This window comes from Pelodiscus sinensis, chromosome 5, assembly GCF_052426305.1.
Source record: "Pelodiscus sinensis isolate ZL-2025 chromosome 5, ASM5242630v1, whole genome shotgun sequence".
Lineage (NCBI taxonomy): Eukaryota > Metazoa > Chordata > Testudines > Trionychidae > Pelodiscus > Pelodiscus sinensis.
In genome coordinates this window covers 65,365,022-65,472,975 of record NC_143056.1, presented here as the reverse complement: position 1 = coordinate 65,472,975, position 107,954 = coordinate 65,365,022, and the positions used below count along the sequence as shown (strand labels likewise).

Here is a 107,954-nt window from a genome sequence, read left to right as displayed (position 1 = left end):
TACCTAAGCTATTTTAATGCCCAAGGGGATATTTGTAGAATCATTTGTTCTTCTCGGTGAATATATAAACATACTAACTATGTGATAGCTGAAGTACAAATACTTGACAGTTATGCATAAGCCTATTAACTCCAGGGGACAAGATAGTGGTTTTCAGGTATTTAAAAGGGTGTCAGGAGGAGGAGGGAGAAAACTTGTTTTTCCTGGCCTCTGTAGATAGAACAAGAAGCAATGGGCTTAAACTGCAGCAAGGGAGGTTTAAGTTGGACATTAGGAAAAAGTTCCTAACTGTCAGGGTGGTTAAACACTGGAATAAATTGCCTAGGGAGGCTGTGGAATATCTGTGGAGATAGTTAAGAGTAGGTTAAATAAATGTCTATCGGGATGGTTTAGACAGTACTGGGTCCTGCCATGAGAGCAGGGGACTAGACTCGATGACCTCTCAAGGTCCCTTCCAGTCCTAGTATTTTATGATTCTATAACTCCAAACCAAGGGAGATTAGAGAGGCTACCAAAATAAAGAACTCTATAATAATGGGAGATTTTAATTATCCCCATATTGACTGGATACATGTTACCTCAGGAAGAGACACAGAGATAAAATTTCTCAATGGCTTAAATGACTGCTTCCTGGAGCAGCTGGTACAGGAACCAACAAGGGGAGAGGCAATTCTCGATTTAGTCCTGAGTGGAGCACAGGATCAGGTACAGGAGATAACCGTTACAGGACCGCTTGGGAATAGTGACCATGATATACTATTTCCTGTGGTGGGAAGAACACCTCAGTAGTCCAACACTCTGACATTTAATTTCAAAAAGGGGAATTACACAAAAATGAGGAGGTTAGTTAAACAGAAATTAAAAGGCACAATGACTAGAGCCAAATCCCTGCAAGCTGCATGGAAACTTTTTAAAGATACCATAGCAGAAGCCCAACTTAAATGTATACCCCAAATTAAAAAACATAGCAAGAGACCTAAAAAAGAGTCACTGTGGCTTAACCACAATGTAAAAGAAGCAGGGAGGGACAAAAAGGTATCTTTTAAGAAGTGGAAGTCAGATCCTAGTGAGATAAATAGAAAGGAACATAAACACTGTCAAATCAAGTGTAAAAATGTAATAAGAAAAGCAAAGACAGATTTTGAGGAGCAGCTAGCCAAAAACTCTCAAAGAAATAACAAAATGTTTTTTAAGTACATTAGAAGCAGGAAGCCTGCTAAAAAAACCTGTGGGTCCCCTAGATGATCGAGATATAAAAGGAGCAATCAAGGATGATAAAGCCATTGCGGATAAACTAAATGATTTCTTTGCTTCAGTCTTCACTGCTCAGGACGTTAGGGAGATTCCCAAATCTGCGCCGTCCTTTGTGGGTGATGAATCTGAGGAACTGTCCCAGATTGAAGTGTCATTAGAGGAGGTTTTGGAACAAATAGAAAAACTTAATGTTAACAAATCTCCGGGACCGGATGGCATTCATCCAAGCGTTCTAAAAGAACTCAAATGGGAAATTGCTGAACTATTATCTGTGGTTTGTAACCTATCCTTTAAATCGGCTTCCGTATCTGACTGGTAGGTAGCCAAAGTGACACCAATATTTTAAAAAGGGCTCTAAAGGTGATCCTGGCTATTACAGACTTATTGAAGTCTAACTTCAATACCGGGCAAATTAGTTGAAACAATAGTAAAGAATAAAATTGTGAGGCATATAGATGAACATAATTTGTTGGACAAAAGTCAACATTGTTTCTGTAATGGGAAATCATGTCTTACTAATCTATTAGAGTTCTTTGAAGGGGTTAATAAACATATGGACAAGGGGGATCCAGTCCATATGTTATATAGTATACTTCGATTTTCAGAAAGCCTTTGACAAGGTCTCTCACCAAAGGCTCTTGTGTAAATTACATGGCCATGGGATAAGAGGGAAGGTCCTTTGTTGGATTGAGAACTGGTTAAAAGACAGGAAACAAAGGGTAGGAATAAATGGTAAATTTTCAGAATGGAGAGGGGTAACTAGTGGTGTCCCCCAAGGATCAGTCCTGGGACCAAACCTTTTCAACTTATTCATAAATGATCTGGAGAAAGGGGTAAGCAGTGAGGTGGTAAAGTTTGCAGATGATACCAAACTGTTTAGGATAGTCAAGACAGAAGCAGACTGTGAGGGACTCCAAAAAGATCTCACCAAACTGAGTGATTGGGCAACAAAATGGCAAATGAAATTTAATGTGGATAAGTGTAAAGTAATGCATATCGGGGAAAAATAACCCCACCTATATGTACAGTATGATGGGGGCTCATTTGGCTATGACAAATCAGGAAAGGGATCTTGGAGTTATCGTGGATAGCTCTCTGAAAACTTCCACACAGTGTGCAGTGGCGGTCAAAAAGGCAAATAGGATGCTAGGAATTATTAAGAAAGGGATAGAAAATAAGACCCAGAATATCTTACTGCCCCTGTATAAAACTGGTATACCTACATCTTGAATACTGTGTACAGATGTGGTCTCCTCACCTCAAAAAAGATATTTTGCCCTTGGAGAGGGTTCAGAAAAGGGCAACTAAAATGATTAGGGGTTTGGAACGGGTCCCATATGAGGAGAGGCTAAAGAGACTGGGACTTTTCAGTTTAGAAAAGAGGAGACTGAGGGCGGATATGATAGAGGTCTATAAAATTGAGTGGTGTGGAGAGGGCTGATAAAGAAAAGTTATTTATTAGTTCCCATAATAGAAGAACTAGAGGACACCAAATGAAATGAATGGGTAGCAGGTTTAAAAGTAATAAAAGAAGGTTCTTCTTCACACAGCGTGTAGTCAATCTGTGAAACTCCTTGCCAGAGGAGTCTGTGAAGGCTAGGACTATAACAGCATTTAAAGAGAAGCTAGATAATTTCATGGAGGTTAGGTCCATAAAAGGCTATTAAGCCAGGGGATAGAAATGGTGTCCCTGGCTTCTGTTTGTCAGAAGCTGGAGAAGGATGGCAGGAGACAAACTGCTTGATCATTGTCTTCGGTCCACCCTCTCTGGGGCACTTGGTGCTGGCTACTGTCGGCAGACAGGCTATCAGGCTAGATGGACCTTTGGTCTGACCCAGTACGGTCGTTCTTATGTTCAGTATTTAAACTCAGTTATATAAACTCAGTCTTTTTCTGAGTTCCATGCACTCATGATGATGTAGTGTTCTATGCTTCTGGTACTGCAGAACTGGAGAAAGAGAGGAATTGCTTCAAACGCCCCTGAATATCTTTTTGGGATGGGGAAGTGGAGAAGCAACCACATCCAGAGATCTCTGGAAAATTAAGGAGAGCAAGGAATGTTAGGCTTAGAATGTAGAGGACAGGTTGTAGGTCATAGGCAAACTCTCCATTGATGAATAGTAACAGAGAGGTAGCCGTGTTAATCTGATCTTGGTAAAACAAAAAAAGCAGTCATGTGAAACACAAGTGCTACATGACTGCTTTTTTTGTTTCTCCATTGATGAGATAAGAATGGGGAGAGGTGTGGGAGGAGGATGCTCGGGAAGGCATATTAGCGGAATATTTAGATTTAGGGGTCTGAATATCACCACGATATCAGGACATCCAAATCTGCGTATCACATTTATTAATCCAGTACTACAGACTTTAACAATTAAAATCACTTACCTGGCCATTTTGCTGGCATGAGCTGAAGGCCCTTCATCTATTGTTTTTATAATTTTGCCAGCAGCACTTTGCTGTTTTTCATTGCAGTTCAGTTATTCCGTTGAATTAAGCTATTAACACATGGGTTTGAAAAATAAATTGCATGTTTGTCTTTTATAAGTGCAAATGAAGTGTGCTGCAGTAATCTACCAGAAGTGGAGTTTCATCTCTACTTTGTCTCCACTCCTATTAACAAAGGTGAATGATCCATCCTAGTCATCCAATTGTTGAGACTTTTGTTTGTAGCTGGGACGATAGAGAAATCTTTTGCTTAACATCAAAACCTCTCATTTCTTTTCAAAATTAGCTTTTCCCTATGCCCAAGTGGTGTGGGATGTGTACACGTGGGCATGAGCAGTCATGTGTGTAGTTGTCTTGGTCTGAACTTTTGTAACATGCCCAATAGGCAAAGCACATGACCATGGGATGGTTTTAAATGAATCTTGTTCTTCACTCATACTTTCTATTAAGCAACATGCACATTGCAGCATGACCAAGACAGTGAGCCAGCCAGCAGTGGATAGGAAGAATTGTCAGTGCACCCAAAGTATGTTGGAGAAGTAAAAATGCTGAATCTTACAGTGATGGACAGAAAATTAATAGCTGCATAGAGAACTAAGAGGAAGCAGCTGTTTTATACCTATAGTTTACCAGCCCAGAGTGTGCATAACTGCCAGCTGTTCAGTTACCTATTTTGATTGGGACATTCCCAGGATTTAAAATCCAATCTCATGTATTGGAAGAATGTTTAGTCACTATTCAATTAGCTGACTGAGTCACTGTAGTTTTTATTAGCTTCCTACCAGCAGAAGGTATAGTGCTGAGCTGATATATAAGCAGTAGCAGCCTATAACTAGTCTCAAATTCCAGGCTTTCAGCCAATGCACCCTCAGATGCCAGCAGAAGAGAGGGAGCAGAGAACAGTTCTTTGCTTGCTATCTCCCTCTCTACAGCCTCAGGAGATTTTACCTTAGCTGTCAATTTTAGCTGCAATGGGAATCAAACACTGAGGTGCACAGCAGGACAAGGATGCAATTGTTTCTGTGCTTTTAATGCAGATGCTGGCAAGCATAAACAAGACAGGAGGATTAAAGAAAAATGATCAGTAAAGGGCATGCCGCATTTGTACAATGGCAGGCGTAGTGTAATCACATAGATTGCTGCAGTTTTACCAATTCCTACTGCAAATTCTGGGATTCTCTTGCCGTCTTTATTTTGGTTTGAGACTCATCCTGAAATTGTCTTTTTAATCCTCTAACAGCCTCAGCATGTGAGAGAAAACATCTCTGTCTTTGGGAATGATCTTATTGGTACAGTGTGTGTCTGGAGTCCCTGTTGCTGGCTCCCTCTTGCCCCTCTCTTTTCCAAAAGCAGGACCTGGTGTGACCTAATTACCTTCCTGCCACTGTGAAACCTGGCCAGTAACTGATGCTTGCTCTCTGATAGCTCTGACAGTATACCTGTCTCTTCCTTCAGCTGCTGAACACAGGTATCTCTGTCAATTTTAAACCTTGCATAAATAATATTAAAAACATTCCTCTCTTGCTGAAGGTAGAATTAGCTCATTTTATTGTGTTTCTTGATGCTGGTGGTTCACTAAATTATTCTGTAAATGTATTCTCCCTCACTTTATGCTACACCATCAATGTCCCAGCATCCTTTGGACATTAACACTTGTGTTCTCCTCCAGTGTACACAACTAGCCTGTTTCCTCTCTTGCTGACAGCCACCTCTCCTTTCTGAATCTGCCCTCCCTGAAAGCCACCAAGCCAGTTTTCTCCACCTCACTCTTGGACCTACTCTAGAATACTGTTTTCTGGCCATGAAGTCCTGGACAGTAGCAAATACCATGTACTAGCAGCATTCTTTTTGTAGCACAGATGTGGGCTTGTGGTGGAGAGCAGGGTAGGCCTTGGTAGGGGAGGGGAAAAGTACCATTTTATTACACCCCTAGGGAGCGCAGTGGCATCACTGACCAGACTAACGATCCTACTGAGAACAGAGAACAACGTGCTGAACAAATAATCAACAGTGTAGGATTTGTGTTTATTATTTGAATAGGAGGAATAGACTAGGGTTTTTTTTAAAAAAAAATCACTTTTAACATGTAAAATACATTTTAAAAACATTTTAAATGTTTTATTTTACAAGGGTACATTTTATAATCTGAGAGACATGGAAGGGAATATTATGCTAATATAATGCGTTCTGGGTGCTTGTGGGTGTAATACTTGGCATTGGGCCTTGTACTTTGCCCACTCAAGGTGTGGCATTATTTGCATTGGGCAACTGCAATGAATAATTGAGATGAGCTAGCTCAATGTGGCAGCAAAGTTCATTTTAAGAGTCTCAGAAAGGTAGCAAGTATCAGAGGGGTAGCCGTGTTAGTCTGAATCCGCAAAAGCGACGAGGAGTCCTGTGGCACCTTATAGACTAACTGAAGTGTAGGAGCATAAGCTTTCGTGGGCAAAGACCCACTTCATCAGATGCATGTGCCAGGCACATGCATCTGACGAAGTGGGTCACATGCATCTGACGAAGTGGGTCTTTGCCCACGAAAGCTTATGCTCCTACACTTCAGTTAGTCTATAAGGTGCCACAGGACTCCTCGTCGCTTTTTCAGAAAGGTAGCTGTGTTAGTCTGTAACTTAAAAAACAATGAGTAGGTCTGTGGTACCTTAGACACTAACAAAAATGTATGTAGTATCATGAGCTCATGATACTACATATATTTTTGTCGATCTGTAAGGGCACGTCTACACAGCACCCTAATCTCAAAATAAGATACTCAATTTGCATAGCACAAATTGCCTATCTTATTTCAAAACTGTTTCAAAATAGCTTATTTTGAAATTTGGCGTGTCTACATCGCGCCAAATGTCAAAATAATGCACTATTTCAAGGCATCCCTTATCCCTCGTGCAACGAGGTTTACCGGGATGGCGAAATAGTGCTCCCGTTATTTCGAAAAATATTTTGAAATAATGGTGGCTTCGGTAGACACGGGGTAGCTATTTCAGGATACCTCCATATCCTGAAATAGCTGTGTAGTGCAGACATATCTTAAGGTGCCACAGGACTATTTGTTTTCACTTTGAGAGTGTTGGACCTGATAGGTGACCATTTGAGACATTTCTTCTTTTTCAAAAGCTCTCCACTCTGGCCTAACTCTGCTCCCACTAAAGTCAAGGTAGGCCCATGCTAAGTGTTTCTGAAAATCTTGCCTTGAGGCTGTGTCTACATTGGTAAGATTTTGCGCAAAAGCAGCTGCTTTTGTGCAAAATCTTGCCACCTGTCTACAATGGCCACAAGTATTTGTGCAAGAACACTGACGTAATGTACAAAATCAGTGCTTCTTGCGCAAATATTCTGATGCTCCCGCTCAGGGATAAGTCCTCTTATGCAAGTGTTCTTGTGCAAGACGCGAGTGTAGACAGGTAACATCAATTTCTTGTGCAAGAAAGCCCGATGGCTAAAATGGGCATCTACACTGTCAAGGATGCTTTTGCGCAAAAGCAAATCTTTTGCACAAAGGCACATGCCAGTATAGACGCTCTCTTGTGCAAATACTTTTAATGGAAAAACTCTTCCGTTAAAAGTATTTGCGCAAAATCATGCCAGTGTAGATGCAGCCTGAGTGACTTTCCTAATGTCATACAAACCAGCCTTAACATGAGGGTCTTTTACTGAAAATTAAGATGATCGGCCATGAAACTGAGGCATCTCCAATGGGACTGTGTAATTGAAAGGTAAACAAACATGTCTTTCAGACTGATTGAGATGAGGGATTTTCCTAATCTGTGGCTGCCAGTGTTAACCTTTCTGGTGTTTTTGTAAATGGATTCAGATTCTAGAGGAATTAGCATGGTGACTCTGATGTCTTCTTAACAAAAGGTGGTGGTGCTTGTGGTGTGTTTCTTCAGAGGAGTGAGTCGGGGAGACAGAGTTGTATGAGCTACTCTCTGCTGACTAAAGAGAGAACACACAAACTTAAGGTGACGTTGGACCATGCATCCAGAGAGAAATAGAGCTCCTCCCAAAAGAACCTTGGAAAGCCAATTAGAAATTACGGCAGCTATCCTTTCCCTGTCTGGGCCAATGTTTGGGTCTAGAATCATGTTTGGGAAGGGCTGAAGCTCAGATTTCTGATATTTGGAGCTGAAGGGCCAGGTGATCTTTAAAATGAGAAAAATATATCCTGTTCCTTCTTGAGGAAGAGGAGGAGGACTAAGCTCTATATTATCAACTGACAACTATTCAAGTGCACATGGACCTCTTTTAACTCAGATGGTCAAGAGCTCCTCTGAAAAAGAAAAAGATGGAAACCACTCTGACACATGCACTAATCAGGCTAATACTTAAAAAAAACCGTCACTGCAACTGACCTCTCCAAATTGCTACTCAGTATTTAGCCTTCCTTCCTACAAATCCTAACGCATTCTCATTAAGGGTCACTCCCAGCTCATGTCAGTATCCTGGACCTCATCTAATCAGGATTCATGTCTGGAAATGGACCAGTTTTTCTGGTATAGATTCCTCTTCTGGATGAATCTCTCTGCAATATTTGATACTGCTATTCATGAGAATCCTTAGAGACATAACAGAGGTTAGAGGAACTGCACTGAAATAGTTTAAATTGTACCTCCCAGAGCTCACTCAGGGAATTATGGTAGAGCACATGCTCCTCTATTGTAAAATCTGGCTTGGAATCCTCAGAGGTGCCTCTGCAGCTTCTGGAGAGATTGTAAAAGAGCAAGAACTTAAATTATCAGCCATATGTAAATGCTAGCCACTCATATACCATCTCCCAATCAGGCACAAACAATAAAATCTTCCAGTTATCCGAGAGCTTGGCTGAGTTCAGTGACAGAGTGAAGAGCAATGCCATGCTGCAAGGACCTTGTTCACTAAGGTAAAACCTAAATGGGGTTTTATAGCACTTCTTGTATGTACTTGGATATTTGACAACCTTCCAGTTACATTTAAGCTGTTTTTGTGGTAATAAGCTCTCGTCATCACAGAAGTGAATTACTTGTTCCCTGCCCTTGTACTATTGTTTGAAATCCTCATTAGTTATATGTTTATGTAACTCTGGATTATCACAAAGTGGTAGTGACCAAGCCTTGTAGTATCTAAAGAATGTAAGTGATATGTGCTGCAATTATAGGATGATTTTCACACATGAGGCATTATTGCTACCAGTTTTGTACTTTTATAAACTACTGAGGTCATATGCTCTTAAATTCAACTGAAATATATGGAGGAAAAGCACTATTTAAAAGATGTATTATCAGTAGTACAAGTACCACATTAATTTCTTGCCTCAAATGTAGCTGAAGAAAGCTATAGAAACATACAAATACAAATGTAATAACCCTCATACTAAATCAAAAATAGATAAATGCTCATCAGAAAAAATGCAATTTTCCTTACTGCTGATCAGGACATAGAGATGTAAATAAGAAGTGATCTCATCCAAAAGGACTGTTAATACCATGCTTCAAGGCCTCTCTGTTATCTTGAATAAAAGAAACAAAACCCTTTAGGTGTACACTATATTATAGATTGGTTTCATCTTAAATACCATTTTTTCAAGTATATAAGCCGATTAGAATAATGATATATGGATTCTCAAATGTGAAGGAAATCGACTTATGGATACAATAAAGTGCATTCCTGCCAATTGGTTTGGAAAGTCCTGGTGAGCTGGGGAGGTCTTGTACAAGAAGATTTGAGGAAAAGCAAATGCAATGTTTTTAATCTTTAAAACAAGGGCATCTATAAGTTACATTTCTATCCCTATGAACATAGTGGAACAAACATAACAAAGTCACAAATCATTTGCAGCTAGATTATACAACTATTACTGACATCAGTAAACACTTGTTCACAATAGTAAAGTGCTCATCAGCATATGAAAGGATTGCCCAATCTAGTCCCAAGAGTCTACAACACCATGGGACAATCATGAAAATGAGCATATGCCTTAATGGAGAAAAACGTTACAAGACACACACATGAGTGCGCATATATAGAATTAAATTAGAAGATGAAGGGAAACTGCTGGTGTCATATTTTTGGATTTTCACAATTTGATACTCTATTTCCTGAAAGCTTTCTCTCAATCAATTCTAATTGAACTGGATAGGACCTCTATCGTGTGTTGAACATGTTCTTGAAAGGACTATTCAAAGTTTAATGTTACTGTGATGTGTACTGAACTGTGGGTTAGGTGTCTAATGGGGAATCCCATGTTTGTGTTAGGTCTGGTTTTAGTTACCATTTTCAGTAGTGATTTGGGGGGAAAAAAACCTGTTTGTGGTATTGACAGGTGATGCCAGATTGGAAGGAGTTGTGAACTCCAGTTAGAACAGAAAGACCACAAATAGATCTAGAGAAATTAAATATATGGGCAGAAAATTTCAAAATGAAAACAGTGTGGAAAATCTCAAATCTGGGAAGTATAATGTGGCAGCACAGATACTCAATGCATGGTAGAAACCTGGCGGAAGTAATATTGCAAGAAACCTAGGAGCTAGAAGCAGCAGCATAGCAGGCACTAGTTTGCAGTACAACATGGCAGCAAAATATGGCTAGACTAAATCTGTACTGCATTGACATGGACATCACATTATGGGGTTAGTGAAAATAGTCTTATGTGTCTTTCTCTCCTTGGATCTAAAATGACTTGTGTCTGAGCACTGCTTTTGATTGTGACCCACCTCTTCCAGAAGTTAACGATAACTTAGAGAACAGGCCTATACTTAAAATGCTGTAGCACTTCAGTGAAGACACTACATAGGCCAATGAGTGTCTAGTTGTGTTGATGGGAGAAGCCCTCCCATTTACATAGCATGGTCTACACAGGAGATTGGGTTGGTTTACCAGAGTTGCTCAGGGTATGGATTTCTTTACACCCTCGAGAGACATAGTTATACTGACTTAATTTTGTAACATCGACCTGGCCACAGTTAACAAATGTTTCAAGAAAGTCATCACAAAGGGCTGAAATTGTGTAGCAATGAGTAAGGGTTACAGGAATAAAGGGATTAAATTCAGAAAGTTTTCTTGATGTTCAGCCTACATTTTCCCTTTTTAAGATTGGACCGTGGAATAATTTCCCAAGAAAAATTGTTAATATACCATCTCATGGATCTTTAGAACTAGACTGAATAAGGTGCAGGAAAATGCATTAGAGAGAACATTTCCATGTTGGCAGGGAAAGAGGTGAGATGACATAAATGTTCTGAACCATCTATCTTCCATGTATGAGAACGGAATAAATATGTCCTCATGGGGAGAAGGCCCTATCCCTTTTGGTACAGTGTAAATGAATTACAATGATTTGTTAGCATTTTTACTACAAAGGCTGTGTCTAGATTACATCCCTCTTTCAACAGAGGGATGTAAATTAGGCACTTCGAAAGTGCAAATGAAACAGGGATTTGAACTTCCTGTGCTTCATTTGCATAAACATAAAAAAATGAGGTTTACAGGATCTTTAGAAAAAGCCTGCTGTTTTTGAAAGATCCGCATCTAGACCACGGTTTTATTTTTGAAATGGTGCTTTTTCAAAAAAGCACCATGATGTGATTATGCAAATGAAGCATGGGAAATTCAAATCCCCACTTCATTTGCACTTTTGATACATCTAATTTCCTTTAGAGAAATATCCCTCATCCAAAGGCGAGAAAAGCCAGTTTTACGAGATGAACAAGGAAAATGCACTTCAATTATGGGTGCTCCACCCAAATTAATTCATAATCATTTAACATAGATTGTTTCAGGCAGGTGTTGTGAAACAGGGATAAGAGTAGATTTTAGTTCTCTTTGGGATGCAAATGCCAAGAGTCCTTTTAAAATAAATTTCTAAGGAGTCCTTCAGATGCTGCACATTCAGTTTTTCATCCAGAGCTTTTATATTTCAAATCTGGTCTGTGCCAGCACCAGATTATTGCTGTTTGTGTAGTCTATGACTGTGGAGTTGGGCACAGTACATTACATGCAGCTATTAGTAAGTACCACCTGACCCCTGTGTTTGTGTGTTTGGGATGAGATCTTATGAACTGGGATGACGTGTGCACCACAGAGACACTAAAAAGCCACTGAAGATTTGGTAAGAAGAAGGGCTTTCCTTGGACAAAATTGCCACTCCTCCTACCTTCCCAAGTGCTGTCCTGTGTGGTCGCTTGCCTCCACCCTGCAGATGATTGCATCATAGTTTATGAAGTGATTTTCTTAAAATGCCCACAAGAAATGAGTTAACAGTGACTGCATGAGCTACATTGTGACTTGGACTACCTCCATACATGCAGGGAACTGTAACTCCCTTTTATGGGCTTCCTAGATCCTGGAGCAGGTGGGGAGGAAGGGTGAATTGGGTAGAACATGAACATGGGTCTAATATACTGTAGGAAAATGGCCTAACCACAAGGCTGTTGGATATTCTGAGGTTGGCGTGCGAGTTCTCCATTTGTCTTTGGTTTTGATCAATGATTTTTATCTCAGACCTGAAGAACCTCCCATGAGAAAAGGCCTGTTGAAAATGGCACCTTCCCATGCAAAATTTTGGTTTAGACAAATTAGCATTTTCCAATTGAAAACCCATTTTTATTGAAAAATTCCTGGGCGCCTATAGTTATTACACTCTGGCGCAAGGAGGATGCAGGGAAGTGGTTGTCCCTCAGAAGAGGTGTCTCAGGCACAGTGTCAACTGGAACTAATCCCAATATGGATATTATATATAATATCCCTTTGAAATGAACCACTAAGATGAGCAAATTCCTACTGTGAAGCTTCAGGATCTTATTGCTTTAACCCTTTCCCTTCCTTACCTTTTCCCTTCCCTTTCCCTACTTTTTATTACCTCCACTGGCTACCTCTAAAATTAGGTTGTAAGTTCAGGGCAGGGACTTTATGGCTGTACGATAAAGTGTTCAGAACGCTTTTCAATGCTGTAAAATTAATTGACCATATTTTGTTTTGATATCCTTTGGGCATTATAGATGTCATATAATTGTATGACATTATCATCAATTTTTATTATTTGCTAGAAAGCTGGGCTTGAGAGGATGGGACCTTACTAGTCTCGGTGTCCCCAGTAAGATAAGTCCAGACAGCTTCAAAATTAATATTCCCACCTTCTATTAACTCAGTACACTTGTCTTAAAAGGCTGAAGGAAGAGATTGCTTAATTTTTGGAAATGACAGAGGGCTGGGTTCCTGAGTCAGTTGTTAAAACACCTGCTTGTCTGCTTCTGCCAGTGTAAAGGCTGTACATCATCAGGAATCACTGCTGGCTGTGCAGGACTTAGTACTCAAGTGCCAGCTTTCATAGCTAACTTGTATGCAACAGGAGCTGTGATGGGATCCAATTCAAGTTCCAATCAGGTAAGGAGACCTCCCTTCCCCTCAAAGCTCAGCAAAATTATGTGAGGTTCCAAATCAGGTGTTTCATATGAGAAATAGCGAGAGTTCTGCTTGAGCTGTGGGGAGAATCTGGGAAGAATATGTCTGCTGTTCCTCAGGTATTCACAGCTGCAAAGATTCTTTCCATTGTTTGTGATTGTTGTATCTAAACTGTTGTGCCATAAGATAAATGAAACAAGTGTATATAGAATAACCTACTGATAAGAGCAGTGGGGAACGATCATGAGAGAGCTTAATGGATAACTTTTAAAATTTGGTTTTAACGTGGGATTGTAAAGGTGAAATTATCATAAAAGCTAAAGTGGAAACTTTTTAAAAAATGTACGCATTTCTGCTCTTTTGATTTTTACAGGGCCAGATCTGCATCCCAGGACAAAACCCTAGACAGGTGGGTATTAACCAGCTGGAATATCAGTAAATGCTGTGCAGTACTGGTTTTAAGATTTTATATAGAACATTTTAAGAACAAAATCTAGTCTGGAGGTTTGGGGGGAGGGAGAGTATTTGGATCTCTTCAGTCTATCTATCAATGATATTTCTCGTGTGCCTCTCTCTGCTGTGCTGCATCTAGGCACTAATTCATTTACCCTGTGTTTGTTTTAAAATGGCTTACTTTCTTTGTGTTCAGTGCAGGAACATGCATTCTTTCTCTCTCTCCAACCCTTCAAAAAAAAAAAAAAAAAAAAGGATTTGTTTAAGTGAAAACTCTGTCATTTATTAGTTTAAATTGTTTTGATATACTTTTGGAGTTGCTGTGCTGTATCACAGCACTTGAAGTTCATTATGGAAACACAAAATGTAGAGCATACCCTACAGGGAACAAGTCAGTAAGCTGTAGACATTTGTTCCTTCCTTGGAGAATTTAGAGGCTAATGATAGGAGCAGGAACAGTACAGGAGAAGAAATGTTTCAAATGAAAGAAGGCTCGCAGAGGGATGGGGGTGTAGTGATTGTAGCTGGAATACTTCTCTAAATAAGTGGGTTTTCCCTAACTTCTTAAGGGTCATATTGCGGACCCCTTACTCACACTGATAAGCACTTACTCATGCAAGTAATTCCTTTGAAACTAATGGGGCTATTTGTGTAAGTGCTCATCACCATGAATAAGGGCACTTCAGTCCAGTCCAAAAAGTGTGCTTCAGTTCAGAAAAGTGCCTGAGGGCTAGATTCTGGTGTTCTTAGTCATGCTGGAAGGCACCTTGCTCCGTGGATAGTTGCAATGACTTCATTGGGACAATTCAGGAAGTTAGGTATTAATCAGCAAAATCTTTCCCTCAATAAAAAACAACCACTTCCTGCTCCAACTGTATGTGGATTTCTTATGTAGGTTTGAGGATTTGGGGATTTTGTTTCTAGAGAAGGTTTCTTCAGGTATAAATAGTAAATTTTAAGGTGAGATAAATATTTGCAAATGTTTATCTCTGTCTTCAGAGGATTCCAGAGAGCTTGGACTGTGGAATAGTTTAAATGTAAAGCCTTCCGTAATGTCTAGAAATGCCTTTGAAAGTCATTGTCAAAGGTTGTGATTAAGAAGTGGTCTGTAGTCATTCAAATTTTCACTGAGCGCACTGGAAAAATACTTAGTGTGAATCTGTATCCTACAGTGTGAAGTAAAGAAGGTTGGAAGAAAAGGATTTCCCCCAGGTTTATGGGAACATATCTGCTGCTAGAGAATAGGAATGGAAGCCAGTATGTAGCTTGCATATGGGCAGGTTCAGAGGTTTTTTTCATCTTCAGAGATTGGCCACAGGTGGAGATGGAACACCGTATGGGATGGCCTAATGCTCTGAGTTGGTACAGAGGATCTTCTTTCCAGATGCCTGATGGTGTGTCTTGCTCATATGTTCATGGTCACACCAGTCACCACATTTGGGCAGAGGTGCTGGAACAATTTTATAGTGGGGGGGGGGGGAGCTATTGAAGCAAACTGTAAACTCGGAATATAATGGAAACCATTTCAAGCCAGTGGGTGCAGTAGCACCCCTCACACCTTTAGTTCCAGCACCAGTGCATTGGGAGTCTGAAAGGAAATTCTCCTCCAGGTCAGATTGTCAGGGACTTGGGAGGTTGTTTGCCTTCCCCTACAGTAGTGGTGGGCAACCTGTGGCCCATGGGCTGCATGTGCCCCATTGGGGTTCTGTGTACGGCCCATGAGACATTTTGTTTACTGTTACTGATGTACAGGGTTGCCAGATTCTGCTAGTTTCTGTCTGCATAGTTTTTTTTCCTACAAGTATTACTAAAGTGATACACAGATACAGTAAGAGCTCATGAAGTGAGGTGTGTGCTGATTGCACACAACATTCTGAGAGCCATGCTCTCCTTCTACGTCCAATCAAAGCACTGCCATGGTTCAATCAGCATACCTCACAAATTCTAAGTACATAAGTGAAGTTAGCAAAACAACCCTATCCTGGGAGACTGTCTCAATTACGACAATCTTAAGGTCCAGTGAGATGGAGGAGGGCCACTCATGCAGCCCTCTCACTAGCCTCGGTTGCAGGGGAGGCCTGGTTCTGCATCTCAGAAGGGGCAGTGTCTCGGGTGAAAGGAGTGGGTCTGGAGTTAGCCTCCTTCAGGTAGCCCTCAGTACTGTGCTGGGGCTAAGGCCACCACTGCTGCCACAGTAGCAGCAGTAGGAGCCAGGAGTGCCAGGCTCTGGGGCAATTTGCCTTCCCCCACATCAGTGGGCCTGTTCAGAACTGAAATGTTTTGGTCCAACTAACATCTTTGGGCAGCTAAATAAAATGTGATAGTCTATTGTAACCCAAACACCTACTGGGTGTGGTTTGCAGTGCAATGTAGTGGCCCTTAGACCACTCAGAGAGAGAAAGAATAATGAGTTTCTTTTCTGGCCTTTTAGCTCAAGCTGTAGAGGCTCATGCACTGAGCTCCAGAGGTCCTGGGTTTGGTTCTGTCTGTTGGCGTTACGCTATGATATATGTTCTGGAAGTCAGATGAGGTGATCTGATGGTCCCTCCTGACCTTGAACTCTGTGGCACTATCCTTGCTCTCATGCAGAACCTTTTTGATGTCTGCAGGGCTCCACATGGGTACCAGGGCTTGCCTCAAGGCTTAAAGCATTAGATACAAGATACTCAGTGCAGACTCAAGGCTTAAAGCATTAGATACAAGATACTTTAATTTGAAAAAGATGTTGCCATTGTTAATGCAAGTGTTTTCAGGAGGCAATTCCACATCAAAGTAGGGAACAGTGGGAAATTATCCAGCGACTAAAAAATAGCTAGAACATGAAGCAGCAGCATCTACTGAAAGTGTCATAAACCAGGGCAGAGGTTGCCCACCTATTGAGAAAAATGGTGACTATCCACCTCAAAACAGAGGTAATGCCAATTAATTTTTTTATTTAAAGTGCCATCTATGTAGTTGGTACTGTTTGCAACCAACAGAAAAGCCTGTGATAGGCACCAATGGAACTCTGTAAATTTTGCTTCTGGCTTTGTCAGAGAATTTGTAAGCTGCTGGGAAAGTGGAGATACTGCTTATTGAATCAGTAGGTTATTCTGACAGAGGAAGAAGAATATATGGCTGTGTCTAGACTGGCCAGTTTTTCCGGAAAATCGGCCGCTTTTCCAGAAGAACTTGCCAGCTGTCTACACTGGCCGCTTGAATTTCCGCAAAAGCACTGACTTCCTACTGTAAGAAATCAGTGCTTTTTGCAGAAATACTATGCTGCTCCCATTCGGGCAAAAGTCCCTTTTGCGCAAAACTTTTGCGCAAAATGGCCAGGGTAGACAGCTGAGATTTTTTTGCGCAAAAAAGCCCCAATCGCGAAAATGGCAATCGGGGCTTTTTTTGCGGAAAAGTGTGTTTAGATTGGCCACGTACGCTTTTCCGCAAAAAGTGCTTTTGCGGAAAAGCGTCCATGCCAATCTAGACGCTCTTTTCCGAAAATGCTTTTAACGGAAAAGTTTTCCGTTAAAAGCATTTCCGGAAAATCATGCCAGTCTAGATGTAGGCCATATGTTTTCTGAGACAATTAATTTTACTACACATGACTGAGGTTAAAAATAAAGGCTTTTAAAAATATACATTTCCTTTCTATACTACAAATAGTACTCCAGCTTTTAAAAATTGAAATAATTTTGAAGTCAGATTTATTTTTTGTTGTTTGTTTTTGCCATCTCTACTTTTGATGTATTTCCTTCGTGAGTAACAAAAATAGATCACTTCACTTCTAGTCAGTTTCCATCTGATGCATTTGCCAGCAACTGAGTTACATACTCTACAGAAAATATTTTTATTTAAAAAAAATTAAATTAAATTTCCATTGGTGATGTTTATAAAAATATCATAACATTTCTATTGGTTTAAGCTTTAGTAAAAAGTACTTTTCACCAGGTCTAAATTTAGAACTCAATTTTGACCTGACAGTATACTATAAATTGGGGGGGGGGAGAGAGGCAAGTTGGGAACTGGTGTGTCTCACAAGTTTTTATTTCTGCACACCCATTCATTTGGACAAGAGAGAAAGGAGGACTTTTTTGGCCAATGGCATATATGTGGAAGAAATTTTTCACAAATTAATGTTTCACTGGTCATGGAAAAACAAGTAGTAGTCCTGTGGCACCTTATAGACTAACAGATTTATTGGAGCATAAGCTTTCGTGGGCAAAGACCCACTTCGTCAGTAGGTCTTTGCCCACAAAAGCTTATGCTCCAATAAATCTGTTAGTCTATAAGGTGCCACAGGACTTGTCATTGTTCTTGCAGATTCACACTAGCATGGCTACCCCTCTGATACTGGTCATGGAAAAAGGCTGGAGGACTGCAGTCAATGGTGTGTGGAAGATGGAGAAGTGAACATGAGGGGAGGATAAGCAGAGATGATGATAAAGGGCCAGACTCAGGCAGATGTGTGACCACTAGTGATGAGAAAGGGAGGAAGAGTGAGGAGGATTTGGGGAAGCTAGTAATTAGCAGGTGTGGCTGCAAGGTGGAAAAGAATGCAGTAGAGACTACAAATGGCAAGTAGGGTGAGATGGTGAAAACTGAATGGGAGAAGCAGAAGGCAAGGCAAGAGATCAGGAGCTAGGAGATGAGTCAGAGAAGCATGGTAGTGACATGAATTGAGGAGAATGGGATCAGAAAGAGGCTAGACAATTCCTGCAGATGGTAAATGATGCAAAAACTGGGTAGGTCATATATCAGTTAATAACGAGGAGACAATTACAGAGATAAACAAACAAAAAAGCTTCCAAGTAGTTTCAGTGAGAGGTTGGTGTCATGGAAACTATGCAGATGAGTAAAGTTGTGGAGCAAGTTACAGGACACTGAGGATATGACGGCAGTGATATTGGTGAGGGAATATGTGAGGGCATTCCTTCTGGAGGCACTGATGCTTGGCAGCTGCAATGTGGGAACCACATATTTTATGTCTTTAGAAGAGCTCTGCATGAAGGGCTCACTCTGGTCATCCATGAAAACACTCAGCTTGGCCTTCTAGGGTCTGTTTCTGTGGGGTTGCAATATGAGAGTCCCATGGAGGCTATTTATAGCTCATCTCAGGAATTGGAGATTCTGTTCTTGCCTCATGGAGAAGTGACTTGTGTTGCTAGTGGCAATAGCTGTTGACTATAATTGTATCCTGGAATTACTTTGTGCTTTACTTTTGTGGTTTGAAATGGGTGTAAAGAGTGCAGTGGGGATTTAACTGCAGAGTTCTCTCAAAAGTTACTCTTTACACATGATACAGTGGAATTCCTTGTTTAGTCTCTCTCAAGTAGTCCCAATCAGGAGTGCTTGGAGTACAAGTGAAAAATGTATCGTAACTGCCATCAGGTCTAAATCCAGCCTGGGCTCTCAGTGTCTAATGCGGTTCCTCCTCCATGCACTCCATCATCTTGTTAATGGATGTGGAGTACAAATATTTGCTCTCATGACACCCCTATAATCCCATTGATTTTAAGTTATGCTGCCTGTCTTCAAGGGACTTGCAGAGTTGATCCAGCTCCTTTTCTCTGAGGTGTGTTATCTGTAGAGTGCTGATAGGAATAAAGAGCAGTTACAACCTTTTTTGGGTGTGTGTGTGTGGGGGGGGGGAGGGGAATTACTGAAGCTGGCAGATAGGACTGTGGCCACACAGAGCAAATCTGTTACATAAGATGGTGCCATTTTAACAGAGGGAATTTTTCAGACAAGTGCCACACTTGAAAGCTGTGGTTTTGCTTTAGTAGTACAGATGTTACTTAAATGTGATTAGCTGGTGGCCAGAATAAAACACATTTATTTGGTGAAAAAATGTTGGTTGTGATCCAAAAGAACATGGCCATGCTGAAAGGCAAAATAATTATCCAACAACTTGAGACGCTGAAACCTCTCAAAAGAATGTGAAGCATGCAGATTAGCACTGTCCTGCCACAGTCATCTGGATTATGGCAACGTGTAGATCAGTTTCTCTTTGCATTTTTGAACCCATCAGAAAGGAAAACTCTATGCAGACCAGAGAGGTGAAGAAAAGTTTCACAAAAACTCTTGCAATCTGAAACCATTGTAGTTTGTATAGCTCTGCAAAAGACAGGTCCTGATTCATCACTGTGTTACTCCAGTCTCCTACTGGTGTAACTCCAATGAATTCTATTGAATGTAATAGCAAATCAAACCATGTTAAGGGACATGTCAAAGGGAGAGAAATAACTTAAATAAGTATGTTATAGCACCAAATACAAGGAGGAAGTGCTTCAATTGCAAGGTGCCTTACTTGAGTTAGGGAGCATATAAAGTAAGAGAACCTTGCTTCCAGAGCCAATGCACTCTAATGGTTATTAGCTGTTGCCTATCTGAGGAGTGAGCTTGTGGTCTGTACTTGAAGGGCTACAGATCTCACAGAATCAACATTTTATGTATGTTCTCAACACTTTAAATACATAGCACATATCCTAGCGTCCTCTCTTTCTTTCTTTTAAAGATCTGGAAATACAGAAAGAGGAAAAAGGAAAATCATTCTGTCATGTGTATTGTATTTGGCAGGATATTTTATTTCGATCTTTACCCTTTTCTCTTGATATAACAGAAATATTTCCTAAGTTTCATTTCATTTTTCACAGAAGACTGTCCATATGTTCATAAGTGGTAAATTGTTGGGATCTGAAATAGATTTCTCCTTTTTTTGTGCATCTTGTATCAATCCATTGTCTAAGGGTTCTTCGGCCACTCTTAAACTAAGTATATGAAACCTATTTGGCCTGTGTGTTCAGGCGTCCTGACAGTGTCGGGCAGTCACTCAGGGGACATTGAATGAATGTCATTAGGATAAGGACAATCATAGTCAGAGTTGTCAGTAGGATCCTGTCCCAGAATTTCCGTGTTCGAGGGATATTCCAAAATACATGGGCCTGAGCCTGGAGTCTTTAGTTGGCAAAACACTCCTGCGATCTAGTTGTGCAACTCTTACATAGTTGAATACTTGTGTAGGCGCATGATTCCATTGACTCCAGTGAGAATAAATGTATAAGGAAGCACTGCACAGTGAGGTTCTTAGAAGAGAATGGGACTTTTGCTTGAGGTATGATGGCATAAAATATGACTGTATGATCAGGCACAATCTTGTAACCTTTTTTTTTAGCAACTTCAGCAGTAGTCATTAGTGACTATGCCATGCTTCCTGTTTGAGGTAATGAGCCAAGTCCAAAATAAATACAGAGACTGAAAGCTGAGGTATTTGTAACCAATGAACTCAATGGCCTTTGGCCTCAAAACTTACTAGCCTATGACAGTATTATAGTTGGGTTAAGAAGAAAGACAGAAAAGTTGTTGGTTATTGATAAAGAGAAGAATTATCCATAGTTATCCATTATCCATTAGTCTTGGACTTTGGAGACCAAAATTTAGTTCCCTGCTCTACCACAGACTTTTATGTTCATGGGCAAGTCTCTTAGCAACTCTGTGCATCAGTTCCCCATCTATAAAAGGCACTAGTCAGTAAATATTTTCTTAGTAACCAGTACTTTCTTACCTAAAACAACATAGTTGAAAAATGTGACCATATTATCAATGCTGTATATTTTTTGCCCAATATTATTTGACCAGCTAACCTTGACTTTCTTATCCATCAACCAATCATTGCCAATACTGAACAATGATGATGACAGAACACAGATTTGCAAGTTCCTGTGGTGACAGAAAACCATGTCATTTGTCTGCCATTTTCTTGAATGGAGCTTTCCTGTCTATCAACCGCCCTGCCTTCCCAGGGATGCTGATTCACCTCATCAGAGCCCACAAACTTTCTTGATGCTCTGAATCAAAGGCCTGATGGAAACCTAAAAAGTGCTGCATGGGGTTTATTAAACTCATCCCTCTTCTCAGAAGCTGTTTCAAGGTACACAGTTGGTTGACATTGGAACAACCTGGTATAAAGCTGCACTGAGTAGCCTGGCCTTTGTCACCAAGTGAAATATCGACATTGAATGGCTGGTGGATAAGCTTGAGGAAGGAGCTATCCATGGCCTCATGGGCTGAACATGGTTATGGTTTGAGCTCTCGCATATGCCAATGATGTTGTCTTGTTGCTTGAGTCTGGTGAATGCCTGCAGCTGGTAGCTGTACTATTTAGGAAAGGAGTAGCACACATTGGTATGGTTATTAAGCTGGGTAAAAAGAAGTCACTGGTCATTGCCATAAGCAGCCTACAGTTCCAGATTACAGCCAGTTCAGTATTAACTTTTCCAGGCATGATACTGAACAGGTGGCAAATATTTGAGCAATATCACAATCAGTGCCGGAAGAATGCTCGAAAGATGTGACCATTTGAATAGCAGCAGCAGCTGCCACATTTCAGCCCCTTTAGAGGTTTCAGTGGGGTTTCTGTGCCATGTCATTAAACTTCCCAGCAAGCTGTGGATTTATAGAATCACAATTATATCAACCACAGAGTATGGCAGAGAAACATGGGCTCTGAGGAAGACAGGAGAACAATGGATTAATGTTTTTTATTCTTGCTGTCTTCTTCAACTGCTGCATATTAAGTGGCAAGATATAACTGGAAATGGGGATATTTGAAACCTAACCCAGCAATTCCTCCAACAGCAGTTATTCAGTTTTGCTGGCTTTCTTGGTATAGCTATGTTATTTGGATGGAAGACCAACAAATACAGAAGCATACATACCAAAGAAAGTTGCTACAGGGCAAATGATCACATGGATATCAAAAACTTCAGTGGTACCACAAGACTGCCAGTGAAAAACCAACATGGAATAGACAGCCAAACACCACTTTCAGCACTTTGCCACAGATGGATCTGGGAGGTGCTCAGTTTACACAGAGTCTAGACCCTTTGAGATTTGACCAGTTCTACTAGCAGAAAGTGAGCTTGCCTTACTCCTTTTCATTTGCAGCTGTGAAAAATATTGTGTTTTGTCGAACAAAGGTGCCTTTTTCCATTTTCTGGCTCCGGTTATCCCTATGAGTATTCTGTTTCCCTTTGCTGTCTCACATATGGTTATGCTTATGTGAATATTTGCTTTGATGCATTTTTCAGAGTATTTTCTTCCATGATTCCCACATATGCATTAGAATAGAATTAATATCATGTAAATCATAACATGAGTTAATAAATAGTGTCCGGAATGTTTGGCATTAGTAATACGTTGTTCAGTGTTTTCCCTACAGCCTTCATGTTTGTTGATGTACTTGCAAATACTCTTAACTTTTCACATGTGACAAGCTATTTGATGGACTTTTAATTTCAGCAGTTTCAAACCTGCATTGCATAGATTGCTATGGAAGACCTTGGCTAAAGAAAAACCGGTGAAGTTTTGTTGCACTGGGGTATGGATGGTAGATTTTCTGGAGCTCATGTAGGATGTCTGTTGCCATAAAATATTGTTTTCCAGGAATTCTCTATGGATGAGTGTGCACTAGAGTGGAGTTTGAGCAAGCTGAGGAAATGTAAAGCTAATTCACCTACTGGGGCAAATGGGCTGCTCAGAATTATGTAAGTTGCCTAGCAACTGCTGTGTGGACAGAGAATTGCTAGGTGCAGTGTGCTTCTTCAGCTCTGCTTCTTCATGATTTCTTCTGCATTCTGTGTGCAGGAGAAGGGTGGGTGCGCTTGGCTGTCTTTTCATACCTATGCTATGGGATCACCAAGCTGTGTTCATATAACTCTTCTTTTCTTTGCAACATCTGAGTGGCTCAACGAAGAGAAATGGGGGCTAGTGTCTGCCCCATTACTTACATTGTGTTAATATCCAATGCCATGAGATTAGTATCCAATGCCATCTTTCAAGCATTCTCCCAGTACTGATTGTGACATTGCTCAAATATTTGACAGTTGCCACCTGCTCAGTGTCATGTCTGCCCCATTACTTATATTACATTAATATCCAATGCCAATGAGGTGGGGTCCTCATTGTGCTAGATCCTAGACAAAGAAGTAATATTAGTTTCATAGATGTTGAGAACTGAAAAAGTGTACAATTTAACATGTTTTTAAACTCGAGTAGGTTTCAAAAATAATTGCTGTAAAATATGTGGCACATACTGAGCAAGTGATGATAGAATACATAGGTTTTATTAGCACTTATTTCAGATCACTTCAGTATCGATAACTCAATTGTCGTTTTCCTCTCCTGAGTAATGTGGTTATTGCAAACTCAGGCCAATAAAGCCTTTGTACAATACTATAACATCATAGGTCTCATTTTCTTTATATTAGATGTATGTGATGAGTACACACCGTAATATGTATCTCTGTCTTAATCATTCCTGTGCAGAGAGAAGTAACTTCTGTCAACTTGCTTCATGTAAAAGTATTAAGAATGAGAAATGTCCGGAAGGCTGACCTGTGTGAGTATCTCTATTGTTCCAAGCTATTTCTTATAGCTTTGAAAAGCAACAAGAATACAAGTTAAACCTCTCTAGTCTGGCACCTTTAGGACCTGACCAGTGCTGAGCCAGACAATTTGCCAGATCATGGGACGTGTATATTGTCTAGAACAGTGGTCCCCAACCTTTTGGGGCTGCCGGGTGCCCGGGGCCCTCCATGCGCTGCGCGCCCGGGGCCGGGCCAGCCCGATCACTCGGTGGGCGCACATAAATGCCCTGGTGGGTGCCATGGTGCCCGCGGGCACCGTGTTGGGGTCCACTGGTCTAGAAGCATTACCAACACTTCTATTGCTTATTGGGCTCTTGAAAGACATCTAGGTGTAAATTAGAGCTAAATAACAGCATAGAATACTGAGAGCCAAGACTAGTGGCTGTAAACAAATTTTATGGGACTGCAGGAAACCTGGCCACACCCATCATAAATGGACATCTGGCTAACTAAGTTCATGCCGGACCATGGATCTTGATGGACCAGAAAGTGTCAGACTAGAGAAGTTCAACCTATATTAAATAAAAGTATTATTGTCATTGGGATGTATTCAAGTACCAAGAGAGCTCCCATACCACATTGTTTATTATCAGAATACAAGTACCCCTATGGGTTCTGAAGTGTAACTTGGATTTTAAAATCATAAGGTACCTGACACTTTAAAGTCTAAATATTGTATTTATTGACTCTAATCTCAGATTTCAATCCTAAAGCCAGTTACCAGAATCTGTATTTATGATAGTGCTAGAAAACAGTACCTTTGTTTCTGAATTTCTGAGTGGTGCATCAGGTTCTTCAGAACTACAGAAAGTGGAAAGATAAAGAAACCAAGAGGTAAAGTAAATAAAAGAAGAAAAAAGAAAAATGCCAGATCTAAGAACTCAGGGAAGAAAAAAAGAAAGCCCAAAATCAAAGAGAAGGGGGTGGGGAGGTAACACATTATGCTAGAGAGCCTGCCAAATGTGACTCAGAATAGTTTATGTGCATTAACATTTAAGACTGTAAACAAGTATAAATGATCATGGTATGGGAAGAATGTTTCTGGATTTGGCATGTGCTATTAAGCACTCAAGAGTTAATTTTGTGGTTTATACACGCAGAAGTAGGACTGATTAGCTGGATTATTTCCCAATTATTGCTAACTTTTGCTCCAGGCACATGTGACTGTACTTCCTGCTCCTCCCTGACCCAATATGACACTGGTAAAGCAGTATGCAGGGGTTTTTTAAACTGTGTTGGACCCAAGATGTTAGAGACAAGGTGGGTGAAGAATGTCTTTTATTGGACTAATTTCTGTTGGTAAGAGATACAAATTTTCCAAGTTCTACAGAGTTCCTTTTCAGGTCTGGAACTGTATTTACAGTTAAATACAAGCTGGGACAGATTCTTTAGCGCAAATAGGTAGAAGAGACCACTAGACACTCAAAAGTTATGGACTTACTAAAGTCAATGCCTCTGTTGCAAGCTTCTATTACTCACTGTGATTGAAGAGATGTTAATTGGTCACTTCATCTTGAATGGTCCCTTGAAATACATGCTAACTTCTTATATTGAATAATCTATTCCATCTCGTATTTAGCGGTGTACATTTCCCAGATCTGGAGAAAAACCTCAGTGTAAATTTGAAAGCTAGTTTCTCTCACCAACAGACGATGATCTATTAAAAGGTATTCCCTCACCCACCTTGCCTCATTGGTAATGCAATTCTTGTCACACACTCCTATCAGGCACTTCGTATTCTCAGGTTTTAAAGGCACATTGTATCTGGTGGGATAATCTAAAGTCTTAGCATCTTGTAAAGGACAAAGAAGGGAAATATCCTGAGCTTTGTCACAAAAAGAATGTGTAACATACACAACAGCATATTACAATATTAGAGCACAATGCAGGAGTTAATCCAGTGTTCACTAGTTTGGCCTCTTCTGACTTGTAATCTGTTGAGATCAATATGAATGATTATTAAGTGTTGGTAATGTGAAAGAGTGATAATTGTGGTGCAGTGTGATGGGGTGGACTAAGCCCCGATGTCCCCTACCGGAGGCCAGAGGCCTTGCCACACCCCATCCCAGTGAGTGGAGCAGAAAAGAGGTCCTCCAGGCAGGATAGAGTGGCTTCTACAGAGCCAGCCAATCAGGACCCAGCAGATAGGTATAAAAAAAGCTGCTTGGCTAGGGCCTGGCACTTTCTTCCTGGAGCTCAACCCAGGCAGACCTAAGGGCTGACTGGGAGAAAAGCAGCACTATAGACAGCTCCGAGTGGGAGCTGGGCTTCAGACCTGGTCAGAACCAGGTCCAACGGCTGAAGACCCAGGTTCCTTGCAAAACCCTGGACAGGGAGGACATGACCACAAGGCCCAAGAGAAAGGGCTGGACAGAGAAGTCTCCTGGGGAAGTGACCCAGGAAATGTGACCGTAACCAATCTCTTTGAGACTCAGCAGGTAACTGCTACTTATAGGGTCCCCAGGCCAGGACTCAGGGGAGTGGGCAGACCTGGGTGCCTCCCCCCCCAACCTCCAGCAGCCACAACAGGGGGTAAGAAGAAGACTTGTCCCAGGCTACATACCGGACACTTCCTGTCCTGAAGACAATCAGGTAGAGAGACTATCAGTCTCCCCTCAGCCGCCGAGGGGTGCTCACAAGAAGGGTGGAGCCCTTTACATGCAGGAGCACTTTTAATAGCTCCCTTATCCCTGTCTACCTTTCACCTCCACCTCCCCTGAGCTAGAACCAGGAGCAGGGCATTTTTCTGGGAGGAGGAGCCCAGACCAAGATAAGAGGGCTAAGGATGATACCATAGCTGGGTATGGAGCCAGGAGTGGAGCGCCAGGTAAGGGGCTGGCAGCTGTGATCTTGTGTGAGACCTGGAAGTGCTTCTGTACCCTTATACCTCTAGTTTCCAAACCTATCAGTGATGATAATGTGTTATGTTACTCCAGAGAATTAATAGATTATAATTCCTTTCTGGATGGGTGCCTGTTCAGAAGGGTTAAATATTGATTTATAGTTCCTATTCTCTGAAGTTATCTTGCAGGATTCCCCTACACCTCCCTTAGTCAGTGTTTACAGGAGTTTCCATTTTAGGTGATGCTGAAATCCTGTTTTCTCATTCATGAGAGACAATGTGATTTTTTTTCAGACCTGTACTGAAGGGATGGTAGGTGGGATGTTTGGTTTTCATATAGTGGCTCTGGTTGTGAAACAGCTGAGAGGAAATGCAATTTATTTCCCACAAAACATTTTGAAGAAAACAATAAAGTTCAATTTTTGTCAAAAATTCACACTGAATTTTGTTATTGCTGAAAATTGACTCTTTTTATTTTAAATAAATGAAAACCAATTTTTTTTGGTGGTTGCTCCCATGGTGGAAGAGGTGTACAAGTAAGGTATGTACTGTTGGAGGCCTTCATTTTTCATTGTCTTGCTTTTGTGTTAGATATGTTATGTTATGTACAAAGCAACCTTAACTCACACAGAGTTTAATGGTTTTTTGTAAATACGAATGCATGTGTATGCAGAGATATGTATGCACATCATGATGTTTCTGATAAAAATGGTTTAAGAAGGAAAAGCTAGTTAGAAGCAGGAAAAGGTCTCAGAGGTGTGCCATGTGGATAGTAAAAGGGTTACAGGGCCTATTTTACAGTGCTTGCCTCCAACCAGACCAGGCTTTGCTCTTGTTGGGTCAGCTCACTCCCTGGGTTAATTCTGTCTGAGCTCTCTCAAGGAATCTAGGGAAGCTGTTCCAGTAGGGTTACTTGTTTAGCCTTCTTAACAAACAAATCCAAACCCTGAAGACTCTCCTTCACAAGTCTGTGCAGGTCAAGTAGCCCCTCTCCCAACTCTCCCTCCTGCCAGCAACTTCAGGAACTAATATTTCCTGGCCTTTACCTCAGAACCTCAGCAATGGAGGACTCTACGCACTTCCTTTTGTCTGTTTGATTTATAGTGCAATTCCTTTCTGCAATAGTTTGAGTAACAGTCCATTTGAAGACGGACTGGACCCCTCAGCTTTCTGGAGGGTATTTTAGTCCAATCTCTAGATTGTGCTGTTCTCTTTTCTAAAGGTCAGCTAATTAAGTTCCAGCTCTTTTTCAAGTGCAATGGATGGACCTAATCAGCCAGCCAGCCAGCTGCAAGCTGCCGCCCCCAGTGGAATGGTATCCCTTATACTGTCTGAAGGATGTCTCTCTGTTTTGGGGATACATTGCTTTTTTGTACTATCTGCTTCTCTTTCTGGGTTGTGAGTCTAGGAGGAAATCCATTCCTATTCTCCCTCTTTCCCTTCCTCCCTCCCTGTAAATTAAGTTTTAAATGAGTCTGATGAACTAATTCCTTCAGTGATTCTGCGCATGAGGTACAGTGTTTCTTATATTTTTTTATACAGTAACCCAGTCCGATTGCTACGTGAGCCTGTGGCTGCCAACTGCCTCAGCTCAAAGGTTCCGGACCAAAACTGTCAAAAACTGTAGCAATCCAGTGTGGAATGAAACCTTCTGCTATAGGATTGACAGTCGTGTTAAGGTATGATGCATGAGAGCTTTCCACTCCTGAAACTCTCCATAAAAGTCACTCCATATAGGTCTTGCAGATCTTTCTCTAGCTTACACCATGGAATTAATACCCATTCATTTATTGGAACTCCTTGAAGGACCTTAATGGGGTGTCCTGTCAGAAAATCACCCCTGTCTGAGGCCTAAGACAGGCAAAATTCAGTCCTGGGCTAGTGACTATTTTCTTAGCCATAACATTGACAGGAATATGTGAAGCCCCGTGTTTTGGAATTCTGCAGGAAAAATGTCTGTTTCCTCCTGGAATCAGACTCTATAGCTTTGTCTACACAGGCAAGTTACAGCGCAATAAATTAGCTCCCAGCACTGTAACTCCTAAGGTGTCCATGTTGGCAGGGCATATAGTTCTCATTAACTCTGCAGTTGCTGGGCTCCAGGAAAACCACCTTGATAAGAAGGGTAGAGCTTTTTGTGCAGTGGCTACTGCACTGCAATGCCAGTGTGGACACTTCCATTGTTTGCTGTGTTGTAGGTGGGCTCTGGGAATGTCCTATATCCCCTCCAGTGGGCCACTCTGCTCATTGTTTTGAAATTGGGTGGCTGCTCTGAAGGCTTGCACAAATCCCTTTTCAAAGTACCATTTCGGACAGTCTGTATGGTGTACTGGTCTGCTCTGGGCCACAGAACAAACCATTCAGGTGGAATGTTACTGCTGTTAAATACAGAGGCAGGGGTCTGTGTGAGTGAGAGAGATTACTATACAAAGAGCTAGGGAGAGAGGTAGGGAGGGGCTGAGATGTTGGGTTCCCTCTCCTCCTGCCTCAAGAATGGTTGTTTCCTGCCGCTGTCTGAACTTACAAGACAACATGCTGACATCCCCCAAAACACATTGTCTCTTCCCTTCATACACACACAGATAAGCACTCCCTGTCACACTTTTCCCTTCTCCTCCCACCTTTCAGTTGAAAAGCAGCTGGCAATGAAATAGGATAACCATGGAGCAATGGGATTAGGAAACCTGCATCATGTGACGCTGCCTGTCCATGTGACATTGCAACCCCTTCCCAAAGCACCCTGTGGCCAGTTGCACAGTGGGAGAGCTACCACAATGTACTGCTCTCTGTGACAGTGCAAGAGCTACTAATGTGGACATGCTCCACCATCACAAGGAGAACAGTATGGATACACAACAGCAGTTTCCCTGCAGCGGTCTGTCAGCAGCGTTGTAACTACCAGTACTTTACATCTGCCATTGTAAACATTCTCATACATATGCATATGGACTCTGGGGGAAACTGCTCCCCTCTTAATACTTAATTTATTTCTTTAAAGCAGATTAAATGTAACATGTCCTCACCCATTCTGTTTGTCTTATTCTCTCACTTTTCAATTCCTTCATCTATTTCTTGCCCTAAACATGCAAGAATTTCCTACCAACAGGGTTCTTTGAAATGATATAACTTATAAAATCCTTTACTTCTGTTCCCAGAACATACTGGAGCTGAAAGTCTGTGATGAAGATCGATTCAGCAAAGATGATGAACTCTGTGTAATTTTTTTTGATGTAGCTAAACTTCAAGCTGGGCAGAAAGTTTGTATGAAGTTCCTGTTGAATCCCCAGGTGAGCAATGAAATTGTAGTGAGAATTGAAGGAAAAGTCATGTGTGTAAGTTTTCCTTCTAAATATTTTCTTTGTACTATTTATAATTGTTCCTGCCTGTGCATTGGATTGCTCCCACCCACATGTCAGTCTTTCTCAGGTTGTTACAGGAAAAATCTTCTTGAAAATTTATTCTGCCATCATTAAAATCAAAAGTTTGCCCAAAATTTCAAAATGCTGGGCCTGTGGAAGATGATGGAGGTTTCATACTATTAGTCACATTTTTTTTTTCTGGGAACAAATCTCCCTGTTGACTTGCCAAGGTTGGACTTCCCAGAGATTATGAGCATGTGATAGCACTATTCAGCATTACTCTGACATGACTTGTTTGCCATGAGTTAGTGGCTCTGACTTCTAATCAGTTTGCATTGAACAGATATAAAAATGGCTGATCATTTTTATCCAGAGAGTTCAAACATGGACAGCGTAACAAGGGTCTCAAACTCCCGCTGCAAGGAGTGCAGGCGGCAGGTCTTGGCAACTGCCACTGTGCCACAGCAGAGATTCCTAAGCTGCATCCTCAGAGAACAAGTGCCAAGGGATTGAGATGGTAGTAGGGTGATAGTGGTAAGGAGCATGGCATGGGGGCCAATAATGGACAACTCCATCTGCTGGGAGTCCCAGGCCAGATTGTGCAACCACTCCAGCTGGGGATGGCCTGCAGGCCAGGAGTTGGAGACCTCTACAAGAATTCCATAGGAATCAGTTTAGTGAGTGTACTGAGAAAAAGGGTTCCCTAAGATATTGCAGAAGAAAATGTAAAGGTATATGGAATTGGTGTTTGCAGGTAAATAGACCAGATTTAAACTGGGACAAAGTACGATAAATCAGCTCTTTATAATAAGAAAGGTAATGAGAAAATGGATAAAACTTTCTCCCATTCAGCCAAGCCTGTTATAACAACTTTATAAAGTTCAAACTTGTATTGGTCAGAAAGTATTATGTAAGTCTTGGGAATGTATGGCTACTCCAAAAAGTTGCTCAAGCTGATAGAAAAAGGCCATAGCTCGGATAGTCCATTATTTTTGGCAAGGTCCAAATTTTGTGATTAAGCTATAATCGAGGTCCAGATGATAGAGAAAACAATAAAAGCCCCCCATGATAATAAGTAAATACAATGATTTGGGGGTCCGTTCAAATGTGTCCAACTATCTGGATTTGGCTCATAGTCCTTCTGTTGACTATACCTGATCTACAGTGTGTAGATGGATGCAGTGAGAGTAGATAAGATGCCGAGGAGATAATTCAGGATGGCCAAAAGAATGAGACAAAGTTTCATTCTATCACCAGATTTGTTCACCTTGATTCTGGAAACTGCAATGGCTGTAGCACCGAGAGATGAAATAGGAGGCATCGTGTTATACTGGAGAACAGTGAATAATTTCAGGTTCTCAGATGATACAGATAGCAACTAATAAGGAAGATCAGGAAAGCAGGAATTTTGGACTAAGGAGCAGCACAGAAAAGATAAATGTTATGGCAAGTGGAAGACAGGAGAAAAAGACTTAAGGCAGAGACAAAGCAGCAGAACCACTGGAGAAATGTGTGTATGCTGTAAGGCTAATATCTAGGAATGGGAATTGTGAAGATGGCATAAGACACAGAATCAGATTGACTGCTATTGCATTTGGAAAACTGTAAGAACTGGAAAGCTAAAATCATTTCCATAAAACAAAAATTGTGCCATTACTGCTGCATGGATCAGAATGCTGAAGTACTAGGAGAGTCAATGAAGGAAAGATATTGACTTGCAGATATGAACTGGCTGAAGAGGATGCTGAGAATTTCAGTAACACAGAAAATGAAAAAAATTGTAGTGATGAGAAAATGGCCAGGGCAAGAAAATAACACTATGAAAGAAAATTCAACAAAGATGACTGCTGTGGTTTGAACACATGTTAAGAGTAGACTTGGAAAGGAGACCATTCATGGTGATACATTGCAGAGTGTAAGGAACTAGAACTAGAGGAAGACCAGGGATGTTTTGGATAGATAGGGAACAAAAAGGTTTAAAGATGGCAAAAGCAAAGAAGCTGGTACAAGACAGAAAATCGTGGAAAGACTTCATCTAGCCCCATTACTGCTGTTTAGCTGAAATCATAGAAGAAGAATATAGCTGGGGTGTTGGACTGTTGGCAGGAAACAGATCTATCCAATGACTTAGCACAAATGCCATCATTGTTATTTGGTCATAAGTTAAACCATATTGGCTAGGAGAGTTTCAGATTGTTCCTTCTTCCATCAGTGATGTCCATTTCCACTGGTGTGTAAAGAGCTTCTTTAGAGTAACCTTTGCACACCTGTGGATCCAGGTTTATACAGTCAACCAAATTACCCTTACGAGGAAGGGTTATTGCATACTGACCTTATTAATTTCTTCTTGCTTTTCAGGAACAGGAGGAGCTGGAAGTGGAATTCACACTGCAGAATGTGTGAGTAAAACCTTAAATGTTATAGAGTCTGTAACCTGTGGGGGGGAAGGATAGTGTAACTGATAGTGTAACCTGTGGGGGGGAGGGACAGCTTAGTGGTTTGAGCCTGTTAAACCTAGGGTTGTGAGTTCAATCCTTGAGGGGGGCCATTTGGGGCATATCTGTCAGGGATTGTACTTGGTCCTGCCATGAGGCAGGGGACTGGACTGCATGACCTCTCGAGGTCCCTTCCAGTTCTAAGAGATAGTATACCTCCATATATTATATTAGTAGTAGAAAAGAACTATTTGGAAAGTAATATATGGGGAATGTGTTTCATGGGCCCGCTGACTTGTAAGGCAGTATCTACCCACCTAGAATTTTCCTAAATTCTAATGTATTCTTGCCTGGAACAATGTGCATAATTTATTTCCACAGCTGAGTATGATAGCTTGTCATGTAATGTAATCATTATTCATGTAAAGAAATTTTGTCTGACGTGGTTATTGCCTGTTGTCTCCCCACTTACATCAAGGTCTTGTTTATGGTGTTTAGAAAAGCTTATTTGTTCAGTTCTGTTACTTTCTTACCAAGATCCTGTAATAAAAAATTGATTTAGAAAGTGTAATCCCAGCCCCAGAAAAGATGGTTGCACCACATTACATTAATGCCTTCATATTTTCCTTTGTTGATTTCATGACTCTGGTTTGCAGCATGACATCAGTGGAAAAGTTACACCTTTTAACTTCTAAACATTTTTCAGTTGAATTTTTCCTACAATTTCATCACCAGATGGCCGCATGCAATTCAGTTTCTCCATTCATTGTAATTAACTTTGATTTAGGGGGAAGAAAATAGTTAGGTTGTTTGGTTTCTGTGACTGATGTAAACCTTTACCCTTCTGCTTCCACTCGTAACACCACTGCCTGCAATATGGCATGTGCACACTTGTCACTAGAGAGCCCCACTCTGGTGTCAATACCAATACCATGGTCCAAGAATCAAATGCTTTGGTTCTGACCACCCCAAATAGCTGCACATGCACCTCCCTGCAGACAGCCTTTGAACCAACAGCTGAGCCAAGAGATGGCAGACGTATTGCCCAACAGCCTGTGGGGGCATAGCTCAGGCCTCTGTGTGGGTGACAACTGCTTGCCCTTGGGTAGCAGTGATAAAGGAGGTAAGTCATTTTTACTTAGGTGGCTGTTTTGTGTGGTTTGTTGATTTTTGTTGTATGTTAAGCTTTTTGTTTAGTCAGTACTAACATTTCATTTCTCTTTCATGTTTCCACTGGTAGGATCCAGAGACCGGGCAACGCTAGGAGAGGTGCTGAAGGGATAGGATCCAGAGTGGCTGGGTGGCTTGGCCTGGCCAATATTCCTTTCCTCCGTGATTTAATATAGCCTAGGCCCTGAGACAGAGGGGGAGGCTGAAGTTGTGGCAGATCCTGGCAAATTGAAAGGTACTCTGTGTGTATAAACAGGTTGCAGAGGCCTAGGGGGCCCAGCAGGTTCTGGACTCTTGACATTCTTTCTTCCTTCTGTCTGTCTTTCAGATGTCCCAGCTAGAGATGGTGCTTCTGCAGCAGTTTCTAGAAGAATGAAGGCCTTCCAGTCCCTCTCAAAAGGCTTTCATGTCACCCCCTATTGTTTGGAAATGTGAAGGAACATATTTTTTAGAAACATGCAAAATAGAAGAAATAAATCATAGAATCATAGGACTGAAAGGGACCTCGAGAGGTCATCGAGTCCAGCCCCCCGCCCTCAAGGCAGGACCAAGCTCCGTCTACACCATCCCTGACAGATGTCTGTCTAACCTGTTCTTAAATATCTCCAGAGAGGGAGATTCCACCACCTTCCTTGGCAATTTATTCCAATATTTGACCACCCTGACAGTTAGGAATTTTTTCCTAATGTCCAATCTAAACCTCCCCTGCTGCACTTTAAGCCCATTACTCCTTGTCCTGTCCTCAGAAACCAAGAGGAACAAATTTTCTCCTTCCTTCTTGTGACACCCTTTTAGATATTTGAAAACCGCTATCATGTCCCCCCTTAATCTTCTTTTTTCCAAACTAAACAAGCCCAGTTCATGAAGCCTGGCTTCATAGGTCATGTTCTCTAAACCTTTAATCATTCTTGTCGCTCTTCTCTGTACCCTTTCCAATTTCTCCACATCTTTCTTGAAATGTGGCTCCCAGAACTGGACACAGTACTCCAGCTGAGGCCTAACTAGTGCAGAGTAGAGCGGCAGAATGACTTCACGAGTTTTGCTTACAACACACCGTTGACACATATTCAACTTGTGGTCCACTATGACCCCTAGATCCCTTTCCGCCATGCTCCTTCCTAGACAGTCGCTTCCCATCTTGTATGTATGGAACTGATTGTTCCTTCCTAAGTGGAGCACTTTGCATTTCTCTTTATTAAACCTCATCCTGTTTACCTCTGACCATTTCTCTAACTTGCTAAGGTCATTTTGAATTATGTCCCTATCCTCCAAAGAAGTCGCAACCCCACCCAGTTTGGTATCATCTGCAAACTTAATAAGCGTACTCTCTATCCCAATATCTACATCATTGATGAAGATATTGAACAGTACGGGTCCCAAAACAGACCCTTGCGGAACTCCACTTGTTATCCCTTTCCAGCAGGATTTAGAACCGTTAACAGCAACTCTCTGACTACGGTTATCCAGCCAATTATGCACCCACCTTATCGTGGCCCTATCTAAGTTATATTTGCCTAGTTTATCAATAAGAATATCATGCGAGACCATATCAAATGCCTTACTAAAGTCTAGGTATATGACATCCACCGCTTCTCCCTTATCCACAAGGCTCGTTATCCTATCAAAGAAAGCTATCAGATTAGTTTGGCATGACTTGTTCTTCACAAACCCATGCTGGCTATTCCCTATCACTTTATTACCTTTCAAGTGTTTGCATATGATTTCCTTAATTACCTGCTCCATTATCTTCCCTGGGACAGACGTTAAACTGACCGGTCTGTAGTTTCCTGGGTTGTTCTTATTCCCCTTTTTATAGATGGGCACAATATTTGCCCTTTTCCAGTCTTCTGGAATCTCCCCTGTCTGCCATGATTTTTCAAAAATCATAGCTAAAGGCTCAGATACCTCCTCTATCAGCTCCTTGAGTATCCTGGGATGCATTTCATCAGGACCTGGTGACTTGCTGACATCTAACTTTCCTAAGTGATTTTTAACTTGTTCTTTGTGTATCCTATCTTCTAAACTTACCCTCTCTCTGCTTGTATTCACTACGTTAGGCACACCTCCAGACTTCTCGGTGAAGACCGAAACAAAGAAGTCATTGAGCATCTCTGCCATTTCCAAGTTTCCTGTTACTGCTTCTCCCTCCTCACTAAGCAGTGGGCCTACCCTGTCCTTGGTCTTCCTCTTGCTTTTAATGTATTTATAAAAGGTCTTCTTGTTTCCCTTTATGCTTGTAGCTAGTTTGATCTCATTTTGTGCCTTTTCCTTTGTAATCTTGCCCCTGCATTCCCGTGTTGCTTGCCTATATTCATCCTTTGTTATTTGTCCTAGTTTCCATTTTTTATAGGACTCCTTTTTTATTTTGAGATCATGCAAGATCTCCTTGTTAAGCCAAGCTGGTCTTTTGCCATATTTTCTATCTTTCCTACACAGCGGAATTGTTTGCTTTTGGGCCCTTAACAGGGTCCCTTTGAAATACTTCCAACTCTCCTCAGTTGTTTTTCCCTTCAGTCTTGCTTCCCATGGGACCTTACCTACAAGTTCTCTGAGCTTATCAAAATCTGCCTTCCTGAAATCCATTACCTCAATTGTGCTGGTCTCCCTTCTACCTTTCCTTAAGATCATGAACTCTATTATTTCATGATCACTGTCCCCTATACTGTCTTCCACTTTCAAGTTCTCAACTAGTTCCTCCCTATTTGTTAAAACCAAATCCAGAACAGCTTCTCCTCTGGTAGCTTTTTCAGCCTTCTGAAACAGAAAGTTGTCTCCAATGCAGTCCAGAAACTTATTGGATAGCCTGTGCCTCGCTGTGTTAGTTTCCCAACATATGTCTGGATAGTTGAATTCCCATCACCACCAAATCTTGGGCTTTGGATAGTTTTGTCAATTGTTTAAAAAAGGCCTCATCCACCTCTTCCACCTGGCTAGGTGGCCTGTAGTAGACTCCTAGCATGACATCACCCTCATTTTTTACCCCTTTTAGCTTAACCCAGAAACTCTCTACACAGCTATCTCCTACGTTCATCTCCACTTCAGTCCAAGTATGTACATTTTTAATATACAAGGCAATCCCTCCTCCCTTTTTTCCCTGTCTGTCCTTCCTGAGCAAGCCGTACCCTTCCATACCAACATTCCAATCATGCGTCCCATCCCACCAGGTTTCTGTAATACCAATGATATCATAGTTGTATTTATTGGTTAGCAATTCCAGTTCTTCCTGCTTATTACCCATACTTCTTGCATTTGTATATAGGCATCTAAGATACTGATTTGATCTTGCCTCCCTGTTGTGCCCTGACCCTCCTTTCTCCTTGCCATTATAGGCCGTAGTCCCCCCCATTTCCAACCCATCTCCCAGTCCCGCACATTCAGCACTTACCTGTGGGCTTTGCTCACCTGTCCCCGTCGAACCTAGTTTAAAGCCCTCCTCACAAGGTTAGCCAGTCTGTGTCCAAACAAGGCCTTCCCGCTCCTGGAATGGTGAACTCCATCTCCGCCAAGCAGTCCTTCCTGGAAGAGCACCCCGTGATCAAGGAAGCCAAATCCCTCCTGGTGACACCATCTTCGCAGCCAGGCATTCACCTCCAGGATGCACCTCTCTCTGCCCGGGCCCCTACCTTTGACAGGAAGGATCGAAGAGAATACCACCTGTGCTCGAAATTCCTTCACCCGTACTCCCAAAGCCCTGTAGTCACACTTGATCTGCTCAGTGTCACACCTGGCAGTATCATTTGTGCCCACGTGGATGAGTAGCATGGGGTAGTAGTCAGAGGGCCGGATAATCCTCGACAATGCCTCCGTAACATCTCGGATACGGGCCCCTGGCAGACAGCATACCTCTCGAGATGAACTGTCAGGGCGACAGATGGGTGCCTCCGTTCCCCTCAGAAGAGAGTCTCCAACCACCACTACCCTACGTTTCTTCCTCGCAGTGGTGGCAGGAGACTGCTCAACCTTGGTGGTGCAAGGCCTGGTCTCCTCCACTGTGGGGGGTAACTCCTTGTCTCCTGCAGAAAGTAGAAATGTAAATAGATGTACAAAATAGTTGTGTAAAATGTAAATGTTAAGATAATTATCTCACAAGGTGAAAGCATGGTGTTTTGTGTGTGCACTTTTTAGTGAATAAAAGATCCTTACTTTCTTTAACTCTGGTGTGTTATTTCTAGAAGTTTCCCCTGCAATGCCAAGAGCAGTTGTTTATATTACTTAGCTGTTTTGGATCATGAAGAAGGAAATCAAAGAAACAGGCACAAGAGATGGAGGCTTACCTATATGTATATTTTTTTCTTTAAATCTGAAGCAGAAAATCAAGCTGTATTTGGGACTAGGGAAAGTTCTGGGCAGAAGCTTAACAGCAAAGGAGAGAGACAAAGTAGCCTTGCGGCTCATACTATTTTATTTATTGCAATAAAGTGTTAGAAGTGATACTTTTTGTGATTCATAGGACAGTGGAACTTTCCAGAGATGAGGCAGGTGACTTGAACACACAGACTTCTAGCCTAATTCTGACCCCACCCAGGTTTTACACCACTGTAACTTCAGAGACTTCAACAGATGCACTCCAGATTTATACCAGTATATAAGAGAATAGAATCAGGTCCATGGTGGAGCTCATGAATCAAGAGGCTGCTGAGATGTGTGTGGCAACTATTGAAAAATAGGGAGGCCAGTTCAACAAGATTTATCTAAGTAGGAATCCATCTTGTCTTGTATTATTAAACACAAGAACTGTCCCCACTGCCTGAAACAAGAACTGTAATGATAATATGTGTCTAACTACAAATTTAACTACAAACTTCTTAACTGGTGGTAGTCATTGATGTCAATGGAGGAACAAAGTACAAAAGCTTAAGGTCTGACTCTAAAGTATTATGCGTATATTCCACACCTCACTAATTAGATGAGCTATATGGGCTGCAAAGCGGGTCTGCAACTGTAACATCAAGGAATGGAATATCATATGATATCTTGAATAAATCAGGAATTGCCTGATTTACCAGAGCGGGAAAAGAATGTTTTAAAAATTGTTCTTGTGTTGAAATACTACTTCAGTTTTTCATCTGTGGAGGCCTGAGTTTGGATCTTTCAGACAGATTTAATGCTCTCAAACTCTTCACAGTTTCAGTATGGAGAATACGGCTGTATGCTCTGATGCAGTGAACAGCTTCTGCAGAGCACAGTTCTGGAGCTGGGATACCAGGGGTTTTAAAGGTCAATTTCTATTTTCCACTGTTAAATAAGTGAGTGGAAACACCCATATTCTAGAACAAGCTTCTAATGTTAGTTCCACTTCTAAGACATCTATGAATTAAAAAAAAGAGAAACATGAAGGTCGAGGGGGAAAACTTGTGGCTGATATATTTAGTTATATCAATAATTCTAACCACTGCATTTGTCTTTTTTAATTTTGTTTTTTAGTCTGGACTATCCAGAAAACATCATTACTAATGGAGTACTAGTGGTAATATTTTTATTTCCTGTGATATTTTCTGTCCTATGCAGCAAATACTGGTATTAATGTTTCATTAGAGAAACTTGTGCAGTTCAGTGCTTGAACCACATACTCCCATAGAAAGACAGTCTGGAACTGGGGTACCTTCCTGTAAACTCTTGCTTTCCTCAAACAAGCTATTCTCTGTAAAAACACTCTTAACTGAATGGCTTCTCCTTCCATCATTCCCCCTCTTTTGTGAAATACATTACTTTTCTGTTCATACATGTCAGGGGCTCCTATTTTCTCCTCCTTTATATGCCCCAACATGGGAACAATATGTCAGTCACCATCCTCCCATATAAGGGCTAAATAGGATTCCCTAATGAGCCCTTCATTGCCATTATTTGCCCAATCAGAGGAGTTAATGGAGAACCTCTCATTTAACCCCACCCATGTAATTCTTTGTCATTTTTGTTCCAGTCACGTGAAGTTTCCTGTTTGGAAGTTAACGGGCAGGAAAAGAAGCGAAAGCAACAATCCACAAGTGAGGTTATTGCTTCAGTAACTGGCTGTTTATATGTTACGATTCAGTAGTTGTAACAGGCTAGAAAATTATTAAGCCTTTATTAAGGGCTGTTACATAAAGAGAATTGTGTTCAATTTTTCTTTCTGCTTACTCACAATAGGACAATGGAAGTAATGAGATTAGATATTAGGAACCACTTGCCAGCTGTTAAGGTAGTTAAATGCTAGAATTGGCTTTGAAGGGAGATTGTGGAATTCTCGCCTTTGGAAGTTAAGAACAGACTGGGCAAACACTTATCAGAGACTGTCCTGTCTCAGTGCCTGGAGCTGGACTTGATGACCTCTTGATTTACATTCCCATGATTATGTAGGTGATACTAACTCTGTCATGATACTTATTTGGACAAAACCCACTCACATTATAACATTGTTTCAGACTCAAACAATGGTCAGAAAATTAAAAATGTTGGCTCTCTCAATAGCTTTTTCTTTATCCAAAGAATACTTTTGATTGAAATTTTAACAAAATATTATGGAAATTTTGTTGGTTTTAGGTTTTTATGAACCTTGTTTGAGGCTAGCCTTGACCTGACATTATCCTTTTACATATTTCATAACTAAATTTCTTCAAATAAGGCCTAATCTGTAGACTTCATTGAGGCCTCTCTAAATACCAATTCATAGGTTTTAAAATGTTTTTGAGTTGTTTGATCAAAATTAAACTCTGTCAATGGTTTGCAGATGAGATTATACACACAAACAACTCTTATTGCAGGAAGGGGGCCTATGTTTGTAAAATCAGTTGTGTTAAATGTAGCAAGGATCCCTGATACTGCTTGCTTGCATATTCATTTCAATAGATGTGTTCTTTTCCAAGAGTTACACAAATTTTGAAAATTCACTACCTGGTTAGATAGTACATGAATAGGAAGGAGGAGGAGCCAAATCTGATAAATAATGTGGTTGGAACAAATGCTTTGATTAGCTGTTGCTGAGCCCTCACATAAGAAGTTTGTTTTGAAAGGTAATTTTTGGTGAAAAGGACATCTGGAGGGTTAGCTCTTGACCCCATATGGAGAACTGGATCTCTGTGTGTATGCAGGCTTCTGTTCAAGATTTTGCTTAGGAATATAAGAGAGTAATCAATTACTCGACTACTCGATAAGTTTAAGCTTATCCAGTAGTCGAGTCAACTACTCACATTCTCCCCTCCCCTCTTGCTGCCTCTACATCAGAGGCAGGAGCCAGTGTGGGGGGAGCCAGCTTAAATGCTCCCCACCTTTGCTACTGAGCAGTTGTCATGGAAAGACACTGATAAATCAGTCTATTTGATTTGCAATTAGGGCCTTTGGCTTTTACAATGATTATGACGTAAAATGTAATACATATCAGAATGGAATGGCTCCTATATACAGTTTCAATTGTGTTTATCCAAAAAAATACTTTAATCTGAAATTTCCTCTAATCTAAATCTTGGCTGTAGTCTTCCAATTCTTACTGAGTGACTCACTGTATAATTTGAATACCTGTTTACCTGAATATATGCGATTAATGGGATTTTGGGGGGCAGTCTCTAGATTTACTAAGCAACCACTATTTTAAGGACAATGCATAGGATTCTTCAGTGAATACAGTGTAGTCGTGCAGTTTGTTTCTGGGCAACTATTTTTAAGGTTCTCTTTGTTCCCTGTCTCCTGTCTTTAGAGGAAGAGCTCACACTCACAGTCAAAGGATCCCATGAAGGAACCCAGAACATTTCATTGGATGCTGACTCCAGTCTCAGGAATTCAATTGTGTTCCACTGTGTCAAGTATATCCAAACAAAACTGGACATTACAGTGCCAAAGAAGATGCGCTATTGTGGTGTATGTTATCATTAGCTTTAATGAAAATAACATTTGGAATAGAATGCAACCGACATCAATGTAATTTGTGTTTTGGGGAGGACTATCCCTTTTCTCCTTGTAATAGATTATCATCATCTCCACTTTTTCTTTTAATTCAGCAGATTTCAACTAAAGAAGAATCCCTGCCTCTGAATTCACTCCCTTTGCAAAAGAAAATAACAATAGGAAAGGTAAGCACTGCAGAAGTTTTGGAATAAATATTTTAACTGAGTTTAAGGTTTTACTAAGAAAATTATTAATGACATGATTGCTGTGCAAAGTGTAGCTGATTTATGAAAATTGTTCAGAAAAATCTTATTTTGAAAGAACTGAACAGCAACAATATTTATATAACTTGATAACCCTTTGAAACATGCAACCTTAAGATTCTATGAAGTGTCAGACTACAAAATTCCTTTGCTATAAACATACCAGCATGCATTTGTAAAAATGAGTTAATGCCATTTTATTATTGTTGGTGATATAATGAAATTCCAGTAACCTTATTTAGTTAAAATCATATGTCCTCCTATATGGATTTCCTTAATTATATTGAAGACAATCTTAATTTATTGATTAACTATTGTAAGAAAAATAATATCTAACAATGGTATTTTATTAAACTAACAAATAATATTGAATTTTATTACTAACATCCTGCTACAATATACCTTCGAACAGAACATGAGACTGATCCATTTATTATTTTATCTATTGTATATTTGCAGTGTTCCATTATCTGCATATTCATTTGCACTTATATAAACAGATATTAATTGATCTGGAGCATGTGCGACGCTTCCAGGCAAGGACCGAGCGTTGGGCAGTCAGGCGAAACGCCCCGCGAATGTCAGGGTACTGACTTGGGAACCGTTATGATGCCAATACAGCCTACTGACCCGACCCCTACCTTTCCGCAAATCGCGCTCCGAGAGCATGTTTACGCATCTTAGCCAAAAGGCCGAGAAGTGATGTCTATAATTAGACATTTCAGAGTTTGCTAATTGGAGAGCAGGAAAAGCTCACTTTAAGACTAAAGGAAAGAAAGGTTCAAAAATATGATGCAATTTAGCTTTACTTTCTTAATTTCCAGGGCAAAAGATTTGACTTGCATGTGAAGGCGAAAGAATGGTAAGATAACTTATTTTGGTTCTTAGAGTGCTAATGACTGTCAGTTGAATACACTCTCTCTCTCTTTCTGTCTTTAGAGGGGTAGTCATGCTAGTCCGTAACTGGAAAAATTTAAAAAACAACAAATAGTGTAGCAACACATGGTAGCCCGTTGGGGAACATTTAACTTGCCTGGGCACTCATTAATGGATCTCAAGGTCATCATGTTGTTTTAGGCAAATTTTGCAAGCTAACTCCACTGGGAGGCTTTAGAGCTCCACTTCATTTAGAAGTTTGATTCCTTCAACAGCAGTATGAACAAAGACATTGAGTAGATGGCTCGCTACATTCCACATCCTAATGACACAAAAATCAAACAATGGGTACTTAAGGACACTTTGTAGTACCTTCTCTATCATTTGCATATGTTTTTCCATAAGAGAGGGACAGTGTAGACATAGCCTCTGTGTGTTTGCTTTGGGAAAATATACTTACAGTATGCAAAGAGCTTCTGAGAACATTTGAAGTATGACTTGGTACCTGAAAATGGCTATGTAAAATTGGCACCCCTTTGTCAGATCTGCTGACTTTAGAGACTAAAGTCCTCCAATGTTGGTATTAGTCATTTGGCTTCTCCTTTCTAGGAAGGAGGAATAGCTGTGAGCTTAATCTCAACCCAGAAGTGAACTTTCTAATAAAGTTTGAAGAAAATAGATACAACTATTTGGGGTTTTTATTTTGAGGTGTAAGGATTTTTTCTACCATTCTGAAAATACTTTGATACATTTTTACTTTCAGAAAACAATTAAAATGGCTTTATTTTTAAAGTTTAAATTTAAGTGAATGATGCATGCTTTGCAAAAGTGGGTGGGAATAGAGAATTATACTAGTCTCCCAAGAAACATCCATGCTCATGAATTATCATTTGGGCTAATAGCCTGTGTGGTTTGTAGCCATCAGACTGCAATGTGATGAAAACCTCTTGGGAAATACTGACCTTCTATGCAGCAGGTTATGAAGACAAACACACAGATATGAATTACCACCTATATCTTAGATTGCAACCTCTTCATGCATATGTCTAGGCAATACCTACCAAATTTTGAGTGCTAATGTAATACAATCAAAAAAAATAGAACATTGATCTTGTATGGCACACTCAAGTGCACACTGAGTGGGGTTCACTTTTCTAATATAAGCAGATTATACACAGAACTGTACCTGTAGAACTGCACACAAGTCAGTGGAGTTTCATGAGTTAGCTGAGGGCAGAATTTGACCAATGGTGTACTTCTGTGTAAAATTAAGGTTGTTTACAAAATTCAGCTTAACAAGGAACATTAAATTTTCATTTTGTAAAAACCTCATTTCAAGAGGGAAAAAAAGAAAGAAAAAAGAAAAGTGTAAACTTGCAATACTATTTCAATCTTTCATAGGGGTTTGATTAAAAAAAAAAAAGACCGGCACAAAGACTACTAAGCGTTCAAAAATCACCCTTCAAATGAAAAATTGCCAAATTATCTCACTTTCCTTTGTAACTCCTTTGTAAGAAATCTGAAACTCTGAGACTTATCCTTTGTCCACATTGTTGCTCCTTGTGAGCAGTAATAGAAATAGTGCCCTGTTTAGTACATTATTCAATCTATATACAGGTGTGGAAATATTTTGTTGTATAAGTCTGATGATGGAGTTCATTATTAATCTGCACTATGCAGGTCCTGAAATCGGGTTTAAGTAATAATATACGGGCATACATTTTTTTGTCACTTCTGAGTTGATGGATGGGAATCGAGGAAGACATTTGCTGTGGTCTGTATTTCAGGCCAAAAGACCTGGATGTACGCTTGGGATTTGACTTGTGTACAGAGGAGCAGGAATTCCTGTGTAAAAGGAAGAAATACGTTGCTGCTGCGCTGAAGAAAGTGCTCCAGCTGGAGGAGGACCTGCAGGAGCATGAAGTACGTGGAACTGAATCTTGGGCTGCATTTATTGATAGCTTTTAATAGAGATGACACTCCTTGGACAGGCACTGACCACTGGGAGGGCAAAACAAGAGTAGGAGTTTTAGAGTCTGGCACTGCCTCATCCCTCCCACACAGGCAAAAATATGAGAATGTCCAGGTACTGGATCCCTGCCACTTCTACTAGACTTCTCTCTCTCTCCTGTTACCTCCCAGGTCAGGCCCAGGTCTCTGGAAGGAGAGACGGGGCGTATAGGAGCTGTGAGTTGAGGTATGCCTTTACACCCTAATAACCACTCTACAGTCTCCTGATGTCAGAAGTTCTTGTTTCCTTTTGTACACTGCTCATTTGTACCAAGGAAAAGAGGGATGCTTGTCTGGCAGGAGGTTTGTAGCAGACACTAGAGGCGTGTCTGAGATTGCTGAATGGAGGTAGTTTGTGAAATGGAGGCAGGATGGGAATATGTCTGTTGTAAAGGAGTCCTTTGGCTGACTTTTAATTATTTTTAGTTCAAAATGACTTTTCACTTTAAACTTTCAGGCAAATTACACTTAAAAAATAATGATTTTTTTTCTGGTGAAGGTCAAAATCAAAACAAAACAAACATTGTTGAAATGAAATACCTCTGATTTTTTGGGGGGGGGGGGCTGAAGATTTATAAAATAGATGTGAGATTTCAACATTTCAGGCCAATTTGGGATGTCAAGAAAAATTCTTGAGGGGATGAGAGAACCATTTCCCACACACTTCTACTAATATACTCTATTCCATGATGAAAGGACAGCAGAGCACATGATGAAATTAAAGGGTAACAAAATTAAATATGCAAATGAGCATACCTTTCTACACAACATATAATCAGTCACATGACTCACTGTGACAGGAAATAAATGGTGTAATAAGATTAAGAAGGGCATCAAGAAATTATCATATTGGGGCCAGGAAAAACCCGCATGTTATAGTACCGCATAATTCCACTTATAAGGTGTTGTGTACTTTCCTGAAGCATGGACCACTGTCAGAGACCAAATCATGGATTAGCAAACTGTTCTGGAAGGGCAATACCTGTATTTTCTGCTATCTTCCAGGTGATGAACTTCAAGAGAATTCTAATATAGTGCAGATGGTTTCCAATTGTATAATAAAAATAAACCTGAAGCAACAGAACGTGAGCCATCACTGCCCTGTCAATTAAGAAGTAATTAACATGAACTGTGTAATAGATTACAGACTGATATCCTTCTTTATTGGTGTTATCCATATGCCCTTACCATTTCTATCCTTTGTACAAATGAGTGCTTATCACCCATCTTCTCCTTTTGTGTTGAGCAGGTGCCAGTGGTGGCAATCACAACAACAGGGGGTGGGACAAGATCATTAGCAGCAATGTATGGCAGCCTGTTGGGTATCCAGAAATTGAACCTCTTAGACACTGTTTCTTACATCACGGGTTTATCAGGCACTACATGGTAAGCTGGCTACGAGCAATGATTTTATTTGATATTTCTGTACATCACTGTTGTTTACTTATTATTTATATAACATTGCTGCTTTGTGTGGCTCTTCACAGATAAAAAATAAGCCCCATATTTTCCTATGTATCCAGTGAAGACAAAAATGCAGTAAACTGAGAGGTTGGCAGTCCCACTGACCAAGTGCCGGTGTCACTTGATGGATACTGTGTGGGTCTTAGATCTCAGAAGTAGAGTTCAAATCACTGAACAACTGTTAACTTTCTTGATTATATCAATTATACTCTCGATCCACCATATTTAATCTTGTATTTGGGCTAGAGTGAGAGGCAGGAAGATGAAGGTGTCCTGGTCATACAAACTGACCTTTCCTTCCTATAGTGGAGTTGGGGATGTAATTTCTAGTTAAGGTAGACTACCCACGCTAGCTTTCACATACTAAAATTGCCCGCATAGCCAGAGCTGCACATATGGTGGACTAGATAACACAGTGGTCTCCAGTCTTTTTAAGCATGAGATCCCTTTTTGAACTTAAGTGCAATCCAAGATCTACCTCAAACCCAGATACCCTTGCCCCACCTCCTTTGTGCCCCTTCTCTAAGGCCCTGTCCCTGCTCACTCCATCTCCCTCCCTTCCTCCCTCCCCCATTCTCCTTCACTTTCACTAAGCTGGGGCAGCAGGTTGAGGTGCCGGCTCTGGTCTTGGATTAAGGGATTTGGAGTGTGAGAGGGGCTCTGAGCTGAGCGTGGGGCAGGCAGTTGGGTTGCCAGAGGGGGTTCTAGGTGCAGGCTCTGGGAGGGTGTTTGGATGAAGGGGGGCTTGAGGCTAGGCCAGGGGCTTGGGGTTCAGGAGGGAATTCATGACTGGGGTAGGGTTTTGGGATGTGGGGTCCAACTGGGCACCGTTTACCTCAGCTGGCTCTTGGGTGGTGGTACAGTGAGGCTAAGGCAGGCTCACCTCTGCCCTGGCCCTGCACCACTCTCAAAAGCAGCCAGCAAACTCCATCTCAAGTCCTGTAGTGCCCCCCACTCTGGAGATTGGATACAGGAGAGGGGATACCTTGACATCAGCACCCCTTCCTCTCCCTCCCCTGCCTTGCAGAGCAAGCAGGAGGCTTCCGGGGATGGGGAGAGGCAGCTGCAAGGCAAAGGGCAGGAGATGAGCAGCATTAGGTGGAGGGGCAGCTGAAGTGCTGGCACTTGATAGCCTTTTGGCCAAACCAGTCAGGATCCCCTGTCAGAGGCTCCAAGATCTACCAGTATATTCCAATCTACTGGTTGGTGACCACTGAGAGAACCCAACATGAGAACAATCCCATTTGAATTTTTGGGTGTGTGCTCGGGGCAGCTATCCATTCCAGTACTAAAGTAGCCTCAGCTACACTGCTATATTTAGCAGGCTCTCTGAATAAAAGCTAGTGCTAGTATTTTTTTTCCCAAGCCAGAAATTCTATCTTGAGCACCAGTGCAGGCCTACTCTTATTGTTTAACAATATTCTGTCACCCTTTTTAAGGACAATGGCAAACTTGTATGAAGATGCTAACTGGTCACACAACTATCTGGAGGGAGCAATCAATAAAGCTCGGAAGCAAGTGTCCAAATGTAAGATCCATGGTTTTTCCATGGACCGTCTGAAGTACTATTACAATGAGCTGAAAGAGCGGCGCCAACAAGGACACAACACAACTTTTGTGGACTTGTGGGGGCTCATGGTGGAATACATGCTACATGATGAGGTATTGAATATCTTATTCTTTCCAGAGACCCAATGAATGCCTAATACTAAGAATGAGCAGAAAATAAACTTGAAAAGGGATGCCCTTAAACAACCTTGTAGGGTTATTAATGCAAAGAACTTATTAGACTCTTTTGTTGTAAATAAATTCAACCATATATTCAAATAAAAACATTGTTCTCGCTTAAAAATGTAGCAGACCTATGGGTACCATACAACCTAAAACTGCTAGAGCAAAGAAATTCTAACATGCCAGCCTTTGGGTTCCATTTTTTGAAAAAAGAATCTGAATCCCAGGGATTCATTGTGCAACTCAAATGCCATTTCAGATGATTTCATTTTTGAACATTTTTGGTCAAATACAAAATTGACACTAAAATTAGCTTCAAGAAGGTGATACAAGTCCTAATTAAATCACAGACTTGTTTCGTGTATGTGTTTGTAATACTGTCTTATTTATATTTTGTGTTGTTTTTAGAACTATTAGAATTTCAGCAAAGAATATTCCTTGAATGCATTATTGTATGGATTTCACTTGTACTCACTTGTACTATTTTCCAAATAGTATTTGATCAGCTATTCAGCTAGTTAAATCTGTTTAAAAAAATGATTTGGAAATGTATTTTTGGATGGAAAACAGTGAAATTTGTCAACTATACTCACCAAATATTCATTGTCTTTTTTCTTTTATATGTATATCTAAATAATTTTAGAGGAGTTCAAGAAATAAAGCGTGGCTTTGTTGAATAATTTGGTGCTTGAATAGCTTCAAAATGTTTTAAAAACTTAAGGCAATGTCACCTTAGGCTAAGTGTAATTAATAAGGTTGAAAAAAATTGTTTAGAAATAACAGTATTTGAAAATGGACTAAAATAGGTTATTTTCTAATAATTTCTTTTTTTGCAAGCAAAGTTGAATGTTTCAGATACATGCTCAGGTATGCCTGACATTGTATCTAGAACATGGCCGCATAACCTGACTCAGATAATGATTACTTAGGTGGTTGCGGTCCCTGCTGTACTCTAGTCACCTGTCTCTTCCTAAGAATTTCCCTCCTTGTGCTTGTTTGAACCTGCAATCAATCTGGTCATATTTCTTAATAGCATGCAAGCATAAAGAATAGCTGCTGTTGATGGGACTTCTGACAAGTTTGGGATAGCCTGCCCTAGACAAACATGTGTACACAGTCCAGTGAGAGGAGAAAATACAAAACATATATAAAAAACCAAAACAAACACTGGGTGATATTCAGATGTTACATTATAATAATTCAAATCCAGATCCTTTTTTTCCTATTAATTATTTTTCTTCTAAAACAGAAAGATTACCATAAACTCTCGTGCCAGCGACAGGCACTGAGTGAAGGCCAGAATCCGCTGCCCATTTACACAGCTATTAACCTCAAAAACACTTATAGTGCTCAAGATTTTAAAGGTAATGGTGACATTTTAGAGTGCATGATTTATACTATACGCAATCTTCATTCATTTTGTGTGATCCAGTGCCACACACTAATCTTTTTAAAGTTAAAAAAACTGGATACAATTTTTAAAAATAATTATAATGCTTTTGTTTGGTGCTCTGCAAATTGGTGTATTAATGGACCTCGGTCCATGTCAGGAAAGACTATTCCCTGCTAATGTAAGAAGAAAATTTGCTTTCTAGACACATTAGCATTGCAACCAGTATTGAATGTGATGGTTTTTAAAGTATAATTATACACAAAGAAGTTGATGCTGGAAGGTGTATTCCACTTGATTGTTTTTCTAGTCATTTGATATGAGTGTCTTTCCCCACAGTCAGGGGACTGTAGTAAAAGCCCTTTTTTGTTGAAAGCTCATCATCTAATAAACCATCTTGTTAGTCTTTAAAGTGCTACATAGTCCTGCATTTTGCTTTTTTGTTGTTGTTGCTCTCACTATAGAATGGTTGGAGTTCACCCCCTATGAGGTGGGATTCTGGAAATATGGAGCATTTATTCGCTCAGAAGATTTTGGAAGTGAATTTTTCATGGGAAGACTGATAAAGAAGCTCCCAGAAAGCCGGATTTGCTATTTGGAAGGTGACTTTTGTCTAGAGCAGATGTTAAACTAATAAGAATACAGCTGGGTATATAACTAGGCATTGGTGAGCAAATGGTCTGTTGCTGGTGACACTAGTATGGAATCACCTTCCAAAAAAGTATGTATGGTGCCAGGTATGTCACTAGCAGAAAATGATCTGGCTTGCAAATTTAATTTGTCCTAGTGTAACTAAACTTTTGGTTTGACTGTGCTGTGAAACCAGACAACTCACAGAGGTAGGACAGCTGCTAGATTCTATATACCTTTACTTGAGACTTGATTTGTCCAACACTGGCATTTGCTACCTTTTATATCACAAGTATTTGGAATTCAGATCTTTTCAGTGGAGGTGTGCTCAGTCTAATTTTAAAGCCTGACTTGAACCGTGCCCATGCTTGAGATCAGAGTTGTTTTCATACCCAACCTGTAACCTACTTCTTATAGTTAGGTCCTGCTGGGTTTGGGTCAGGTTGCCAGGCTCTAGTGTGTAACGAGAGTGGAGAAGGCGAGGGAGAGAATGGAAGGGGAGTCACTGCCTGTAGATTCAACAGCTAGTGCACTCCTTGTGGCTGTGCCCGGGGAGGATGGTCTATGAAGGAGTACTGCCGAAAGGGATTTAGGGGTCATAGTTAAACATGAGTCAACAGTGTGATACTGTTGCAAAAAAAGCAAATATGATTCTGGGATGCATTAACAGGAGTGTTGAGTGAGATACGAGAAAACATTCTTCCACTCTACTCTGTGCTGATTAGGCCTTAATTGGAGTATTGTGTCCAGTTCTGGGCACCACATTTCAAGAAAGATGTGGAAAAATTGGAGAAGGTCCAGAGAAGAACAAAAAAAAAAAAACGATTAAAGGTCTAGAAAACATGAGCTATGAGGGAAGACTGAAAGAATTAGGCTTGCTTAGTTTAGAAAAGAGAAGATTGAGAGGGGACATGATAGCAGTTTTCAAGTATGTAAAAGGGTGTTACAAGAAGGAGGGAGAAAAATTGTTCTCCTTGGTCTCTGAGGATAGGACAAGAAGCAATGGGCTTAAATTGAAGCAAAGGAGGTTTAGGTTGGACATGAAGAAAAACTTCCTAACTGTCAGGGTGGTTACTGGAATAAATTGCCTAGGGAGATTGTGGAATCTCTATCGTTGGAGATATTTAAGAGCAGATTAGACAGACACCTGATCTAGACCGTGCTTGGTCCTGTTGTGAAGGCAGAGGACTGGACTCTTGAGGTCCATTTCATTTCTATGATTCTATGATGGTGGTAGAAGCTGAAGCTTATATGGTTTGTTCAATAATTTTCTGTGTCTGACTTGTTTTGGAATTAGTTAGCATTTAAACTCCTACACTAAAGTAGTTAAAACTATCATTCAGATAGGCTCCAGTTTTGCAGATGCTTAATTTCAATGGGAATATTCAAGCAAATAAGATTGAGCATGTGTGTAAGTTTTTTGCAATATTGGAACCATGCTCACAAAGCTATTTATAAACAAAAGACAGGACTATGCAGCACTTTAAAGACTAACAGGATGGTTAGTGCTGCGTAGTCCTGTCTTTTGTTTCAGCGAGACCAGACTAACACAGCTACATCTCTATTACTAAAGCTATTTATACAAATTGGAAGGAAATATTCATGAGATAGAACAAAAGGCAGGTTTCAATTAAAATGCTTCCAAGACTTCATCAAATTAGCTTCCATTGAAATTCTTCAACTTTACAGGTATTTGGAGTAGTATATTTTCCTGGGATGTGATGTATTTCTGGAATGTGGCCTTTGATTCAGAGGACTTCTGGCACAGATGGACCAGAGACCATGTAAAAGAAATTGGTAAGTGGTTTATCTTTATCTCATTTACATGTTGTTTTGGTACTGTCTGATGTATAAATACTTGTCAGATGTTATACTTGTCTGATGTATACATAATGCATGCTAATTTTGAAGGGATTTTTAAGCCTTACAGTAAAGGAAGAATGGTCACAGGGAGGAAAGGGATAATAGGAGCTTCTTTACCTTGACCAAGGGGACGCAAAGGATATAGGAACAATATTTAATGATAATCTCCAAGTTGCTTCCTCATAAGTTCAGGGCACAGTGGTGTTTTCACAGAGAGCCCATGACCCTGCACAATGGAGCACCATTCTGGTTAAGTCTAAAATTTTAGTTGTTGTCTTAAGGTTATATTGGTGGGCAATAGTTCATTTAATTTACTGGATTTTGGTGGGGTTTGTTAATCGTTTTGCTCCCACTCTGGGTTTGATGTGACATATAGCTTATTATTTTTTGTGGGTTGGCCAGACATGAAATGTATGACTGACATAATTATTATTATTGCTGTAGAGACCCACCAGCATTGGTCTAGACAAAGTAAGCATTTTAAAATTTATTTCTCCCTTCTGCAGAGGAAGATCCAGTTCTGTACACAAAGCTTCATGAGACAGAGACTCGCATGTTGACTCCTGCAGGCCCCCTTGCTACTGCTTTCCGGGATGTCTTAACTGGGCGCCCAACAATTGCAGAATCCCCCAATTTTCTAAGGGGCTTCCAGATGCACAATGAGTACCTGGAGAATGAACAGTTTTCTGCATGGAAAGGCACAGTAATAAAGCATGGTTTGCAGGGGTATATTTTGTGATGGTTTAGAATGCAATGAGGCAAGCTGCATGGTGGGGAGAGTATGTGGGTTTCATGTTTAAATTCCACCTCCCCATCCTCAGGCATTGAAATTTGAGCTAAAGTTCAGTCTGCTGGTGTGTTACGGGGCTGAATGTTCATGGTGAAATTTCTTGGGTGGGTCCCAAGTAATTTTTTTGTTGGATTACTCGTCACCAGGCAAAGTGACTTCAAAGTTGGGAAGGAGAGGGACAAAATAGGTAGACAAAAAGACTGAAAACAGTGTGAGGAGCTTAAGAAGGGGATGAACAATAAGAAATTTCAGAGGGATAGCTGAGTTACTCTGAAACAGGAAAAACTTAAACAACAACAAATAGTCTAGTAGCATCTTCAAGACTAACATGACTAACTAGCCATCAGATATCCCCGTTCATACCATTTGCATAAGAATTGTGAATGAAGTTAAGTTCCAACCCTTCTCTGTGTATTTGGCTTGTGGATGGCTTGCATATGATCTTCCACACTTAAATGAACAGTGAAGGTGCTAATGGTTTTTGATGTCTGTGTAGAATCTGTTGTTGGTCATCCTCCTTTCCAAGTGCAAACTAATGGTTCTTATCAGCCTCTTGTAACTATTTAGTCCTTAAGGTGCTACTAGACTATCCCTCTGAAGCTTATCTACTCACTGTCTCTTTTTTTCTTCCTCCCTTCCATTTTTTTCCCTTCTCCTCTCCCCTCCCTCCTTTCCTTATTTATTCTTGGATCTGGACTTCCACCGCTCCTGTCATCTGAAGAAGTGGGTTGTGCCCACGAAAGCTCATGATACCATCTACAAGGTGCTACTAGACTATTTGTTGTTTTTAAGTTTTTCTGAATAAGAGATTTGTTCCTCTAAGTCAAGGCTGAACTACTGTGTTACAACAATGTGTCAACAACCATGGGAAGCAACGGGGTAGAGGTAAAATTCTACTTTGTTCTCTTTGATCCTTTTACTGTCATCAGGGAAGCATCTCCTCTATTCTTATGGTAGTTTTAACAAGACATGTTTGTATTTCAGACACGGTGCTAGACACTCTTTCTAATCAACTAACTGAAACAGCAGAGCACCCTCTATCCTTGGCAGATACTGGATTCTTTATCAATACCAGTTACCCACCACTCTTGATACCTCAGAGGAAGGTGGATATCATCCTGCATTTAAATTACAGTGGTGGCTCTCAGACATTGGTAAGAGGGGTCAAATTATTCTTTGTTTTTCCCACTATGGCCATTTGCTTCAAAACCTTTAGCATTTAGTAGCCAAAATTACTAACTTTATAACATTAGAAGAGGAAATTGATTCCAGGAGAATGAAACTTCATTTAATTTGCACTATTAGTCCCATAATGGCACAGTTCCTTGTTTCAGAAATTGTGGCCTAAATTTACTATTTAATTGAAACTCTCTGTATTTCTAATTCTCTGCTAAAATTCTTAAATCCCATAATTGCATTGCAGTTAGCCATATGAAGTAGAAATACATCAACTTCATGAAGAAACTTGCACGAATACAAAAAGACATCTTCCTCTCCATTCATCTGATGAAGTGGGTATTACCCACAAGAGCAGGGGTGGCCAACCCGTTACAGACAGAGCCAAAATAGTTGTAGATACAGTGCAAAGAGCCGAGGGGAAAAAAGTTGCTGGGGGGGCAGGAAGAAAGCCCCGGCTGCCACGATTGGTCAAGCAAGAGCGTATGCCCCAATAACTCTGTTAGCCTCTTAAAGTGCTACTAGACTGCAACAGGACTCCTGGTTGTTGTTTCAGATAACAGATTATCACAATTGCCCCATCTGGACTTAAAATCCATGAAGCTGTACTATTCAAATAAATTCAGGTAAAATATTGTATAAAAATATTTTTGGTGTTTCTCAGTAATTTTCTAGTGAAATTAGGTAAAGTAATTGGCAAGCACATACAATCAGAAAAAGTAAGGCTAATCAAAATTTTTTGTGCAGAAAATTTACCTACCAAAAAGTACAGTTTTGTTGAAACAGATTTTTTTTTTTGGTGAGGAAATGTCAATTCCTATAAAAATTTGATTTTCCTACATTAACTCTCAAATGACAAATCAGCATTCTGAAATTAAACTAATTTTTCATTTTATTTCAACTTGCATATTGTTCATTTATAAAAACCATAATGAAACCTTCTCCTCCCCCCCAAAAAGTGTTACTTAAAATGACGGTTTTAATTTTGGACTTAAGATGTTTCATTTTGGGGTTTTGAAACTCAAAAACTTGAAACAATGCAATATTTTAAATTTTATTCTATATAGGTTTTCATACTGTGCTTTTCACCAAAGTATCTGAATGTTTCCCAGTAATGCATTAAGCAATGTGATGACACATCTGTCACATGCTGTTTGTGCATTCTGTGTCTTGTTTGGTAAGTGGTGGTTGTTAAATGTGCCTGTTGATTTGTATTTATATTAGAGAAGACTAGATCAAAGAAATGCCCTTAGAGTGGAAAGTGATGAAGTTTTTGTTGGTCCTTTGTGGTGGTGTTAATTTCACTGTCTCAGACCCCCAGTTCCTACCATAAGAAGTTTGTGTCTCCTGCACAGATCAGCTTTATTCTATTGTGAAGAGCTCTGTTGTGACATGTGAAGTTGTGTAAATGATAAGGAAAATGTTGTTTCATTTTCAAAGGCTGGTTTGAAACAAAACATTTCTTTTATTCAGTTCAAGCCTTTCTGAATAGAAAATTGCTTTTTTAATCAAAACATTTCAGAGGAAATTTTTTTTTGGTTGCTGTTCAAAATTGCTTCCTGGAAATACGTAATTTTTCTGACCAGTTCCAATAGCTACAATGTTCATCATTAAATTGCATGTGATTATATGGCTATTACTTCCCTTTTGATAAGATGATTTGAGGTTTTCTTGCAGCTCTGGGGTCAATGGGAGAGTGCAAAACCTCTGGACTCCAATTTGACAGACTCTTTCAGTAACTTAATTTGCATGTTATAAATTATCCTAAGGATGGACGAAGTAGTAGTTTGAGCACTAGCCCAGGCTCTGGAAATTTGAGGTTCAATTCCCTGCTTCCCACAAACTTTGTGAGACATTAGGCAGGTCACTTAACCTTTCTGTGCCTCATCCTTTGATCTATGAAGATGGGGATACTTGCACTTCCGTATCTCAGAGGGGTGATGTGAAATGAAATGCACTGAAGGTTGTGACGTGCTCAAATACTTTGATTATGGGGCCCATATAAATATGTTAGAAAGTTATATACACTCTTCATGCTTTCCTCTCAGATGCTCCATTTCTAAATCTATTTATGGTATCTTCTTACTTACTAGAGTTTTTAAAAGAATGCTTGAGTTTTCAGCTGGTTGTGGAATCTATACTATTGTAGCTGCTTGCTTTCCTATTTTGTGGAAAGCACTGCATGGAGCAAACTAAACTGCAGCATCAGTCGTCTATGATATAGTCCTTCCTCAATCTCACGTGTTCCCGTAGGAATTCCTGTGTGTAACTCCTTACATATAGAAATGCAGTTTAAGATTAATTACTGTGTTTCAGGAAATCCTGGTCTTTGTCCCTTCTTTGAGTTCTAAAATCTGTATTCTGTGACGATTTAGCCTCTGGACCTAATTGCGAGGTACTCATCGAAGCAGGGAATCCCCTTCCCCAGAATTGAGCTGAGTGAAGAAGACAGGTGCAATCTAAAGGAGTGCTATCTGTTTGAAGATGCTGAGTGTCCAAGAGCTCCTATTGTGCTTTTTTTCCCATTAGTAAATGACACCTTCCAAAAATACAAAGCTCCAGGTAAGTTGTCTGTAGTCAGTAATGTTAAAAAAGTCTGCTTTATCAGCCTATCCTGCCCATTTCATATCTGATGATTCTGTTGGCTGTATTATTTCAGTACAATCAACTTTTCCATGGTCAGGAATAATCCATTCATCTTTATAAGGCGCAATGCCCATTTTAGCCACACTTTATTTCTATCTTTCACATGTATGGGGTTGTCTTACTCTGTGTAAATGTAAATTAACTTAATAAAAAATGCAAATCCTTGAAATGGAAGGTCTGAGAAACACTATCCTGTTGAAACAAAGCCTAGTATCACCAGTTTCACTGACACCTACGTCTTTTTGGTTTTTTTACACTAATGTAATGACCCATCACACACATGTGGGTCTCAATGGGTTGAGAACTTTGCTTTCAGTGTTGTGGATAAAATGCATAGTCAATTGCTTGACCATGCTTTGACTTGTCATGAAATATACTCATGTGACCAATCAATGCAATTCAGGTTTATTGCTATACCCCAATAGGCCAGTTTAGGCCATATTAACTGCTATAATATTTGTGTTTAATGCTATTTGTGCTTAACACTTATTAATATATATTACTAGAAAATGTATCCAATGTGGCTTGGGTCTTTAATTAGATTAATTTTGGTTTTTTTTGGGGGGGGGGGGTTCAAATAAAAAGAAAATGTACAAGCTTCATTTAAATCCTTGCTCTGGGAGGGGTGGGTGGGGTGGGGAGGGAGAACTGGAAATGAGGGGTTCTGTATGTAGGCTGTCCTAGGAAGACAGGACTTACCCGCATCCTCTCACACTACAGTAGCTTTGAGTCAGGTGAGAAGCACTTCTCCATTGCCGCTTCCATTTTCTTTTTGCTCATCTTCCTTTCTAGCTTGGGGAAGCAGATATGTGCAGCTTCATGTAGGTCCCCTGTAAATGATACTCAGAGGGCAGCCCTGTAACCAGTGTTATGTTGAGTTCTTCCTCATCCTCTGGTTTTCATCAGTTCTGGGAAGTGGTGATATAGAGATTAAAAAACTTGATTTTGATAGATATACTTGTATATCTCTATGGCAACAAACTCTGTGAGCTGACTCGCTAGAGAGAAATCTTCCTCACAGGTCAATTTTTACCTTGTTAATTGATAAAAGCCCCAAAATGAAGTCATATTGCACTGGTGAACCTTGCTACATTGTTTCCTTAGGTGTGGAACGCAGCCCTACAGAGATGGAGGAGGGGAAAGTTGATGTCTCCAGTCCCTGTTCCCCATATTCTACAAGGGAGCTCTCATTTACTGAAGAGAATTTTGACAAACTGGTGAAAATGACTGACTACAATATCCTGAATAATGAAAATCTGATTGTTGAGGCCCTGCGCACAGCAGTGGAACGGAGGAAACAGCAAGTGCCCATATACTACAAGGGAGCTTTCAATAAATGAAGAGAATTTTGCTAATCTGATGACAATGACTGACTAAGGAATCCTGAATAATGAAAACTTGATTGTTCGGGCCTTATGCACAGCAGTGGAATGGAAGAAACAGCAAATAAAATAGTCACTATTCAGTAGACTTAATCTCCCAGGATTCTATTTCTTATGTCTTCTACTATGTGAGAAACCAAAGCCTTCAGATGGCTTGCCAATGTTATATATGTAGTAGTAGCCTCATGATGCCTCTGTGGACCACTAGTAATTTTTCAGTAATTTTTGTTTCAACTCATTTTCACTGCCACACAGATTGTTAAAAATGCTATTATTAAAGGAGTTCTTCAAGGTGTGTTTTTTCATAGGATACCATGCATAAGGCAGCATGCAGATGGTTAGGAATGTGCAACTCAACATATCTTGGAAATCACCATGTATTTGTGTGTCCAAATGTTGACTGGAAAAATATGGGTCCTAAGTATTCAATTTGCCCAGCCTTTAGGTGGAAACACCTCTCTTCTCCTTCCCCAAGTGGCCTAAAATACCTCATCCCACCAGAGTAACCTCTTTTGGAGCTGGATGGCCCCTCAACTTACCACCTCCTGAAGATCAGGGAGAAGTGGCCACCACTATTGCTATAAATAGTCTTGTGCTGGGACTGCCCTTCTTCTCCCTCAACTATCCAATAATAATTTTCTGGGATCATAGTTGCTGGTGACTACCTTCACACAATCCTGTAGCAGCTAGATCATGAATTACTCTCCCAGCCAGTGCTACCAATAGGTAGTTGGGCTGAGATGCCCATAAGGCCTTGCTTGCAGCCTCTATGAAAACCCCAGGTATTTTCTACCTGCTGCTAAAAGGTTCATATTCTTGCTATGTATTTCAACCCCAAAGCCAGTGAGTTGATTGTGAACTGACTGTGAGAATGGGAGTGTATTTAGGTCATATTTAGGTAGGATGGATAGGTTCTTGCACATCTAGAAGAATTTTCTGGACATGGGTGGGAGCAAAAAACCAGTCTCTTCCTTCAGAGAAACTGTGTTGGGAGAGAGTCAATTGGAATTACTTGAGTATTGGATGAGGAGAAATGGGCCATAATAATAGTTACCCATATGCAGAAGATAAGGACTTGAAAGGATATGCTGTAATCCTGTTTTTTGGTCATCTGAACCTAAACATGCTGAGAAGTCTTCTTGCCTCCTAGAGGGATGGTTCAGAGACCGCTGTAATTGTGTTTCGGATCAGACATGGTACATAAGAGTCAGCAACAATTGTGTGTTCTCTCAGGGAAATCTATATATATGTACTTTTGTTGCTTGTTTCTTAATTGGAAATAAAACACATTCAGGTTCAAGGTACATGTTTTACTCTTTGTATGGGGGAGTAAAGAATGCAGAAAGATTTAGGTTTGCAGTGATTTCAATGGCATAGGCAGAATTTCATCCATTATTATACTAGATAGGATAAACATATATGGGGACAGAAGTCCTTATGCTTCAGGGTACAAGACGCTATCGTACTGCTTAAAGTTGGGATGGAATTTTTCACAGAAGCCCACTATTGCACAATTGTGTTTTATGGGAATTTTACACTGGATCTGGAAAATTCTGCTAAAATATTTTTTTCCGAATATGTTAATTTAGCAAAATTGAACCATTGTGTGGGGAAGATTCAATTTAGTTGATATTCTGATGGGTTTAGCGGGAAGCTGACCATTTTCCTAGAAGCTTACATATCCAGCTTCTTGGCACCTTGGACTTTCAGAGTCCATGGCTTTGTGGCAGCTCAGCGCTCCATCCAGATTCTTTGGAATCCCAGTAGGGACTGTGTACCTAGAGTAGCTCATTGGAAGACTTACACAGAATCAGCAACCTTAGCATTTTTAGTGCAACTCTGGGGCAACCCCATAGCAGGACAGCCTTGGGGCTATATTCTTTTTTGTGGAGAATGATTAAGTTTTTGGTTTTCATTCAGAATGAAACCAATTTTTGAAAAATCCAAATCTTCCACAAAACAGAACATCTTTCCTCTCACAGCTCTAATTTAGTGCCCCATAAACTTCAGGTACTGGCCGCTGTTGGGAAATAGAATCCGGTCTGGCATTTCCTACTGTCCTGTGTTCCCGTGAAAGAGTGAACCCTTTTCTCTAAAGAAGGAGTAAAGGAAAGAAAAGAGACCCCTCCACCCAGACTATCAGGGTGTGTCTAGACTACATGACTCCATCGATGGAGCCATGTAGATTAGGCAGCATAGCAAAGGGAAATGAAGCTGTGATTTAAATAATCACCGCTTCATTTAAATCAAAAGGGCCGCCGCACTGTGCCAATGAGTTGATTGTCAGCACAGCCCGGTAGTCTAGACGGGGATCTGACGAGCCCAGAACCCTTCGTCGGCAGATCCTTTATGCCTCGTGAAATGAGGCTTACAGGATCTGCTGATGAAGGGTTCTGGGGTCGGCAGATCCCCGTCTAGGCTACCAGGCTGTGCCAACAATCAGCTGATCGACACAGTGCGGCAGACATTTTGATTTAAAAAAGGCAGCAATTATTTAAATTGCAGCTTCATTTCCCTTTTTCATGTAAACTAATCTACATGGCTCCGTCGATGGAGCCATGTAATTTAGACGTACCCTCAGAGTGGTGAGTGAGTCGGGCAAGTGGAAAATCAGGGAGGAGATTATGAAAGGAAGGAAGCTCGGGAAGGAGGCACACTTGTCTCAAAGTACAGTGGCTCTGCTGGAGTCAGAGAAGTTTGCTTTTGGCAACTCAGACAGTTGGTCTTGCTGGAGCTTTGAGTGATTCTTGATGGCTTCTGGGTTAACAGAGGAAGCACAAATATACCAGGTGAGGTAACATTTTCCATGGGTGGTGATGCTGCTGCTGCTGATATTCTCTGTAATATTTATTTTTCTAAGTGCACAGTTAGAGTGATAACCGTAATAGGAGGGAAGCCTAGTGACACTGTGAAAAATGTGGCAAGATACTGAGCCACAGCTGGCCATAATGTCTAGCAAAAGAGGCAGAATGCAGCAGATGTCCTCTAAATGGGACACTTCGTAACAGCATGCAGGTCACTAAGAGTAATGGGAACAATTCAGGAGGAAACATTATCACCAGCAGCTAAAAGATGACAACTTCCAGAAACTGACAGAACTCTGCCAAAGAAGGTGGGTTTAAAAGGGTCAACTTCCAATAAATCTATTGCCATATTGGCCAGGCCAAAATGATATTTGAATAGGTGATGGCCTGCTTCTGATTAGCATGTTCTTGGCAGTGGAAAATCACAGGTTTGTTTTTCTGGAAAGGAGGCACATACATTATTGTAGTTAGTAACTTCTCTAGATGTATTGAATGGGCTAAACTTACACAAGCTTAATCAGTACAAGTCATCCAGAAACTAAATAAATATCAGCAAGACATTAGAGTTTCTGTAGTTATATCTGATAATGCACCTCAGTTTACCACTGAAATATTTGTAGCCTGAATGAGTTTGATTTTGAACTTTGTACTAAGGGTGCGTCTACACAGCAGGGCTTAACTTGAAATAAGCTATGCAAATTGAGCTACATCAGTTGTGTAGCTTATTGCAAAATTGGGAGTGTCTACACATCACTTATTTTGAAATAGAGCACTCTTTCTCCGACTTCCCTTACTCCTCATACAATGGGGGGAGGGATAGCTCAGTGGTTTGAGCATTGGCCTGCTAAACCCAGGGTTGTGAACACAGTCCTTGAGGGGACCATTTAGGGATCTGGGGCAAATCTGTCAAGGATGGTACTTGGTCCTGCTGTGAAGGCAGGGGACTGGACTCAATGACCTTTCAAGGTCCCTTTCAGTTCTAGGAGACAGGTATATCTTCATTTATTTAAAATTACAGGAGTAAGAGTAAGAAGTCCTCCAGCTTGACAAAAAACAGGACTATGTAGCACTTTAAAGACTAACAAGATGGTTTATTAGGGGATGAGCTTTTATGGGCCAGATCCACTTCCTCAGATCAAATAGTGGAAGAAAATTGTCACAAGCACATATGCCAAAGGGATACAATAAAAAAAATGAACACACATAAAAAGGAGAAATCAAATTTCAGAACAGAGGGGGGATGAGGGGGAGGAGAGGGGTAAATGTCTATGAGCTAATGATATTAGAGGTGATAAGTGGGGAAGCTATCTTTGTAATGGGTAAGATAATTAGTGTCTTTAAGACCCCAGCATAAAGTTTCCAATTTAAGCATGAATGACAGTTCAGAGATTTCTCTTTCAAGTCTGGTGTTAAAATGCCTTTGAAGCAGGATGCAGGTAATCAAGTCATTGAGACAATGCCCTTTCTGGTTGAAATGGCAAGAAACTGTTTTTTCTTTGTGATACTGTCTGATATCTGTTTTGTGGGCATTGATTCTTTGGCGAAGTGTCTGAGACGTTTGTTCAATGTACACAGCAGACGGACACTGTCGGCACATTGACATAAATTATATTTCTGGATGAGCAGGAATATGTATTCTTGATCTTATAACCGAATTGGTTAGGTCCAATAATGGTGTCAGCAGAGTAAATATGACTAACACAGCTACATCTCTATTACTATTCTCCAGCTTGACAGTATTTTGACAGTATTTCAAAATAACTGCCTGCTGTGTAGACGCAGACTACGTTATTTTGAAGATGTACCCCAATAGACTACAGTATTTGCAGAGCAATGGGGAGATGGAGAAAGCATTGCAAATTTTAAAAAGACTTTTACAAAAATCAGTGGATTCCAATAAAGTACCTCTGCCACATCAGTCAATGCTGCTTGCATCTAGACCGTCTCCAACAGAATTCTGACAGGAAAATGACTAAGGACACTTTTATAAATGGTGCCAATGCAGCTAAAACCTAAATGGCCTGAACTGAAGGCATTTTAAAAACAGACTGCTGAAATATAAATCCTGCCACAACAAGGCGTCAGTACTCCACACAGAAGAAAAACACTACCAGAACTGAGACTGGACAATAAAATTGGAAGACTAGAATCATAGAATCTTAGGGTTGGAAGCAGGACCAACCCCAACTAAATCATCCCAGCCAGGGCTTTGTGAAGCCGAGACTTAAAAACCTCTAGGGATGGAGATTCCACTACCTCCCTAGATAACCCATTCCAGTGCTTTACCACCCTCCTAGTAAAATAGTTTTTCCTAATATCCAACCTAGACCTCCCCCATCTTCAACATTTTCCAGACACAATGAAAAAAAAATCTTTGACTGGCAGATACTCTATCAGGAAGTGAGGCCCCTCTGTGGGGAATTGCAAGCACAAACTCAATGTAAGTGAGAACGTGGTGTGAAAGACTAATGATCAGATCCCCTCAAAGACTTGGTATTTAGAATACTTCTCAAGACTATTTAAATGCACTTGATAAGGGGAAACAGTAATGTAATGCTGATAAAGAATTGGAAGTTTGTTCTGAATTGTCTGTATATCCACGGGTTAACAATTAAAAAAAAATTAAATATAAAGAAAGGGAGGTGCAGAGTGGTTATAGGATATCTAGTCATTTGCAATTACCAGAGAAGACAAAACATGTGTTGCAGCAAGCTTAGTAAGTTCTCTAGTTGCCACTTAAAGCATATTTCTTTGTGTATATCTACACAGCAGTGTTATTTCAGAATAACTGATGTTATTCCGAAAGAACATAGGCCGCGTCTACACTACAAGCAGTTATTTTGACAATGTCAAAATAATATAGAGCTGGAGGACTTTTCACTCTGAGGGTATGTCTTCGAACTAGCTACTCCGTGCCGCGTGTAGTCGCGCGGCACGGGGTTCGAACTAGCGGGATTTAAAAATGGCGGTGCCCGGCTTATGCAAATGAAGCCCGGGAAATTCAAATCCCGGGCTTCATTTGCAAGTGCGGTATGCCTACATTACCCTCCTAGTTCGAATTAGGAGGGTAGTGTAGACATACCCTATCTCCTGTAACCCTCATTTTATGAGGAGTAAAGGGAAGTTGGAGGAAGAGTGTTCTTCCTCGGATTTCCTGCTGTGTAGACAGCGCCAAAAGCCGAAATAAGATATTTCAACTTAAGCTATACAAGTGACGTAGATCAAGTTGCATAGCTTATTTTGGCTTTAGCCCTGCTGTGCACAAGTGCCTTTTGTGTTTGTCCTCATACTACATACTGGATCCAGGACAGATCCCCTGCAATGCGCCTCCCTACCCCCCCGCCCATACACACGAGATGTGCCCTCCCAGTTTGATAGTGGTTCATTGATAATTATTCTTCATACTCAACTTACAGTAATTTCACCTTGATCATATTTCCCTAGTTTGCTTAGGAGAAAGTCATGTGGAACTGTGTCAAAAGCCTTACTAAAAGCAAGATGTATTCTGTCTACAACTTCTCCCCAGCTTGAAGGCCAGCAACTTTATCAAAGAAAGAAATTAGATAGGTTTGCCGTGATTTGTTCTTAACAAAACCATGGTGACTATTATTTATAACTCTAGTAATCTTTAAATTCTTACACATTAATTGTTTAATAATTTGTTCCAGTATCTTTCCAGACTTGACTGGCCTATATTGTTTTGTTTTGTTAAGAGGTAGGTACAATGTTTGCCCTTCTCCAGTCCTCTGGGTCCTAACCCATTTGTCCTCAGTTAATTGTTAGCAGTTCCAAGATTGCTTCAATGAGTTCCTTTTTGTACCCTAGAGTGAACTTCATCAGACCCTGCTGACTTTTGTACATCTAATCTCTCCCTCTATATATAAAAAAGTTTTTCCTGCTGGAAGACCAAATGTTCCTACTGGGTGACAGAATGACGTCATCAACATCAATAGGCGCTCTCAGTGAAGCGAAAGCAGTCAGGGGGAAGGGGAGAGGAAAAGGGGTAGGTGAGTATAGTGAGCAGAGGGCACAGCCCCCTAGTTTATCTAAATACTTTTTAGCCTGTTCTTTCTCTATTTTGGCTTATAGTCTTTCCCCCTTTTTGCTGTTAATAATTGTGTTAAATATCTGGTCACAATTTACCTTTTTTAGTGAAGACTGAAACAAAATAGCCATTAAACATCCGAGCTGCCTTCTTATCATGAGTTATAAGCACTCCTTTTCCCCTAAGTAAGAGTATCATGGAGCTATCCATATGCTTTATGGAAATATGCTTAGAAGATACCAGCAGGCCTGAAGGTTGAGGGGTGATGAGGGCAGGAAGGTGGGCTGAGTGGTGCGTCAGCACATCAAGTGACAGTCACAAGGGCATCTCAGTGACCAAACCCATAAAATACAGGACCTACGATTTTCTTAGAATAGAACTTCTGTCCTGTCTTGTCCCATGCTAGGTGTAACTCATTTGGTGCCTTAGCCTTTCTGGTTTTGTCCCTATGTGCTTGTGATATACTTTTGTGCCCTTCCTTAGCATTTCACCCATGTTTTTATTTATTGTGGGATTCCTTTTTAATTTTCAGGTAATTAAAGACCTCTGAGACTAAAATGTCTGTCCCTCTGGTTACTTCCGGCATCCTCTGAAAGAAAAAGTTGTCCCTAGTACGTTATCACAACTTATTGAGCATTTTGTAATTTGCCATATTATTTTTCCAACAGGTATCATTGTAGTGTTGTTATTCCCCCATCAGTGTAGTTAATCCCCCATTACTACTTAGTCTTGTGTTTTGGTTATTTTTATTCTCTCTTCTAGACATGTCTCATCCTCTAACCTTTCTTATTTTGATGGTCTATAGTAAACCCCTATCCTGACATTGCACCCTTTCCTCTCTCTTTTAGTTTGAAAAGCACTTTGGCATTGCTTATAATTAAAGGAGTTGTATAAAAACACAATCTTATTTTCTATATGCTAGGCCCCCATAATTAGGATGGGGCCCCTTTCCTGCACTGTCCCTTCCCCCAGTCACTATACCTGCAAAGGAAATCTTTCCAGTTCCCATACCTAATAGGAAGAAGGAGGTGGGAATTACTTAATTTTTAGAAGTCATGGAAGAAGGGAGGGGCTCTGAGTCACTTTATAAGACACCTGCTCATTCACTTCTACCTGTTTAAAGAGTATAAGCCTACTTCGGGAGTCACATTCTGCTCTGCGACCTACACTCAAGGTCCTCGTTTAGCCTCTGACTTGAATGCAGCAAAGACCACAATGGGGTCTGCCAGTTCATACCAGGTAAGTAAGAACACAATAAGATTCTATGAGATTCAGATGTGCTGCTTTAATTACAGAACAAGCCTACAGTAGGCAGGCTTGCTATTCATTCTCTAGATACAGCTGAGAGATGCCTTCCCCCTACACCACCTTCTTTCATAGCAATGAAGGCACGTGGGGTGGGTTTTTTGTTTGCTCTATACCTCCAACTCGATCAATTAATACAGTAACTCTGTGCCAGGTAGTTAGATGACATGGTGGTGGTACAGTTTAAGAAATTACATACTCAAAAATGAATCAGTTTTTTACACATCGGGATAATAAATGGGAGCTGGGGCAGCGGTTAAAACATGTAAGGGGTTAATGAGCTCCTCTAAATTTGAGTCAACATGTGACACTGCAATAATGAATTTATACCAAAAATTGAAACTGAAGATATTTCCTTTTCAGTGTTACCACTGTCCTCTCTTGCTTCCTTTAAAAATGAAAAATGCAAAGAAATCCATTATGAAAGGTAGACAGACAAGCATCAGATGAATCAATACACAGTCCAATGCAAAACATTGATCTTATGCAAAAAATACCAGGAGAACAAAATGGCTTAGCTTTTTGTATATTTTTACTGAGGATGAAGGAAGGAATTGAATTTGCTCAGCACCAAAAAGTTGAATAATTAATTAATAATAGCAGCATTCGCAGCTTCATAGGTGAAATGTTCTTATGTTTCTGCTTTGAATCCCTTCCTCTATTCTTTTTTAATTGTGAAGTTCCTTCTCTTTTTTTGTTTGTTTGAATTGGAGCATGGAACTTAGATTGTTTTTTTAATCTTCATTCTTTTAAAAGGAAATTCATTTATGGAACTCTACCCTCTATCCCCGTGCTTGTGGATGAGTGCCATGTTTCTCTGATCTTTACCCAAGATAAGAGTTTTGTCCTAGATTTCACATTTCTGACAGGATTATTAAGTGCCCTTCAGTTTCCAGTGATTTCCTGCTATTTCCAGGACTAATATTTTTTTCTGGCTCTTTCTTTGAAGGAAAAGTTGCCCCAAACAATGATACTGAGGGAGGGAATTCTAGAGGTGTCAGTTAGACTTACTGAGTTCTATAGGAAAAACTTAAAAAACAACCAATAGTCTTCTAGCACCTTAAAGACTAACAAAACATGTTGGTGATGGTATGAGCATTTGTGGGATTGGGCACAATCCACTTCTTCAGATGATTGGAGTTATTAAAGGTCCAGTTTTGAAATAAATAGGGTATGAGTGGGTAGAGAAGGAAAAAAAAGGTGGGGAGAAGATCTGAGTATTTCAGATCCACTTCTCTTGATATTATGGGCCAGATCATCAGCATTATGATGATTTCAATCAGCTGAGGATATGGTGCATAACATCAACAGAATTGATTATAGCATTTTTTGTTCTGCTACATTATCTCCTGTTGAGTGTGCAGTATGCAAAGTAGACACATCAAATCAGAATGTGGACATTCTCTATTTGTGTGTAGCCTTCTGATGAGTAGTAGCTACAGAGCTTTTGATGAAAATGATTTGATCTTTGGAGCTCCCTGGTTCAGCATGTGGAATTACTGAACTTGGATATGAATTGCCAGCCGTTGCAGACTCATGTGCTCCTTATGAAAATCTCAAGTAAAAAGAGAGAGAGAGCAAAATTCCCAAATAGATTACATTTCCAAGTAATTTTTAGTGACAGCTCTATGTAAAGGGTATTAGATATGTCACTTAAGAGTCAATAAGGAACAGAACACTCTGCTTCTGCACGGAATCCACCAGTTTAAAAACTAATGATGCCATAGAGCTCAAAACAAAAGGAATGCTGTTCAGTGAGTTACTAATAGTTAGTGTGCTGCAATGTAATGTATTAATCCAATTATGGTGGATGTGGAATGATTTCCTTTGCATTCACACACATTGCTGGAACTGGTGTCTATATATGATGTAAATTAACTGGTATTGAAAACAACAAAATACTCTTCTGAACCATCATCTATTTTTCCATGTCACTGCATCATAAGATGTTAAATCACATCTGTCATATTTATTGGTTAATACAATCTTCCCCCAGCCCTTTTTATTGACTGAGTGAATGGAATAAATTATAGTAAATAATCTCACACCTCTAAAATGGAGTCTTCCCCCCAGCTCATCCAGAATAGAAAGGGAAGAATCTGGGAAAACTGGAGGTTTGACCATTGGTTTCATACACAGAATGGATCTACATGGCCATAAACCTGCACAGAGAAAGAAGCAGAATATGTCTTCAGTGATTCGTATTGAAACATTTAAGGTGACACTATAGCTGATTCATCTTTTCTTTCTTTCTTTCTGTCTATGTTCAATTTTATATGACATTGTTCAGAAGATGGAGTCCTCTCCTTGCAACTTGCTCAGTGTAAAAATTATCAGAATGAAAAATCTGCGGAAGGCTGACCTGGGTGAGTATTTCTCCAGTCTTAGAACATCCAAGGTGTGAAAATACTGGATATATAACCAAGCGACATAAACCACCAAACACTCATACAGGTTACACACACACACACACACACACACACACACACACACACACACACACACACACACACACACACACACAATGTGGGAGAGGGAGGCATCGAGGCATCTCTATGGTATACCTAGATCCCAAGTGTATGCTTGCAGAACATTGCAAATTATAAGAGCCTTTGTCAGTGAAATTCTAAATCCAATTACCACACTGACAAGAATTTCTGGTAGAGTGCCTTGTCCTACAGAAGCCATATAGCATTGTCAGATTCAATAATACTTTAAAACACACGAGGGCAGAAGGGGCAGTGTCCTGGGGGCCTGGTGATTCAAAGGGGCCCAGGGCTCCTAGATGCTGCTACTGCTACTTTAATTTGCTGTCAGAGCATCATGTACTCTAAGTGCTCTGGGTGATGAGGAGGACTGGCCGGCCCAGCTCTGTCCCATCTGCCCAAGGCTCCACCCTTTCTGGGAGAGCATAACCCCACCCTCCACTTTGCCTAGTGGCCTGTGGAGGCTGTTGGCTCTCCTGCACAAGAGAACCAAAGCCCAGAGTATGCACAGACAGGAACGTCTCTGTGTGACTCTCCCCAGGTAGATGGTTGAAGGGTCAAGCACCTCCACAGTGCTGGTCTCCCTGCCATTCCTCTGAAAAGCACCACAGAGTGGTCTCTGTCGGTCCAGGGGTTCAAGAGCAGGAGCTGGGTTGGGGGTGGGAAGAGGGGGGGATGTTCATGATCTCTTGTGTGCTGTGAAATACCCTTTAGACTGAGGAACATCTTTTAAGGAGGGTGGGGCTCAGAAGGAAAGGCACCAGCTCCAGGGTTCCTTGCTTTGTGGCTTCCAAGAACACACAGTATCAGGAAGCCATGGCAGAGTTTCAGGGAATCTGAAACCAATGCTGAGGTACAAGGCTTGCACGTGGATAGCTGTGTGTCCCCACTAGATTCCAGGGGGTTGGCAAGGTTTATGGGCCAGGTTCCCAATATCTTCCTCAGGAGGGCAAACCTCAGCCTTTGATGGGAAGTCCCATGAGGGGAACCTTGCAGAGCTTGTGTTTGAAGGTATCTCCCTCTGAGGTAACCATAGTGTAAAGAGAACAGATGATACTATGTTAGAGGAGAAGAAAAAGGAATATAATTCACTTCTGTTCTCATATGGATTTTCTTGCGTCTCCCCTATTTATTGGTGAAACTATTTTAAATAGAGAGGCTGAAACAGGAATGCCACATGAAGCAGGCCTGACTACCTTGATTCAGATAAAATGATATAGGATTGCAACCATCCAGAAGTTTTGGGTTCCCATGTATAATTCAACCTAGAGGGTCCGATATGGGGTTTTTATTTGGGTCCCCTAAGGGTTTCTCCCACTGACAAATGGGTGGGAAGAAGAGCCTTCTCATCCCACTCACTATGGAAGGGGAGTGAAGTAATTAGGTAGAATTTCATGTTCCTGCAGACCTCTTTCCTGTTGCTGAGCATAAGGAGAGAAGAGCCAAAAAATGAGTTCCCAGGCTCCTTCTCCCAATGGCCCAGTGCAGGAATTCAGGACCTCTCTGAGCAGAAAAGGGAGTTCCTTCCTTATCTCCATCCTGTTTGAGGAGATTGAGCTCGTCTAAGGGTCTGAACAATATTTCTCCCTGTTGAGATATTTCTAGGTTTGTCTCCCCACATAAATCCCCTCTAATGGACCCTTGCATTGTACTGACTTACCATACTCCCTTGCCAGATCTTTCCATTTCCTTTCTGTAAATGTCTTCAGTGAGGTAAGGCATTTATCTTTATCCCTTCCTTGCATTTGATTCGTGTGTCTATGTGTGGAGTTCCTAGCAACTGGATACTGTCCTTTCTAATTCAAGAAGATCTTTGGATAAAGGACTAGGTATTGGAAGAGCCAGGATTAGAAGTCAGGAGTTCCAAGTTCCCAGTCTTATATTTATTCCACTAGATCATGCTGCCTGTTAAAGTCAGTGTGAATATAAAATGCATATTGACACCATAACAGAAAACAATTTTATGTCTGGAACCATTTGTTTACCATGCTGCAACCATTCCACCTTATTCTGTGAAACATAGGCAAGTAATTGCATGCAAATAAATGCTGAAACCATTTCATCAACATCTCTAAGCTATTATTCACACAAAGTGGCAAGATAAAATCATGAATAATAAGAAGTTGCACAAATAACATTGAAATGATGCTTGTAAAAGGAGAGTTTTGGTGGAGTGGACATGCCCTTCATATGATGAACAGCAGACTTCCAGAAAAAAATTTCCTATGTGCAAAAGATCAAGAAGTAAATGAAATAAAGTTTTGAAATCAAAAAGCATCACCCCTTCTGAGGCAGATATTAATATGCAGGAAGTGATTGTGGTAAACTGATTGGTTTGGTGGATGTTCTGAAAAATGTTGAGGAAATTTTGCAAGTAGGAGTTGCAGACTATCTGTGCTTATTAATGCATGAGTGAAGATGATTAGTCCACAAGATTGAAATTAGACAGTAAAAAAATGGTGGCACATGTGATTCTGTCTTCACATAACTCCCCACTCACCATTCCTAGTACTCAATACTACAACATTTCATGAAAATAATCCTGTGTGAAGTATTTCTATATTGAGTCCCACACGTACAACTAAAACAATGAGGACAGACCCCGTGTAGAGCCTCACTTGAAGCCCTCCGTGTTCTTAATATATCTGTGGGTTCACTTGAATGGATCTAGTTGTAGGATTGGGGCCAAAATGAGAATATTTAATTTCACTAACATTTGTTCACTGTAATTCGCAGAATCTAATTTGTATGTACTAATGGGATCTCATATGGCTATAACAGAACTGCCTCCTATGAAGTATGTAAAAATTGGTAAAAAATTAAAACAGGGTTTAACTTTTAAATGTCTGTCTTTTAAAAAGTGTTCAAATGCCTTGGGCCAAATTCAAGGATGACAGTGTAGTGTAAATTATATGTTGGGAACTGGGTGTAACCTATGCTGTGTAGAAACAAACGGGAAGGGTGTAACAACATAAGAATTTTAATAGGAAGATATAAAAGAACACAAGACTCACCAATTTGTATAGAATCATAGAAAGGTGGAAGACTTCACTAGATCACCAAGTTATCTGCCTACTGTCCATTTTCTTAGCATTTTGTACGGGTCTAGATTTTAAATCCTGGAAGGATGAGCCTCCACCACGGTTCATGGGAGATTTCTCCACAGTGTCAATTTCTTAATATTAAGATTAATATTTTCTTCTCTTAGTTTCATTTCAATAGTGTAAGTCAAAATTTTGTGCATGATTATGAGTAATACTTCTCCCTCCTGTGGACACCTGTAGATAGAATATCTAATATCTGAACCGAACTATACGTACTTCGCTTTTAAAATCATTCTTCAGAAATCAGTCTTTTCATTCTGTCTCCATTTTGTACTTCTTCTTGTGATTCCCTTCAGCTGGTTGCTCTATTTTGGGAGACGTGATGCCTAGAATTAAATAGACTATTCCAGAAGTCATTGCACAAGAGCCAGATAGTGAGGGATTGCTACTTCTCCTGTTCAGTGGTGTGTAATGCTTTTGTATGTGCAGCCCAAAATTACGTTGATCTTTTATGCAACCTAGTCTATTGCAAACTCATACCTAATCTATTGTCCATAAGTGGCTTTATCCATCAGAGCTTTACAGCCTATTTTCTCCCACTGAATATCTGTATTTAAAGTTGTTTTTTCTCCAAGTGTTGTACCTAGCATTTTTCCCACTATGAACCTAATTTTGTTATTTTCAGCTCAGATTTTCAATCTCTTTGTATAATTTATCTGTCACATTTAGAACTCTAACAAATATAATATCATCTGATTACTCCTTCCAGATGAAGGTGTTTAATCAGACATTTCCAAGCACCAGTCCCTCGATACCTCACTAGCAACTCCCACCAAGTAGATACATTGTAGTTATCACAATTTGTTATGGTTGCTTTAGTGATTCAAAAACATCCTGAACAAGGAACATCCCCATGATGAGAAACACCCTATAGAACAGTGGTGGGCAACATTGTGAGAGGCGTGCACTCCCTCTGCATCCAATTAAGCGGCTGCTACAGTTCAGTTGGCCCACCCCACAAATTCTAGGTACACAAGTGTAATTAGCAAAACTCTCCAGTCATAGGAGCCCATCTTGATTAGGACAAACACGTGACCCTCTGAGATGGAGGGACACTCATGCAGCCCATTCACTAGAATGGGTTGCCCCTTACTGCTATAGAAGCAAATACATAAATTGGATGAGTTCCCGTTGCAGAAAGCTGTGAAGCCAGATGAACAATAAGAAAAGAGGACACTGGGCAAACAAAAGGAGCAGGAATCACAGTCACAATTACCATAGCAAGCACTACCATATCTTTTTTTGCCAATCTGTAGGAAGCCCTTTCAATCTAGAAGTGGATTCTTTGTCCATCTGTTGCCACAGATCCACAGGATTTGAGTTATGCCACAGCTTCTAAACAGTCTCTTGGAGCAGCCCCTTTCATGTGGCAGACCCTCAAAGAGTCTCAATTTCCTTTAGGATTGGACACACCCTGAGTCCTAGACCCCCGAGGTTTGTTCAGCTGAGAGAGTCTCTTTAGGGTTGACTCCCTAGTCTCCTATCAGATGTTTATCTCATTCTTTGCAGCATTTCAAACAGGGCAGATTGTGATCTCATTTACATTGATGTAATTGTACTGCCTGATTATGTCCTAGGTGCAAGATAGATATGTGATGTCTGCCTTTCCTTTTCTATATATCCCTCAGAGCTCACTGTTTGTATACAGAGTCCAATACTTCTCTCCCCGGCCTGTGCTTTGGCGTGATGCCGCCCTGTCGTTTTTCACATTCTCCCGTTGACTTTGTATGTAAATGGAGATTCTGTTGTGTTGGCTTACAATGCTTAATTCACATGTCAACAGAGACAAGTGAATACACATTTTTTGTTTGGCAGAAAACCTGTTTGTCAACTGTGTCCTAATATAGAACTTTAGTAACATATTTGCCATATGCATTCATAATGTCTTACATAGAATCTGCACATACATTTTACAATAGTATTAATGATGAAATGGCTTTCATTTAAGATTTCTTACGATATTTGTTGGTGAACTAGAATGAACAGGATATTTTTGTAATCCTCTTGCCAGTTGACATTGGGAAATGCCTAGTCATAATCCTGCATTGATTTTACAGGAATGGTGGTAGTTGTGGTCTTCATGTGTCCCATAGCTGCAGAAAGGGCTAGCGAAGTGAATGTGCTGCTACTTTTGCTTCGGAGCAGAATGTATCCCTGAGCAGCACACGCTTCTGACAGCTGAAAATATGCTAGCTGGCTGAGAAGATAAACACCTCTTTAGCGAGCAGAGCACATTTTGTAGACTACTAACCTTTTTTGAACCCCCAAATAATGCAAATCATACAAACAGATTCTCTGTCTCCTTGGTAGAGAAAGCAATATAGCTATGCATTTTGAACAGGTTTTAGTTTAGTCATTCCATTTCTAATAATTAAAAATATTAACAGTTTTTAAATAAGAGAAAATTGGTTGAGGCAATGGGCTCTTTATATTGGACAGAAATGATGAAATATCAGCTGTATTTAATCCTCTCTGTCTCCATGTATGCAGAGAATAACTTAGTTCCGTAAATAAGCCAATGGTGGATATGGCTTATCACCTCATTACATTTATTCTGTACCTTTTTTGCACAGTAACCCAATCTGACTGCTATGTGAGCCTATGGCTACCAACTTCTTCAGTCACAAAGGTCCGGACCAAAACTGTCAATAACTCCAAAAACCCAGTGTGGAATGAAACCTTCCATTTCAGGATTCAGAGTCAGGTCAAGGTAAGAGACTGTGAACTCTTTGCTGTCAGGCCCTGGTAGATCTCTACCCTGTCAACCAGACTGAGTCAAGTTGTTCATGTTTTCTGACACTTCCTCCCCCGCCCACCCCACGGCATTTTAACAGCTCCCTTCTTCCTAGATTATAAAAATATCACAAGCAAAACTCCACAAATGACATTTACATCCTGACAATTTCTGACATGGTAAAATAAGATTTCTCAAAGCAATAGAAATGCTGCTTTGTATCCCCATCGTGTATTGCAGCCTCAAAGTAGGAAACTCTCAGCCCAACCTGGGTTTGAGCAGCAGGCCCTAAGCTGGTGGCCTGGGTACACTCCAACTCATGTAGTATATGAGCACCAAACAGAGCAATGTAGAAGGGCTGGCTCTACTGGAAAAGACGAATGGAAACATGTGACCAACAACTAGTATCGCACAAGTTATGATGTATTTCCACTCTGGTTCTTTGCTGTCACTCGAGATTTTTCTACCTTTTGTGTACAAGATGTAGGTAGGCAGAGATATATGTCTTCATCATTCCTTCTTGAAGGCAAATTGAATTACACTTCAGAACTGGGTAGCAAGCCTCACATTGTTTGCAGCAGGGGGCGAATATCCAGAGTAACTTTTCCCCTCTGCACGGTCCTTTCAAACATTTTTGTGCAGTTTTGTTCCTCTCTTCATCTTGTAGTAGGGGAGAGCATAGGGCCTAATAATTATGCAGTAATTATACTAGTTACTTTTATATGATATGTTATTATGTTAATCAGATACCAAAGTAATCACCAGCTGACCTGCATTTTGGATTAGTGGAAATAGATAAATATGTATTAATCCTGTAATCACCAGGAGCTTAACAGTAATTTTCTTGCCCCGCTATAGTATTTAGCATGGATATACCTGGTAAATGGCTGTATGATGGTTTGCCTTTTTTTTTTCTGGCAGAAGAAATTACAATAGGGTTTTTTTGGGTAGAAGCATAGGCGTGAGCAACACATTTCATTAGGGTGTGCACCCAAAGAATTTTTGTAAAGGTACTCTTTCACCCCCATTAGCCACGCCTCTGGAGGTAATACTTTTGGGGCAATATGGACACATGACCAGAAATAAAAGGTATCATGTGACATCCTCCTCCAAGGACTTTTCCCACCATCCTCTTACCAATAGGGATTAGTTTGGCCCTCACCAAACCCCTCTCATGCAACTATCCTGGGCACACACGGCACACCCCATGCGCACGCCTATGGATAGAAGGGATTACTGTAGAGAACTCTTTGAGACAACTCAGTTGAGGTTGCATGTCTTAGTCCATGTAAAGGCATCTGTGTGTTATTTGACCACAGTTCTAGCCTTTGACATTAAAACTGGGCAGGCAACAAAACAATAGACTTTGAATATACTTATTCATAATGAAGTTTTCTGTCTCATTTTCTACCTCATCTTTTAATTGTACAGCTCATTTCCCCACTAGTGAGGGATGGAACTTCTGCTTCCTAGACACGTACACGTTATTTTACTTTTGTTTCCAGAACATCCTGGAGCTGAAAGTTTGTGATGAAGATGAACACACTCCAGATGACCATCTCCTCACTGTTTTCTTTGATGTGTCTAAAATCCAACTTGGAGAAACAGTTCGGCTGAACTTTCAGGTGAATCCAAAGGTGAGGTTTGAAATCAAAGGCAGAATTTGATGCGAAGGATACGCTTGTCTCAGTTTTTTTCATAAATATTTTAATACAGAGCTTATTTTTTCCTTGTGTATTTACTGTGTTAGCCATCTGCCCATATCAACTTTTCAACTTGTTTCAAAATAATACACCTCAATATTGTTTCTGTATTTAAAATAGAAGTGTGGACAAGCATGTTTACAGTTGTACAAAGGACACTTGTGGGAATTTGACAATGTTGACCAAGTCTGCTCTATTGCTGATTTTCATAGCAAAGCCCAACCAGCCAAAGACTTGTGTATTGCCCTGTAATAGTATTAGAGATTCTTTTGCAATTGGAGCTAGTGATTCTGATGTGTGGAAGAGGTACTATTTTGCACTGACACAGAAACAATTGCTGTTGCAGTTATGTACTGTGAGCCCAATGATCAAATATGAATGTCTAAATACAACTTAAACCCATGTCCTTATGGTAAATACAAACTTATTTCATGCTGGAGAGCTCATATCAGCACTGAGACATATTAATTCCAATTTTATGGTTTAAGTCTCCAAAGATTTGGGTGCATATATCAGAAAATTGAGCTCTGTATTTCATGTTTTCCTAAGTGACTAATTATTGTCACTAGAAAGTAAGGTCAGTTGAAAGGAAAATTTAATATCAGGAGGCTGATATGGTCTATATATTGTGATCAACAGGTTAGAAATTGCGGCTGCTAAGGTAAGGGGCATTTTCAAGTGCAGATGAGACTTTGTTGGGGTTTTTTTTTTCATTTCTAAATAGTTCTCTTTCTCTCGTTCCACAAAGAAAGAAAAGAGAATGACAAGTGTGACTTATTTCAAAAGCCTCTCCCTATAATGGCAAGGTCAGCTACTGGGAAGCAGAATAATATAATGATATAAAGTAACTGAAGTAGAGAAAAATGAAGCCCATTGCATTTGTCCCAAGAAGAGGGGAAAGTTATTTTGTATAATTTCTATGCATATCATGTGGTCAGGTTTTACTCCGTAACTTTATGGAGAAGAATGATGATGTAGTGACTTAATTTATTTTCATTTTTAGGGAAAGGAGGAGCTAGAGGTTGAGTTCACAATGGAGAGCAGGTGAGTAAAATTCAAATGTTGTCAAACAATGTACTTGTTAGAAATATCAGGGACTGAGTAAAACGAGGAACATGATTTGCATACTTGCTCTCACCTAAAGCAATGTGGATGTGGTCGATAGTGTATGTTCAGACAAATGCACTAGTTGGATGTTTCTGTATGTCATTGAATAGTGGAATAATTGGCAATGTTAGACATTTATGTGGTCACATGTAGGCATCTAGGTGAATTTTAAAGCTAAAATGAAAACCGAGTGAAGTGCAGGAATGTCTACTGATTTCCCTCACCTATGTTTTGTATGTGGCAATTAACAGTTTTAAGTAACTAAAAAAGCTTTTAACTCCTGTTGGTGAAATAATAGGATGGGCTTGTATATCTCAGTTATTGATATTCAAAGTGAATGGGGAAAATTATCTCGATATGTTGGACAAATTCATTAGCCTTTCAGAGCTGGAATTCCAGGGTCAGGTGTGAGTATTTTGGGCTAATGGAATAAATTCAGTGGTTTCTAGCTGTCAGCAAACTCAGCTTTATGTACATTTTGAAAATGCCTCTCTTTTGACAAAATGAGGAGTCTCTGCTCAGCAGAGTTCTAGTAGTAGAAGCTGGGGCTTTAGGCTATGTCTACATGACAGCATTATTTCAGAATGATTGATATTATTCCAAACTAATATACCCATGTCTACACTACAAGCAGTAATTTCGACATAATGTCGAGCTGGAGAACTGCTTACTCCGACTCCTGTAACCCTTATTGTATGAGTAAGGGAAGTTGGAGGAAGAGTGCTGAATTTTGAAATAATTGCTGTGTAGACAGCACCAAAAATTGAAATAAGCTATTTCGACTTAAGCTACGCAATCAGTGTAGCTCAAGTTGCGTAGCTTATTTCAAGTTTTGCCCTGTTGTGTAGACGTGCTATTAAGAGGCCAGATTTATTTAGTGTTCGCAAGGAACATGAGGGAAACTGGACCATATATTTGGAATTACTCCTATTGCTAGCCTATGCTGTCAGACCCAACACTTTCAAGAGTGATACAAAAATTAAAATTAGCAAAATACACACAAAGAACAAAAATGGCAATTCATGTCCTTAAAGTTACTTACAAACTGAGTGTGTTTTTTTCCCCCCTCTAGTCCAGATCTTCCTGAAAACATCGCTACTAATGGTGTATTAGTGGTAATTTTTATTTTCTAATAACTGTCCTCTACTGAGTAGCAATGCACATCATATTGCTTGGATCAGAGGATGAGTTGCCCTATAGTTACCCTTCCAACACAAAACCTCTTCTGAGAGGTAGGCTTCTGTAGGATCACAGTGAACAACATGACAATCCCACACATCTCCCATATTAGGAGAGTCTGAACTGGAACAGCGATGAACTGCCCCGAGCTGCACTGTTCCACAGTCCTACAAAGTGCCACTCGCTGGCAAAGACTAGAAGTGGTACACCTATGAGCACCCTCACAGCCTGTGTTCCTGCACCATTATTTAGAGTGACTCCTGTTGGCCGCAGCTAAAATTGGAGTAGTTGTGAGATTTTCCATGCATCATTATCTACAGTATGGCTGGGACAAGGTGGCAAAATATGTGTAACTATAAAGCTTCCTCTCTGTCTGGTCCTTTCAATAGCAACTGTTTTTGTGGTAGCTTTCTCTTTTTTCCTGCTGGAGAATCTATTGCCTTTTGTGGGGAGGCCTGAGGGTATTTCTGTTTTCTCCATCTGTATGCTAAAATCCCAGACATCACATAGCAAGTCACAACCGACTATCCTTTGGGCTAAGTACTAGACATGAATCTCTTCAGAGATTTACATTGGCAGAGCATTGTGAAGTAAATTAGTCCTCCCAGGGGCTGATCTTGTTTTCCGCATAACACTCCCACCCCATTTCCATCCATATACCAAGCGACTAGCAGGGGAATCGATTTCAGTTATGTCAATGTCATTTTATCCATCTTTTATTGGTTGTCTCTGGTATAGTCTCGTGAAGTTGCCTGTTTGGAAGTTCAGGTGAATGAGGGGAGACTAAAGAAGGAATCCACAGGTTAGTGCTTCTTTAGCTGGTGGAGTTGGATGAAACTGCTTCCAATTTCAACACAAAAATATCTGACATTTCTGGGGTGATTTGTTCATATACATTACAGTAAGGGCATTATGTTTCAATGAAAGGTGAGATTCCCACCAAGTCCTATAGGCTTTGAATCAGGTTCTATCTGATCAGACAATATAAAGGGAGTATTATAGCATTCACAATTGAACACTCACTGTAGTTAATTAAGCAGAGTTGTTTTCTTCAGCACATGTTGTTGGCTACTCATAACTTTCTGAAACATTCATGCCTAGAAAGGAAATTTTCCATACTTGATCTATGGCAAGAGCTGGGGTGAAATACTTCCAGGTGTTTGTGTTCAGAGAATATAGGAATTGGTGGAGTGAGAAACAGTAGTTAGAGATCGAAAATATTCCCTACTATCCAAGAAACTCATTGCACATCTTGGGCTGTGCATAGCCATTTTCTTTCCTCTATAGCCATAATCTTATAGGTTTGCAAAGCAACTTGAAAAATATCATGCGTTGGTCTCCGATTCAGCAAACATATAAGTGCACGGACTGTCACATTGATGTCAAAGGCACTGCTCTCATACTGGATCAGAGCTCAAGTTCCCTGACTGAGAAAATCCTTTCAGGGATTTCATGTATGACGTACATAGCCTTAAATGCGTCAATTGATGTGGTTCTTTTCCTGTTGTTCATAGAGAGGGAGATAAGGGCCCAAACCATATCTATCTAAAGTGTAAATACGACTTTTTAAGCTTATAAACTTTTCAATTCTCTGACTGCAAAAAGTGAATAAAATGTTCCATAAGAGCAGAAAATATTTCCCCCCCCCCGTTCCCCGCTAACTCAAGAAGGATCAAGTAGATGAAAGTTTATTTGTCATTGATTTCTCTGTGAACTGAGTTATGCTAGCACCAAGCTGGTTTGAAAATCTCATCTTTCTAGAAACAGAAATTTCCACAGTAAATTATAATCAACTGAAGCCAGTGGTTTGGCATGTGTGTCATCTCACCAGCAGAGAGAGAACGTCCCTGGTATAGCACCCTCAGGACCTGAGTGGTCCTGAACCACGGAGTTTGCTGGACCAGGGGAGATTCAAGGCTTCTCTTCCCACTGTTGACTCTGCTTCCAGGGTGTTAGAACCAGACACTGGGCTCTGCTTCTGGTCCCAGCTGGGGCCGCACTCCCTGCTCATCATGGCCAGGATTGTGCTTTCGACTGCCGGCCCAGGCTGCACTCCCGGGTGCCACTCTGGGCTGCTCTCTCAACCACTGGCCCCGCTGCCTCTGATCTGGAGAGGGTTGCACTCCCCACTGTGCTGGCCCCATTGCTAGCCCCAGCTGGGGCTGTGCTCCTCACTGCACCAGCCTTGCTGCTGCTAGGGTTGTGCTCCCCACTGCCAGCCCAGCCCTGTACCTGGCCCAATGGGGCTCTCTGGTCAATCAATATCCATGATCCTGCTGGATCACAGATGTTGCTGGACCCTGGATTTTAGACCCTTGGAACCCCAATGACTTCACAGGGCTGGGCCTCTATACAATGTTTATAATGGCTACAAAACATTATGGAAAATGGTTTAATATGGTGTTTTTGAGCATTATTGGCTTGTTAAGCAGCATCCACATTATGAGTTTGAGGTAGAGAACTCTGAAATATTGTAAATCAGTTAAAGATGGGATGATAACCATGGATTCAGTGTCTACTTTGTCATCTGTTTAGAAAGAAAATTCGCATTTACAGTGGAAGGATCCTATGAAGGCACCCAGCACCTTTCTCTGAGCCCCTGCCTTTGTCCTGCTTCTCCTGTCACGTTCCACTATATCAAATACAGTCAATCAGAACTGGGCATTGCACTGCCGAATAGGAGACAGCTCTCCACAGTACGTTATTATCACAGATGTTTATGAATACAGCCCATCGGTTTATCTTTTCTGGGGACCTGTAAATATGGGGGTGATACGTTTAACCATTTTCTGCTTGTCGTATTAAAATTAACCTCCCCGACCATTTTTTTTTTAGTCTTCCTCAAGTCAAGATGAAGGTGAGTCCCTGACTCTAGCTCTGAATTCACTTCCCATTCAAGATAAAGTAACAATAGGAGAGGTGAGTACCAGCCCACTAGACTTTATAGAATAAATATCAAACCATGTTGATTTCAGCTTACAAGGAAATAACTTTGCTTTGTTGCTAAACTCTAGTCAGTTCATATGTTGTTGGGTACACACACGTGGGTGTGAATACATGCACATTAAAAGAACACAAAGTCAAGTACTTGAAAGTTAGGAAATACCACAACTAAAGTTCCCTTGAGCATGTGCATTATAATACAGTTTTTAGTTATATGGCAACATGCTCTTTTTTCCCACAGGACCTCTGCCTCATTCAGCTCACAGAACAGATGGTGTACACTTACTAAGCAGCTGTTCAATATTTTGATTTCTTCTCTTTGTTCAGTTTGTGTCTTCAAGCTTTATTTACTACCCACTATTCAAACCCTGTTCCTAAAACACAATTATTAATTTCCTCATGGGATTTTGTATGCTGCTCATCACTAATAGTATCTCAATGTTTCAGAAATGTTGATGAATTTATCTTCCCAAAACCCCGCAAGAGGAATGGTTATTATCCCCTCTTTACAGATGGAGAACTCGGATACAGTGGAATGGAAGACCAAAGTGTCCACACTTCTGCAAATCAGATCACAAAGTCTCAAGGTTGATCATGATCACTTTGTAAAGCCTGGTTTAAACTAATTGCCCTGTACCACCTAGGAACTCTATAGATGATGCAGGAGTAGTTTAATGCTGTCCATTATTCTGCCTTAATGATGAGACCATCTTTCCTCATCCTGTAATCCCCTGCACATTATTCACTATGCTCCTTCCAACTTCTGCAACAAATGAGGCAGAGGTCCTACAGACAAGTCCTTTTTACTATACAAACCTGATGCGATCCATCCTGAGCACTAAATGATCCAGGGGTCCTGTGGGAAATAATATGTAATCATATAATTAAAGACTCTTATCATAATGTGGATGCACAAAAGGCCAACTTAAGGTTGCACAGATACCCTTAATTTTGGCATTTCCTACCTCGTGAGTGCTTGACTGAAAACTTAACAAACTGAACACCCCTCCCCCCTGAAATTTCCCCATATGGCATCGTATTGATATCCATATGGCTCCTTATCAGAGCTGGAACTTTTACATTCACTGTCCAGACATCTGCCTCTTGAGTCAATGGAGTAACTGATAGCAATAGTAGGGTGTCATCATCTATATCAGTGGTCCCCACTATAATGTGGTGCCTGCAGGCGCCATGGCGCCCGCTGGGGCATTTATGTGCGCCCACCGAGTGACCTGGGCCAGCTTAAGCCATTCTTGCACCCCAGGCATGTGACACATGCACGGTGCTGCCCCCAGGCGCGTGGTGCATGCCTGGCCCCAGCCCCAGGCATGAAGTGCATGCGCGGCCCCGCTCCCGGGCACCCAGCAGACCCAAAAGGTTGGGGACCACTGGTCTATATGGAACAGCACGAGAATGGGATATGACACATCCCCTTTGCTAGTGGGACAAACAGATATTTGCTGATAGCAGAGGAATTTAGAGAATCAGGAATATAGAATCCTGTTCCGGGCTCTGAAGGGTAGCACATCCAGCGATCACAGATCTTTCTGTCCATTCCTCTCAAGATCGTTCCCTTCTCCTCCATCTCTTTCAACCTTTCCACACCTGGCTTCACATTTCAATTCCAGCCTTCTTGCCAAACCAGCACCATCTTCATCTCAATTCTGTCCCATTCTCCACCCAATTAGGGTCTCAATCTCATTCTTCCTGCAACCAGTCAGTCCCAATATTCCACTACCTTCCAGTTTCTACCCTACTCCCACAATCCCAGTCTCCTTGCCCTGTCCATTCTAGTCTCACTCCAATCCCACTTTGTACCTTTCTTACCTCCCTCAGAGTTTCCAGTACCAGTTTCACCCTGTCATCCTGGCTCCTCATCCCAATCTGATTTTTATTTTTCCTTGGTCTGTCTTTTGTTTCAAAGAATTACAATTTAGTCAAATATGTGTGGATTTTTATCAGAACAAGAAATGGCACATCCTTGACACAAAATTTCAAGTTCAAGTCCCTGTTCCAAACCATAGGGGCACTACCATGAAGAATTGTCTGAAACTTTCCAAACATATTCATCCAGGGGCAGAATCCCATCATGGAGAATTTCAGCCCGAACATTAAAGCCTGTCAAAGTTACAAGCAACTAAAAACCCAGTATCTATAATGGAAAAGTTGGGCAACCTTAATAAAATGCAACCTTAACAAAACTGCTGCCAGAACTTCCTGTAATAGATGCATTTCTTTGTGTTCAGTGCATAAGGCTAGCTCTGCCTCTTTTGGGGAGGGATTTATTTCCTTCCCCCCCACCTTCCTTTATTCAACATTGAAGACAATAGAAATGGAATCCAAATTAAAACAACAACAAACCAGAGTGAAATGAACACAAACATGCATGATATATTCACGTAAAAAATAAGTTTGTACCCATAGGGTTGGATTCTCAGATGGTCTATATTAGCATATTCGTATTGATCTTAATGGAACTACACTGATTTATGCTTTGTCCCATCATTAACCCATTTCCAGGGCTAAGGAGACTGAGATTTAGAGCATATATTGGTATGCATAGTTTAACTAAAGGTGGCAATTATTGTCTGAGGGCTTACATTTTTTTAAACTGATACAGGTGCCTGAAAACATTGGAAAAATAGAGTTCAAATAGTATAATGAGAATTAACTAGTGGTGCTGAGTAGAGCTCTGTGAATTTTTAAGATAAAACTGTTTTATGAAAAATGCACATTTGAGTCAAGGATGACTTCTCAAATGTGTATTGAATTTGCTGTGTTGTTTCAGTTGAAAACCCCCCAATAAAATTTAAAAAAATGAAAAATCCATTTCTGAAATAAAAGGCTTTTATTTTTCAATTCAAAATAATGTTTTGTCTCAAAATTGGCTTCAGTTTTAGTTGTCTAAAAATATTTAAAAGCTTGAAAGTGAACATTTTGGGTTGACTGAAACATTTAATTTAACCCAACGTAATTTTTAAACTTTTAATTTATCCAAAAATTGGGGAAAAAATCATTTTGGGTCAGTTTGAAGTGATTTCATCCTCCCTCCAATTTTTTCGCATTGTCCAGTAAATAAAAAAATCAAGTATTTACACAGCTCTAATTTTGAGTCTGTCTAGAGCTATCTTTCTTGAATTATTAATAGTCAGGCCCTGTGACTTCAGTACTAATTAAGAGCAGGTAAAACTCGTTCCAAGGCTGGGAGGACACAGAAGCTTGAAAATATGATGGCACTAAGGATTTTCTCATTCTTGTTTTTCAGTTGAGAACATTTGATTTGCATGTGAAGCCAAAAGAATGGTAAGTTCTTCTCATGGGCCCCAATCTTGCTTTTGGATCTGTGCTGCTGGGCCTATGCAGAGCTCAAGTGAAATCAACAGGGCTCTGCACATGTGATTTGCCAGTTGCAATATGAGGCCTTTGGAAGCGGATAATATCAGCTGAGTTTTTCCCTTTCCTTGCCAGGGAATAATATGATTACGTAATCATATATGCTGCAATCATTTAGCAAAGCAGAATAACTTGTAATTAATTTCAACAGTAGATGAGAATATGTATTGAAACACAACACATTGCAAACAGGCTAATCATTTTAATGAATCTCTTTCATTCCATGCCATAGAAGTACCAGTCAAACTAGAAATCTGTAAACATAGTGGCTGCTGTGGGTCCTCTCCCTTCCCACAGCCTTGTTCTTCTGTGGTACACACTTTAGAGCTCTACCCTGCAAGTGTTAAGATTTTTGGTCATGATCCAGCAAAGCTCAGAAACCAACCCATGCTTCCCTTTAAACATGTTCCCAGTCCCCTTGAAAATGGGGCCACTTATGCAATTAAGTTTAAGCCAATTTTTCTTTCTCCCTCATTTCTCACATTACCCTGTCTACAGAGAGGTGTTAGGTTTATGGAAAAGATATTCCATCTAATGTGGTTTTTTTTAAAATATATATGGAGAGAGCAATTGAAATTAACTACAACAGGTGGTAATTTGTGGGTTTTACCTTGGCCTCAGGACTCAGGGCCTGTTTAATACCTCAAGAAAACTAGATGTACGTTTGGGATTTGACCTGTGCACAGAGGAACAAAATTTCCTGAAGTATCGGAAGAAAGTGGTTGCTGCTGCTCTAAAGAAGGTTCTTCAGCTAGAAGAGGATCTAAAGGACCATGAGGTAGCTGAGGCAGCAGAATCTTGTGTCCTATATTTCCCCAGACAAATGCCCAGCCTATTGAGTACTAAAAGCTGGGCCCAAAGCCCATTGAAATCTACAGGGAGTCTGTCTTGGTCTTTCAGTGGGAGTCAATGCTGGTGCCAATTATGATGCGTGGTGTGCTGTCACAGGACAGAAAAGGTGTAGGGTGTGTCCTGTGTAGAAAGATAATACCCAGGAGATCCTTCTCTCTTCTTTCCCCAGGCCAGGACAATAGGCACTTGAATGTTCTACCACCATCAGGCCCCCATTCAGTCTGGGAAAAGGGTGTCCCATGAGGAAGTTTTATTTCTAGGTCCTGTTCAGCCAAAATGGTCTCAGATTTGACAGATCAATGTTCTCTTCTGGATTGGCAAATCCTATATTCCTATGTAGGTCTCCAGCTGGCTTCTTAATTAGGAGAATCCCAAAGCTGAGAGTTTTACCCCAATTTCCATACATACTGAAAAAAAACCCACTTTGACAATGGAAGAATGTGACTTTCATTGTATTGAGCAGCCAGGCATACCAAACAATTTAAAAGGAAGCATATACAGCACAGCCCTTCCTGTATTATCTTGCTGTGCCACAGTTTACGGAGACACAGTATATCTACTCACGAATCGGATTTGGTTTAGCTCACCTTTTGCTTACCTGGCTCCTTTTTAAGCATTGAGACCTCTCAATGTTGTTTATCAACTTGCTGCCTTTGTGTGTTGCACAGGTGCCAGTTGTGGCTGTGACAACAACAGGAATTGGGACAAGAGCTTTAACAGCCATGTATGGCAGCATTTTGGGTCTTCAGAAACTGAATGTTCTGGATTGTGTTTCATATATCTCTGGATCATCTGGTACAACATGGTAAGCAGGTCATAGTATTTTATTTGATTCTTCTGTATGCTTTTGGTAGAAAGAGATGTGCTTGAGGAATGTATCATTTTACTTGGAAATACACTATAACAGGGGTGGCCAACCCATTACAGGCAAAGAGCCAGAATAGTGGTGCACAAAGAGCCTAGGGGGAAAAGTTGTCAAGCAAAAAAAAAAAAAAAAAAAGTCGGCTGCCACGTTCGATCGAGCAAAAGAAAAAAAAAGGCACTATCCCTTTAAATGAAAACTCCGGTTTGGCTTTTGACCACATCAGGTGCCAGGGGCCATCTTGCCAGCACTATTTTGCTTTGTTGCACTGGATGGCTCCCCTGCACCCGGTGAGCACTGGGAGCTGAGGGCCCTTTGTAAGGGTGCAGGGGCAGCTTTTCAAGCCACACTTTCTCACGAGCCATAGGTTGGCCATCCCTGCACTATAAAGTATGGGCATAGCTACAGCATCCTAACTATTCATCTATAGTCCCTGTAGATGTGGCCTGTGACAAACCAGGGATTGTATTCACTCTGTTCGCTTGTCATGTTGTATGTGATTCCTACTGTCCTGTGCTGCTCTGTTGTACCTCTGTGTGTGTGCCTCAATTTCTCTGGGCACTGCATCCATGCTTGGCTGGGGATGGGAGTTTTGGGTGTGCCTCTCACTGAGGGGGAAGCTGCCCCAGCCCACCACATACATAATAGCGCAGGCTCTTTTGTAACCTAAGTGGGGGGTGCAACCAGATAACACCTTTTGCCTGGGATGGGGACAAAGGAGGAGGTGGAGCTGCCTGGAGCCTGGGACTGATTGAGTGAGTCTCAGCTGTCGTAGGATGCGCGGAGGAGGCCCTGGCTCTGGGACCCCCCTCCCTAAGATGGATTGTACTGACTGCTCCTGCTTCCTGTGCTAAAAACAAGTCTGTGCTATGCTGTGTCCCTGTGAACAAATAAACCTTCTGTTCTACCGGCTGACTGAGAGTGATATCTGGCTGCGGATGGGGGTGCAGGGCCCAGTGGCTCCCCACTCCTCTGTGACATGGCCTAAGTGCAACATTTTCAGAATTGTCTTCGTCCCATCTTCAAAATGATACAGGCATTTAAGAGCTGAAGTCTCATTGAAAATCAATGAAATTTATGCTCCCATTTTACTTTTGAAAATGAGACTTGGGCTTCTATGTCACATAGGTGCTACAGAGTGTTTTCACCTCAACCTGCAATTTTCTTATTTTCTGTCTAATCATTCTTTTTCTTACACTTAGATTTCAGCCAGCAGAAATAATGATCTTAAGTAATTTAATCCCATTCATAAATATCAGAAGGGATCCATTGGATTGCCTATTTTACAGGATATATTCTCAATGACATGCACTAAAAATTTCCTAATGAAACAGGGAGAGGTTATCTGAGATTTGTGGGTGTTTCCTCAATCCTGGGTAAGGTTTTCAGCAAACCTGTGTTGAGTTTTGAGTGACCCTCTACTGATTTATATGCATTGGGTGGAGACACTCTGAAACTCAGAAATAATGTGCATTTGCACATCTTTAACCTCAAACTCAAAGTTTTCAGATGAGTTTCTCTATGGGCTTTGATAGTTTGGAGTGTGTTCATATGTGTTCATATTGGAAACGCTAAAGAAAAGATAGGTAGTGCAAGTTTGCTTAAGTAACTGAAAGAAAAGTTTTCATAAAGCTATGCTGCATAGATCTTTTGATTTTCACAGGCTCCTAATTCTAATTCATTGTTATCTTTAACACGATATTTTCTGTCTCCAGGACCATGACAAACTTGTATGAAGATGATGATTGGTCACATAAGGAATTAGGGGAGCTAATCATTGAAGCTCGGAAGCAAGCATCCAAATCCAAAATGAGTGCTTTTTCCTTGGAGAGTCTGAAGAATTATCATCGAGAGCTGAGTCAACGCACCCAAGCAGGATACAAGACATCTTTTATTGATCTCTGGGGGCTCATGATTGAATCCATGTTGAATGATGGGGTACTGTATACATTCCTTCTTTTCAATAAGGATGATATTCTCCAGAAAATTAACCTCCAGACTGAAAGACCTATCCAATATCTGTATAGGATTATTCATGCAAAGAAATTCCACGGGGTTGATTGCAAACAATACCTCATGCAAGGAGTAGGACCTTGCAAAAATATGCTAGTGACAGCAAGGCAAAGTGAGCTATGACATTTTGTGAATTAGTGTATAAATGAACAAACAGATGAGAAATGTGTACTGCATTTTCATCTATCTTTTCAACTGTACTTTCAGGTTAATTATTTAGGACAGGGGTTAAGAACCTGAAGAGTGACAACCTTCTTGCCCTTCTCATATAGCTAAATGGCAAAGGGGACTCTGACTAGATTCTGAAAGGGGAATTCAGATGTTTGGGGGTGAGTTTCTGTTGTGGAAAAGAGGTCTCGGTATGGAGAAGATTGAGAACCACGGATAGGCTAATAATTCAGAGTATATTAATAAATTAAAGACACACGGTAGGTGAGGTAATATCTTTTGTTGGACTAACTTCTGTTGACACAGTTAGCCTGTAGAGACACTCAGCCAGAGCTCACTAACAGAAGTTGACCCATTTAAAGATATTACCTCACCCATCTTTGCTCTCACATATCCTGGGACTGACACTACCACAGCAACATTGCCTGTAGTATATTTTGTAAAAAAAACAACCAAACAAAAAAACCCCAAATTTTAGTGCACTGAAACTTCCCTCTTTGCTGAGAACTGGAGCAAGACTGTCAATTTTTGTGTGGGTTATAAGGAATGCGATTTAGCAAAGGGTGTGTTAGTGAGGTTCAACTGTATTAAAATACACCGTATGTTCAATGCAATCATTAAAAACTTCTAGTGAATCTGTCACTCCTATCAGACCTTACACTTACAGGACGTTTAAAATTGCTCTTCATTAGCTCGTGGCAGCTGTTTTGGTTTTTATCTCAAGCAGGTGTTTCTGTGGCTAGTTTTGAAAGTTATAAGATTTGGACAGGCAAAGCTTGAAAAAATCATAGTGTCTCAGGTGTATTGCCACACTAATGCTGAAAGAAGTTTTCATTTTAAATCTCTGTATAAAAGAGTTGTAATTGTATGGGCAAAACCAAGCCCCTTTTTTATGTGACATTTTCCCTTCTTATTCTCGGGCCACAAGTTGTTTTGTAAAATTGGACAAAATTCTGTTTTTAGAGAACAGTTCAAAACCATATTACAGTTCAGATTTTTTTCAACTATAGCTAACTCAGTATTTCTGTTTTCTAAACAAACACTCTTTGGAATGAATTTAGGAGGAATGCCATTTATATGGAGCATTGACAAAATCATATTTAAAAACATGTGACACTAAAATATAAGTTAAGAGGAGGAATAGTGCAATCTCATTTTTTCACAATACATGGGAATGCAGAGCTAAGGATATATTGTGTAGTCTGTAAATTCTGGTATCACACATTGAAATAGAATGTAGGCTGGTTAACAGACTCCCTCTTACCCAAAACCATTCCAGAGGCCCCTGACTTCTACCAAATCTTTCTTTTTGTGCAGACAAGTACAGAGAGGAGAACATAGATGAGAATTCAAACATTTCAATGACTTTCAAATTCAGATGCCATGGGAGTGTAATGATTTGTATAGCAGCATCTATACCAGTACATGATGCTATATCCTTATTTTTCTGTTAAGTTTTCTTGCGTGTTACGTTGATCTGACCTGTGTGAGAAGAGGGGGTTAGCAGAAAGTTCAGACCTGCCTGTGTATACTGGAGTTGGTACTTGCAGTGTCCCAACAGAGCTCTGTGATTCTATAAGCAAGGATTCTTATGTCATTGTGATTGTTTCTCAATTAACCATTTTTTTCTTCAAAACCAGACAAATAACCATAAACTGTCCGATCAGCAACAGGCAGTGAATTGGGGGCAGAACCCACTGCCCATCTATCTTGCTCTCAATGTCAAGGACAACATTACCACAAAAGATTTTAGAGGTAATGAATCTGATTATATTCAAGAATTACAGCTGAGTTCAGCTCTAAGATAGTCCTATTTTAAGCTTGATATTATTCTGTTTCCCTTTGTCTCTGCATTTCTACACTGACATCTAATCAGGGCCTGAAGTTAAATGTACAGGAATATGGTAAAAGAGGCTGTTCTCCCAGTATTACTCCCTCCACCTGATTAGAGGCTGGGATTATTGGAAATCCTGTAAGAGTCCATTCTCATAAGATTTCCAGACACATCTTGCAGACCTTGGCAGTCTGGACATTCAGTTAAGCATCTAAATATATGGGTCCTTAATTCTCTGAACCTTGGGGAGGTCATTCATTATCAGCTCAGTGCTTCTTCTGCATGACAAATCTAGGCATAGAAGCCCAATTACATCCTGGTGTGGGCTCCCTTTCACTTTCTGTGGGAAGAGGAACTGTGTTTTCTTTCTGACACTTTTGCTTTGTCAATGAATCTGAAATGGACAGGAAGTGGACAATAAAGTGCTGTTACTTCATTTACCACACTCATAATTCTGATTTAGACTGTGTGCGTGCAATTGAAGTGATGCATAGACTTCTTGCTAGTCCTTGCATAGGGGACAAATGTTACCTTATATATATATTACACATCTCTTCCATTTACTTGATACACAAGTGTTTGTCCAGACCAATATCAGATTAATTGTGAATATACTTTTTATCCTTTTGAAAGAAAATGTTTGCATCTGTAGAGCACTAACCCCATTCACTAAGTGTTCCCACCCATTCTCTTTGCAAAGGCAGCTATGCCCCAGGACATGCTAACTGGCGGGAGGGTAGGCAGTGTTTGCCATGTTGACCACCTTTAGGTCCTGCTAAGGGGGAGCTACTTGAATTGTCAGTTGGGGTTGCATAGGAGCCCTGTCACTACAGGTTGCCACGGGGACATGCTGAATCATCACTCCTCCCCATTGCTCCTAGACAGGCCTCTCTTCTGCTACTTTGGCTGGCTGGCTTCAGGCTCCCCTGTGGAAAGATTCTGAGCTGCCACAACTCCCAAACTGGGTGGACCTTGTGACTCCGGTGACAAAGCTCATATAAATTGGAAATTAATTAAGGCCATTATCTGGCCCATTTTGAAGAAAGAGCTGCCTGCTGCTCCATTTGATAAACCCTGTCACTCTTCATGTCCTTCAGTGTCACTCATAGTCAATAAAAGCGACTAGTTGCAAACAATGATGGTTTCTGTAGCATAGTTCATCTTGAAAAAGCTGAAACTCAGAAGCTTTATTCTACTTTTATCTCTCTCAACCTACTGACTAACACCATGCCTGGTTACCTAATACAGTTAAATAATTTTTTGTGGCTCTGTTTGTAGAATGGGTGGAGTTTACCCCTTATGAGGTGGGATTCCTGAAGTATGGAGCTTTTATTCGTGCAGAGGATTTTGGAAGCGAGTTCTTCATGGGTCGGCTAATGAAGAAACTGCCAGAATCTCGGATCTGCTTCATGCAAGGTGTCTATTTCACTTGGGAAAGTGTTTACTTAATAAGAACACTAACAGCTATGGAGATCAGTACTTGGCAAACCACTGTCTTCTGACTGGCAGCAGTGGTTCAGTATCAACTGCAGAAAATATTTTTATGTCTTAATGAGCAGCAGAAAAAGTGAATGGGCTTCTAAATCTTCCTAATTGTCCTAAACAATTGCACTTGGTTTCATTTTCTTGTCATTCCATGCTCAAACTCAAAGCAGATGTAAAATTTGTATACATGTTTAATAACTGAGTTTGCAAAAAATATCACACTCTCTTATATTCCAAATCTCTGCAGTTCACTCCCTTAGACCATAGCTGAATTGTTAATTTATAACCTGAGGAATACAGCATGGTAACATTGAAAATTTAGCTCAATAAATAGTGGCATTGCTAATCTCCAAGTAATAAACGAGAAGTCCTGTGGCACCTTATAGACTAACAGAATTATTGGAACACAAGCTTTTGTGGGCAGAGACCCACTTCATCAGATCCACTTCGTCAGACCCACTTTGTCAGTGGGTCTTTGCCCATGGATGCTTATACTCCAATAATTCTGTTAGTCTATAAGGTGCCACAGGGCTTCACGTTGTTTATGCAGATTCAGACTAACATGGCTACCCCCCCGATACTTCTCACAAATAATGTATCTTTCATGCATACTGTATGACAACATGTTTTTAAAGATTTAAAGATTAGTTACACAAATCAACAATACGCAGTAGCAAAGGGAAGACTGTGAAAGAAGTAGGAGAAGCAAGGTATAAAAGAAGGTTATATATCCATGGAAATTTAAAAAAATAAAAAGATATATAAAAAGTCTGCCACTGTCCGACAGTTAGGGAGCTAAGAACTGGAGTTCCTCAGAATTTTTGTGACAAATTGCTTTCTTTGAATAATGCTGAATTGTCCAAACTGTAATAGTGAAACTGGGTGTGTTTCAACAAATTTTCCAATTTAAGGAAAAAAGGTTGGAAATTGTCAAAATGAAAAAGTATTTTGTCATTTTTTAAGAAAAATGTTGGTTTTCTGTTTGAAAATGATTTTTGTTTTGAAATATAATCTAGTTAGATAGGGTGTAATAAAAAAAAGTTTAAATCAAAGTGAAAAATTTCAGAATTCTCAAAATAAAATGTTTCAATTGACCTGATGTGTGTGAGCAGGGAAGAGATTGGCATTTTCATATGCAAATATTTTTGAGATTTTGACATTCAGAAATGGGGAAAAATTGAACTTTCAAAAATATTTTTGGGATGGGAAAACTGTCCCAGCCAGATCTAATGACAACTTCTATCAGTGATGAAATAGTGCTGATCAGCAAGAGTTTTCATTTGAAAATGTTTGGATTAAAATGCTATTCAAAAACTAAAACAAAAACTTTCAAAAAACCCCTACGTTATTCATGTATTTTTAATTTTCAGGGATTTTTTAAACTACACATTTTGAACTATATTCCCCCATCTGCATTTCCATCTTTCCATTCATGCTTCCACTGTCTAGGGTTCTCTGTCACTTTACAAACTTTTTCACTTTTCTTTTTCATATTTTTTTTGACCACACTAACTTTTCAAGACTTCCACTTTAGAAAAGTTACACATTAGCAAAAGCTAAAAAAAAACAAACAAACCTGTGAATGGGAGAGCCTGACTTTGGAGTTTTTTCATTATACTGCATTTGGTGACAAAAAAGGTGGGGGAGGGAGGAAATTATAATTCAAAGACATTTCAGGGAAAAAAGAAAAACAAAGGTTCCGGGTCAAACTTTGTGAAATCGAATCAACTTCAAAATATCCCCTCTCCCTCATTGAAATACGGAGTTCCAACAGTTGAGGTTGCAAAAGCTAGACTGAGTAATGTGCCAATATTTTAGTATCTGGATCCACGTGATAGCCCTCAGAAGTCTCTTATTTTGATAATTAAGTGATTTCAAATATAGGCGCAAATGAGCTTTGCAAATTTAACTCATACAAGATCTGCAGATTTTGCACCCTCAGAAGGGACTAGCTTTATAGCCTCCTTTCCCTCTCCAGGAATCTAGTCATGGAAGCCTGGACTATTAGACTTGACTGTTAAAATCAGAAAGAAATATGAAAGCAAATTAGAACAGATATATGGGGAGGGACAAAAGTTAGTGTTCAATAAAAATGCTTCAGTGTCCTCACTTGGACTCAGTTGCTATTAAATCTCTTCCCTGTGATAGGAATGTGGAGTAGCGTGTTTTCTAAGAATCTCTTGGATGCATGGCATGCAGCTGACAATTCAGAGGACTTCTGGCACAGATGGACCCAAGACAAAGTGACGGAAATAGGTAACTCTGGCTTTCCCTTTCATTTTGTTTTGCTATGTTGACATTGAGGGTTACTTGTGTTGACAAAGCTACTACTTCTGGTGGAAGTAGAGGTGAAGCACCTATGCCTGTAGGAGAACTCGTGCCATTAACATAGGTGGTGACTTCACTGACGTGTTACAGCTGTGCTGCTGCAGAATTTGAAGTGTAGATTTGCCTTTACTATTGTGATTCTGTGAGAGTAAGTAGAACAGAGGAGGAAAATGTTAGTTTTGCTGAGTCCAGGGAACTAGTAATAGCATTGACCTACTGCCACAGTTTTATTTTTTGTCATGTATTTCATTTACATCTTTACCAATGAGCCCTTTTACAGTTTTGTGTGCAGGTATGTTAAAGAGAACAATAATCTCATACATAAACCAAATCCAAATTTTGAATATTCCTATTAAACCAACCTTTATCCTCCCCAGCATTCTCCCTTCTCAGAAGCTTGGACATAGATTGACTTTGCAGTGTTCAACTTTATTAGACCAAAGGAAGAAGCAGGTTCCAAAGTTAAAGCCCCTTACTGCTAAGGCTTTGTCCTCAGCTCCTTCACGGTTAAACTCAAGAGTCTCCACTGATCTCACTGTAGAATTATCTCATTATGAGACTGGCATCTTTCAAGTAAACACAGCCTTTTTGGGTGTTACAGACAGATTTTGAAATGAGAGTTAGACATCAAGATGTCTTTTAAAATCTAGCCCTTCTGGATTAAAATCAGCACATTAAATTAAATTGCAATAGACAATAAACTGGCAATGAGCGCAGAACACAGCACGGGGTAATGTATCCCTGGAGGAAAGACTGCTAAACTCAAGAACTGCAAGATTGTTCACTCAACACATTTTATGAATCAATTTGAAATGTAGCCCCATGTAGCTACATTACAATAATTCAGTACTGTGTTGACAAAGTAGCTTCAAATCCAATGGAACAATCATGTCCTTCGAGCCAAGTCTAGATGGAAAAAGTATCGTTGGCTACTGCTTCTGCCACTTGATCACCCAGAAGCTGTGTGAGGATCCAATGTACCCCATGGTGTCACAAATGGTCTTCAGCCAACCTAGATCAAGGGGGATGGAATAATCTGAGCCAATTCTTTCCAATTGCTTCTTCCAAGGAAAAGAATAGAATGACAATGTAGTCTAATTAGAATCTCAGGCCTCATTCTGAAGATGCATTAAGGCCCTAATCTAAAGCCCATTGTTGTTCATTGAAAGACTCCATTGATTTCAGCGGGTTTTGAATCCAGCTTTTAGGTGCATGTTTAGAAATCTACATAAATAATAATTTATTATTGCAGAAGACTATTCCACCCCTCCACCCTCCCTGCCCCTACAAGATAAATAATTCTGCGATATTTCTACCACCTTTCTTCAGAGGAAGTGCCTGATCTACCTGAGAAGCCACATGAGATGGCTACTTGCATGTACACTCCTGCAGGAGGTGTTTCCAATGCACTTCGAGATATGTTAACGGATCGCCCAGCAGTATCAAAGTACCACAGTTTCTTAAGGGGTTTCCAGATGCACAATGAGTACACACAGCATGGGCAGTTTTCTAAATGGAAAGGTATAGTAGTGCCACGCAATTATTAGTGGGTTCCTTTGGGTGATTTGGAGGGCTCTGGAATTTGCAAGGGAAACTTGTATGTCTTGAAGAAAACGGAATGGGGTTTGTGTTAAACTCATGCATTATTTATGCTGAATCGGACAGGAAGAATGACCGAGCGTCATTTTTTTTAACTCCTTCACTACAAATATCAGGACTTGAAACTAATTTTGAATAGATCTCCTTGATTAATGTTATTGGATTGTTTGGGGCTGAAAGTACTTAGTGGAATTGGTTTGGTGGAACCTCACTCATTTTGTGGTAGATCACACGGAAAAGCTATTTCAGGTTTGGCACAGTTCATGGATTTGGGTGAGCAGATGGAAGAGATTGAATGGGAGAGAGTTAGAAAAAAAATCCCTTCTCAGTCTAGGAGAGGCTGGCTACTAGATCCAATGACTGGGGCGAAGTACTAGAAGGGAGCCAGGTATGGAATGACCGGGTATGTTAGAGAAGATCCATATAAAGACATGGATTCTCAGCTGAGGTCCAGGGCCCGATAGGGGAATGGGAAAGGATGTCCCATCACTCCAGACAGGTTTTAACAACTTTCCTTTTCTTTATGCCTAGATGAAAAGGGGTCCCCAAATTATAGGAGGTGGGGTCCTGAAATTCTCCTCTCTTGTAACATGGGATCATAGTGCAAAAAATATTGAGAACCTCTGCTGTGCAGCACAGCATGGGCAAGCTATAGTGGGATAGCTGTCACAAAGGAGACTGTGCCTGGAGGGAAGCTGTACTTCTCTTTTCTGTCTGACCTTTGAAATGCGGGATGTAGTAGATCTGTTCCTGCAATGGTTCATTTGTAAGAAATACTTGCCTTTCAGACACTATGCTAGACACTTTGCCTAATCAACTGAGACACACTGCAGAGCATCTGGAGCTGGTAGATACTGCATTCTTCTTTGATACCAGTTGCCCACCAATTATGAGACCAGAGAGGAAAGTGGATGTCATCCTGCATTTAAATTACAGTGGAGGATCACAGACAATGGTAAGAGTGGTCAGTTTCTTCTTTGTTCTGTTCAGTAATGGCCAATTGTGTTAGTAACTTCCTATTTTTAAACATTAGAAGAGAGAGGTGATTCCAGGAGGAAAAACCTTGATCTAATTTGAACTACTTTTTAGATGGTGCTGAGGAACCTTTTTTCAATCAGGGGCCATTGACTGCAGAAAAAATCAATTGAGGGTCACACAGCCCTGGAGGAGGCGGGGAAGTCAGCGGCTCAGGGTTTTCCCTAGGTTCTGGGGTTGGACTAGGAATGAGAGTGAAGGGGGGATCAGGGCTGGGGCAAGGAGTTGAGGTATGGGGGGAGGTGAGGGCTCTGGCTCAAGGTGTGGGGTATCTGGGACATCTATGATAGGGTTTGGGATGAGGGGTTTGGAGTGCAGGAGAGGGCACAGCACTGGGGCAGGAGGCTGGTGTGTGGGTTGGGTGAGGGCTCCAGCTGGAGGTGTGACTCTGGAGTGGGACCAGAGATGGGACAATAGGTTGGGGTGAGAATGGGGGTTAGAGGTGCAGTCTCCAAAGGAATTTTAGTGCAGGAAAGAGCTGAGGGTACCTCTGGAAGGGAGTTCTGACCTGGGGCAGGGAGTTGGCATATGAGAGGGATTTGGGGGTGCAGGGTCTAGCCAGACAATGCTTACCTCAGGTGGATCCCAGGTGGCAGTGTATTGAGGATAAGCTTGAGCTGTGCTGTTCCTGAAAGCAGAATCACTATGTCCATGGAGGATCCTGGTGGCTTTGTGTGATGTGGGCTACCTGTGCCTTCAGGCTGTGCCCCTGCAGCTCCTATTGGCAATGATTCTTGGCCAATGAGAGCTGTGGCACCAGCAATAGGAGCAGCATGTACAGCTTCCGTGACTGCTGTTGCACCCAGGGGCTGCAGAGTGATGCTGACAAGCCAGTGCTCACAGCTCCAATCCAGTGAAGGGAGGGGAAAGGGTGCTGACGTTCAGAGCTCACAGCTCCAGTCCTGCGGACACGTGCTGCGGGCAGATGAAATGAAGCAGTGTATGGTGTCCAGGCTGTTGGCTGCAGGCTCCCCACTTTTATTTTAGATCATGACATGACATATTCTCTTTTTGGAAACAATGGCCTATGTGCTATATTTAATTGAAACATTGTGGGGTGGCACTAAGAAATAGTGATGGTTGAGATGGCACTTCCATTAGACACATGTCCCATATCTTAAAGAGCAAATTCAGTTTTATGACCATTAGGGTTTGAATTAGGGATGTAAGTGACCAGTCGACTATCAGATAAGCAAAAGCTTATCGGATAGTTGCTGAGTCCCTCGACTAGCCACTTCTCCCCCTTGCTGCCTCTTAAAAGCCGTTCCTCTCCTCCCCGCCCAGCACCATCTCCACAAGGGGCAGGACAGGCAAGAGGGCAGTGAGGACTGGGCGCAAGTGGGGAATCAGCTGATTCCCAGCTTGTAACCAGTTCCAGAAGCTGTGCCTCTGGAACAGGCTCTTAATACATTTAAAAGGCAGAGCCACAGCAGGGTTAACTCCTGGGCGGGAGCTAATCCTGCTGCAGCTCCCCCACTAATTGACTAAATTTAACATCCCTAGTTTGAATGTTCATTTCCAGTCCCCATGTGATTGAAAATAAGTGTGATAAATAAAAAAGACCAAAGTTTTATTTACTTCCTGAGCTATCCAACATAAGATAAAATGTGATTTAATGAGTGAAGAAATGTTTCACATGCTTGTCTGTGTTCCTATTTAAATGTGAGACTTGCTTGTGAGGACATGTTCATTTGTCATGTTTGGAAAATTGTTTCAGGTATTCTATATAGAACAGTGCACTGCACATGCTATTCCACGCCTGAACACACACGTGGACTTCCAAATAGATAGATGTGTCAATACAAGTGTTAGTCAATGTTGGGTGGGACTAAATCTGAACAGTCACTAATGAAGGTGTTTTCTGTAACAATAATATATTTCTTTTCTTTGACCAACGATACTGCAATTACTCTGGTATGGCAAATGAGTTCTTAATTGTTTCCCACAGTAGTTCTATAAAATGGAAGATTTATTACTATGCAACTACATTTTTGACTGTCCAATAATTTATTTGAATGTAGTCTTTATTAGTCAGTGGATTTATTATAATATACTTGAATCTTGTTTAATATTTTACTGGACACTTAAATGAAGTTTTTGTGTGTCTGACGGCTGTGACTGAGCTTTCTGATAAATGTACATGTGATAAATGCAGTACAAGCGGGACTTCCATGGTCCAGCACCCTCGGGACTTGAGCAGCCCTGAATGACAGAGTTTCTTGGAGCAGGGGAGGTCAAGGCTGCCTTCCCAACTGTTGGCTCTGCTTCCTCTGCCCCTAGCCCTACTGGGACTTCACTTCCCACCAAGGGCTGGGGCTATGCTCCCCAGCACACTGACTCTGGCTGGGGCTTTGCTCTTGCCACCAGCTGAGGCTGTGCTCCTTGAGCTACAGTCCAGGTTGCACTCCCAGGCACCAGCCCCACTGCCACTGGTTTGGGCTCCCTGCTATGACTGTGCTGCCAGCCTCTGCTGTTCCCTCTGCCTCCAGTTGGGTGGAGCTCCGCTCCCCACTGGAGTGAGGGCTGTGCTCCCTACCACCAGCCCAGCCCCTGAACCTGGCCAGCTGGGTTCTCTGGTCCAGCAATATCCGTGGTCCTACCGGAACATGGACGTTGCCAGACCAGAGTGTCCCGGCTTTTAGAGGTGCAACCTGTATTTCAATGTCTCATCAGACATCAGATTCTTTAGCCTGTAAAGTGGATGAAATCTCAGGAGAAGTCTCAAAATGGTGGGAATATCAAAAGACTGTCAGACACAGATTGATTGGGACTAGAGTTTTATGAGAACAGCTCACTAGATTTCAGCAAGTTGGAATCAGAATTTGATTGAGGGTCCCGCTTCTGATTTGGCCTCAAACACAAATCCTGAAACTGAATCTAAACCAGACCCATCTATAACTGAATGCAGATGTGATCTTCAGTAGCACCATTATTCCTTTGAATTCTTGCTGTGTTGTTTCCAGTCAAATTCCTGCTCTACAACTCTCATGGCCATTAGTGTCTTTAAATCGATAGTGCAATTTTGAACAGTCTTTACAATCTGTACTGTTTTCTTGTTTTGTGCAGTAAGATTATTTTTGGATAAGGAAGAAAATAAAGTATATTGCCAGCAACTCTTTTCATGTGACCCAGCTTGTCTCCAGATGCTTGCATTCTTATTGGCATTGCAGTACAATCCCAACCTTATTTGTGTCTCTTTGTCGCTTCTAATGTTTGTTCTGGTCTGCGGTGATTTAGCCTCTGGATCGGGCCTCCACATACTTCTCAGAGCAAGGAATCCCATTTCCTAAGCCTGTGTTGAGCGAGGAAGAAAGGAAGAACCTAAAGGAGTGTTATATGTTTGAAGATGCAGAGAATCCATGTGCTCCCATACTGCTCTATTTCCCACTAGTGAATGACAGCTTCCAAAGATACATAGCACCTGGTAAGTGAACATCAGCCAATCATTGCCTTACACTTAGCATGTCCAGCCTGCCCACTCTTTCTAGATCTTTGTGTTTTATTTCATACCAATAAACATTTCTCCTGTCCCCGTTTCTAATTTCAACATAACTGACTTTTAAATGACAACTTTCAGCCTGCCCCATCACTCAGTTACAGAGTTTGGGCAAATTGCCAGAAAACTGAAAAATCTCTTATTTTCCAGATCTTGAAAATAAAAATATGTTTTGGAGTTAACCAAAAGCATCTCTTTTTTTTCTTTCAAAATTAGTGGTGAATTCAAAATTCAAGCTGACAAAATTCACTTGAAATGAAATATTTTGTATCAAATTCAAATTTTTCATTTTTAAATGAAAACAAAGAATATTTAAAATAAAAGTTATTTTGAAGAAAAAAAAATCAAAATGTTTCAGTTCCAAAACATCAAAGCTTTTTTCTGAAAAGGGAATGATGCAAATTCATGAAATATTTCCACGTTGCAGAATCAGTTTTTTTCACTGAAAAAAATATTTAGTTTGAAAAATTCCATCCTGCTCTACTCATGTATCCCTCATGACAGACAGCCCTTATTTTAGACTCACGTTTACCTCAGTCTGACTCATGGCTGGTGTTATGCCATCAATTATTTCTGTAAATTAAACAAGGCCACAACATTTTAACATTGTGGTAATAGTTACTTCTACTGGTTTTTTTTAATTCCATGACTTGTTTTGGGGGCTTTTGTGGAGCAATTTGGAAGGCCAACACAAATCATTTGAGACTTAGAGGGTTGAGAGCTAGGCTTTCCATATAAATCATGTGTTCAATATGTAACTTGAGGCTGCTGTGGGAGAAGGTGAGGCATTTGAGGCTGTGATTCTCTCCCTACGTTGGCGTTACTCAACTTTACAGAACTTTTTCATCAGAATTGGGTACTGCAGTTTTATTGTTTTTCCAGGGCTAAGACAGGGACCTGGTTACAAAGGAAATAAAATTGATGAGCAGGGTTTGCAACAGATCCAAGAAGCAGAATAGAAGTAAAATCTTTAGACTTGATTAAGCATTTGATTTTTTGGGGTCACCTTGCTGTATAAATGCCAACGGATAACCTACAAAGCAATTCTACACCTTCACAACTTTTTCCCTGAAACAAAATTCTGTTCCTATATAATAACCTCCACTGCTCCTCCTATTGGTGATATACCAATGATTCTCAATTTTAGCATACAGTTTTAGTAATGGTTACTATGTTGTGTTGAAAAAGATATGTTAATCATGTTGAATATGGGCATGTATCACTATTTTGTGGGTCTGTAGTTAGCTAAGATGCCCTGGTATTTCTCTGATGATATGGAGTCAGTCACCATCATCCATGACTTTGCCACTTCCTCTTCAGTCTAATGCACTGTGCTGTGCTTTTGGATACATTTGCAAACCACTCAAACTTCAGTGAATGCAAAATATAGCGGGTCATCTGCTTAGTGGAGAAAGCTTGCATGAGCACATTATACTGCTGGGCTGTGAAATGCCCAGCTGTGCGAAATGCACTGACTACTTAGGCACTGTGAGCAAGGCCAGCCCGAGGTATTCTGGCGCCCTGGGCATGGGCAGATGGCGCCGCCCCTGGGTGCATGGTGCATGGTGCATGCGCGGGCCCACCCATGGGGAGTGGGTTCACTCCCCTAGGGTGCATGGCCTGCCCCCGGGGCGCACGGTGCATGTGCGGCCTGGCTATAGCTACTGGCGGGCAGCCCAGGCCCGCCTCTAGGATGCACGGTGCAAGTGCGGCTCAGTCCGGCCTGGCTGATGCTGCTGGCGTATGCGCCGGGCCATGTAGAGCCCCGCGGCCGTGGGGGGAAGGGCGTTGCTGGCCAGTGCCGCAGGGATGCGTGCAGGCCGGTGCTGCAGGAGCCGGGCACGCGGTGCCTGATGGCAGCTGTAAGGGACGCTGCGCGCCCCTTATAGCTGCCATCAGGCACCCCCCATCGGTTGGCGCCCTGGGCAGCTGCCCGGCTCACCCATGCCTCAGTCTGGCCCTGACTGTGAGAGAAATTCAAGGGGCAGGGTTAAATTAATAAAACCTGAGGTCTTTAGGACCTGGTTATGGGTTCTACACACAACTGAGGCATAGCGGATAAGTCTTTTTTCAGGAGAGGCTGGGAATCTAACCTCCCTGTTGATATCTTCCAAAGTGTGAGTTTAACAACCTTTAGAGTACTACACAAAGTAAGTGACTGAGCAGTTGTTTGCTTGTTGGGAAGGTTTTTCTTATGGGATGAAGCAGACATGGGAGGAGGCTTTTTGTACTTTACACTGTGGGCCATTTGAGGAGGTGGTTGTTTATATTGCGAAACAACAGTGATGGATAGACCAAGTAAGGAGAGAAGTTGCTTTATTAATTCAGCCACCATTTCTCATTGAACCTGCATTTTTAATGGATGAGTCACTCTTGCTTTTTATGATCATTTTTAGATCTACCAGTTTTTTATTTCTTCTTGCTCTCAATGTCGCTTTTTCTTTTTTCTCACTGTCATCAAAACCTCTTCTTTCCCCATTGGGTGGTGGACATGCAATCCTCTGTAAGACCCCTACAAATGACTTTCTATGGACTGGACCATAGGTGCTGTTGATAGCAGCAGTCATTTTCATCCTCACACAATGCATGAGGGTTCAGATTTGAGACTGATGTTCCACACACCAAGTTCTGGATTGGCAGTTAAATATGTGAGCACCCTTTGGGCGTTCTTGACACAGTTCGTTAGATGGAGATACGCTATAGGTATAATAGGATCTCGATAGTGAAACCTATTGTTTGCTTGTTTCATTCCCCAGGTGTGGAACGTAGTGCAGCAGAAATGGAACTGGGCAAAGTTGATGTCTCCAGCTTCTATTCTCCATATTCCACCAGGGAGGTCTCATTGAAAGCAGAGGATTTCAACAAGCTGCTGAAACTGACTAATTACAACATCCAGAATAATGAAAACATGATTCTTCAGGCCTTGCACGCAGCAGTGAGGAGGAGAAAACAGTCTCAAACCCAGTCCCCATCCCAAGCACAGTCATCTTCCTGAAAGAAATCTTTCCTGAAACCCCTCTTCTGACCTTCAACCCCCCCATCCTCTCCAACTTCATCATCAGAAGCAAGCTCCCTGCAGACCAGGACATGCTAACTCAAAGTGGCATCAGACTCTGCCATAATGGTAGATGCAAACCCTGCAGACATATCACCATGATAACAATAATGAACACCCCCTGCTACACGTTTCAAGTTCCATGGGGTCCTACACATGACAATCACGACATGTCATGTACCTCATCCAATGTACTAAATGCCCAATAATAACGACATGGGTGAAAACAGACAATCATTATACTTTCAAATGAACCCACAGAACAATGATAAAAGACAAAGACATCATCACTTGTGGTGAATGCTTTTCAAAAAGTGATCACTCTATATCTGACTTTTCAGCCCTCACCCACAAAGGAAACCTGTACAGTTCCTTCAATGGATGATCCTGGGAGCTTAAACTCATAACTTTGCTAGATAGTAAAAGTCATGCTTATCAGAAAGACTGGATTTATGGCTTAATAGCACAATCTATAACTCACTGTCCCTCCATTCCATCTCTTCTCCCTCCTCTGTTCCCCTCTCTGACTGGTAAGGTGCTAACAGGCTACTTTACTTTGAAAAGTTCCTTAAAATGTGTTTAGCTACTTATGCTAAACAATCTGCTCCACCTTGTATTTAGCTGTGACATTAAGGGATGTTTATCCTGGCAAAGTTAAAGTGCTGCTCTGGCAGTGCTTTAAAGTGTCTGTGTAGTTGTGGTACCAGCACTGGGAAAGACTCTGCCAGTGCTGTAAAAAAAGCCACCCCAAACAAGGGAGTAGCTAACATCACTGAGAAGGCAGCTCCTACAGTTATAGTACTATCTATACTGACACTTTGCTGAAACTTGCTGCCCTCAGGGGTATGTTTTTTCACATCCCTGAGTGAGACAGTTTCAGCCCAGTAAAGTGGCAGTGTAGACAACCTAAGCACATTTCCCAGACCTGGAGAATAGCTCTGTGTAAGCTTGAAAACTTGTCTCTCTCCTCAGCAGAAGCTGAGCCACTAAAAAAATATTACCTCATCCACCTCATTGCTCTAATTCTCCTGCGTGCTTTCTGTTCTGCCAGCTGGAAGTGTCAAAAACTTTCTAATGTTTCTTCTATAAAACCAAATGAATAGGTATTTAACCTGGGATGCTTCAGTGGATTTTGATTCATTCCAATTAAGCAGCCATCCCAGAAAATAAAGTTCACTGAGTCATGACCTAATATTTGTTTTAAGTAAAGGGTGGGTCATGGTATTTTATGCAATACTATATATAATATACACATTTAAAAAACATTGTAAACATGATAGCACAGTAAATGAACATTTAAATAATCTTTTAAAACCTCAGAAATTCTGGTTTAAGTCCGGACTGGCTGCTCTGTGAACTGATTCACTGTCAACCAGTTTTACCCCCACATGGATTAGTCTACTTTGCTGGCACCATTTCATCCATTTTTGGAGAAAAAAGGATCCTGCTGTGTGCTTAGAGCAATAAGCATAACTCTTCTTCGTCTATCTTTTATTTTCAGCACCTGTTCTCTTCAGATTGGCTACTACCTATTCATCTATAAAATCTCCTGTTGTTTCTTTGGCACCGACATTAACAAAATCTGTAAAATCCTCCTCATTTGTAAGTGGGTCATGTTAAATTTGTTTGTTTCATAAGAATGGCCATACTGAGTCAGACTAAAGGTCCATATAGCCCAGTATCCTGTCTTCCAACAGAGTCCAATGCCAGATGATCCAGAGGAAATGAACAGAACAGGAAATCATCAAGCTATCTCTCTTGTCATCCATTTCCAGCCTCTGACAAACAGAGGCTATGGACACCATTCCTACCCATCCTGGCTACTAGCCATTGATGGACTTAACTACCATGAATTTATCTACAGCCGCTCCCTGAGTTTTGAATGGTCAAGTTATGACCGTTCACACTTACGACCAAAGCTCCCATGGAGCGGTTGTAAAGGTGGTCCCCGAGTTACGAACGCGACCCATGCTTACGAACAGCATGGTCGTGTGTAACGCAGTGGGGTCCAAGTTACGAACCGATTGAGTTATGACCAAGTGTTTGGTCTGTAACTCGTTTGTAACTCGGGGAGAGGCTGTAGTTCTTTTTTGATCCTTGTTAAAGTCCTTGTCTTTTCAACATCTTCTGGCAAGGAGTTCCACAGGTTGACTGTGTACTGTGCAAAGAAAAACTTCCTTTTGTTTGTTTAAAACCTGCTACCTTTTAATTTCATTTGGTGACCTCTAGTTCTTTTATTATGGGAACAACTAAATAATTGTTCCTTATTCACTTTTTCCACACTAATCATGATTTTATAGACCTCTATCAAATCCTCCCTTAGTCTCCTCTAGTTTGTTTTATCACATTAAATAAATATCAAGCTTTTTAACAACCACTTTCTTGAGTGCCTTCTGTTCTGAATTGTTATGCTCCATGCTGCAAAGAAAGAGTTTCAAGGAGATTCTCTTTCCTCACAGTTTCTTCCACTTGAACATGTTGCCCTTCACCTGTTATTTTTATAAATATTTTGTTTGGTGGTAGTTCTGAAGTTTATAATTGGACCCATACTTGTTAGTCAGAGCAGTCTTATGGTGTGAGCTGTACCACTATAGCTGCTATACAATTATGTAATGTCAAACACAGCTAGTATGTGCACTAGTGTATAATTAAATTACAGCAAGATACAAGTTGAACTTCTCTAGTCTGGCATTCTCTGGTTCGGCAATATCTGTGGTCTGGCATGATTTTAGTTAGCTGGTGTTACCCTAAAAATTCCCAATGGAGACCACCCAGGATAACACGAGTATGGGTTTATTGATTGAAGAATTAACACTCCACTATATCAGGGCTACTCAGCATGTGGCCCACTGCCTGTTTGTTTGCAGCCCAGGGTGCAATTTGGGTTTATGCTGGACCCAACATGCGGCCTGCGGGTGGGAGCCAAAACAAAAAAGTAGTCAATATATAATGGTCTTCTGCTGATATGGGTTTTAGTAAAATTTCTGTACTGTCACTGCTCATTAAAATTGCTGTCATATGGGTGGAAATTGGGTAAACATTGCATTTTATTAATATCAGCAGAACTGACTTAAATGGGGCCTGTGTGGTGTGTAGTCTTGCCTTAACCTTTGTATTCATGCCCAACAGCGTCAAAGAAGCTATTTACATGTATATGCAACCACACTTAAATTGCAGCCCTCGGCATATGCTGTGAGTATCATCGTGGCTCCGGGGCTTCAAAAGTTCAGTAGCCCTGCAATGTATGGTAAAACTAAAGAGGATAGAGCTGCCACTAAAGATTTTAACTAAGGGAACATCTCACTCACTCGAGCGCGCGCACACACACACGAGTTGCAGAAGGAGCCAAGGCATGTTGGTTCTGGAGGGTCTTTTTGCTGATCATAGCTGGGGAGCTGGTCAGGAAAGAAACTGGCTGCAGGAAGAAGAACATCTCAGAAAGAGAACTACTGTCACCTGTTCTCTCCTTTTATTGCCTCTGTACAACCGCTGTGACTCATCCACATTCCCCACCAAGGAGCATGCCCAGACTTCCCTTGATCCAACAGAGCAGCAGTGTATCCTTAATTGGTCTGATGACTCATTACCTGGCTCCATGTGCTCAGCCTTGCAGTTTCTAATCCCAAACACACAATAGTCTCCAGTCACTCTCACACACACATATCTCCGGGGAGAATGCAGTTTAGAGCAAGTTACAAGCAAAATGTCTGAGAGTTACAAAGATTACAAAGTTGCAAGGCTCAACAATCACCAAGTTTACAGTAGGTTTCTAAACTTATAAAACAAAATTGTGGAGAGTTACAAAGTTGCAAGGTTTTATAAAGATTACAGAGATGCAAGGTTAAAAAAGATTACAAGGAGTTGCAAAGTTTAAAAGGCAATGCAGCTAAAACAATTGTAACGCTTCAGAGAATCATTTACAAATCATCAGTAATGAAGTGACTTAGAGGACAATTCCCGCTTCCCCCACAGCAATACAGTCAGCAGGATGTTTTTATCACTCTCTAAGTCATGTGTTGGCAGGACCTTACAGTTTTGGGTATTTCCAGAAAATCCACGTGTAAAATCAAGTAATAGCTCAGGCGGAGGCTTTTATGCAACAGCTGGATGTCCACTTAGTTGGATGTGGCCAAAATTCCCATAAAATTTGTTTACAATTACCAGTCCTCGCTCTCAGGCTACTTCTTGACTGGCATGATTTTCCGCAAATGCTTTTAACAGAAAAGTTTTTCCGTTAAAAGCATTTGCGGAAAAGAGCGTCTAGATTGGCACGGATGCTTTTCCGCAAAAGGATTGGCCCAGCATGATCTTGTGGGTAAGATCCAGAGTGTAAATTGACTGGGAATTGTGGCTGGTTTCTTGGACCAGAAGAACCCATTCAGGGTAGGTGAGATTGGGTTCTATAACCTGCATCTGTGTTAGGCCCAGGGCTGATTGTGGCCCAGGGATATCTGGGATGTCTGAGGGATTTTGTTTGGTGTGACCAGTTTGCGACCTGTTTGGAAAGGTCTCCGGTCTGGGGTTGTAAAGAGCCCTTGTTTTGAGCAATTTACCCTGAGTGGATGCCCTCAGCAGTGCCCAGACTCGGCCCG

General features: G+C 40.8%; 2 protein-coding genes across 8 annotated transcripts; both read left to right on the top strand.

Annotated features, from left to right (window-relative positions):
- The first annotated feature begins 12,947 nt into the window (after positions 1-12,947).
- Positions 12,948-59,132, top strand: LOC102452763 (cytosolic phospholipase A2 epsilon-like). 7 transcript variants are annotated; one of them, XM_075927211.2, is made up of 21 exons: positions 12,948-13,071; positions 13,463-13,498; positions 23,848-23,920; positions 28,333-28,469; positions 29,946-30,077; positions 32,508-32,548; positions 39,179-39,221; positions 39,675-39,738; positions 41,424-41,584; positions 41,728-41,796; positions 42,699-42,736; positions 44,538-44,673; positions 46,010-46,146; positions 47,664-47,886; positions 49,205-49,319; positions 49,810-49,947; positions 51,665-51,772; positions 52,345-52,536; positions 53,613-53,782; positions 56,180-56,366; positions 57,555-59,132. In XM_075927211.2, exons 1-21 carry the CDS (start codon positions 13,045-13,047, stop codon positions 57,788-57,790), a joined length of 2,463 nt encoding a protein of 820 aa, XP_075783326.2. In that variant the 5' UTR covers positions 12,948-13,044; the 3' UTR covers positions 57,791-59,132. The 7 variants fall into 7 exon arrangements, 6 of the variants coding, with proteins under 6 accessions (XP_075783326.2, XP_089634640.1, XP_075783325.2 ...); XM_089778514.1 differs by having other exon boundaries at positions 52,345-52,554; XM_075927210.2 differs by having other exon boundaries at positions 41,725-41,796.
- A 6,654-nt stretch (positions 59,133-65,786) lies between these two features.
- On the top strand, positions 65,787-105,740 carry LOC102448831 (cytosolic phospholipase A2 epsilon-like). The gene is made up of 20 exons (XM_006130349.5): positions 65,787-65,920; positions 68,277-68,352; positions 74,150-74,286; positions 75,816-75,947; positions 77,017-77,057; positions 78,193-78,235; positions 79,038-79,101; positions 80,835-80,995; positions 81,135-81,218; positions 84,508-84,545; positions 85,257-85,413; positions 86,156-86,292; positions 88,065-88,287; positions 90,171-90,285; positions 91,643-91,780; positions 93,998-94,105; positions 95,507-95,698; positions 96,565-96,731; positions 100,049-100,235; positions 103,064-105,740. Exons 1-20 carry the CDS (start codon positions 65,897-65,899, stop codon positions 103,300-103,302), a joined length of 2,463 nt encoding a protein of 820 aa, XP_006130411.3. The 5' UTR covers positions 65,787-65,896; the 3' UTR covers positions 103,303-105,740.
- Positions 105,741-107,954: the final 2,214 nt, after the last annotated feature.

Bases quoted from the DNA above. Each gene is read 5' to 3' on its own strand.
- LOC102452763 (XM_089778513.1), top strand. From the start codon at position 13,045: ATGGGATCCAATTCAAGTTCCAATCAG. The intron at 30,078-32,507 runs GTGAGCAATGAA...CTTGCTTTTCAG, and splicing joins AGTTCCTGTTGAATCCCCAG to GAACAGGAGGAGCTGGAAGT. The intron at 41,585-41,724 runs GTATGTTATCAT...CTTTTAATTCAG, and splicing joins AGAAGATGCGCTATTGTGGT to CAGATTTCAACTAAAGAAGA.
- LOC102448831 (XM_006130349.5), top strand. From the start codon at position 65,897: ATGGGGTCTGCCAGTTCATACCAG. The intron at 75,948-77,016 runs GTGAGGTTTGAA...TTTCATTTTTAG, and splicing joins ACTTTCAGGTGAATCCAAAG to GGAAAGGAGGAGCTAGAGGT. The intron at 86,293-88,064 runs GTAAGCAGGTCA...TTCTGTCTCCAG, and splicing joins GGATCATCTGGTACAACATG to GACCATGACAAACTTGTATG.